Source organism: Micromesistius poutassou (genome assembly GCF_964030765.1).
Source record: "Micromesistius poutassou genome assembly, chromosome: 11".
NCBI classification, from domain to species: Eukaryota; Metazoa; Chordata; class Actinopteri; order Gadiformes; family Gadidae; genus Micromesistius; species Micromesistius poutassou.
In genome coordinates this window covers 12,932,770-13,076,948 of record NC_140281.1, presented here as the reverse complement: position 1 = coordinate 13,076,948, position 144,179 = coordinate 12,932,770, and the positions used below count along the sequence as shown (strand labels likewise).

The 144,179-nt window shown below is 44.2% G+C and overlaps 4 protein-coding genes, 2 long non-coding RNA genes and 2 pseudogenes across 11 annotated transcripts in view; 3 read left to right on the top strand and 5 right to left on the bottom strand.

The window, feature by feature from the left end:
* fbxo45 (F-box protein 45) overlaps nucleotides 1–1,640 on the top strand; it is a 2,614-nt gene extending 974 nt beyond the window's left edge. The window contains exons 2-3 of the mRNA XM_084474969.1: nucleotides 112–468; nucleotides 1,323–1,640. Of these exons, the coding sequence (XP_084331095.1) occupies nucleotides 112–468; nucleotides 1,323–1,508 (543 nt within the window). The 3' untranslated portion in view covers nucleotides 1,509–1,640. The remainder of the gene's footprint in view (nucleotides 1–111; nucleotides 469–1,322) is intronic.
* A 7,140-nt stretch (nucleotides 1,641–8,780) lies between these two features.
* LOC311355422 lies at nucleotides 8,781–9,590 on the bottom strand (annotated as a pseudogene). Its single transcript has 2 exons — nucleotides 9,476–9,590; nucleotides 8,781–9,368 (listed from the first exon to the last, which is right to left on the bottom strand). The product of its transcript is annotated as an uncharacterized misc_RNA (transcript).
* A 2,019-nt stretch (nucleotides 9,591–11,609) lies between these two features.
* Nucleotides 11,610–13,175, top strand: LOC311355346. The gene is made up of 3 exons (XR_014637421.1): nucleotides 11,610–11,721; nucleotides 12,654–12,800; nucleotides 12,917–13,175. It is a non-coding gene; the product is annotated as an uncharacterized lncRNA (long non-coding RNA).
* An 11,335-nt stretch (nucleotides 13,176–24,510) lies between these two features.
* LOC311355421 (uncharacterized protein) lies at nucleotides 24,511–27,380 on the top strand (the record flags this gene model as incomplete). The annotated part of the gene is made up of 3 exons (XM_084475189.1): nucleotides 24,511–24,548; nucleotides 26,222–26,595; nucleotides 26,705–27,380. The coding sequence occupies exon 3, from the start codon at nucleotides 26,940–26,942 to the stop codon at nucleotides 27,378–27,380; it is 441 nt and encodes a 146-aa protein (XP_084331315.1). The 5' UTR covers nucleotides 24,511–24,548; nucleotides 26,222–26,595; nucleotides 26,705–26,939.
* Nucleotides 27,381–31,551: 4,171 nt separating this feature from the next.
* Nucleotides 31,552–33,212, bottom strand: LOC311355372. Its single transcript, XR_014637428.1, has 3 exons — nucleotides 32,994–33,212; nucleotides 31,954–32,082; nucleotides 31,552–31,762 (listed from the first exon to the last, which is right to left on the bottom strand). It is a non-coding gene; the product is annotated as an uncharacterized lncRNA (long non-coding RNA).
* Nucleotides 33,213–56,275: 23,063 nt separating this feature from the next.
* On the bottom strand, nucleotides 56,276–77,936 carry gfod1 (glucose-fructose oxidoreductase domain containing 1). The gene is made up of 3 exons (XM_084475605.1): nucleotides 77,104–77,936; nucleotides 60,211–60,404; nucleotides 56,276–59,707 (listed from the first exon to the last, which is right to left on the bottom strand). Exons 1-3 carry the CDS (start codon nucleotides 77,363–77,365, stop codon nucleotides 58,952–58,954), a joined length of 1,212 nt encoding a protein of 403 aa, XP_084331731.1. The 5' UTR covers nucleotides 77,366–77,936; the 3' UTR covers nucleotides 56,276–58,951.
* A 1,755-nt stretch (nucleotides 77,937–79,691) lies between these two features.
* Nucleotides 79,692–129,635, bottom strand: slc12a7b (solute carrier family 12 member 7b). Of its 4 annotated transcripts, none has more exons than XM_084475444.1 (26): nucleotides 129,398–129,635; nucleotides 105,625–105,719; nucleotides 103,737–103,871; nucleotides 102,015–102,161; nucleotides 98,382–98,436; nucleotides 97,893–98,023; nucleotides 97,289–97,530; nucleotides 96,858–97,069; nucleotides 96,204–96,371; nucleotides 95,631–95,729; nucleotides 95,339–95,396; nucleotides 94,962–95,136; nucleotides 94,456–94,574; nucleotides 94,245–94,343; nucleotides 93,299–93,418; nucleotides 92,914–93,018; nucleotides 92,155–92,323; nucleotides 90,679–90,874; nucleotides 90,113–90,282; nucleotides 89,763–89,894; nucleotides 89,119–89,226; nucleotides 88,461–88,568; nucleotides 86,898–87,061; nucleotides 85,372–85,386; nucleotides 83,972–84,105; nucleotides 79,692–82,963 (listed from the first exon to the last, which is right to left on the bottom strand). In XM_084475444.1, the coding sequence occupies exons 1-26, from the start codon at nucleotides 129,579–129,581 to the stop codon at nucleotides 82,872–82,874; spliced, it is 3,432 nt and encodes a 1,143-aa protein (XP_084331570.1). In that variant the 5' UTR covers nucleotides 129,582–129,635; the 3' UTR covers nucleotides 79,692–82,871. The 4 variants fall into 4 exon arrangements, with proteins under 4 accessions (XP_084331570.1, XP_084331571.1, XP_084331572.1 ...); XM_084475445.1 differs by lacking the exon at nucleotides 129,398–129,635 and adding an exon at nucleotides 120,507–120,902; XM_084475446.1 differs by lacking the exon at nucleotides 88,461–88,568 and having other exon boundaries at nucleotides 129,398–129,633.
* Nucleotides 129,636–142,169: 12,534 nt separating this feature from the next.
* Nucleotides 142,170–143,134, bottom strand: LOC311355419 (annotated as a pseudogene). Its single transcript has 2 exons — nucleotides 142,525–143,134; nucleotides 142,170–142,174 (listed from the first exon to the last, which is right to left on the bottom strand). The product of its transcript is annotated as an uncharacterized misc_RNA (transcript).
* Between the last annotated feature and the right edge of the window lie 1,045 nt (nucleotides 143,135–144,179).

Here is a 144,179-nt window from a genome sequence, read left to right as displayed (position 1 = left end):
AATCGACTCCTGTTTCTTTTAGATACATCTTTCCAATGTAAACGTTTATCATAATGTGTTGCCACAAGTGCCATTCTCACACCATTGCTTTGTGTCTCTGGAAATGTCCAGCTCAAGTCCTACCAACATGCTCTTAGCACCCATGACTGCTCCCGCAACGTTTACGTCAAGAAGAATGGCTTCACCCTCCACCGCAACCCCATCGCCCAGAGCACCGACGGCGCCCGTGGCAAGATTGGCTTCTCCGAGGGGCGTCACGCCTGGGAGATTTGGTGGGAGGGGCCCCTGGGCACCGTGGCAGTGATTGGACTGGCCACAAAGCGGGCGAACATGCAATGCCAGGGCTACGTGGCTCTGCTGGGCAGTGACGACCAAAGCTGGGGCTGGAACCTCGTGGACAACAACCTGCTACACAACGGCCAAGTCAACGGCAACTTCCCTCAGTGCAACAATGCACCAAAGTACCAGGTAGCTATCTAGCTGCAGATCACGCCATCACACCTCAAACACAGTACTATTATACCAGTCTGGAACGCATGATACCGCCCAGTATAACCACTTTAGGACGTGGGGAGGGAGGATTCTAATGGAGTCCTCCTCAAGATTTACAATTTACAAAATATTACCAGCAATTTCAATAATTGTTTTGGAGAGGTTGTCTCTTGTACTGGTTTGAGGCTCTAAGGTGCCTCCTGTCTGTCTGTGAATAGCCTTCCTCTAAGGTGCCTCCATCTGTGTATAGCCTTCCTCTAAGGTGCCTCCTGTCTGTGTATAGCCTTCCTCTAAGGTGCCTCCATCTGTGTATAGCCTTCCTCTAAGGTGCCTCCTGTCTGTGTATAGCCTTCCTCTAAGGTGCCTCCTGTCTGTGTATAGCCAGCCTCTAAGGTGCCTCCTGTCTGTGTATCCACAAGTTTCCTGGGGTGGTTACTGGGGATATGTGGGCCACACTTACGGCCGCCCACACGCCTCAGCTGTGTTTTTAGCTGATCAGCTGGCAGGCTAATCACATCACTATATATAGTCGCTCTGTTGCTGAATGAAATTATGGCTTTAAAAAGCTTGGGAACAACTTGTGCCGTTCGAGGATGTACTTACAACCGGACAAAACTAAACTAACTGAACTAACTAAACAAATTGGTTGAAATCGGAATGAATGACAGACGGCGATTGTTTACATCGAACTCGTAGTAACCGATAGTGAAGCCCACAATTCGCATAAAGCATCACGGGGCGGTGGAAACTTGTGGATAGCCAGCCTCTAAGGTGCCTCCTATCGGTGTATAGCCAGCCTCTAAGGTTCCTCCTGTCTTGTGTGCCAACAGATCGGCGAGAGGATACGGGTGATCCTGGACATGGATGACAAGACGCTAGCCTTCGAAAGGGGCTTTGAGTTCCTGGGCGTGGCGTTCCGCGGACTGCCCAAAGCCTGCCTGTTCCCTGCTGTGTCTGCCGTGTACGGCAACACAGAGGTCACCATGGTGTACCTGGGCAAGCCCCTGGACGGCTAGGGGCCATCTGTGTCGCCAAACTCGTTGGGTGGTATTCGGGGATGGACCTTTCCTGGGACCTTGTTTTTAGTTTTGTGTGTGACCTCGGGCCAGCGTACTCAGAGCTGCACCTCACAGAAGTGGGTCAGTCTGGGCTGAAGGGGGACGTGGAGCAGGCTGGGGGAGACGGGGGGGGGGGGGGGGGGGGGGGCTTCTTTGTGGTTCCGTTATATCTATTCCAGACTCGGTGGGATCCGGGGGAGTGGTCGTGTCATATAAGGTATGTCCGTTGGTCATGTGATGCTGGACTCTTTCCGTTTGGTGGATAAGGGAAAATACTCACGCTTACATGAATTTAGGTTTTTAGGCTCACCACGCCTGACCTTTTACTTGAGCATTTTATGTCTCTTAAGCAGGGCCAAAGCAATCATGAACTGTGGCCAATACTTTTATCCCATATGTGTCATTTAAAAAGGCTAGCCAATGTATTAGTGAGTGTAAGCCAGTTATCAGGGTTAACGCAGACCTCCATGGACTGGATCATTGTGCTTGACCATGCCGAACCCAGTGTGAGCTGATGTTCTCATATATATTTACATCTATCTAGATAAAGATAGATGTGTAGATATATATCTATGTACAGATAAATATAGATTTATCTAGAGATATCTATATCTCTCTATATCTATATATCTCCATATCTCCAAATGCAGAGTTTGTACAGGCAAACATCAGAGGAAGTTTTATGAAAGCATGCATTCATTTCTGCCTTGTTTGCAGCAACTCCCTTGTAAAAACATCCACAGCACTTGAGCAGAAATGGAACCAAGAAGCCTAACCATGTAATGTTACTGTATATCACTTTTTTTATTGTACTGTTGTCATATTAAGCATTATTTATTTCTTATTTTATCCATGGTACTCTTGATGGGGTCATGTGACCTGAAAGTAAAAGTCTATTTGTTGCCAATCCCAATTGTCAGAATAAAGATAGCGTAATGCCTGTGCGTTTGACCATGTTTGAACCTGGACAGGCGTACATACTGCTCTTTTGGCTGTTAACATGCATCAAATCATAAAAGTGGATTTTTCGTATCTGGGGCCGTATTCACAAAGAATCTTAGGGCTAAAAGTAGGTCATAAGTGGCGAATTTAGGAGTAACTCCTAAAAATAATGGGCGTGTCAGTCTTAAATTTAGGACTCCTAACTTTTTTCACTAAGAGCAATTCACAAAGTATTTTAGGCCTAAAAGTAGCACCAAGTCTAGGAGAGCTTAAAAGTCCTCGAGAGGACTCCTAACTCAGTAAGACCTATTCACAAAGAATCGGAAAATGGCTGTGAGACGAAATGTTTTGGAGACAATGGAAGACTGAATTGATAAGGCGATATAGGCAAAATCGTGATGGTATCAAACTTGTTGTGGAATTAGTGAATAACACTCCGATATTTAGCAACAGGGAAAATGCAACTTTGCAATGACGACGATTTAGGAATATCGCAACCATCAGTGATGGTTAAAACACACGGGGGCAATGTTACAAATACCTTTAATCATCCTTAATTATTTAATATATAAATATAAATGAATCACTTAACCCATCATTATTTGTCTCATGTATTAATAGTAATACAACACTTTAATCATCATTATTTATTTCAAATAAAAATAAATGGTTTGAAGTAAAAATAATAGGCCTATAACTACTTACTTACTTACTTACTTATGATTACTATATAATCATTTATTGTAAGATAATTTATTGTATTGAGTTTATAATCTGCTCATTAAGGTCGGGAGTCGGACCAGTTGGGCTTTCGCTTGCGTTTCACGTTGTCTTCTCCTTCATTCATCATGATAGGAGGACTTGAACGGTGGTATGGGCTGATATTTAAAGTGTTTAGTGACGTAGCCACGGGTGTGCATGGGTGTGCCTGGGACACCCAAGCGTGGTCCTGGCACACCTAAATATTTTCAGAATTAATTCATTACAACGATTTCTTTCGATTTAAAGCAAAATGTGACAGAGAGCGCGGTGAGCGGTGCGCGGTGCGCGTTGCATTAGGACTGCGTAGTGACCGGTCTAGGTCCACGCATTCGCTACCACAGAAGCGGGGCTGTGAAGGAAACCCCCTATTGGATTTTGCGATTATATCCATACATTTCATTCCCCCATGTACAGCGTGGAGTGATTTAGTTCTAATAGCGTTCCGGTAAATCACTGAACTTGAGGCCACCCAAACTCTCACAGGCGCACCTTAATTACAATCTCTGGCTACGCCCAAACTTTAACTGCTGGAAATATGCTCATTGGATAATAGTTTGCAGGGTGCTTTTAATTACTTCCTTGATATAATGCAATTTACGTATTTTTATTGTTTGCTTTGGCTCTCTTTTTAACGTGCATACAACGTCATTATCGTGGTCTGCACAAACTTGTCATCGTGCGTGTATTCTGCTAACTGCACTGTCCATAACTGTTTGATAGGACTTCATTTGTAGCCTAGGCTATTTCCTTATTTTTCGTTGATTTAGTGGGCTCGTTTGTGGGAAGTTGCGAATGAGTTTCACGGAGACCGCCGGTGTCGTGCCAGAAGTTGATTTTTGCCAGAAACTGATTTCCGGTCCGCGGGAGCGCGCACGGTCTGTTAAAGTTGTGTTTCTGCCTCAAAATGGCTTGATATCACTCAGCAAAGTAATACTGACAAGATTTGATGTCAACCAGTGCTTGAATAATGTGTAAAGGGCCATTACAATGTAAAAATCAGCGGACCGGAAATCAGTTTCTGGCAAAAATCAACTTCTGGCACGACACCGGCACTCAACAGCCAACTTTTAAGAAAAAACTCCTACGTAAAATGTTTTAGCGCGAGTTAGGAGCACTCCTAGCGGTAAGATAAAAAGCTTTGTGAATACGGCCCCTGGACAATATCACAATTTCCACCATGAATAAGTGTTGGTAGACTTTAACATGTTTATCATTAATGACCGGTTACAGTCTAAATGTATCCCGTATTGGTTCATGTGATTGGTCAGACCAGGGCAATGGGCATCTTTGGTCCGATTGAGTCGGAGAGACACCAGAACACTGTCATGCACACGTTATATATAATTAAAGGTCCCATGACATGCCACCATGTGTGGTGTGATTGGCCGTTACAAGCCGTTTTGGAAATCTTCCCCTTATGACATAACAGGTGGGTGTGTCCACCTAGATGTGTGCTGGATAGATCAGTCTACGAGCCTACCCAGTGAAACGTTGCTCATCTATCTGTCACATCTAGGTGGACACGCCCACCTGTGATGTCATAAGGGACAGATTTCCAAAACAGCTTGTAACGGCTAATCACATCACACCTGGTGGCATGTCATGGAATCTTTAATAATTTTCATATTTACTTTGACTATTGTCTGTGTATAAAATAACTAAAGTGGGGGAAACTCAACCCCATGGGGAACAAATAAAATGGCAGGGACACTATGCAAGTCGAGATTTGGTCGTGTTATGGGATAGGCCTACGTCATTCTGAAACAACCAGAGACCAGTCACTCATCCAGTCTGATATTTTCACTCGACCTTTGGCTATTCAACTCGATGTCAAAATAATAAAAAAAAACTTTGAACTTTTGGGACTAGGTCACCCATAGGAAAGGTCCATTTAAAACACCTGCACAGTCAACACTTTTGGCATATTTTCTTATTTGGAGACTTTAAAAACTCATAGCTCATCGTGTCAGCCGAGGAGGGGCTACACAGGGGCTACACTTTGACTTGTTGCCTACAGTTGAATAAATGTACTGCAATCCACCATCCCCAAATACAACTTCTTTGTCATAGTATTGCACACAATACGAAGAGCCGTCCTCCGTCCAGACACAGCGGGGCAGAATCCAGACGCCCCGCTAGGGGGCGCTGCCGGGGTCTGCAGGCCGTCCAGGTCTAAATCATCTACACATACAAACGGTAGGCCTACACTACGTTTTGTTTTTTCCATTGAGCTTATAGGCTCAAATTAAACATTTAGAAAAATGCCTATATATGATTCAGGGTTTTTAAAGTAGGGGAATCATTACCTAATCTATACGCACTAGTGTGGGAAATACCCTTCAATATTCGGGGGGGTCCCCATCTACCGATTGTTGCGCAATATCAATCTAAATTTTTCTCATGCAGTAGGCCTATAGCATACTTAGCAGACGTCAAGGTGCAAAGTCAAAAGCCGTTTCTCAATACCAAGTACGCGGACTACGTACTCGCGGACTTGGAAGTACGTACTTGGCAAGTCCGGACTTTCAAGTACAGACTTCCGAAAACGTGAGTACGCACCTGCAATTGGAACAGCAGCGGACTCGATGATGCATCCTGGGATATTTAACGGTCCCAAGTCCACACAAGTCACCTCCGATGCATCCTCGGTAGAACCAACTGGGTAGAACGGCCAACTGGGTAGAACTGGGTAGAACGGCCTCATCGAGAACGCATCGAGAGCATTTCCGGGTTTTACGACAGTACTCGCGTACTTGGAATTGGAACAGTGCTTGGGCTACCACTGATGACGTTTACCGAGAACGCAAGTACACGAGCACACACGAGAACGCAAATTGAGAAACGGCTAAAGTACTTTGTGGGCGGTTCTATGGCACTGTTGCTATTATGACGGCGAGATAAATGAGCTTTGCGCCCGGCGCAAATCTAAAATGGGTTGGGCTGAAACCCGTAGGTGTGTTTTGGGCGTAACATGCAATAAACCAATGAGAGTGGCATCTCCCATCCCCTTTAAGAGCCAGCGCATTTTGACTTGAGTTGATTTTTGAAACCCCATCAAAATGCATGGGTTTACATTTCGTTCCGTGTAGCACGAAACAAGTCAAGAGAATCGTGCTCTGGGACACGATTCAATAGATAACGTCCGCGCGCATGAGCACGAAATTGCGTGATACCGGGTTGGTCAGCGACCACATTACATTACATTACAGTGTGTGTGTGTGTGTGTGTGTGTGTGTGTGTGTGTGTGTGTGTGTGTGTGTGTGTGTGTGTGTGTGTGTGTGCGCAAAGCGCGTAGGGCATCCACTGGGCTGGGGGGGACAAAGGACGGAGCTGACAGCTGGTGGGGAATATCACACATCAGAGATGGATGTTCGCCTGCAGGGCTTGGCTCTCTGGTTGGCAGCCATGCTGTCAGGGCCTGTGTGTCAACTGTTACTACGTCAACTGTCAACTGTTACTACGTCGACACGCATAGTCCACTGTTCGATGACGAACATGCTCGTCTTTTATCATTCTGTCATTTAGCAAACGAGATGTTACTCAAAGTCGCTCGAGTTAGTATTGGATGTGTCATTAAGGCAGGGTTGCCTTAATGGGACTTTGGCTGGAGAGAGAATCTTCAAAATGTCAGCGGGCGTGCGAAGAGCGCGTGCGGCGAACATTTTTGATAACCATAACCCAAATTTAGTTTACTTAGTAGGCCTATCAACAAATTGAAGGAAGGCTTATATAAAAGCCATTGGCTGTTGTTGACGTAGGACATTCAAAATGTGTTTAGATATGTTTTAATCATGCATTTAATCATGCATTGACATGGGAACACAGCTGTATACTGATACCTGCTTTATTTAGCCTAATGACTGATATTGAAAAGTAACAACATGGAATTAATGTTAAATCAGAATTAAAATAACATGTCCTTATTAACATATTTGAAACTGTAACATAGCCTATGGATTATCTAGCCTATAGAAGCCTACTTGTTCTTTCCGTGCTTAGCTCGAAAGGCACTTGTAATATAAATAAAATATAGGCTAAGTAACACCAAACTAACAATTTGAAATCCAACAAGGTCCACACAGAGAGGCAGAGAGACAGAAGACATGAAAGGAGGGAGAAGAGAGACTGGAAGAGTTTTTGAAAAGGATCATGTGTAGGTGTACACCTAGAGTGTGCATATATTTCTTGATATGTAGCCCCTACAATAACCTTTCCCTCAAAATAGCCTCACCCAATCGCACCCATGAACTTCGCCATAGGCTCGGCCAATCGGTACTCGCATGCAGGTGCACTGGCGAATGAGAGGAGAGAGCGGGACTTGAGAGAGCGGGACTTGAGAGAGCGGGACTTGAGAGAGTTGGTGAGGAAGAACGAAGAAGATGGCGGCGGTCGGCGAGGTCCCATGCTGACGGAGATTTCGGTATGATAGATCAGTTGAATAACAGTTTAGCTCTTAGTTATTGCGTGTGCGACATGTTTTAATCTGAGCTACGGAACAGTTATGGCTGGAGTGGCGTGTGGAGGAGCGGAAGACTCCACGCCATCAGCGCTGAAGATTCATCCGGGGTCGTATTATTAACAAGGGGGAGAGCCGGGTCGATTGAAACACTTTTCAGTTAAACGTCTTTTTCAAAGATGACGTTACGTATACAAATCATTTCATCATGTGATCAACAACTCACATGTGTATTATCTTAGTTACAAGTGTAATTTAATATATATGTTGGACGATCACGCTGTTTTTTAACTTTGAACCTAAGTTGACATTTGTTTCAAACGCCCCACATAGTAGGCACGTTTGAAACACATATGCAGGACGAATGAAACAGCATATTTTAAACAGAAACTATTGAGCTTACTCTTGTTTTTGTGCAACATACCGGACAGCATACTAGTGTACTCGTCATTGCTAAAATTTCACATCATTTCTCATAATATAAATAGGTAAAAAAAAAAAATTTGTCCTGTGCATAATTGTCAAGATGCACATTTAGATTAAAACTCACCTTTCTTCTTTTATACCAGTTGGACAATTACATTTTCATTTAATTTACTTATTTCACTGTCCAGTCATGTTTAGGGATACACAGTTGAACATCCTGTTATTTAATTTAAACAAAAACCACCAGGTCAACCGGAAAACACGACACCTGACCTTTATCCAAGCGCACCTTGGGAGGTTTCTTTCTTTTCGTCGCGCTCAGCAAGGTGCATCCAGAGTTTTGTCGATTTTATCTGCTAAATATTGTGTAATAGTCTGCACATTTGCATGTACATTACATTGAAATCATATATTAAGTAGAACTTTGATTAAGATTGTGCTCTAGCTGATGGATGGTAATGGCTGGAGAAAAGGATAAATTGGCAAGCTATAGGCCTAAGTCTTGACCAAGAGCAAGGGTGTAGAAGGCTAGCCTACAGCTTATACCCAGCAGTTTTTAAGTGCATGTCCACTAAATTAAATTATAATTGTCATAATCATTTAATGTAGCCATTGTTACTTTGGATGCTTTACAATGATGGACGTTAGTTAATCAGTCTATAATATTCAGTGAAATGTGCATTTACAGTAGGCCTATTTCCACTGCAAACAAGTGAAGACACATGGACAGTATAGTAGCCTAGGCTAAATTATTATTTTTATTTCTATTCTTTGTCACACAGGTGACACAAGTAGTGCGTAGCCCCTTCAGTGCAAGCCTCATGCGACCACTTATAACAAAAGACGCACTGGACCCACTCTTCCCCAGGCATCGAGGCGCTGAACAGCTCGCAGCACACGAGGCAGCCGACGTCCTCGTTGGACAGATCAGTTAGAGGAGTAGGCAATAGTGGCGAACTCTACTGCATCCGGAACAGCACAGAGCAGGCCTAAGGGTGACTGCATCAGCAGGCCAGGTGATGGTGGCAGAGGCAATAGCAGGAGGAGCAGCTGAGGGGGCACCAGGGGCAACTCCAGCAAGAGGGGCGGCAGCAGGAGCAGGCGAGAACAGCCTCTTCTTGGGAGCCCGAGAGGAGGGACGCTGCTTTGCTGGTCGTCGCTGCTTGCCGGTTTCCTGCTTTTCCGCCTCTAAAGCAGCCCTCACCGGGCTGTCAGTTAGGATAGCAGTTGTCCTGAAAACATTAAATTTGACATTTTAATGTTAATTGAATGACTTGAATGTGGTAGGTCTACATGACTGTAGACAAAGGAAGGCAAGACAAGATATGAGATGTTAGACTAACTCCACTTGCCTCTCTTTGTCATTCTTCTAGGCCCAGCCCAGCCTTAGGGTAAGGCCGGACGATCTCTGGGCTGGCACCTGGACAGTGGTGACCCCTGTCAATCACATACATTTTTGACTTTTAATTGAACTTTTTCCATGAAATATTGTTGTCTTTAAATGTAAATAGTTGTGTGAGCTTAGTTAGTTAGTTAGTTATATATCTAGTTATGTGTATATAGTTTTCATATTTATAGTTGTGTGAGCATAGTTTTAGTTTTATATATCTAGTTATGTGTATATAGTTCATATTTATATAGTTGTGTGAGTTTAGTTTTATATATCTAGTTATGTGTATATAGTTTTCGAACACTGTCGAACACCCTATTGTGCGGGATGTAGCCCGGGGGCCTAGCCGCTTCTTTGCCCTCCGCTTGAGGAAGCGTGACAGGGTGACATGATTGACATTGTTAGCCAATGCTGCCTGCCTCTGACAACTGACTGCAGGCCCTGGCATACACTGCTGCAGGAACCAGCCCACGGGAGGTGGTTCTTTTTCTGACTGGGCATTCTCTTATGGTGATAATCTGTTGATGCATGTGATAAACACGTTTGTTCATTAAACATATATGTTACTAATTCAAAGCAGTTATTCATTGCAAAACATTAATTCATTTGGTGATTTAAACAGGTATTGATCACGCAATGTGCGCGCATTTACGCATGGTGACATGCGGGACGTTTGAAACAAGTGTTTCAATCGTCCCGACAGCGACTACTGACACTTAAACCTTTTTTGACTCTAAACTTCAAAACTCTGACATTGCACACTTTAGGACATGTTTAAGTACTAATTCACCTGTTGTATAGTCATATTATTATGGCATGAAACAAAACACACAACTGTTTATTACAAAAAAAATACCGGACGAAAGATTTTACTTACCGCGCTCAAAAACAGGTTCGCGGGATAAAAATCGAACGGAATGACATCATTACGTGAGATTTCCCGGGGTTGGTCAGTCTTGCGTGCTGAACGTAGTGACGAAATTTCACGTGTCAGACGTGCGTGGTTTTCGAGAAAATCGCTGTGTTTCATTCGTCCCGTGTTTCAATCGACCCGGCTCTCCCCTATAGTTCGTGTAGTGCGAGGCGACCGTCCTCGCTAGGTAGTGCAAAGTGTTGACTATTCAGTTATATTACTAGCCCGTCGCCAACGTTGGAAGCTTGTCACGCCAAAGAACTAAGAGCCAGTCAGCTCACTGCTACAGACCGGGACGTGTCTGTGGCTCCTGCTCTCTCCCTCTCCCGCCATTGATGCACGGTGCGGTGGGTGAGTAAATAGGCTACCCTGCTGCCACACATGGCTATCATTCTCAACGGACAGCAACGCACTCGTGATGTCTAATTGGTGAACGGTCGGCACACACGTAACGTGGACAATCCGAACCAAAAGGAACATTGAACCGAGAGTGGACATATTGTTATTGAGTGTTATTATGTGTATGGTGCAAAACCGTTTCTGAAGTTACAATTGACATACTTGTTACTGTTGTGTAATAGTGATAGTGTTGTTAAAGAGCAACTTGCAGGTTTAATTTATATTCTACTCAATGCATGATATTGTCTGAAAAGGTCTTCTAAAAACGTAAACGTAGAAATTACTACGTTACACAAAACGTAAAATATATAATTTGATGAAAATGCGCCAATTTTTAAGCTATCGTTGAACCCCCTAGCAACAAGTCCTATGACGTAGGCAGAGGCACTCCCCTTCGCGCGCCACTCTCTCACTGTGGGTTTCGACGTAGTACGAGAGCGGTAGCAAGAGACAGATTGCGTTTGCGATTGAGTTTAGTCATGGTGAATTATTGTGTTTGTGCAGGATGCACGAATTCCTGCCTGACAGAACATCGTGTCCATCATTTTCCGTCAAGGAAAAGCAAGGCTTTTCGTTTGTGGGTGCGTTTTGTGGAGGTGAAGAGAGCAGACTTCACGGCGGCGTCTGTCACCGTACACTCGGTGATTTGTAGCGCTCATTTCACTCCGGAGAGCTATCGACAAGGAGGTTTGTTGGGAGTCTCAGATGGGATTTCGGAGTAAGGATCATGTGAGGCTGATCGCTGATTGCTGTTCACTTGATGGTTTCAAGTTCAAAGCCAAAGGATCCACTTGAAACTGGCGCGGGCGGGACTGGAGGACCAAGTGCTACCACTGCTGGTGCTAGCAGAAATGCTTTGCACCGAAAGCTGTCTCTTAGCCGAGTAAGTCTTACTTTTACCTCTTTTAACTGCTGTTTTGGTGATTTCCTAATGTGTTAGTGTATTAATGGCGGAATAGAGAAGTGATTTGAGCATTGGGCAATCCTCCAGCTAGTTAGCAACATAGGCCCACAACACATTTGGCTATTGCATTAGCAAACATTTTGTAGCTGATGACGTGTGTTCCGATATCCATACTTCCATAGTACACTATCCGCACTCACTAAGTGTGCTGATTTTCAGATGTCCATGTCTTCCAAAACCGAATACTCCATGGTGCACTACCCAGAAATTCCCGCAAAAAACATCCCGCTGTGAACGGTGAACTCTTTACGTGTAGTAGCTATAAAAGCTACAAAATAACTAAATTAATGCAGGCTATGTGGAAAATGCTCGTTGAGTCCACACTTCGCGGTTTGACCGTTTTGAGTACACCATCCCGGTCCTTTCAGTACACTTCTATTCGCCCCGATCTGAATTGGAACGCCCTACCTACTCAAACTAAGCATAGTGAGTGCGGATAGTATGGATATTGGAACGCGGCACATAGTGACATGGTTAGCATAGTTCTAGCCCAACACTCCCGTTTCCCCATTCGGTTTTGTATCCTGTGTTACTCTCAAGTGATTTCACAATTTATTTATTGATAAATTCTCTGAAATCCCATATGTTTGCCCCTCAAGTTGACAGACAATGTTGCTTAGGGTTAATGGATGAATCTGGCTACATCTAATGCAGTAACATAGTAGCACACACCTCATTGAAAAATGTCCAAATTGTTCATTAGAATTACATCACATGGAGGATCGCCTCATGAAACGTGATTAAAGTAACCTTAACCTCTTGCTGGAATGTACTGTATTGCCAGCGTCAGACCACTTTTCTTTTTGTTTTAGTTGTGGTGCCTAATACTGAAGTGTACCTTTTTCCTATAGACTTCTCTTAGCAGTCCTCCATTTCAATGAGAATGGAGACAGATGTATCCCGGACAAACAGTGGTGAGGCACGCTACGCAGTCCGTTATCCCAGGTTTCGCAAGGGTGGCTGGGTTGTCCGACCCATAAAAGAGAAACCATCATATGGTGAGAACTTCATTCAGTTTCTAAAGATATTTTTTTAAGTCTAGTCAAATTTTACCTGACTGGATGAATTAACTATTCCGTTAAATGTGATCTCAATATTTCTTTCCCTCATCTAGAATATGCATCGGCCCTGATGGTCTCACTAAGAGAGGCATACATGAGGTCACCACAGTCCCTCCAAGAAGACAGCAACATCCTGTCCTCAGCTGCACCTGCCCCCCTATCCACACACCACAAGATCGCCAAGGATGAGGCAGTCGGCCACTATCTTCAACGTCATTCACGTTTCAAACAATAAATACATTGTTTACACCAAGGCATTTAGTGTGTTCATTTTGTTAAAGATGTATGTTTATTTATTGATCATCCCCCATATGCCGGCCATTTGAGACCTCTGTATGTTCCCCCTTCTTCTGGAAACTGTCTCCTGATTGCAGCCACAATACAAGCGGTTATCACCTTCCTGATCTCCCTGCCCAGAAACCCATGTGCCCATCGGACCACCTGTCTAGGCTGTATATCGGAATTGCCTAGAATGAGGGGATAAAAGTATTTGATGTAACAGTTTCCATTCTATTCAATAATTAAGTGTATGTGTACATTTAATTAAATATCCACTTAACTGTGAGCATCAAATGCTAATCTTTTGACAATTTGTTAATTGTGTAGAGAACTGACAAGTATTGGTGTAAGGTGGATAATAATAAGGTAGTATAATTGTATTGTAAATTAGTCTTGTGTAAACATACTCTGCTCTGCTGGCGTGGATAGCGCCATGCTCCTGCCTGAAGTTGAGGTATGCAACCTGCAGCGAAAATGGGTTGAGGCAGCAAGCATCAAACCCGGGATGGAGCGTCAGGCAAGTAATGTCCGTGGCTGGGACTAAATCCTGCACTAGGGCTCAGTAAGCATCCACCTTCGACAACACATGCTGTCCACTGCCAATGCCATAGCCTCACAATGTCCACAAAGGCACCTAGCCAATAAAACACTAATCAGCCGTTTGGAGAAACCCTTCTTTCTAATTTGGCCCCCTCTCCTTCCTTCTAGCAGGCAAAATTGTATACTGGATTTTCAGACAGTGAGATATGATTGTTAGACTGTTATTGTAACTTTGGTATTGACATTATCTATGCATGTAGTCAATATAGCTAGCAGCTAGTGCTAACCAGCTTGAGCTTCCTTGTCTGCGTTAAAATCTCAGGTTGTACGTAAAGACAAAACGTTGCTGGCTTAAATTAAGACAATCTTCATGGATGTTTAATCAAGAACAAGGTCGTAAGTATGTTTGTTAAAGCAGATTTATTGCATAACACCAATGTATGCTCGTTGGCGTGCGTTTCTTCCTCAACATCCATGTTAACCGCGCTTGGACTTGACTGGACTCCCTCGCGCTACGTCATTTCCGGTCGGCGGTTTCATAGAGACGGAAGTTATTTTCATAATAATATCACAATTTTAGCTCAAAATATCGTTTTAGAATGGTTAAAAAATTATTCAGTCCTGCACATCTAGTTGTGTTATCCTTAATATACACTATTCTATGTAATGGTGTTTAACCTGCATGTTGCTCTTTAAGCCAAACCGTGAAAGTGTTATTGAGCCACTCTGGTGAAGTGGATGTTGATGTAAGGTTTTGAACATTATATGGTGGTTACAGGTTGATAGGGAAGCTATTCCTCTATGCTTTACATTTGATATATATATGTTTATTTCTATTTTTCATTTACTTTTCTATTTTACTTAGCATAAGAAAACGAGTATAATAAATAACCACTCATTTTTCAACTTTTACACTTTTGCTTTTATTGTGGAGTTTTTCTTCTCTGAAGTAGGGGCGTCTCACCCTCTGTCCTTAAAGTGTAGTAGTTAGGGGGAATACAGGGTAAGTCACACACACAGCTACTTACTGGTATTCTATTCTTTAGGTCTTCACTGTGACAGGTCTAAATTCTGAAGCCTAAGCTATTGTACTTCAACTGAGCAGGCAGAGTAGACACGAGACTAATAGGCCTGGGGGTTAGGGACCTAGATCCTCTGATTTCCAGCCATTCAGGGAAGAGTGATTTACCCCTACTAAGCGGACGTAGGTTCCGTCCACTACACATGCCATTTAAGAGAAGTTCTCTGAAAAGCTCTTTGAGGTATCTTTTTGCCATCTTTCTCTCTTGTTCAAATGTTTGGAATCACATAAAAATGTTCTTGTTCATTTTGATGCCCTGGCTGTAATTTTAGGTTAAGTATTGAGTAAGTAAATGAAACCAAATAGCAGAGTATCCACATTAATTGCCTTAAAAAATAACAGTAATAAAAGAAACGTAACGTTGTTATTTTAAAATGACAGCACTAGTTTGAGGCATTTATTTGCGCTCTCAGACCTTAACCTTTCTGTCGTGTTCGGGTCAAATCTGACCGATTTCCTACTTTCATCAATCATACATATTGTGTTTTACATTTTATTGTCTCAAGGCCTTATGATATCCTCCACACTAGGCATTTGAACATATACAATTGCTGATCACCACTTTCATTGAATTTTGAGTGGTTTTGAGTGTTTTTTGTAACACCTGTGGTCCACCATCACCACCGCACGCACACACAGTTTCTGTGTCTATTCTTTGTATATTCACTGCAGTTATTCATGTAAACGATGACTCTGAGACATTGTTTACAGCTTAAAGGGGAGTTAAATAAAATTTGGTGATGATCAATTTTTTTGTGTGTGTTAATGTAAGAGCAATTACAACAGGCCGGTCAAATTTGACCAGGAGCACCAAAATAAGGGCGGAGAAATGAACACGACACAAAGGTTAACCAATACTTTATTTTCTTCTTCCCAAACGCACGTCTTTCACTCAAAATAAACATTTTGAGTAAAAAATAAGCAACTAAAAGACGCAAGGGAGCAAAAGTCTACTCTAAAGTCACAAATGTGTAACAGTAAATTTGAAGTCGGAAATATTTATTTTGCATGTGTACACTAAAACAGTAAATTTGAAGTCGGAAATCTTTTTTCTACCATTGTAAACACAAAATAGGGGCTACGAGTTCACAAGTCCTTTGTTACAGGTGCACAAATCCTATCCTGTGCATCACAACTTCAAAGAGTCACACACTTTTGCTACAATCATTGCAGCGCAGTTGGTGCAAAACACATTCACACACCTGTGTTTCATAATCTGAGAATGTGCACATTTGTGCATTCGTAAACCGTTCCTCACAAATAAAATGATATAGATCGCTATGTTCATTTTAATTAGCTCATTTGCACTCCCTGCACCCCCTGCCGGCAACTTTCATTGGTTTATGCTGCAATTTTGTCCCGCCCACGGACGCTCTGCGTCATACGGATACGAATCACTTTTGCTACACATGTACCACCTAGACGTGTTGCAACAGTACCCGCAGGAAAAACAACAGCTGAGACTCGTAGCAGCAGATTCAAGCAGTTGTATCGATGGACTTGTGCTCGCTCATTAAAATGCTCAATGAACGTAGTGATCTATATCATTTTATTTGTGAGGAAATATTTCACAGATGTGCAACTTCTGATGCATAAGTTCAAATTTGGGTTTACGAATGCACAAATGTTGTGCACGTTCTCAGATTATGAAACACGGGTGTGCAAATGTGTTTTGCACCAACTGCGCTGCAATGATTGTAGCAAAAGTGTCAAGTGCATGACTCTTTGAAGTTGTGATGCACAGGATAGGATTTGTGCACCTGTAACAAAGGACTTGTGAACTCATAGCCCCTATTTTGTGTTTACAATGGTAGAAAAAAGATTTACGACTTCAAATTTACTGTTACACATTTGTGACTTTAGTGTACACATGCAACATAAATATTTACGACTTCAACTTTACTGTTACACATTTGTGACTTTAGTGTACACATGCTCAAGACTTTTGCTACAATAATACCTTCATAGTACTGGCGGCCGGTGAGTTACATGGGAGTCAATGGGCGAGAGGAGGAAAGTCCTCCTCCGAGTGGGTGGGACCATAGATTTATAGAACATATATTATGTTCTATATATCTATGGTCCCACCCACTATATATATGGGTGGGACTAGCTAAGGGATCGAATCGAGCCAACTACGCGGTGGTTGGTTCATACGCACTGCGCTATGAACCAATAAGCAGGAGCCCTGGCTAGGCTCAGTGTTGCCAGATTGGTCAGATTTACAGGTCTACTTTTAACCACGTTAGATTGGAAAAATAATCATTGGGCGGAAAATGTGCCCAATCTGGCAACGCTGTCTCGGTTACGAGATCAAACCCGCACTGCAATGCAGCTCAGTCTAAGAGACACAAAGCAAGTGAAATCATCTGAACGATAGCGAGATTATCACCATTTGCAAATAAAGTGCAAAATGGAAACGATGGAATGTTGTATTAATGTCATAACCCGGCTCCTAGGCTATGACAAATACAGCACTGGACACGATAATATGGCAAAAAATGAGTGAATTTATTATATTAACTTAAATAACTGAGGCTAAAAGTACCAAGCGCCTGCACCAGGTGCTCCCAATCTGTACTCTGTTGATGGTATGTTCAAGGACACATAGGAAAAACAATAATTGGTTAATCACATCCAAACATCAACACTAGACAGGGGACCGTCACATTAAACAAATCATTCCGTTCATTGAGTTACAGTGGTAAGTTAGCGACCAAAGAAAAAGGTAGACCAATTCCCAAAATCAAGATCACCAAAAGTAATGGCAGAGTCAATGTTGTGAGTGCTACATGGCTCACTGGTAGCATTACTAACAATCAACTGTATTGCTGGCCCTGTTTGCTCATGAATAATGTCAAATCTCCAATGTGGACTGTTCAGGGGCAGGAGAGGTTAACAAATTTGGCCATTATTTTGATTGAAAAGAAAATGCTGAAATCACTAAACAAAAGATCCAGTTTGGTATGACCAGGTCACTGATATCTTCGCAACACAAACCTCAAGGAGGATTGACTTGATATACAAATTAAGTCCCTCAACCATGACCAACATCCACATTTACCTCAAACAATGTTAGGCTTACAGCCCATGTAAATAGTTGTTAAATAATGTTATTGTTGTTCTTTTACTAGTTTGTTACTCTGACCGTTTTGTTTGATATTGTAGAAAGTAGGGCTGAACGATTTTGGAAAATAACCTAATTGCGATTTTTTTTCCCCCCTCAATATTGCGATTGCGATTTAATATGCGATTATTTTTTCAAGGTCCTCATATCATGTATTTTTCAACTATTTTTCTATCTGTTTCATAATAAACAATATCAGATTTATTTTCGAACTCCTTCTCCCTCATCCTGGTGCTGAATGTGTTAAATGCATCGGCATTTTTATGTGTGTTTGCCAGCATACGTTCTATGTGGGCGTCTGCCCAAATATCCAATAGACATTCCGTCTCTTCTTTGCTCGCGATCCAAACCCCGTTAACAATCGCGCCCGCAACAGCGCTCGTCCGCGAACCAACCCCCACGTCAACAATAGCGCTCGTCCGCGATCCCCCCCCCCCCCAACAATTCGGCACCTGCCCCTCAAAACTCCTGTGCACGTCCCTGGCTGTTACCGCTAATCAAACAATAATTCCCATAATGCGCGCGGCTGAGCGGGTGCCTGTTACGTCCAAAGAGGCGTATGCTTTTTAGAACTGGATCGGACCGTGGTGCGTTCGCTTTCACATCTCAAGCGAACCGAGACCACCTCTTTAGCGAGGTCTCGGCCGGCTGATTTGGTGCGCTGAGGTGGGTTTTTTTCAAGCCGACGAGGCTGTGATCGAAATGCGGGACAGTTGCGCAGCATCGTCTTTTTTATAGCCAAAATAATTCCACACAACTGATGTGCCGCCCCTCTTTGGTACCAAACTTTCAGCTGTGCGCTCTTCTGACGAGCCTGAGGCCATTGTGCAGCAGGTTAAAGCGCAGCGTCTCTCCCTGCCTGCACTGCTTTGCTCCGCTCGGCTCACTCGCAAGTCACGTGACCAATCAAATCGCAGCCTTTGCGGTTAGAAAATCTCGTTTTGTCATATCGTGATATTATCGCAAATGCAATTAATCGTTCAGCCCTAGTAGAAAGGATGTTCGTGCAACAATTGTAACTGAAAATAAACATTTGATGAACCAAATTACAACCAATAGCTTCAGTCATTGAGGGCAGATTTTTTTTATTTAGTTTTACAAATCAAGAGTAGGCCTGATTTGACTAATTGGCTTTGCATCCTTTCCTTCTGCCCTTGTAGTCCAAGACATGCTGCCCACCAGCTTTCAAATTACAATGCTGCCACTAGTGGCTTTGTATCAATTTTATTCACATAATTATCCCTCCCTGCTATTTTGTAGTTTACCAAAACACCCTGAAACAATTTGAGTCACACATTCTTATGCCACCATATGCCACAAACAGTGCAAGCAGGCCAATGGCAACCAAGCGCACAGTCCTTCCTTCCTCACTTAAAAAACCACCAGCCGCCACTGGTATGAACTACATCCAGAACCAGAATTTGTCAACATCCAAAATATGTTTTGAGTGACATGAATGAAAATCCTACAGGTGCTGCAATGAGAGTAACATATTCTGTACTCTTCTTCTGAAATGTTCCTGCAGGTTACAAGCAGAATCCGTTTGTGGTACGGCCCAGTTACCATAACTGGGCACCATGGATTGGTCCCCACACAAGAGGCTCCAGTGTGGTGTCAAACACAGAACACTGCAAAATCCACACACCAAGGAACCCAGTTGAAGAATCCAACCTCTTAATTACAGAGGACCGGCTCACTGACGAGATTCGGAAACTGAAGGTATTTGCACACTGTGGAGTATTTGTATGGTTTTTCTCATTGTTAAATCTATCAGGGCTGTAATATTTGCTATTTAACATCATAGGTGGAAGCTGTGCGAAGTCTCTGCAAGGGGTGTGGCATAGACTCCAAGGGCTCCAGGATGGACCTTATTATGAGGCTCCTCAAAGAAATGCAGAACCGGTCAGCATATGACAAAGTGTTTGCAAAGGTCTGGGGGGCTTCTGGTGAGTTGATTTATATTCAGAAGTGTTTGCATCAGTAATAACTTTCAGACTTCACTACATTTCACTGTAATGGTTACTCATAGCGGGTATGATAACTTTCTTTTACCAGGTGGATGTGCTGTGGTCACATGCCCTTGTGCTGTTGTTTATGGAGTTAAATTTAACCTAAGGGCTGAGAGCCCAAGAGATTGTGCTGATCTGCTGCTATCAATGAAGCATTTCCCCAATGTGACCTTGTATGATTTTGCAAGGGGACTGGCAACACATACTGTACATACAAACATAAGAGAGCCATAGTCCTCGCCCTTAAGCCCTCATGAGGGGAGACTGCTGGATCCTACTGATGACAACATCAGATTGGCCTCTGCAAAGAAAGTGAAAGTCAGCTTGCCTTGGCTAACTACAAAGAAGCCAGTACCTAATGAAAATGGCCACCCTATTACAGGGTCATCAGAGCATTATGCTCTTTATGACCGCTTTCATGAGGAACACCAAAGACCCAAAGGATGTTCTGCGCAAGGTAGAGCTTGTGCCTGAGTTACGTGGCTGGGCCAATAGCCAGTGTGCCGAGCAGCTCTTCAGTGGATTGAGGAAGAACAACCACTTCTTAGACATGATGAGTCTATCGTCCCATATTTTTTTAATGAAGACCATTTTGCACCACTACAACAACGGATGCAATGCCAAAACAAAAGAGAACATGAAGAAAACATTGGGGAGTGCACTGCAAATCCAGTTGAACTCCAGTGGGCAGACGGTTTTAGGTATGTACGTGCACAGTATAGTTGTGACATTCAGATTTCAAACTGGTATTGTCTTGTAAAGCCATCTCCTGCAATAAAAAGGCTTTATTAATCCAATGTGTGGAAATTCCTAGCATTAATTGTTTGTTTTGGTTAACACGTACTGTTTAGAATGTCAAATGTCATAATCTTAATTGTTTCCTTTGCCTGCTGACAGCATCAGCAGCCACTGCTGCATCTTGCACAGCTGCCCAGTCTGTAAACACTGCAGCAGCCTCTGTTGTGACACAATCCGTGGCACCCCCTGCGAACCAGGCCACTGCCATCATCCCACCACCGACCACCGGTACGAACCAGGCCGCTGCCATCATCCCACCACCGACCACCGGTACGAACCAGGCCGCTGCCATCATCCCACCACCGACCCCTGCTGTCAACGTAGCCCCTACAATTAACGTAGAAGCTTCTGGCATGAGTGCAACAATAGCAGTGGAAGCTCCAGCTACAACCACAACAGGTATTCCAGAGATCATCACAGTACAAAAATGTAGCACCTAATACTACACTATCTAATGCACTAAAATATAATGTTGTACAACTTGTAACATTATTTACTAAGTCAGTTGCTGGAAAGACATGCTATGGTACAAATTCCACACATTGCTTATTATGCTCCTGTCATTTCTGAAATTGGGCTTCTCTGACCATATTGCAGGAGGTTTTGAGGTTTGCAATCAACACTGTTGTGGAATGAAGCAAAGAAGGGAAGTAACGGAGCATGAGATGGACGAAGGACAATTGACATGGGTAAATGTATTTTTTAATTTTTTTGTTAGTTTTTAGTTCTAATAGGCCTAATATGGCCCACATTAAACAAAGTGAAGTATTTTCTTCATATAATTGAATTCTAAAGAGGTTTTCTATTGTCGTTTGTTTTTTGCTGTCAAGTATGATATACTGTAGTAGTAAGTACTTAACTGACTGACTGTCATTTTAAAGCTTGATGATGTGTTGGATGACACAAAATCACCAGACGAGGCGATTTGTAAAGTGGGCACCACAGTTTTAAAAAGGCTGGACTTCCTGTCCCTGGGATTGGACAGAGAAGTGGAGGCAACAGTAAGTACACTTTTAATCACCCAAATATTTGAAAATTGTTTAGTAAAATGTCTTTGCAATCCATAAAACATTCTGTTGTTTTATTACAGATCGTCAACTGTTGTTTATCACTGGTCATCAAGATTGCCAGGCAAAAGGTGTGTATGGATATTTTTTGTATCATTTCAAGGTACAACTTTCTATCATTGATAGTGCTTATTTATTTTATGTAAACCCAAATAATTTAAACTGGTGTTCTGTGATTTACAGGGAAAGGATGTTCATGCTGTGGATGTTATCCCCACTTGGAGACCTCTCAATGTCGACCCGTTTCTCTTGCTGCCAGTAAGTTCTATGCATGTGTTGTGTATGGCTTAAGTTTGTTAACCCTGTACATAGCGACAGTATCTCGTACTATGGTTGCGTATCTAAAAATATCTTCACATTGAAACTACAAGCTCTTATTGTTGTCATTCGAATGATGCAGGTAGATGCAGCATCTAGAGACTGCATCCTTTTTCCTGTATGGAAACCAGGACACTGAATACTAGGTGTTTAACAGGCAAGTTTAACAGGCATCATGTCAGAGTTTTTTATAAGAATGTCACCATTTTATTATTTGGTCACATGACAGACTTTTCAAATATTGTATATCTACTTTTAGTTTTTAAATTCCAGCCACACATTGTCATGAGAAGTGTAATCTATGTCATGTAAAATAATCTGCTTTGTCACATATGTTCACTTAAAAGTTATGAAAAAGCCATTACAGTGAAGCTGTAATGTACATTTGCAGTAGTACAATGCAGATTCAACCTTTACTTGAAAATTGTATATTTTACAGGTCCTGAAGCCTAAATTTAAGAGGATACATCTTGATTGCTCCAAGCTTAGTTGCTATGGAGACTGGCATTATTTATCCATGTTCATGTTTCAGTCTAATATTGAGGAACCGTTCATTGTTCCCGTAAATTAATATTCGGTTCGCTTTTGTGTTTTGCATGGTGTTATATTGTTATTATTCATATTGTTATGTTTAGGAACCGTTCAATGTTCCTAGTAGAGTTAAGAATGTTGGCAACCGTTCAATGTTGGTTCTGCTGTGTTCAAAAAAGCCTTCTGGTGATGTGTTCATTACATTTGTGGTGATCAAGGTAGCACAATCTGGAGTCATACTATGCACACCTGCTCCACTGTTGCTTAAACCAATAATGGAAGCCAATTAATTAAGCAAGCTTAAATGGCTTAAAATGTTGACCACAAATGTCACGTCACATCAAAATCATGTGAGGTCTTTAATAGTGTATTTCACCATGCTATCCTTTTGTCTTTTATAGCACCATTGCAGCAAAGATAGTGCCAGGATCCTGGGCATTTGTTTCAAACAAGGTGATGGAAATTTTAGATTTATATATGCCTTGTGAAATGTGCTATGCATTGGAATAATACTAAGAAATGTAATTGTATTAAATATATTTAAATATAATTGAGTTGTCAATAACTTCTGGCTTTTTTATCAGAATATTCCTGAACAGCGCGGACTGTGGCGTGTTCATGCTAATGGTAAGTGATGGGATTGTGCACCTCGGCATCAAACATAATAACATAAGCAGGTGCCAAGAGAAAAGGATCATTGACATGGTTTATATGTACAGTAACAACTGTGTATCAACTGTTCTCATCCTCATCCTCATCGTCGTCCGCTTATCCGGGGTCGGGTCGCGGGGGCAGCAGCTCAAGCAGGGGGCCCCAGACTTCCCTTTCCCGGGCCACATTGACCAGCTCTGACGGGGGGATCCCGAGGCGTTCCCAGGCCAGTGTTGAGATATAATCTCTCCACCTAGTCCTGGGTCTTCCCCGGGGTCTCCTCCCCACTGGTCGTGCCTGGAACACCTCCCAAGGGAGGCGTCCAGTGGGCATCCTTACCAGATGCCCGAACCACCTCAACTGACTCCAACTATCAACTGTTCTATCATATGAAAAGAATGTTAACCGTTTATAATATGGATTACAGTACGCACTGTACATGGCACTGGACTGGACCTTCGACTTCACTCAGGTCAGCAATTTAAATCTGAAATTGTTAATGTACAGATTTTAGGATTGAAACTACAATGACATCTTTCTTCATCTACTAGCATGATATGCCACATATAAGGAGATGGTGGTGCCAGCTTCTGTTAGACAACATTGAACACCAAAGGTATGAACAACTTCTTACTTGATAACTACGATGTGTTTCTGTGGGGGGGGGGGGGCGCTTAAAGGAACAGGAAAGGTACTGTAGTTTGTATTAGTCCCCAGATTTTGTCAACAATAATAACACTTTGTTTTCCTGTACCAAATGGACTCTTAAACCGAAATATGAACCAAACCATGTGTACCGTCAAACCCCCCTACATGAAAAGCATCTTGCTAATGTCACCCCTTTGACATTTCTACGTAGAAAGAGAAGACGGCTAGAGCCCATGACACATGGAAGAGAGCAGGAGCAGGAGTTGGCAACATGTATTGAGCAGGTCTTTTATTTATTAATAATTTATTTTAGATTTTGTTTGTTTGCATGTGTTTCTTTTTTGGGGGAATATAATATTTATTGAATACATTCAGTGCTCATGCTTTCAGTATTTCTATTAATGCTGTTTGGCTTAATACTAACTGGAGATGATGTATTCAATAGAAGAATCTTATTTGTTTCAGTTGCCATCTTGCCTGTTGGAGATCATCTTTGCTGAGGTCGTTCTTCATGATGGAGACAGAGCTCTAATGACACTGTCCCTGGTGCCTTCCTGCTTCAGAGAAGTGGTGGAGAGGGAATACTTCAAGAGAAAAGTGCATTTTCTGTGGCTTGACAGTAAGATTACAAAAACGGTCATAGCTATACTGGTTGCATACTGCATGTTTTCCATGTTAAATCAATTTGAGAAATCATCTTATTCTCAAAATTGTTGTAACAACAGGTGTTGCAACAGGTGTTGCAAACTGGACCATGTTCTCGGCACAATACAGGGCAGACTTTTACAAAATGTACACTCTGGATATGTGTGGAGAGTGCAGGGTGACTTTCAAAAACTGCATATCAGGTATGAAAATTATGCATGGAAATGTAATGAGTACTTCTTTCAGTTATTGCTACCTAAAGATGGCAGTAAAAACTTTTGTAGAAGTTGTTGCAAAGACTGTAGTGTGTTGACCAAGTACTTGAAGACAAATTTATTCCTATTCCATGGGCATCCTTAAGGCAGTAATGATGGTCTCATGCAGTAGTAAAAGAATAATAAATATGGATATAAATAATTTAATAACTAATAATTGTAGCCGTTTAAAACTGACACAAGTAAACATTGCAATTACAAGTAATAAAACCCAAGAGACACAAAAATAGAACCTTACAATGGGTATCTCTATGGGTAGAATACTGACCAGAGGACTTCTAGACACCAAGGGTTTCTTCAATGTGATAATCCATAGAAAATAAAGGGGGGCCCTCTAACAAGGACTGTTTTTATTTAGCGACAGGCTACAAGAAAGGGGAAAAGAGGGGGGCTGCGGGGCATCTACTCCGAGAACTCGCACGCTGGCTTCTGCTCTCACACAATAAATGGGCCATGGGTTGGTGGGTGAACATTCATTTATTTTTATTTATGATTTTATTTGGTTGAAAAGTTTCCAGGATGCTGTGAATGTTGGTCGAAATAGGATCTACAGAGGGGCAACTCCAAAATATATATGAAAATGTCATGCAGGGTCGATTGCAGGGTCATGTCAAAATAAAATTATATCGCCGGGGGGGGGGGTTATGCATAAAGTGATCAGAGGTCCAAATCCCTCCGGGATAAATAACCAACAGTCCCTAAGTTACGTAAGTTGCAATTTACAACAGTTTACAGTTACTTGTGGAGACCACGAGTGGTTTTACCACAAGTCCATTGGGTTGAATTTGTTATTACCCAGTGTGCTTTGTGGAATGGTCTCAATGTTTTGTTTTATTTCATGTGAATAGCCTAGGCCTAGTTTACTAGTAGGCCTTTTTTTCAGAAAGCAGATGTTCGTCACACGATGTCATTGATGTGAAATATTAATGGAGGCTATCGGGTGACAGCGGCAGAGGGCTAACCTGCTGTGGGACTCCCAGCGTCCTGCTCTTAAAGGTGACATATTATACCACCAGGTGGGAGTGGGATTAGCCCTTAAGAGCCGTTTTTTTAAAATCACAAGTGGGTGTGTGCACCTAGATGTACGATGGTAGACTGATCTATCCAGCGCACATCTAGGTGGACACGCCCACTTGTTCAAACTGCTTGCAACGGCTAATCGCATTCACACCTAGTGGTATAACATGTCACTTTTAAACACGCTGACGCTGGAGGGGTGTTCTGACAGGCAGTGTGGTGTCGTTCTGATAGGCTTTCCTTTTTTTTTGTTGTGATTATTCATGTGCGTCTTCTCTCTCCCCTGCACTCTGTCTCTCTCCCCTGCTCTCTGTCTCTCTCCCCTGCTCTCTGTCTCTCTCCCCTGCTCTCTGTCTCTCTCCCCTGGACCAGGGCAGGACGCCCGCCTACTACTACAACTGCTCCAGAAAGGGCCACTTTGGCCACGTGAGTCGCCGCTTCAGTTTGCACCGCAGCATCCTCTCCTCTTGTCCCTCCCTCTATCTCTTTACCCTGCTCTCCCTTTCTTCATTTTCTCCAAAGCAAATAATGAATCAAATTTATGATCTAAAGATGAATATTATCAAAAAATATAGCGAGCGTGTGCCCTTTTTGCAAGATCAGTATTAGGTGTTTGTGTGTGTCTCAGGCATGTACACAGCGTCGGATGTGTAATGGGACCTACCCCAGCATGCCCTTCATCAATCACTATGACACTCCCGTCAACTTCAACCAGAGGGAGCACAGGGTGAAGTGGAAGGTCAAAGGTAAGCTCTGTCTCTCTCTTCTCCTCTGACACACAGCACCCTGACCCCACTAGTTTCAGAATGCCACTGAATAACGTTGTGATTTTATTTACTATTCCCCCCCGTCCAGAACTTGAGGAAGCCGGCCTGCTCGGCACCACACCCAAACCCCCCCACCGCCCCGGGACCACCGAAGAAGGGGCAGAGGACCAGCCACTACCACGACTACAAGAAGAAGAACCACCACCGGCAGCAGGAGAACGCCAACACCCGTCCCTCCTCCGCCAGGGTCCCCACGCCCGGCTCCAGCTCCACCCCCACCCACACCCACGCCCCGCTGGCCGGCCGTCGTCTTCAAGACCAAGATGTCCGCCAAGCTGAAGCCGACGCCCGTCAGCGGCGCCGCCAACCAGTGGAAGCCCAAGCGTGACGTCCCCGCCACCAAGGCTCTGCCCTCCTCCTCCTCCACCACCACCGCCGGCGCCGCCACACCACAGAAACGCACGTTCTATGAGGAGGAGTGCTTCCGGGGCGGGGAAGAGAAGGCGGCGAAGAAGAGCAGGAACAAGAAGAACCCCAACCGGCTGAACTGGGGAGCGGCGGCGACGGAGCCGCGCACGTCGCCCTTCAAGCGCGAGTCCTACACCCCGCAGCAGCTGTACGGCGGCCGTGGGGCGGGGAAGGAGAAGGGGAAGAGGGCCGGCGGGAGGAAGAAGAGGTCATCTAAAGGCGGCGGCACAGACATGTACCCCGCAGACGAAAACCTCTTTACCGTCAAACAGAGGAAAGGGAAACGCAAGCAGTAGAGCGACACGGTTACCGCTACAGAGCTAAGCTGTTGGTCTTGTCAGCCTGAATTCTGTTGGTTTATATGAACACACACAACACAACACACAACTGGTTGAAACACTGCAGTAGCAGAAACCTCAAAGATGAATGGAAGGCAGGTTCAGAATAAATGTGGAGATGTTTCTTCATGGTCTTCTAAGTGGGTTGGTTTATTTACTTCCATGATGTTAAGTCAAGTGTAAAGTCAAGGCGAGTTAACCAAAATTGATATTGATAAGTGGCTGTCAAAGGAACCAATTGTTAATGTTTTACCTTATGAGTCTGCTCAACCTCTGTTCAAATAAAAGTTTTTGGCTTGTAAATCTGTCAAGCCTATAGACTTTGGTCTCTCATTTACTTTCATGCTGTGCGTTTGCAAGTTCCAACTTGGAGATTGAATATAGTATAGGAGACTACCATTGTGCCTCTGATATAAGCTGGTAGTTTTCAGTGCTTTACAGTCTGCTTATTCTTGTAATAGGCCTATAAAACAGTCTACTGCAACACCTTGTGGTTATATTCTGCTAATCAAGTTCTTGAATGGAGGACCAAGCAGAGGAATCATTCACGTTGGAAGTAATCTCTTCAACTCACTAAACTAAACTGTGCCTACTATAACTATAGCTTGTATAGTCTTATATCTTTCCTGAAGTGAGTTTAGAGGCTGTCATAATGTTGACCATAACTGTAAATGCACACCAGTCAACCACCAGCAAGTCCCAGAGACAAGAGTTGGGTCAGATATGGGAAAGGTATATTAATTGTTACTTACATTTGACATGCCTTATGTTCTGTGTTTTTCAACGAATGTTTACTTTGCTAAGCAACGTGGAACCAGTCAGCTTCAGATATGATCCATCTTGTGGAATCTGCGCAGTCAGAAGAGCTTTGGGCCCGGTTTCCTGATAACGTCCAGTCTTAACACGCTACAAAGACTCCTACGTTTAGACGTATCATTTGTTTACCTACATAGGCATGGTTCCCGAATGGTCTCCTACGACCAGGGCCCCGTTTCCCGATAACGATGGATCCACGCTCGTACGATCCATCGTACGATGGATCTCACGCAGCATCGTTAATTTTAGGGGAGCGTTTCCCGAAACTCATCTTAACATGAACGCGCGTGCTCTGCTCTTACGACGTCGTAGGATTGTAGCTGTCTACTGACACGGTGCTGAAATGGGCTCCGTAGGAGGGGGAGACGCAGGAATGTTGTTGGATTAAACTATATTTTGTGGCAGCAAAAAAATATCTCCCCATCAAGGCCAACAGCAGAGAAGCCTACGAAAAGAATAGACTAAGATGAATGCTACAAATATTAAAACACAATTTATAAGGTCTAGGCCGACATATGCTATATCAGTCCTAATCCCGAACGCACCGTGCGTACATTGTTTCACGGCATTTTCTCCCCTGAAATAATTCCATATTAAAAAAATAAAAAATATCATGTGTCTGTGTGACAACTAGGCCTATAGCATTTATTTAAATGTGCTGATTTCTGAAACATGCTTTGCGCCGCAAAGAGGGCAGACTTTCTCTGATTCCTGCATTCCGTTTCATTCATTGTCATTCATTCAGTGATTGACGCGCCGCGCACTCTCTAGAAACTTTGGAGTCAACATTAAAAATGCAACGTTCCATTCATTCATTATCATTCAAACGCAGAGGCATTGACATGGCTATTGCTGTTGCTGGTCTAGATCGATTCCTGCCCATATTGTTGGGCAGGGGGTATGATGGTGCGGGCAATGTAAGCGGGAATGGCACGCATCGCAGCACAGTTTCCCGCAGCAGTCTACGTACAGAAAACCACGCTCTCAACTTGGCGATTGTGCACTCCACTAAGGTCAGGGAGTTCGTAACTGTCTAGACACGGTCCAATAAATAGTGAACTTCATCACAGCCTCACCGACGCGCCTACAGTGCTCTATGTCAAACAATCGCAACAAAAAAACGCCTGCAGAAATTATCCGACACCCGCTGGTTTCAGCATGATTCATATACAGTCTTCTGTCATTGATCAATATGAGGACATTTTAACCACGATGGTTGAATTAAAATCAGAGGGAGACAGCAAAATCCGTGTATCATTCGTTCATTCGTTTTTCAAAATAAAACCAAAAATAAGAAAACGAAAAAACAATTCCTTTTCTCAGTATTCGTTTCCTAAACTAAAATGAAAAAACGGATAACGACTCGTTTTTTTCAGTTTTCGATTTTATGCTCAAATGAATAATGGAAAAAACGGATAACGAGCGTTTCCCGTTTCATGTTGCAAGCATTTGGTACCTACACCAGAAATTACCGTCACCCGGAAGTGGCCTGGAGCAAAGCTAACGTTAGCAGAGCCAGTCAATTCTCTGACGTTACCAGAAGATAATTGGAAAAGCGTGGAAAATGGACATTTATGTCCTCTTCAAGGCCGACAAGAGGGTCACGTTGAGGCCTGACGACATGACCACGGAGAAGATAAGTGTCATTTTCCAGGTATGTTTTTTTATTTTTTATTTATTTATCTAACGTTCGTTTAAAACAACACTCGTGGTGGTAACGTTAGCTAGCGCACTCAGCCAAAACAGAAACGATTGCTGGATTTTTATTCAAACTGCACGTTGGTAACTGTTTCAGGTTCCACCATGACTTTATTTTCCACACTGACTGCTCGAACATAACCAGCAACAACAAGTTTCCCGGGGCAAACTTCATACTACTGTACATCCATGCATACGTCTTATCCGGGAGTGTACAACAAACACCCTTCAAAATAAAAGTCACAGTCACTCATAACAACACGAAGAGTGAAGTCGCGTTCTTTCACATTGCTTATATTATATTATAGGCTATATATTAATAAAGTTACTGCTCACTGCTTGAGATCCAGTAGCATAACTTAGACTTCAAAAATGGTAGTAATAACGTTAATTATCTGATGGTTATAGTTTATGTAATCCATCTCAGTACAAAATTTTATAAATAACATAAAAAAAATTCCCCCACTTTACTGTTCTGATTGGGACTAATGTTATATGTTGATTTTCCAATCATTATTTAATTCCAAAGATTTTTATTTTATTTTTCAGAGATTATTTAGGCATTATCAAGCATGATGAATAACCTCTTAAAAACCCATCTGAAAATGTAAAGTAGGAAGGCATTTATGATTTTGATGATGTAATCCTCTCCTCTCCTCCTCTCTTCTCCTCTCTTCTCATCTCCTCTCCTCTCCTCTCCTCTCCTCCTCTCCTCCTCTCTTCTCCTCTCCTCCTCTCTTCTCCTCTCAGCTCATTTTGAACTGTCAATTGTCTGTTGCACTTTGTAGTTTGGCCTTGGTGTCTCTCACTCTCTCTGTGTTTCCACAGATCCACCGGAGCTCCATCTCTGCAACCCCCCCCCCCTTTTCCCCGGCTGTTAAACTGGCCTGTTCCTATGAACCAGTCTGCCATCCAGTCCTCCCATTAAGCTGGTCTGCTCTCCCTGCCTCCCTTGCCTACCAGAAGCTTCCTCCTTCAGCTGTCGTTAACATTTCCATGTTTCTCACATTCTCTGTTGTAAACTGTTTTCTTGTCTGTAACAACATCTATGTCCCGTCTGTCCGTCCTGGGTGAGGGATCCCTCCTCTGTTGCTCACCCTGAGGTTTCTCCTGGTTTTCCCTGTTAAAAGGGTTTCTATGGAGTTTTTCCTCAGTCAATGTGAGGGTCTAAGGGCAGAGGATGTTGTTATGATGCCATGTGAAGCCCTTGCTTTTAAATCTGTACTGTACCTGCCCAGGGACTGCAGATGTAAAGGAGCGAAATAGCTAATCATAGCTAAATCTGGCATAAATCATTTTCTCTCATTTGAGATTTATGTATTTGTGCATGGCCCCCCTTTCATAAATAAATAAATACAATTTTAATTATTATCTTTATATGTAATCAGTAGGACAAAATTTACCCTTGAAGAAGTTGTCTGCATGTAAGGAAGCCTACTGATGTTATGTCTGTGTTGAGACAGCTTCTCTTGCATGTACAGGGTCAAATAAAACTCCCTGCCATGATCGACTCTGATTTGGTCCCACATTCCATTGTTGGCAACTGCTTTCCTGTAATAGAGAATTGTGCAAATGATATGGATACATGAATGTGGATATGATAAATTCAGATTTTTAACCTTGACTACTTGCCTGTAAACTTCCTCATAAATAACAAGATTGTTCTTCACTGGCATTGTGGATTCAGCAACAATTTTGCTGCTGAAACCATCAATAGCCAAGACATGTGTCACTCCAAACATTCCCAGCTTCTCATTCTGATCAAGGTGGAGTTTGTGGCCCATGTATTCCGCATGGTAAGGAACTGGATTTAGATTACGCGCTCCCTAAAACAATTACAATGCAATCCATGAAAAGTGCATTAACATTAAATCTGCTAAAATATTCTAATTATTCACAAACCTAATACATGCATGTACTGATAATATACTGTAAGTCTAAATTAAACTTTTCATGAGGTCACTAATTTCAAAAATCATCTTTTTGCTCACAAATACAATTAATGTAGGTGACTCACCTGGCGGCGCAGCTCATTATATGGCTGGTGAACCTCTCTGAGAATCCTTCCCACTCGTGCTTCACCTGCTTTAACTCCCACAGATGACAGGTATCCTGTCATGAACTTTCGTCCATAAGTTGGACCTGTCTGTCAAGACAAAAAAGGGTTAAATTAAATAATTTGCGTAGCCTTGTAACTAAGACTTAATACTAATTTAAGGTTTACATTAAAAGTCAACAAGTCGACAAAAACTGTCGTGACTTTTGTGAAACTTGACATAGGTATAGCCTAACTACCTTTTACAAATTACACACATGACAAGGTCAAATATATTCACAGGAATTAGGCACAGTGTGTTTAATAGGGTGACCATGTTTTTATTTCAAAAAGAGGGCACTCATCCTCGCCTGGAAATACAAAGGCCCAGTGTGTAGTAATCAATAGGCTACATTTCGTAGCACTTTTGTCCCAATTAGAACAGTAAGTGGGGGATTTTTTTTTCTGTTATTAATTTATAAAACTAAACTTTGCACCAAGATGGATTCAACATCATTTTTAAAGTGTAAAGTGTCTTTGAGCATTTGTAAAAGCGCTTATAAATAAAATGTATTATATTATTAGTTATTATTTATCATTCACCACCGAATTGCGTTACTCAACAGCTTCTTCAAAACATGCTGATAGAGGAATGCATACATTTGGTTGTGCGTAATTACGCAGCAGAGCGCAGACAGGGACTACATAACTTGATTGTCGGAAAGGCACGAATGTTTAAAAAAGGAAGAAAAAATACCGTCATTCTGATCATAGGAGGCAACAATTGTCGGAATGATCAGACGTTTGACAGCAAATTAGGCTAAGTGTTGCCATTTAGACAATTAGAGGCTGTCGGACTGGTGGGATGTCAATGGCAGTGGCCACCCAATGTGCTTTTGAACCTACTGTCTAACAGTAGCCTATAGGCGATCACGATCAAAACACCATTTCCAAAAATATAATTAATGTGAAAAGCGTATAGTTTTAGTTTGTACGCTACGTGTTAAAATGCGAGCACTTACCTTATCTATTGATGACAGGACAGCAGTTTCCAGTTCTGCGTCTGACACGTCTTTTACGCCTGAGTTGGTGTTGAGCACAGAATCTTCTCACCGACATTTCCGAGCACCTCTGAACACCGAACTGCTGCAGCGTGGTAGAAATCTCGGCATGCGTTTTACCATCCTCAAAAAGCTGTCCAATTATATCTGCATGATCCTCAAGTCCTGCCATTATTTTTGTTTTGCGCGCCCTCGCAGTACAGACAGAGACAGAGACGGTCACTTCCGCTTCGCTTCCGGCTCATTGAACTTGTTTCAGATCAAAATGGGATAAAACATGAAACGGGAAACGCTCGTTATCCGTTTTTTCCATTATTCATTTGAGCATAAAATCGAAAACTGAAAAAAACGAGTCGTTATCCGTTTTTTCATTTTAGTTTAGGAAACGAATACTGAGAAAAGGAATTGTTTTTTCGTTTTCTTATTTTTGGTTTTATTTTGAAAAAACGAATGAACGAATGATACACGGATTCAGCAAGTGCCGCTCGCAAGCGACCTCCCACACAAGCAACGGAATCATTTGATTTTATTATATGCCTTGTGATAGGGTGCCTTGTGACGTGGCGTTTCATCGGTACATTTATTTTTGGAATTTTAAATTGCTGCAATAAATTATATTTGTGTTGACTTCTAACATGTCTCTGTCTTTGCTGTTTAAATCTAACAGTAGTCTACGAGTAATATATATGCGGGAACCACTGTTTTTGGGCTATTGCGAAATAGCGCCAGCTGGATAATCAGTGGTATTGGATGACGTGTTTTAATAAAACACATCCAATACACGGAATGTCCAGCTGGTGACTCCACTGAGGCTATAGTAACGATGCATCCTAGTGCTTAACGAGTACCCCTGTAGGCGTCGTTAGCTACGAGGGTTTTAACGACGTCGTTACGTAACGATGCTTTCGGGAAACGGTCCGAAAATTCTGCGATGATCGTACGACGGTGTTAACGACGTCGTTAGGCTAACGATGCTTTCCGGAAACGGGGCCCAGTTCAGTAATGCATTACATTACTGGCGTGAGATTCTGTAGAATCTTGTAATGCATACCTTATAGCAGGGTCCGCGGGTGTAAATGTTGACTGTGGGGGGGGGGCGATCGTGATTGTTGACGGGGGACGGACGGACCGACGATCGGGATTGAGGGGGGGGGGGGGGGGGGGGACGCGTGTTTTTTGTTTTTCTGGCCGTGAGAAATTGGATGTGTGGCGTGTGTAAGCAGGCAAAAACGTGTGTCACACGGTGAAATCGTGCAAGTTGGCAGCTCTGAAATGTATAAATCGAATTAGGTGGGAGCCAGAGGGAACCAAGCTCCCAAAAAGGCAACAAAGTCAAAAAACTGGGGGTCTCTCATATATCTGAAGGTGTCTGCCATATTTGGCATTGTAATTTCATCTTAAACAACGCTCATTATCCATCCCCGTGCGGTCTTACCTATTATTAAATAATAAAAAAATAATAATTATAAAAAATATATAAATATATATAAAAACAGATAAAAAAAATATATTAAAAAAATTATGAAAAAAAAATTATATAAAAAAAATTGTATAAAAAAAATTATAAAAAAAAAATTTATGAAAAAAAAATTATATTTAAAAAAAGTGTATAAAAAAAATAATATTAAAAAAATAATATTAAAAAAAAATAATAAAAAAAATAATAATAATAATAAAAATATTGGACCTGCGCACAAATGTTTTTGTGTCCAAAAAGTCCAAAAAAAAGATGCGCGCATCTTATTTTGGACCTGCGCGCGCATGTCCAAAAAAAGATGCGCGTGCGCATGTCCAAAAAAAAGATGTGCGCGCAGATCAAAAAAAAAAACATTTGTGCGCAGGTCCAATTTTTTTATTATTATTATTTTTTTAATTTATATATATATTTTTTATTTTTTTTAATATATATATTTTTTTATAATTTTTTTTTTTTGTCCAGTTTTTTTATTATTATTATTTTTTAAATTTATATATATATTTTTCATTTTTTTTAATATATATATTTTTTTATAATTTTTTTTTTTTATAATATTTTTTATATAATTTTTTTTTAAATATTTTTTTTTTATATAATTTTTTTTCATAATTTTTTTTAACTCTTCTAAATTAAGGAAATGATACAGGGAAACGAATAAATCATTACAAGCGATCGAAATACTTTTTTCAACGACCGCCTCTTTCCCTTGACATTTAGTTTTCACCTGACAAATGCGACCGATGTAATTAAGGCAACCCGGTCTCACAGGAATCCGTGAAATGAGTCATGTTTGTATATAATTGTGATATTATAGTACCTGTGGTCAGGGATGCAAACAGACCTATGGTCAAAAAAGAGAGAGATTTTCGAAGCCCGCGCCCCCGCAGCAAATATCAAATAATGACATTTCCACCAACCTCTGCCATCCCCGGCCCACCCTATACACAGACAAAGTGCAAACTGAAATTCTTAAAATGAAAATCCACAAAACGTTAATTTTGTTTAACTAGTCTTCAACACACACACACACACACACACACACACACACTCACCTCTCCATTGGCAATCCGATTGCACATTGGAATCGGGAGTAGGCTACTACACTTTCCCTGATCTTTTCGGCTGCTGAGGCCTGATTCTGGCTGGTAGCTGGTAAAGGATTGTCCTTACAGAGGAGCTGGGCCACACTTTGGGTAGATACGATGGAGGCCACTCTCTGTGTGTGTATTGTGCTCTGGCAGTGTTCCAACAGGGCATGCAGCCCTCTGGAACCATAATTTATCTCTTTAACGCAGAGAGTGCATTTAGCACATCCCTTTTTTTCAATTTTTTTAAAAAAAGTCTGATAATTTGAAATTGCGTTGACTGCCTTGACCTCAATTGCAGTTTCAACTTTTAGCCAAGGCCACTTCCAACTGGTTTTACATCCTTTATCCACTTGTTGCACAGTAAGTGCCGCACTCTAATCAAATTCTCTCATTCTGCAAATGAAGAGTTGAATATTTTAGCCATACTGTAGCATAACGCGACCAGACTGAAACCGGGACGTCTGATCACCCTAGACTTTCTGTATCATAACGGAGAGCAAAGTAGTTCACTCAGCCCCCTTTCCTCAATATGCCCTGCGCCACCTTCAGCAATCTATTTGACTCAATTAAAATGTATTAAATTATTTTAGTATCCTTAAAAAGCAGTGCCGCCTGTTGATAAAATAAGCCCACTCCAGTGTTTCCCACACATAGGCCAATATTGAACAACGAGCGCCACAAATGGATTCCGCTTTTCTTATTTATTTTTACTTGAACGCGATTTTTCAATTTAACTCCGCCAGCCCGTAATCGCGCCCCCGTAATGCTGCCAGTCCGACGTGTTCCCATTCCGACAGTCCTGTGCGCGTATGCAAATTAGCCATGTGCGCCAAACAGAAGAAGGGCCCTATCTTGCGCCCGGCGACTTTCTACACCGACGCATGTGTCATTGCTAGTTTGCACCCGGCGCAAAGCTGATTATCCCCCGCAGCAACCAGGCACCACTACACTTGCATGTTAAATATTATGATGTCAAAGATTATTCATACGTGTGAAACTGCATAGAAATAGCGTGTGGATTGTGGAAACATTTTTTTCCCTGCATGAATGAACATGAATTAAGTATAGTAGGCTATGCCATCCGTTAAAATAATAATAATAACAATAATATATTCGAGCAAAGTATATTCCAGGCTTCCAAAACAAAATCTAGTTTTAGGGTAAATGATTGGGTAAGTTATTTGGGAAAGAACAGCTGATACAGCGGTAAGTTGTACTTTTAAATCAATGCATCTGCAAACACCGTACAGCAAACACATATGTTCTTGACCCAGACATCGTGTACAAGCCCATTACTTTTAGGATTGATGAGTATTTGATCGTGGGAAAAAACATAGTTTTACCGCGAGTGAGTATTTAATAGAATGAATGAATGCGGGTGATGCTTGGTGCGCGTGCTAAACACACGCAAATTAAACACGTAAGTGTATGAGAAGTGTCATATGAGGTGGTATTCAGGGGACTGTTTTGTGTATACGCGCAGCCGCGCAGTGATCCAAGTTCATGTACTGATAACGGCAGCGAAAGGAGTTCCGGTAGTTGTAAGTTACTGCTGATGTGTGACACGCACGGAGAAATAAAGAGCGTAAACCTGAAGCAACATTGCCCGTTGTTTTATGAGAGATAACTTACACATGGTGTCAGAAGTAAAGCGACTCGGACGTGGATCATGGCGAAGTTTAGTCCTCCCGAGAAACTGGACTTTACTCGACCGGAGCAGTGGCCGGAGTGGCGGCAGCGGTTTCAAAGGTACCGTATGGCTACGAAACTAAACCTGGAAGACGGGGACGTGCAGGTTAGCACGCTGCTCTATGCGCTCGGCAAGGAGGCCGAGCAGGTGTTCAACACTTTCGTGTTGGCGGAGGATGAAGATGCTGACGAATATGAGACTGTGTTGGAAAAGTTAAACACCTACTTCATTCCAAAAGTGAACGTTATCCACGAGAGGGCTCGTTTTTATCTCAGAGCGCAGAAGCACGGTGAATCGGCGGAGGAATATATCCGTACCCTCTACGAGCTGGCTGAGACCTGCCAGTTCGGTCCGGCGAAAATAGAGAACATTCGGGATAGACTGGTCATCGGGATTGTGGACAAGGAGTTGTCCAGATGAGCTACACACAGACAACGGACGACAGTTTTCTAGTAAGGAGTTTCAAAGCTTTTCTGTTGCCTATGATTTTAAACACATCACCTCCAGCCCTTACTACCCCCAGTCCAACGGTGAGGCTGAGAGGGCAGTTCCTGGGTATGGTTGAGAGGGCAGTTCCTGGGTATGGTTCATTATTTGGGTAGATACTTGCCCAACCTGTCAGATATAATAAAACCCCTCAACGACCTGCTGAAAACTGACGCGGCATGGACCTGGGACGCAGTTGTCCAGATGAGCTACACACAGACAACGGACGACAGTTTTCTAGTAAGGAGTTTCAAAGCTTTTCTGTTGCCTATGATTTTAAACACATCACCTCCAGCCCTTACTACCCCCAGTCCAACGGTGAGGCTGAGAGGGCAGTTCCTGGGTATGGTTGAGAGGGCAGTTCCTGGGTATGGTTCATTATTTGGGTAGATACTTGCCCAACCTGTCAGATATAATAAAACCCCTCAACGACCTGCTGAAAACTGACGCGGCATGGACCTGGGACGCAGCACAAATCAACGCTTTCAATAAGGTGAAACAACTCATCTCCACAGCACCCACACTTGCATTCTATGATGTAAACAAACCCACAACAGTGAGCGCAGATGCAAGTAGCTTCGGGCTGGGTGCCGTGCTGCTACAGCGCCATGTCGAGGGACTGAAACCAGTAGCTTTTTGCTCCAGAACATTGACCGATGCGGAACGGCTCTACGCGCAGATAGAGAAAGAGTGTTTGGCAGTCGTTTGGGCCTGTGAAAGATTCTCCACCTACCTGTACGGATTAGACAGCTTCACAGTGCACACCGACCACAAACCACTAGCTCCACTGATCAACAACAAAGACCTCGACATGGTTCCCCTGAGGTGCCAACGCCTGCTTATGCGTCTGATGAGATACAACCCCACTGCAGAGTACATGCCAGGGAAAACACTGACAGTAGCTGACACACTGTCCAGACAGCCACTATCTGTAATACAGAGTGAAATATCAGAACTAACCAGTGATGTTTCAGTGTTCGAAGATGCAGCTCACGCAGCATGGCCAGTGTCGCCCTCCAAGCTGGAGCGGATCAAGCGAGAGACTAGCACTGACCATGACCTGCAGGTGGTGAGTAAACTGGTGACACATGGGTGGCCAAAGCATGTGGGCAGCGTCCCAGTACAGGCCAGAGCATACCACCAATGGGGTAACAGCCTGTCAACCTCAAAGGGACTTCTGTTGTATGGAGATCGAATTGTTGTCCCACACAGTATGAGAGGTGACATACTCCACCGTTTGCATGATGGGCACCAGGGCATCACTAAGTGTCGCGAGAGGGCGCGAATGAGTGTGTGGTGGCCAGGACTAGAGAAGGAGATCCAAGAACTGGTGACAAGTGCCCTGAATGCATGCAAATCAGACCAACACAGAGGAAGGAGCCTCTGATGACAACACTGCTACCTCAAAGGCCATGGCAGAAGGTCGGCGCCGACATCTGCGAGTATAAAAAAAGAAACTACCTGATTGTCATTGACTATTTTTCTCGCTATTTGGAAATAGCGCACTTACCCGACATGACCAGTGGGACCACCTGTGCGCGTCTGAATAACATCTTCGCCAGGTGGGGGTGTCCAGATGAGCTACACACAGACAACGGACGACAGTTTTCTAGTAAGGAGTTTCAAAGCTTTTCTGTTGCCTATGATTTTAAACACATCACCTCCAGCCCTTACTACCCCCAGTCCAACGGTGAGGCTGAGAGGGCAGTTCAGACGGCGAAGAAGATTCTTCGACAGGCCGACCCGTTCCTGGCTCTTATGAGCTACAGAGCCACACCGCTACAAGCCACGGGTGCCAGCCCTGCACAGCTCATGTTGGGCCGCCAGATTAAGACAACTGTGCCCACAGTTGACAAAGTCCTCGCCCCAAAATGGCCTGACTTCACAAAGGTGCGTAAAGCTGACGCCAAGGCGAAGGAGAACTACAGACGCACTTACAACAGGCGCCACGGTGTCAAAGCACTCCCACCTCTCAGAAAAGGGGAGTAGTGGTGAAGCTCGATGGAGAGTCAAAATGGGAGACAGCAGGTACAGTCCAACAACCACACACAACACCAAGGTCCTACCTGATCCAGACGGACCGTGGAACACTGCGGAGGAACAGGCGCCACCTGCGCCCAACCTTCCTTCCTGTTCAACAGCCAGACGAGACAGAGAGCAAGCAGGCGAGTGAACAACCATCATCACCCCTGTGCTCACATCCAGATTCACCTGTCAGAGAGACTGTTCCAGCGGAGCCTGGGGGACAGGATCAGGCTCAGGTGACTTCCAGTGGAAGAGTCATCCGTCCACCTGACAGATTTAAAGACTTTGTACTTAACCCATAGCTAGCTAACAATGGAGCAGAATAATCTCCGGCAGCTATGGAGGTGAATGGGCAGTCTACCCCATAACCTCAGGGAAATAATAGAGAAAGAATAAAAGAAGAGACTGAATGCAGATGTGCACTGTTAGTGTTACTCTTCCTGTTGTGTTACAGCACTTTCTTGTCCTGTTTATAAATGGCTGGCAAGTAAAACATGTTATTAAGTTACAGAGTGTTCCACTAACATACACTGTAGATTAATCATACTTAAGTTAATTGCTATTCTCTCTTATCATTACCTGCCTCGTTTGTACAATTCTTAGGAAAAGAGACACTGCAGTTTTTCTTAGTTATTGTTTGCATACATTAATGTCTATGACTCAAAAGAGGGGAGATGTCATATGAGGTTAGCCTGGTCGCGCCCACACTAGTGACGTCACGCCTCGCAAAAGCGCTGCTGACTTCTAGTCTGGCCAACCGTGCTATTAACTCGATTTCTGTCTCCCGAATTTTCGGGAACTCCACCCTCTTTTTCGAGAGCCAATCAACGTCGAGCCTCTCCAACGGCTCTGGGTAGAGGCGTGTTCAAGTAAGTGACGCTGTAGAGCAGCGACCGGAACCTCATTGTAAACAGCAGCATGGAGCAGCGGACAGCGTTCAACACAGCAGTCGATGCTGTGTTGAAAGATTTCAACCGGACATTTGTATTGAAAACCGAGCAGAGAGCAGCCCTGGAGGCATTTATAGAAAAGAAAAAGGAAAGAGCGGTGTGATTGGTTTAAGCTTCGACACCGCCTATTCTGGCTTCGACCAATAGCAGACTGAGGCATTTGAGGGGGGCGGGTAAACCAGGTTTGAAGGATGCGCTTTGAGAAATGGATTCTCTTAACGTCTTGGCCAGACCCAATGCTGAGTATCAACATTGGAAAGTCGTGCCAACCAGGCTAATATGAGGTGGTATTCAGGGGACTGTTTTGTGTATACGCGCAGCCGCGCAGTGATCCAAGTTCATGTACTGATAACGGCAGCGAAAGGAGTTCCGGTAGTTGTAAGTTACTGCTGATGTGTGACACGCACGGAGAAATAAAGAGCGTAAACCTGAAGCAACATTGCCCGTTGTTTTATGAGAGATAACTTACACAAGAAGGAAATCGAGTCAGTCGACCTGCGATAAGCAGCTGATTCTGAACGGACTCTTCTCTCTTCGAGATGGACGTGTTCTAACGCATTTTTAATCAATGAAATGTTAACACAACAGTATATATCTGACCATTTAATTTTCGAAATTTTAGGTGAAGCCGAGCTTCCCTTGCAGTAGAGAAGTCGCCACTACGAAAGAATGCAATGTATCCAACTAGCGGGATCTAAACAAACTAAGCTCCAGCGAATTACTACAATGCAGAAGTAGTGGAGAAGGGCGAAACACAGCAACTCTAGCCTACTCTCAACCAAAATAAAAATAATCGCCGCCCGGTGCAGCAGTGTGAACTGCCCCGTTTTTAGAAAGTCTCAGCCCGTCTCGTCGCAAGGAGTCGCAAGCAGTTGCGTCGCGAAATCTTTGGTCTGAACTGAGCTTTAGCATTATAAGCAGTGGCGGTTTTAGGCACGGGCGAAAAACGAGACACACGAGAAAAAAAATGATCCGCATTTTCTATTATCGATAATACCCCCCCCCGTGATTGGTAGATCATCTACCAAATAAGTAAATGCATAGATACAGTCTATGAGAAAACAGTAAATCAGAACGCTGCGCACGCGAAGCCAGTTGTTTCGGCAGGGCGCGCGCACCAGTATCTCGCGCTGCAAGGATTTTCACATAGTTTGGCGCCGCGTCTGAGGGTCTGATTATAATTTCATCAACAGTAATTCTGTATTGTATCTACCGTTGATGCAATACAAAATTACTGTTGATGAAATTATAATCAGACCCTCAGACCCTCCCAGACCCCCCCCCCCCCCCCCCCCAAAAAAAACAAAAAACTCATCGGATCTACACGATTCACACAAGTCACCCAAACAGCCGTGAAAAAAGCGGCAGCCGCCGAAAAGCGCGCTGTTTGCATCCCTGTGTGGTGTAACTTTGGTGATTTGGATACACTGACCCCAAACACACTCATGTGTCTTGGGGTGATTGGGTGATTGGCAGGCGAGCCTATAAAAGGCCGCTGCGCCCTGTGACGCATCACGTACAAGGAACACGGATGAAGGGCTAGACCCGAAACGTTTCCCCTTGTTTTTGTGTCCTGTAATTGTTGTTTCGGCTTCTAAAATACTTTTGGAACTTCTCAGCCCTAGTGTGCGATCTCCCCATTCTTCACTTGATAAACACTTCAAACATTAGTTTGCCAGCTGCTGGTCAGAGATGACTGGGCATCAAAATAATTAACATGAAAAAATTCAGTGTTAAATTTCACATGACATATCATTCACAGCTGCTAGTCAGTGATCAAAGTGAATTTCAAATTCAACAATATGGCCAAATATTCAGGTATAACTTGAAAAAACATTCTGCAGTTACACTTATGCTAGAACAATCATCCCTGCTCAGATGCATGTAAAATACAATATAAGACAATAAAATGTGTGATAAACACTTAAAACATTAGTTTACCAGCTGCTGGTCAGAGATGACTATGGGCATCAAGAGAATTAACATGAAAAAGTTCAGTGTTAAATTTCACATGACATGTCATTCACAGCTGCTAGTCAGTGATCAAAGTGTGAATTTCAAATTCAACAATATGGCCAAATATTCAGGGATAACTTGAAAAACATAGCAATAACTACATAACTTACAAATGGGTGTAACACACATTTTACAAACTTTTGAGTTATTAAACAGCAATTAGTCTGAGAACACAACACAAAACAATTATGTGAACTTGTCAAATTTCACAGCTGCTAATCAGAGCTGACTCCAAGAGGGAAAACCTGTTTCTTTATTTCACTTTTCTTTTTGCAACGTTTAGACAAGACAAAGCTTTTTCTTTAGAGATCACACACAGTTAGAGCATTTTGGGCCATTATCCAGGAACACGTGTTTCAAAGGTGTACTTAAGGTCCTCCGGATAGGAAATATTGAGTGCATAAAGGAGGCCGAGAAGGTAGGCCATGGGAGTATCCGGAAGGTCCTTTACTACTATGGATTCCTCTAAGATGAGTGCGATGTTTTGGATCTTGGGGGATGAGGCTTCAGCCACACAGGACATACAGAATTCCCACAGTGACTCCCTTGGCAGCCACGTCATCTGGATCAGTTTCCTGTTTGAGGACATTAAGAAATATGATTTTCAATTCAAACTCACATCACATACTACGTCTTGTAGGGAGCCAGGCATCTCAAATTGGATTGTCATATCCAATATGAAGTTGTCTGTCATTTTAGCTTTGTTGTTGAAGGACCATTCCAGTGTATACTGATCCATATCCCCGTCATTCAAGCCTATCTGGTGCTGTCCATGGGAAAAATTAGAAAATTTGTAAAGCTGACTTAATGTGGTATTCAATAACACACAAGTTTAAGCAAGCACTCCGATTGGTCAATTCCCATTCTAGAGTGTGTTTAAATGCCTGGTGAAAGAACGGACAAAAATAATGTGCCTAATTACAGAAAGTATCGCTACGCTAACTAGCCGAAACTACTTTCATGAGCCTAGTTTCCATAACAACGTTCAACTGTTACATTGTTTCACTTACGCAGTAGGAACGAGGCGCTTTTACTATAGGAACTATTTTCTGATGGAGATGAACTCGAAGCTTGAATTTGAGGGCAAATTAACCCACAATATGAAAACATTTTACAATATTGTTGATAATGAAGATGGTTTGTGTTATTGATTTGCAATCTTACACTCAATGGTGTTCTTGAATGTCATTATTGGTACTTGAAGCACAGGACTTCGGAACTCGGCGCAAGCACCTCGTTCCTACGGCTGTGCTTTGTGTACCAATGACAATCAAGAACGCCATCTTGTGTAAGATTGCTTAAAAGAACCGATCACAGGTGGCCAGAGTAGGAAATGTGACATCCACTATCCCTCAGCACAAGTGCTTCCCAGGGCCAGAGCCGTATATAGAGAGAGTTCCGCCAACTCTGTTTAGAACGTTCAGGACAATTCTGTCATGGATTGGTTCAAAGGTAGTCACGTGTTTTGTGTACGCCATCTTACAGACCAAACATTAATCAATCGTCATTACCATGCTATCAAGGCAAGTGCGACAACTTACAAGAGAGGAATATATATCTGTAATATCATTACTTTTCGAAAGAAAATGTCGTGTTGTGTAGCCTATGGTTGCTCTCTAAGGCCCGGACGTGGTAAACGTCTGCATCATTTCCCTCAGGACCCTACTAGGAGGAAATTGTGGGAGCAGAGGGTCAGAAGGATGAACTGGAAGCCGAATAATTTTTCCTTGTTGTGTGAGGTAAGAACATTTCTATCATGGACTTTGTAAAGAAAACACATTTGGAAAATATTATTGTACCCCATCAATTCATGGCATGCTTCGAAAAAAGTACTAACCAAAGTGAATTTGATTTGAACTTAGCCTAGTAGTGTTAAGCTACACGATGCTCGCTAGCTCTTTGCGCCTTTTTTATGCTAATGCTAGCACTGAACTCCGGGACAAACAACCTGCATCTGCCGTCTGTATTTTTCCACCAGGCTCTTTTATGCATAAGTATGCATAAGTGGTTAGATGCCATTCTGTGAAAATCTATGCAATTTTTAGAATAATGACAACTATTAATACTACATCATTGCAAGGCTAGCCTACTTGATGTGCTATCTTTCTGCACTGCCGCATTTTACCCTGCATTCTTTCAAAACACCGGCTATATGGATATGTTGGATATATTGCAAACAAATGCCCTTTTGCAGCATTGCTTGGTCAGCTATTTCTCGAGTTACAGATAATACATGGTCAGTTCATGTTTGCTGGAGAGATTTATGTTACTCTTGTCTAGAGTCTAGTGCAAACAGCATGGTGCCAAAGCACTTATGTAATCCATGCAATAACTATGCATTGGTTAGATGCCATTCTGTGAAAATCCATTACCATCATTTACTTTCTCTTTGAAATTGCATTAAAATGTCTGACTCAGTTTGTAGGACCACTTCGATGAGACACAGTTAGAGTCACAGAGCTGATGGTGTTAGGAAGCTCAAGCCAAATTCCATCCCAACACTGTTCGTCTTCACCCCACCGACACCGCCCAGCAGACCCACCAAACGAAAGCAATGCAAACATTCAGAATGTATTCAGAATGTATTATACACTATATAGTGTAAGAAGTAAAGATATTAAAGATTGTCTAATACAAAATGTATACTTTTACCGTAATATTTGAGATGTTTTAATGGCTCTTCCCTGATTTCACTGTTGATATTTTAATATGAATATTGAATATGAATTTTCCTGTTGGAGGATCTTCCTGAGAGTCTGTTGTTTAAATGTTGTACAAATTATTGCATACTGCTAGGATTTGAATGCAAACATTCAGAATGTATTATAAGTTATAGTCTAAGAAGTAACCAAAGTTATTTTTATATTGCTAACGTCTGATTCATTTTTTATGAAAGAGAAAACTCTTTAATTGATAAACAAAATCATACGTGTATGGTCTTTTTTCCCTTGGGCATTAGTCATCAGTCAGACTTAACAATAGACACAGTCTGATCATGACACCTAAGTAGGCTACGAGAAGGGTTAATTTGATGTTTAGGGGAAATATTTATAGTTTAGATTAAAATAAATAACCAAGAAGTTGTAATTTTTAGCCAATGTCTCAATAAGTAATCGTAGGCTACACGGCGACGGCTATCGGAGAAGGTAAGGTGAACGCGGCTGCACTGATAGGCGATCAGGGCTCCAGAGTGCGACCTATTAGGTCGCATATGCAACCTAATTTCTTAAGGTGTGAGTTAAAATTTAATGAGGTCGCTCCGGTGCTACTTGCAGGAGGACGAGCAGATATGAAGCGGTCGATAGATTATTTTAAGAAGAAAAATGTCTCGGAGGAGGAAACAAATGAGGCTGTTGTTGGTGCTGGAGAAGGGTTAGCAGAGGAAGCAAAAAGAATCTCAGATTCTTATTCTGAAGAGGACAGTGACAGGTTGGCGAAAGAGGCGGGGGGCAGTGGGGAGAATTTTTTTTTTTTATTGTTTTCAACAAAAATGGCTGGCGCAGTTCCCGTGGTTGCGTTATGAGGGACAAACCATGGTGTGTGTACTGCAGGACATGTGCAGGCAAAACACATTTTGTAAATCGGTCTACACAATTCAAAATTCTGTCATTAAAATTACACAATGAAAGCCAAAAGCACAAGACAGCACAAAATGATGAAGAATAACGGACTGAACGTCAACCCCACATATTCCAACGACACTGCGTGTGCACAATTTGTGGGAGTTATAGCAGCTGTCTGCTATATACACACACACACACACACACATATATACTCAAGGGAAAGACCGCTGACAAAGTCGCATCCGCCCCCTACCTCTCGTTCATGCTTGACGGTTCCACTGACAAATCCACCAAAGAGTGCGAGATTATATATGCCCGTATCGTTGAAGATGGAAAACCAATATTCTTATTGGCCATATTGTGGTTGAACATGCACATGCAAAAGGTAAGGAGTGTGTCTCATATAGCCAAATGATAATAACTATATGGAAAAATGCTCTATAGGTTAATTATAATTTCCGTTAGAATTAAATTATTTAATGCCATCATGCCCAGGTATCTTATAAAAACACACAGAATTGTGTGTGTGTGTGTGTGTGTGTGTGTGTGTGTGTGTGTGTGTGTGTGTGTGTGTGTGTGTGTGTGTGTGTGTGTGTGTGTGTGTGTGTGTGTGTGTGTGTGTGTGTCACGCCGGCAGGCTGCACGCTGGTATGATGCACGAACAAACAAACAAATTCTAACATCTACACCCGTCGTAACTGCCGTCGAAAACACAGAAAGAGCCAATCGTGTTGATAACAGCAATATTCACAATGTGCTTGGTCTCAGCCTTGAAATCAGCGACCAAAACTGCGCTAAAAAGCGGTAAGATCTATAACCTCGGATGGCAGATCCATGACCCGACAGCTGATTGTCCTGAAAATAACCATCGGAATGCATGGACAAACTTTGCACAATACAATCGTCCACTCTCTGATCAGGACTGGATGTACTTTCAAGCACAGGAGAGAGAATTTAGAAAAACCCTGGACGTTAAATTAATCAATGACAAACAAAACATACGATTCACTGGAAGTAATGCGCGCCACTGGATTAAACTCATTACCATCCTAAGCGGAGTATACTACAGGAATGGAGCATATACAGCAACCCACAGAGATGGAAAGCCGCTTGGAGTACCCTTGTTAAAGTACACCGCAAGAATCCTACGGAAATTTCCCCTCTGCAGGGCACTATCACCGACACCTGACCCAGAGACGCTCACCGAATGGATAGACCAACAGCTGCGCTTCGTACGAGGAACCATCCAGCCTGCGCTCAGCAGAGCGACAATGCCCAGCAGTGCGAGAGAGCCCAGGGCGGTGAGCGAAAACAAACTCTTATCTCTGGGAACACCGTAGAAACAAAGCAATAGACATCATCCTAAATCATAGCACCTATCCAGAGCCCCCTCCTACAATAACTGATGTAGACAAAGTCTATGAATACTACACGGCGAAATGCCAGTTAGGGGAATCGCACCAGCAGACAAGCAGCCCCCCATGGTGCGGAACCCTCGACCTGGAAAACCCGAACAGTCTCCCTATAACATCTGACTTCACCACAGAGGAGGTTGCCAAGGTCCTCAGCAGCCTTCCAAACAACAAGGCATGTGGTGCAGACGGCGTGAATTATGAAGTACTTAAAGCAACAAAACAGTTTTCATTAATGGCCCTTACGCAAATTTTTAATGTCTGCTTAGTCAATCGTAAAGTTCCCGACTCTTGGAAAGGAGCAATCATCTATAGGATTCCTAAGAAGAATAACATCCCAGAGGATCCATCCACCTGGAGGGATATATCACTTCTCCCCACCATATACAAGATATTCATGAAGTGCATTTTGAACCGTATTTTACCCTGGCTTGTGGATTCCGGGACACTGTCACTTAACCAAAAAGCATACATAGAGAGGCAAGGAATGAATGAGCACGTATTCTGTCTGAAAACTGCCATTGATGACTTTAAACATGAGTCTTGCCGCTTTTACGCAGTGTTTCTTGACTTTCGTGACGCTTTTGGTTCTCTGCCCCACTGCGTAATGTTGCATTCCCTAGAGGAAATACACCTGCTGGAACAATACATTCAGCTAGTTAAGGATGTGTATGAAAATTATTTTCTACAAGTGATATGCGGACACCAGTTAACAAAACCCGTCAAGTTTGAGGTTGGGATTAAAACGGGATGCCCCTGGAGCGCTGTGAATTTCATAGTGGCTCTAAACCAATGGCTGAAATGGCTATGCCTCCTCGCCCCGCCCGGTACTACATCCCAAACCCTGTCCAGACCTTTGCCGATGACGTCCTCCTCGTATCAAGAGAAGAGAACGTAATTACCAACATGCTGTCAAACACCAATCGCTTCCTGCAATGGTCTGGGCTTGAGGTTAAGAACAGCAAATGTGCAGTGTTCTACGAACGGCGCAGCGGAGGCAACAGGCGGTATAGGGCCAAATACGACCACCCTCCATCATTCACAATAGCTGGCAGTGATATTCGAGTGTTTGAAAGACACGAAGCATATAGCTACCTTGGACACAAGTTTAATGTGGCGGGCGAATGGCAGGAACAGGTGACAGATATGTGATGAGTATTCTGCCAGATTGGACCTGATAGACCAATGCCCCTTGCCGACCTGTATGAAACTTCAGGCAGTTCGGGACATAGCCCTCTCCAAAATTCAACATCTGTTTGCCAACGTTCACATCGCCAAGAAAAATTTGAAAGAAATTAACAATAAGACTTTCTTTGTATTTTTTCGTCTTCGAAAAAAGGATCGCTGAAACGCTTCGATTTGGCTTCCGGCCCCATATGACGTCATATGGGGCCATGTTACCTCCCCTTTCTCTGCTTGGCCCGCCCAGAGAATTTGGCCCGCCAATGAGACAATGAGCTAGGACCGTGCGAGCGCCACATGTGTGTGTGTGAATACACACTGTAACGCAAGTGTTATTTGTTATTTGGATAACCGTTCCGCTGTTGGTGTAAAGGCCCATTCACACCCTACGGTAAATACGGATACGGACGCTTTTGTCTGGTCCCGGAGGTCGTCCATCAGTGGGTCCGTCGCCTCTGAGCTTACGAATCCGGAGTGCTCCGGACAAACCGGAGCACTACCACCGGAGATCGAGGCGGCAGTAGAGGCAGAAGTCCCAACCACGAGAGTAGTAGGCCTATAATAACTCATATGTATATATATATTTTGTATTTAACGTTTTATACTTATACTATATACTTGACCTTATAATTTTATTGTTCACCTGCTTTGGCAATGCAAATGTATATTTTTTATGCCAATAAAACTTAATTTAATTGAATTTAAATTTTGAGCAGAGAATCTGCAGGTTGGTGAGTGGTGCCACATGCCACCTCCACGTACACTTTGTGCCGGATGACACAGAGCATAATCATCTCCTCTACAGATACCATGTTTGCGATTGTCGATGCCGGTCATTTTATACACGACAGTCACTGCCCTCTTGTTGTTTTGCCTAACATCCATAACACTGAAACCGGACGGAGGTATGAAGGGTAGTCCCGGAGACAACGTTTAGTACGGACGGACAAATTTCGTCCGGATCCGGAGGTATGAGGCGGCCTTCATGGCGCATAACATGCAACACAATAACGCAAGCTTGCATAAAGCTCCCATTTGGTGAAAAGACTAGACTGCGTCGGGTTGGTTGAGAAGGAATTGGGAACCGCGACATGGAGGAAAAAAGGATAGTTTCCTAGGATTGTTCGTCGGAGCCCCGCTGTAGCGGGCAGTGGGGCTGGGTGGGCAGCCCCGGGGTTGGCCAGCGTTCAGCAGGTAGCCCCGGGGGTGGCCAGCGGGCAGCGGGGCTCCGACGGACCACTGCCGTGGCAGCAGGGCTGGGCGGGCAGCCCCGGGGGCGGCCAGCGTTCCGCGGGGCTCCGACGGACAATCCTGGGCAACAATCCTTTTCTCCTCCATGTCGCGGTTCCCAATTCCTTCTCAACCAACCCGACGCAGACAACCCCGGGCAACAATCACGGGCAACAATCCCCTTCTCCTCCATTTCATTTCTCCGTTGAGTCTGTAGCCTACTTAATATTGACGTGGAAGTGGAAGAACCAGAGGCGTCTGAGAACCCGTCGCAGTCGTTTGAGATTCATAATATCATACAGAGGCGCAAACAGCTTTTGACCATGATAATATATATTATATAGATATCTAAATATAATATGATATTATTTAGATATAGAGCTCCAGGACTCCCGCCGGAGCACCCGGAGTGTTCAGTGTTCCACTGTAAACACTAGCGCATGGTACCGTGGCTGCAAGCTGCTCAGGGCCACACTCCCACCCTCCACCTTGACCCGTCTCTAAAAACGGCACGTTTGTGGAGAGCTCATTGTGGGACTGGCTCGTAGTGGCTGTAATTGTAGTCTTCAAGTACTGTATTAGGGGCCCACTAACACCTTTATTAAAGCATCCATAAAATAGCATGCCATGGGACCATTAAACAAATAACATTTCCTAGCATTCAGCTAATATCTCCTCATGATCCAATAGCTATGCGACCCCTGAGGGTGTTGTAAAAAAACTCTGGTCTTCTCAGCAGCACGTAGGCTGATAACTATGAAAACTATGTAACCTACACTACCGTAATTTCCCGCATATAGGCCGCATCGTGGACAAACCGCAAGCCTTTAATTTATGTATTAAAAAAACAATTGTGTGCATGAGAACGGTGAGAGCACATCAAACGCGCGTAGCAGCTAGGACCCGTCTTTCTTTACTGTCTCCGAGTGTGTGTCGCTGTTAAACACCTGACAATGAGCTAGTTTACCATGATAAGACCGCCATATGAATCTGGAAAAAATGAATAAAGACAGGATTTGGTCTCCTATATTTCCTATGCAGGATAACTCATGTGTGTTTCCATTGAAAACAAGAACATTCAAAGTGATCCTAAACTTTAAACCTACTCTACGTTCTGTTGGGCAAAAGCATCAACCAAGAAATTTAAACAAATAATACAAACTGAACTTCCACCATCATGCATAGCGCACATCTAAACAGATAAAAGAGCAGAGAGGAGCCAGCTCAATAAAAGCATCTTCCCTCATGGTATAATCTATCTATCTATAATCTATGGTATAATTCACCCCTGTGAGATGCGTGCCAGCTCACCAGCATAACCTGCAATGTCCACAAAACCAAGGAAATGGTGGAATATATCACCCTTGTAGTTATGTGGCCCAGAACATTTGACTCGGACTGTAAGAAAAATAATAGCTTGTAGCCTGTAGAGGCCTAGACCTAATCACTAGTATCAAAAGAATGACCTGACAGGTGGTGAGTGATATGGCTGTGATCTAGCCCCCTAGTTCTAGCCAAAGCAGGTAGCCTCGGTCTAACATCTGCCGACAACAACCTGTATATCAAAGCAGCATCTTCCTCATGGTATAATCTGAAACCCCTGTCAAATGTGCTAGAGGGACTCACTTCACAACCAATAAGCTTTTATATAAGACAGGCAATTAACTTCCCTTCCCTCTCTCAAGCAGTCCGAGGGCGAAACAGAAATAAACGTTCAGATTTTCTACTTGTGTAGTATTTTCAATTACAGTATCTTCATTTTACAATTGTATCTCTATGCTTGTAAAATTTATATTAATGACCATTAATACTTACAAGACACTGCTTGAAAAGTAGATTAGGATCTTCACGTAGGAACACAGGAAGTCCTTTCATGGCTGCTTCCTTGCCGTCTCTGACGATGTTGGTGGTCTCAAAGAAAAAGAAAAAACAAAGATAGCTCTAATAATATCAAGACTAATTGTAATTCAACAGATTGAATTTCATCTGGGCAAAAGTATTGTTTGGTACTGTACTGTGCACACACCTCATCATCAAGCTTGCTCAGTATCTCCTTCAGGTCCTTGCCAAACTCTGTTTTTCGGGCGCGGTACAAACTCAGCAGTAGGGGCGCATATTTTTCTACAGCAGCTCTGAATGTTCAGAGTAGATCTTTGTTTGTAATACAGAAAAACTCCTCACAAATCTGTAAAATGCAGGAAAAAAACAAATATGTACAGAGGAATAGTAAGTAAATTGGGAGAATTTGTAACCTGTCAAAAATTGTCTATAGCCATTATCATTTTTAAAAGCATTTACAGCCTCTCCAGGTTGTAGTGGGTGCCTGCTTGCGTGAATGAACGTGCGTTCGTGCGTGTGTGTCGTCGCTTATTCGCTTCAAATACTTTCTTTTCAAAACTTGGGAATTAATACGGCGCGGTAAATAAAGTATTTAAAGCGAATAAGGGACGCTGTTTTTGTTGTTTATTTGGTTTTGAACGAATAGTTTTGGACGCATGCATCGGCTTTGAGTTTGTTACTTTGAAAACACACACACACACACACACACACACACACACACACACACACACACACACACACACACACACACACACACACACACACACACACACACACACACACACACACACACACGACTTGATTCGGAGGACTCACCTGCCTCAGCCATTTTTCATATCAAAGCAGTGAAGGCGGGGGGAGGGGGAAGAAAGAGGATAGCAGATTAACCAGCAGGGCGCGCACAGCGCACAGACTTGTGCGGAGGTGAACTTACAGTGAGCCGTTTGACGGGAAAGCAAAAATAAATAGGCGGTCGACTGATCGCGGCACTAGTCTCAATGTGCTACGACCTAAACTCCAAGGACAGAGCTGGTGGTCTGATCACGTGCTAAGTGCATGATGCCTGTAGTGCTAAGGCGAACTCACCGACGAGAAACGGTGTCAATTTCCAATGGATAGTGTAGCCCAGGGGTCCAAACTTTTCATCGAACCGCAGGCCTTGACTAGGCTAGTCTACATAAAAAAGACGTGTGCAAATAGCCTAGCTAAACACCGAATTGTGTTCTCATTAAACAACTTGCGATACGAGAGTCCTGGTTGCACAACGATAATAACAAATTAAGTGAACAAATGAATGATATAGTTGGTTGCATGGTTGAAACTTTTGAACAACTCTTTAGGCTATTTGTTTATTTATTTCGTTTAGCTCTCCTTAAATTAAATTCACGCTTCAAAACGCACGACTTTTACTTCTACGGCGAGCTTTACTTCTATGGCGAGCTGTCTCTTTTTCCGGCTCTCGACTTCCTTGTTCAAATATCATTGTACAACTTGGATAATGGAACACGGCGCGCTGAATTGCATTGCACGTCTCGGACAATGAAATTAGGCAATACCCCCTAAACTGGCCTGTTTCATTATACAACGTGAACAACTGTAAATGAATTATACTTCGTACACGGACCCATATCACACGCGGGTAGTTGGAAATATCGCTGGCATCCCTACGACAGCATAATTAGCCAGTTAGCTCCTACTTAAGTAGGCTACCTTTCATTCAAATTCGGATCTTATTACACTCATTAGCATATTTGCCGATCCGCGAACAGCGGAACCCATAGTAAACATTCATACACCATGGAAAATATATATATATGTCATGAAAACAATGAGACAACCGCTACAACAAAACATATATGGTGTAGGACTCATAAATCCAACTTACCCCTTTCCAAACTTCCAAAGAGAGGAAGTCTGGGCGTGTGCGACCCCAATTAGCGCCCCATCGGAACCAACAATAAATAACGAGTGGAACTAAATAAATAATGTACTATGTTACAGGTCAAAATTTGGGGAGGTTCACTATAAACCAACATTTGTTTTATTATACTGTTACACAGGCGCAAGTGTAGTGGTGCCTGGTTGCTTCGGGGGAAAATCAGCTTTGCGCCGGGTGCAAACTAGCAACGACATGCGTCGGTGTAGAAAGTCAATTGCACCGGGCGCAAGATAGGGCCCTTCTTCTGTTTGGCGCACATGGCTAATTTGCATACGTGCACAGGACTGGCTGGCTCCGCTTGGCAAAAAATAGCACATATTTGTGAATAAATGTTTAAAATTCTGAATACTGGACAAGGTGAGCTTAAACACATTTAAATGACCATTCGGGGGGGCAGCCCCCCGGACGCTTGTATCTTGGTTTTGTCTAGGCTCCATGTGGAGCCTGTATCTTGGAGGCTCTTGGTTTTTTTTTTAGGCCCCTTCTGGAGCCTGTATCTTGGAGGCTCTGGGTTTTGTAGGCTCCTGATGGGGCCTAGAACGAGGGAGCTGCAGCTGCTGCTTAGGCATGGTGCTTGACCGTCTGTGGGTTTGCTTCTGGGGAATAGAGCCAGGCTTCTGTAACCAAGGGCTAGGCTGCTGGACAGCTGATCTGGGCTGGTCTGCATAGGACTGGTTTATCGGGATTCGAACAATACCTTGTAGATATCCAAGCTCCCCAGCAGACCCATTGCTGTAAGCTGTTCGGTAGCACATCGATTTATGCTTTTTTTTTAACCACCATAGTGAAAGATTAAACTCACTCAACTCATTTACTTGGCATCCCCCAACAAAAAGACGCAATTGCAGTAGTACCCTAGAAGATAAATATCAAGCTGTTTTAACATGTCCACCATGCTACCGATGTAGATGTTTGTAGCACTATTTTTGGTTTTCATTTTCACCCATTGGCAATTTAAAGAGAGCTAATCAAGTCTGCCGGCAGATGAAATAGCGTCAGACAAACCCTGCGACATTGTGTGAGCTCCTGGGATAGTTTAACTTTAGTTGATTATTCACTCATCTAAACTGTCCATTGCAACCTTGTGGTGAGCAATGGAAGTACTGATGTTCCATCCAATGAGTTGATATAATATAAGTGAAAGCTGGAGTTTACCTTATGTATTCTCCAATGTGTGTCCCAGCACAAAAATTGCTGGTACAAAAGTCTCAGATCACAAACTCTTTCAATTTGGGTACAAACACAGTTTGCCGTATTTAATCCATTTACATTCTATCATGATATTTTGCATGTAATCTAGTGTGTATTTGTTCTTCGGCTGTGTGCCAGCTGAGAAGAGCAGCTCCATGCTGGGCCAGAGCATGCAGCTCCACCGTTCCAGATGGATGGAACCAGGGATTGTAAGTAGGCCGGTTTTTCGGCTGCAGGCTTGTAGGCTACAGGTAAACAAAACCTCCCACACAATATTTAAGAAATCTTTTACTAAGCTTCAAAGTTCTAATTCGATGACGATGAAACACATACAGGCCTACAGATAGCATGTAAACGATATTTTGCTTAATGGATAAGACACGCTGTTTCTAGAATCGCCAGCAGAGGGCAGCGTAATTCTTATTCATATTACATTTTTACATTTGCACATGACTTGCCCGTGTATTAGAGTCTAGACAGTATAATGTAAACAAAAATATAGAAAGAGAGAGAGAGAGAGAGAGAGCGAGAGAGAGATACAAGGAAATACTGTATTAATAAAAAGAATGATCCAGAATTCATAAAAATGTCCTGCTCTCAACACCTGCTATATCTGTTTGGCGAGAAGCCCAGATGGGTAGCACTGGCTGTTAGATTAATGCTATTGATACCAGAGTCTAAAACCATGTCGAAACAGAAAATAAGGGCCTCTGATTTCTAGGTCCTTCAGTCAAGCTTATATCCCAGCATGCATCTCTCTCATCTCATATATCTGTTGTTCCTGGGGAATAACAAGACATTGGATCTTATGGTTTCACATCCAATAGGTTGCTGCAGTCATGTATTGAAATACTATGGAGTGGGATATTTGGACCTTATTATGCCTTCATATGATATGCAAAATGTAATAACAAACAACACAGGCCTATGGGTCATGACCGCCTACTATTGGCTTCGACTCATGGGACAAAGGCCAAAGTCAACGTGGAACATTGATAAGCCCCTTGTAAAATTGATATGGGAAAAATGTTTATCAGCAGCCGTAGAGCTTCCCACTGTATTGTATAAAGAAAACACTGGGTAGCAGAAGTTATTTTCAGTGTTTTTATAATAAGCGTTACAAGGTTAAAGTACCCTTTTTAAGACAGTTGCAATTGGTATGGCCTTGTGTCAAATCAGCACCTCCATCCAGGATTTGATGGAAGACAGTTTCAAACCCACGTCTTGTAAAGCTAATTGGGCAAATGTCCCAAAGTAGTGACGGGATCAGCCGTGTTATATGACCTTGTTACATGTTATATTGTTATAAGTCTTTTTACATTTTTATCAAACAATATTGAACACAGGATATTTAAGATTACAATTACGTTATATGGTTATGAGTTACATGATCCAACAATAAACACTGTGTAAAAAAACTGTTGATGTGTGTGTGTGTGTGTGTGTGCTTGTGTTAGTGTGTTAATTCACACATTTGTGTGCACCCAAAAGGTTTTTGTAAATAAAGGGGAAACAGACTGTGTTCCAGCATTTCATGTATTGAAAACAATAGAGCTGTATGCAACAAATCATTAAAAATAAATAAATATGTGAACAGTGTATTGTTCATAACACCTTTTCTTGAATGTTTTTGCAAATAAAATACTTACAGCACTTGCTTTATTTGCCTACAACAAATGCATGTCATAATATGCTCACAATATGTACAATAATCAGTAGTCTTAATGCTATAAGATAGTACTTCAGCACAATTCAAGAGTTGTATATCTCACAGGAAAACAACATTTTACCCTGACCAAAAAAATTATAAATAAGAGATTTACATTTTTAAAAAATCAATCTTTTGGCTTTTCAGTGTGCTAGTCTTCCTTTGCCATCGGTGTGATGATGTCAAAATGAATCTCAATTGTTTTTGCATATTTTTTGGGAAAACCTATGATTAAAATGAATTGGCTTGGTGAGGGCCTCTTTGTGAATACTAATGTGCGACCAATATAAGCATTTTAAGCTATTCATTATATGTACTTTAGTTTGTTGTCCCTTTCATTAGACTTCCAGACTTTAAGCACGGCAGTTGAAATGACTTGGCAGAGACTGCCATTACATTGTTTTGGTTAACAAACAGCATTTATTTTAATAGGAATGAGGGGCAGAGTGTGTTTATGGAAATGCTCCATTATCTTTGAAGATTAAGCAGATGATGATAGCATTTATTAACCATGAGGCCGTCCACGGTTTAAACATTACTTCACAGCAAAGTCGGAATGCATATAGGCTAATTAGTTAGCATATTAGTTCTCAAATTATGAGAAGGGAAAGGATACATTTCCTTAATGCGGATCGAATGCTATTATGAACAAACTAGGTGGGAGCCCTCAGGTATTATATTGCATACTATCGCCTGCATCAGAGGGGGCTAAAGTTCCCTCTGAAAGCCAAAGTATTGATTTTTTTTCCTTCTCTCTTTCTATGGGTTCACAGATACAGGAGCAACAACAAAGCTGACAGAAAACAAAGACCGAAGCAATCAGGCATTTGACTCCTTTGCACATTCACATTTTGTTAAACTTGCATCTCGTCCGGCGTACAGCGTTATTATTATCACCGATATAAAGCGGCACAGTTATGTTGAAGACCTCCAGCTCCTTCTGGGCTGGTCCTCAGCTAGACCCACAGTGTAAGGTGTTGTCATACAGTCTCAGTCAGGGGGAACCCGCCGGGAGCGGCTTGTTACGTCACTAGTCACTTCCGTAGTCACTTATTTATTTAAATTAGCATGGGTTCAGCCATGGTCAAAGCAGAAGCAGTAGTACTAGTAGTACTAGTAGTAGTAGTAGTAGTAGTAGTAGTAGTAGTAATAGTAATAGTAATAGTTGCAGTAGCAGTAGTAGTAGTAGTAGTAGTAGAAGTAGTAGAAGTAGTAGTAGTAATAGTTGTAGCAGTAGCAGTAGTACTAGTACTAGTACTAGTACTAGTACTAGTACTACTAGTAGTAGTCTCTTTTGAAAATGAGGGTGGACCCTCCACGTTCCACATGACCTCATGATAAGGATGATAGGAAGATCACAGCCAGGTCCCGGTGAAGCCATCTCCGGGATAGTCCTCCTCGGGGGTCCACTCCTCTGCGGACGTTGCACTTTGCAATTGTGAAACGTGCGAAGGCTCATGCATACCGATTTATGCAGCAGCAATTGGAATAGGTCATTTACACAAGTCTAATTTTGAAAAAGAGCATTTGCCTTTTGTGTTACGAATGTTAAGGGTGATGAAGGTTAGAGTGGATGATCCCACGTGACACAGCCTTCTTGGACAGGTCGCTTTGAATTGGCTGTGTTTGTGAAACCGTTTGCGCGCAGCATGGTAAACTATTTGCCACAATATGCGTAAACCGGTCACAGGAAGGAAACCCAACTCCTATCCTGCTTGTAGGCAACAACTAGTCCCCTCTCAGAGAAAGAGATGTTCATAGTTTCATAAATAAAAGGTTTGACCTATTACATTATTGCCATTCCTCTACGCACAAACCACCGTGATGGTTGTGTCGGCCCTCTGGGCAGGGCTGAGTGTTTTATCCCGTGGGCTCCTGATTTATCGGCTCTGTAACAGATATGATGCCGATTTGGAGCCGAGAACAAATGTCAGAACGGATTCCAAAAGGATTGGAACTGGTTCGTAGTCGTACCATGTCAGTGCTGTTCAGAACTTGATCCACCGCGACCTCCGACCCAGGTCCAAGGTGTTAGTGCAAAGAGTGGGCGGCCATCTTGGCGAGATCAGCGTCACTAGGGGATGGACGGCGCAGGACGGGGAGGGGGGGGGGGGGGGCGTAGCCTAACAGTAGAGGGACATCCGACTCCGCCGCATGGCCTCGCTGATCAGGTAGGCGGGACTGATGTCCGGCTCCTCCTTCATGACCGCAATGTTCTGCCACTCCCCGCACGCGTTGGACTTCTTGATGGTGTCCACCACACACAGGGCGTACAGGCAGTCCTCGAAGGTGGCCGCCATGGTCAGCGGCCGGCCATCCCAGGTGCGCCGGTCGTCCTGGTCCTGGAAGGCCTGTCTCACCGCCTGGATCATGCGGATGGTGCCGGTGAGGAAGGGCGCGGGGATGTCGCTGAAGGCCTTCTCGGGCAGCGAGGCCTTCTCCAGGGGTGTGGTGTCCTTCAGCAGCAGCTCGGGACCCCCTCCCCCGCCGCCGCCCCCGCCGCCCCCCTCGTCGCTGTTCTTCTGACCGTACAGGTCTGTGCCGCTGACCGTGAGCCGGCCCACCGTGCCCACCACCACCACCTCCTGGCGGAACTCGCCGGGCACGTTGAAGTTGAGCGTGACGGTGCAGCAGGCGCCGCCCTCCAGCGCCATCTGGAAGGTGCAGAAGTCGTCGCTGGTGATCTGCCGGATGCCCCGGATGTGCTCCGTCTGCGTGACGAAGGTCTTCAGGAAGCCGTGGACGCGGGCGGCGCGCCGGCCCGTCAGGAAGCTGAGTAGGTCGATGATGTAGCTGCCCACCGAGTGCAGGCCGCCGCCGCCCATCAGGTCGTCGCAGCTCCAGTTGTACTTCTTGCCCAGCAGGCTGCCGCTGTGCACCTGGGGGGAGCAGAGGGGCAGGGGAGCAGGGGAGTAGGGGGAGTAGGGGGGCAGGGGAGTAGGGGGGCAGGGGGAGTAGGAGAGCAGGGGAGTAGGGGCAGTAGGGGAGCAGGGGGGCAGGGAGGCAGGGGAGCAGGGGGAGTAGGAGAGTAGGGGGGCAGGGGAGAGGGGAGAGGGGAGTCAGCACTCTGGATTGTACCGCGTCAGTCTAGCAACACTTTGGTAGGAACCGTTCCATTCCAGTGTTTCACTCACAGTCCTTTTATTTAAGGCTTACTAAATAAAATATAAATAAAATTTAAAAAAATACTACTAATAATAATAAAATGAATACAATTTATAAAATGTATAAAAGTTATACAATTTATCAATTTAAAAAATGTATAAAATTAATAAAGGCTAAATGAAATGCGGATAACAGATGAGGGGGCGACAACACGGGATAATCCCTTCAACCATCAGATATAAACACACATAACCCTGTATCCCCGGTCCGGTCGTACCTGGGCCTCGCAGACCAGCAGCTCCCCGATGTAGCCCTCCTCCACCAGCTCCTTCATCCTCACAAAGGCGGGCAGGAAGCGCAGCACATTTCCCATGATGCTCAGCAGCTTGGGGTAGTACTGGGCCGCCGACATCATCCGGAAGGCGTCCAGGGGAGTGGCGGTGCGGTCGCAGATGACATTTTTACCGATGCCTGGAAACAGATGAAATATAACAATGAGTCATCATCCATCGTATGGGTCGCCCATTGTGCTTGTTCGGTGTCTGCCAAATATCATGCTGCAATGTTACCATCGTAGACAGACGTACAGGGGATGGATTGAACCTAAAGCAACTGCCCACATTGCACACTCCGGGGGAGACACAGGTGCCATTAAGTACGCATAAACAACAATTCCATCCAATGAGTAAAGGGTTAAGAGCCTCCCTGACTAACAACTCATTCCTGAGCCCTCTATCTATTTCTTGTAGAGGAAATGAATGCAATATATGTTGCTGATCCCACATCCTCCCTACTACTACTACTAATAATACAAGATAAATGATTCAACCCAACATAGATGGTTGGTAAAGACAGACAGACCGACAATGGCTTACATACATAAAGACAGACGGACAGACAGTGGTTGATGTTGCTTTGAAACCTAAAGCAGCTGCCCACATTGCACACTCATTGCAAACACATAGGTGCCATTAACTACACATAAAGTACAAATTCCAATCAAAAGGTCTAGTAAGACATTTGGAATTCACAAACATTTTCGATTCAACTGACAGTAAAGTGGGGAAAACACTGCAACAACTGGTCCCAACTTTCAATGAGAGGGGTATTTTGTGAGTTTTACAGGGAGGAGGGGGGGGGGGGGAATCCCATGCTAATCTACCCTTTAGTGGCAAGCGCTTTGGCCTGGCTGGCCAAGGAAAGTAATCCCCCCTGACCCACTTCTACAGAGGAGTGTCACCGCTACAGATACTCCCTTCTATCTCACACACACACACACACACACACACACACACACACACACACACACACACACACACACTCACAAACACACCTCTGGCTATGCGCTAGCAAAATGGTCTTGACAGATTTCACAACTTGCCATGCGTACTGATTCCAGTGGCTTAATAACCCAGCTAGGTTCTGCCATTGGTAATGGGTCACATATTAAATACATAACGTACTACCGTAGATAGTATTCAAATGCCAAAAGAAAATCCCTTTATTGTTTTTCAGTGTTTTGTCATTAATGAGTCAATACAAGTGGGAAAACAGACATTTAACCAGAAAGCTTTATAGCAACTTGTTTGTTTGAATGTTTTGACCTGACATTTCAACATGCACTGTCTGGGGGTTGGCCACATAAGACAGGGAGGCCTACTGTATAGTCATCAAAGCTACCCAACCTCAGTTTACCCGTCAGAGCAAAACAGAATACACTACAAACGCATGCATGTATCTTTTTATATTGCCATTGATGTCATTGCTAGTTTGAAATCCCAGAACCTCCCAGTGTTGCAGTGCCCTTGAGCAGGACACTAACTTCTTGGGATAAGCTAGTCAAGCCTTTGTTCAGTGTGCCGGTACAGCTAGTGAGCTACATTAGATTAGACGATTAGACGTTGACTAATCTAACAATAATTTTTTTGATAATTAATTAATGATTTAATTAGTGAGTAAGCCTATACAATGTCATAAATAATAGCAAATGCCTTAGTGCTAAGTGATTTTCTTCTTTTTATTTATCTGACAAGCAGCCAAGATAAACTTACTAAAGTATTCATTTTATAATGACTCATGAACCATATATTTCAATTTGTGAAGCCTTAAGCAGCAAACATTAGATATTCATACTTGATAAATGACCTAAACTATTCATCGATTTGACTAACCCATGGATGTATCAATGACTACAAATCAAGCACGAACCGCTGGAGCCCCCCTAGAGGTGAAACTGAAAATTGCAATTGCAAAAAAATACACAGATCAAGCGTGATTGTAATAGGCAATGTGCACTTTGATTGGTCTGCTATCATTACCCATAGCATGAACATTAACAGCGTTGGATCACCACTGGACGTAGCTCTAAGCTAAGAAGACGTGCAGGTAGCTGGCTACAGTAATCGTGCAATGGCTACGACCAGTGTGAAACATGACGGGCCCCGCGGCAGTCCGTAATGGAGCAGAAAAAGAGCTCAGAACCTCAGTCCCAACACATTAATAATGCAGAGAACTGTAACCGAGCATCTTCAGAAAACCTCAACCGAATCCAACACAGAGAGAGAGAGAGAGAGAGAGAGGGGAAGAGAGAGAGAGAGAGAGAGAGAGAGAGAGAGAGAGAGAGAGAGAGCGCACTGTATAATCAGAGAGTCTTACTGCTGACTAATTTGTCCTTATTTTGAGGGAGAGAGAATTTGTTTAATTTCAATATCTATTCATTTTTGTTAGTGTTCAAAAAATGTATTACATTTCGGCAACAATGCCTGTACCAATCATGCCAATAAAGCATGTGTTCATTTGAGTGAAGGACATCTACATCTGTGGTGAAGGATGCTTTAACTGAGCAGGTGGTACCTAACTACATCTACCTAACCTAATGTCAAGTCCACAATAATGAGGAAAGTGTGTTTGGGTGCATCAAGAAGATCAGCTGGGCTCCTGTCTTTCTACTGTTTTCTTGATGTTTCGAGCAGTCAAAAGGTTGGCAGAACAGAACCACTATGGAGACCCACGGCTGTGTACCAACCTGATGATGATGGCGGTTTATCTCTCTACTGGCTTTTCCAGCCATTATACAGTCATTCCGAATTCACCCTTGAGTTCATGATATTATGGTGGATTCAAAATGTGAAAATTATGGGAGTGGGGAGAAGAAAGGGAATGAGCACGATCAAGCGCAGGGAGCGTGCCACTTTCATGCTCTCTGCCTCCCGGTTGTCTCTCTCCCTCTTAAACCACTGCTCCTCCGGGCTCGCTGCCGCATTCATCTGCAGGAAGCTGCTGAATGACTTCATTCAGATCCAAACTGCACCACATGCAGAGGGCACTGACTCCACAGCACCGAGATAAGACAGGTAGGGAGACCCTTACCGTGTGTGTGTGTGTGCGTGGTTGCGTGCGTGTGTGCATGTGTGTGTGCATGCGTGCATGTATGTGTGTGTGTGTGTGTCTAACGTTGATAATCTGAGGTAAATCGGATCTTCAATGTGCCTTTAGGCCTCCCGGTTGTATTTCACACTGTCAATTTCTGTTTTGATTTACCCAAGCTGTACAGTACATCCCTTTGTTGAACTTAAATAAATTGACTTCTGGTCTCTCTCTCCCATTGTCTTTATCATTCTGTCTCTCTCTCTCTCTCTCTCTCTCTCTCTCTCACACACACACACACACACACACACACAGAAAACGTGCACACGGAAAACGTTAACACAGTAAGTGTGGTGGCAAGGAAGGGAAGGAAGGGTGAGGAAGTCGCTTGAAGGTGAAGCCGAGGCTTTGTTTGTGATGGGAAGCGCTACGGTAACTAGCATGCTAATGACACATTGTTTATTGTACTTGGCCTCGGCACAACGCTGCACCCACAGGAACCAGAAGGAAGCAGTCTGGCCAGCACACAACACACATCAACCCGTATTATGGGGCTGGCGTGGAAGGAGAATCAAATCCCGAGCTGAATCCCAGAGTGGGGGAGGGTGTAGTTGAACATAAAGCAGTGCAGAGCTGACCCTGTGGGGCCAGAGTTCCCCTCGGTCCCAGCCCCATGGCAACAGCTGGACCAAGGAACTGTGGTGATAGGGAAGGGGGGGTGGGGGTCGGGGGGGAGGATTGCAGATTAACGTCCTCCTCACCGCACCGGGCACACACACATGAACAGACACACACACGCACTCACACGCGCACGCACACGTGCACGCGTTCACGCACGCATGAACGCATGAGCATTACCATGTGACAGAAAAAGAGGCACAGGGAAAACTAGATTTGGGGGGCTCCTGGCGATAGCCATCTCGGCGACGGGATGGTTGCACGAGGTTGAGGTTGTGACGCAAAGGTCAAGTAGAGAAGATAGAACCTTCACTGACAATCTGAAGATACAGCACGTGGTGTTGTATACTACTGTGTGTACAGAGAAAAATGATATATAGGCCTGATACAACTTGTATGCACGCCTTTTGTGTGTATATACACACAATATGTACACAATATATGTGCAGTGTCAGTTCACTTTTGGGTCTAGAGAGCGAGAGCGAGAGAGAGCATCTGAAGCAACAGGCTCAACAGTCCAGCTGATTATCTCAAATTCAATTTAGCGTGAATCAATTACAGTGAGAATAAGGAGAGGGCAAGGGAGACAGGGAGGAAAAGAGAGTGAGAGCTAATGGGAGAGATGAGAGAGAGATAGAAACAGAGTCCTCCTGCTGACTTAAATTAGCATCTAAATGGAGCATGTTGGTAGCACTGATGAATGGCTCTCAGGACAGCTTGATGTTCTCTTTTTGTCAGCGGTACAAAAGCCATAGTGACCTGTTGGGCCTACGACCTTATACGGGCAGTAAGTGGCTGCCCAGGATGGGTCAGGACCATGCTCGCTTAGCGATGCTGCTGCTTAGCAACCAGGTAGTGGGATTCAGACCTGGACGGACGCTAACAACCCTAACCAAGAAAGAGAAAAAAAGAAAAAAGCCTAGAGGGAAATCCTTATTGAAAGCTGAATGTGCACTTGAACATAGACCCATCATTTTTTTTTATTTCAATTTCTGGAGTGGCTGGGGTCCATTCTTTTCAAAGAGCGAGTTTGAGCATACTTGAATGATTTTAATGATGTGTTTGTCATTCAAGAGTCAGTCAGCTCCCAACCCTTCTGCTAATGCCTCTGGAGTGACCACAGTTTAGTGTTACTAATGTGTTATCGCGCTGCCATTAGCCCCTGGACCAGACCTGCTGCCCGGCCAGCAGCGGGGCGGACTGCATATGCAATGAGAAATAAACATGCACTCAGCGTTGCTTAGTATGGTTGTAGTCAAATCTAGCCCACTTAGAGTTGGCTCAATATCACATCAAAATACAACCTGACTATAACATACATGCCATGTACAGTAGTACAGTAGGCGGTATCTGGCCCTCACTAAATAATCAAATTAGCATTCAGAGAGTACAAAGACCAATCAATGGTACCTGCTGCTCCGCCTATCCATGTAACCCAGCAATCCTCAGTGCTCCAATTACTGCTGAGCTAATTTACACACACACACACACACACACACACACACACACACACTAACTTTTCCTCTCCTTGCGGTTATGTGAAGCCATCTCCTAAGCTAGTGGCCAGATAGGACACTACCTTTGCTACAGGAATTTCATTCAGATAATACAATGCAAGTTTGAATACGAGAAGTTGTATTACTATGAGCTTTGTTGTATAACTACAAGGGATGAGACATTGTAATACTAGCACAGGAAGTGGAACCTGACCAAATACTGACAGTTTGAGGGCAACCTTCCTTCCTTGGAACTGATAATGGAGATGCATTACCATAAACCAGTGTGGTGTGACACCTCTAGTAAATCCCATTTACAGAATGGACACAAAGGACTTCTTGAACAGGGCTCTGCTGGCTGTTAACGTAACTCATTTGACTCTGTGTAGCTTAGGTCAAAGCTCAATGAAACCTTCCTGAGTCATCCAACTATTCGATTAGCACAGAAGCGCACTGCGTGAGTAGCGTAGCCATGCTAGCCAACTCATCTTTCTTTCCTCGTTCACTTGTGTGAAACAAACACAAAGTCCCCCAAATGACACCCGACATGATCTAATCTCAACTCAGATGGGAACTGTGTGAAGTGGAGTCAAGCATTTGTTGAGGGGATGGCCTTTGAGGGAGGGACTCGGAGAGCTTTCAGAGTATTCTCACAGTATTTGCCGGGGCTATAAAGGGCATCTTTCAAGAGAGAGGAGAGAATGCAGGAGGGGACAGGAGGGCCCTTTGATGAATACTAATGTCTGTGTGGGCTACCGGTGTATAGACTAGTGACTGACCTACTTCCTCCTGAGACAAACACACACACATACACAGCCAACACACATGTTGGGAATGTATGGCTGTGACCGAAATGTACATACCCCAAAAACACACACCTTTATGCTTCTTGCTGGCATGCACCAGCCAAGTGTATGCTCTGTAGAAAGCACACACTGGATTCTCACTTTACTCATAGGTGGTGAAGGAGAGGAGGTGGCACAAGTATAAATATCTTTATTTCATCAAGTGTAACATAACCGTTTTCGTTTATCTGTGTGGTTTTGAAGTCCAATATTTGCATGAGGCCATTTTGATAAGGAGTGTGTCTTGTGTTATAACACTTTGACACAGTGCTATTGTTTATCATGTGAGAGAGTTCACACTGCAAGCCAGAAACGCTGTAAGCCCTCAGCATAACTCTGTAGTAGCATAGTGCAGTCCTGTTTAAAGCGGCTTTTAGCAAACCATTGTTACTGCGACGATGACAGCATTTGTACAAACCGACGTTTCCAACTGGATAAAAGGCTCCCGGTGGTTATGAATTATGAAGTCTTAGAGGCCTACGAGGAACTCACCTCTGTCATTGCATGAGGAGTGGAGGGGGAAACACAAACAAAACAAAACAGGGATGCTTGTGGGAGGAGGACCTGTTGCCATGGAGATGATGATGCATCCCCCCCCTTCACACATGTAAGAGAAAGAGAGAGCGGGAGAGAGAGAGAGTGTCTTACTGCTGACTAATTTGTCCTCATTTTGAGGGAGAGGTGGATCTAGGGTCTAACTCTAAGCCACATAGTACCACTGGGATTTGCTAAGTGGCTTCTTCAGCTAACTAGCTAATTCGCATTGGGGTATCTATTGCTCTGGGGGCAATGGGGTTTCTATTGCTTATGGCGCTTCCCATCGGCTGTAATAATCACTGGAGGTAACGGCAGACAACAAAAAGCTAAAACCAAAACATTGACCTCAAAGAATGTCTCCTCACACCACATGGGTCACAAACATTGGACTCACCTCAACACTGAGATCTTCCAACAACATGCATTCTCTGCTGACGTTTGGGCTTTCTAGCAGTAATTAGCTACCGACTGTGTGTTGTACTGGCACCCGGTAGATGTGGGGTTAGCCAGGGGTAAGCAATTAGTGAGCTCCACTTGTTACTGCACATATGGACAACAAAGACAATATTGGTGCAATATACTAGATAATGAAATCATTTTCTTATTAATGTTGTGTGAATGCTATGAGTTTCCCAGCCTTTTCGTATTTCTTCTTCTGCTTTACCAGATCGATGCACAGATAGCTGTGTGTGTGTATGTGTGTGTGTGTGATTGTGTGTGTGTGCGTGTGGGTGTGTGTGTGTTTACTACGTGTACATATTCATAGCACACACGGCTGCAGGCAGACGAGTTGTCAACTCGTGATCAGTTCATAGTGCCATAGTGTCTAGTCCTAAAATATCAACAGTAAGACTGTAAATAGGGCAGTGGAAATGGGTTTATAGGACTTCTAATGACCAAACTGACCTAATAAAACAGCGGTTGAAATAACTGGTGACAGCCATGCTCATGTTTATGTTTATCGCCTCTGCGATGACAAACCAAGGTTGTTAAAATACTATTTCCATGGAGCAGTAGCTGGCATAGTCAGGCATCAATGGGCTGGCTGGCCCTTCCCCAGGACTTTGCGATAAGGATTTATCGACAGAGTTGTCCCCTTTCTGTGTGACGTCCTGTGTGACTGTGTGAGTTAGCTGTGCAAATAAACCATCGTCTGTACATTATGCAAACCGACCTCAGTATGAGCTGCAGGCTCGTATCAAAGGTCTCTGTTCTTTAATCAGCCTTTATTCAGATAGTCAGGATGGAAAGCTGTATCTCATCAACCTTCTTATATTTGGCATCGTGGCCACTAGAAGCTCTAACATTTCTATTGCCTCATTTACAATCGTACTAATAATATGTAAGGACAAAGTGATAAGTGATTAGTGATTAAGGACCCTGACCAAAGCAACAGGACATGTTTATCTTATCTCATATAATAAATGATTACTGCAAAAAAAATATTATTGCAATAAGCCAATATCTTTATTGACATTACAATACTGTCAAGACAATGTACTGTAGTGTTGAATTATTACCACGCAGTACTTATTTCTAGTGCATTTACTTTTTATTTGCTTCATATTGTTTCTATTGTATTCAGTCAAATGTTGTCTTTAACAACAGCGGCACCTTCTGCCTTTCACCAAACACAGCGCTGGTTTCATCAGCGTAAGCCACAATTCATTCTTCCCCACGCGTCAGTGTTTTCACTGAGAGACATACAGTCACCTCCTCTCCCTGTACACAACTGAACACGGGGAGAGCACGAACAGCGCCTGACTCCTTGGAGGCTCATGCTGCCGTTGACCTATCTGCTTGTGCCAGCTGGTCACCTGACCGGCCAGCTGCTGGTGTGATGACTGCATTTAATGAGTGACCACGGCTGCATCTGCGCCTGGCTAGCATCCCGAATGTAATTCCCCCTGGTGTTGATCTCAGCCCTGACGGCTAGCTGAGTGCGTAGCTGGGTTTGGCTGACTGAATTGCTGCAACATATTTGTTAAATATTCACTTGGAGTCTACTCCAAGACCTGCTTCATGAACACAGTCTCTGCTGGGGTAGGGCAATATATTGAAAGGGGAAAATCTGTCTATTTAATAATAAAGTTTGATCTTCATTTAACATGAAGACATACACACACACACACACACACACACACACGATACACTACAATGGTGAGTAACACAGACAGACCACACACACCCAGCAGCAGGAGATATGACACCGCTTCTGTATCTCATACCTCATACAGTAGCTACAGTCAGCAAGCCAAACTGATTTCAAACGCTACAGTTTCTGACGGTGATATATATCCTCACGCTGGAGGTGACAGTGACGCAGTGTCTTTGATGTTTGTTCACTAAATCTCCCCCATCAGCTAGAATCAAATCATCTCATAGGCCCTTGTTAAGTCATTACTGGCAATTTAGCATCAAAACAGTGAAGGCTAATCCTAGTGTATCAAAAATGAACCTTCTTCTCACAGCCAAGTGTGTATGGTAATAGTGTGGGTCCTATCTGCCCGCTGATCGATGCAGCAGCAGCCTCCGCACACAGCTGTGCTCGCATCCCCTCCATCCGCTCAGCCACCCATCCTCTCTTTGTGTCAACTCCCAGAGGGCTCATTACAGCCTGTGTGTGGCTCCACAACACTGGCACACGCAGATAGGGAGAGAGAGACTAAGGCAGAGACAGAGAGAGAGAGAGCGAGAGCGAGAGAGACATCTGGGCTGGTTTATTATGGACACACAGTGGCACTTAAATACAGGGCAGAGGACAAAGGAAGATCAAGCAGGGTGGGATCGAGTTTATGGGAGCCAACATGTAGCCGTATTCAGCGGGGAGATCTGTAACTGGAGTAGATACAGTATGGACGGACATCCTTTCAGGTGTTAGAAACACGAAATCAAACCAAACAAATGACAATGTACGATACGCTTCATTGTTGACGTTGACATTGCTGCCAGAACACAACACCTTTTGAAAATAGAGTTATAACCCTGTGTTCACAATAGTAGACTTTGTTTTGTGGACTTGCCTGAAGTACCCCAGACCCCAACAGACGTCACAGAAAGAAAACTGTCTATTTCTGTGTTTGCGTTTAGAGTGGATGTATAATGGGCATATCCATGCTGCAAATGTGTGTCCAAGTTTTTTCTAGGCTAATGCCTAAATCACCCATACCTTGAGGCCTATATCACATTAACAGACATCCCATCTTTCCCGGGAGATCTGTGAGTCTCTCTCAAGTGTTTTAGGGCAACCGCTTTGTCTGCTTCTATGTTAATCTAGGAGATGACCTCCCGAACACCTCCCTGACATCAGTGAGTGACGTCCCTGAAACTAGTTTCTCTAGGCTGGCTGTGTATTAGGATCTGAAGAGGAAGTCAACAGATAAGCAAAGAAACGTAGCTTAAATTAAAATATTTTTCCTCTTGGCACACTGGCATCAACAGCACAATGGTGGTTTAATGTCAAAGATATTTCCCACACCGCATCTCAAGTTCAACAATACAAAGCAGTCCTGCCTTCCAGAGTAGCAGAGCGGGGGTTGTGGAAGGAAATGGCCACTTTTCAGAGCTTTGTGGAGGTAGACTCAATGAAACTCCTCGCTTCTCCATTCATTCAACACACAAAGACAATTTCATAGGACCTCTTGCTCTGGTTCTCCCCAACACAAACACCCCTTCACCAACACACAGTCATGCTAGCTGTTATTAGCATGTCAATGGACGTGAACGTAACCGTTAACTCACCGTGGGAAACTTGAAGTAAAAAACACACAAGGACGTTGAGAAAAGGGAAAACCGGTGAGTGTGAACGGCTGCCCTCAGAGTTGGCAGAGCTGGCTCTCAGAGTACTGCAGGGGTTGTTTGGCTGGCTGTTTGGATGCTATACAGTGGCTGCACATCCACTAACCTGACAACTGATTGCTACTACTGATAAATAGATGGAGGGAAGATAGACAGAGAAGTACAGATACCCCTGAGAATATTTGAGCCATTTCTAATCTGCTTAAAGTTGTGAATGAACGTTTGGTTGGTGTGGCGCATGTCACTGCAAGTAAAGGAAACAAAACACGCATCTAATCTTAATAATTTAAAAAAGACACCTCTTACCTGTGTCTGTTTTAAATCATTTATTAATCACATCATTAATTCTGCGTGTTGGTTCCTGTGTAAAAAAGGAAGGTGTTGCCGTGAGTCCACATCAGTCTGTCTTCAGGTGCATGCAAGCACACAGATACAGTCCCTCAAACCTATACACAAACACACACTCAGACCACTGATCTCAGACTTTCTCCTCCAAAGCACACCACCTCTAGGCAGCAACATGCAGCTGACCCTTGGGCTCTTGTGACGTGATCTCCAAGCCCTCCAGTCGCCTCCAGCCCCCCTTGTCATCACAACTGCTCACAGACTGAACCTCACCAGGTGAAAGGTTGCATTGTCTGCACACTGGGAGCCCAGTGGGATCTGGGGACTCAAAAAGGTCTATACGCCTAGTGTATACGCCTGTCACATATCGGATCATAACAGATTGTTTTTAACTTTCATTCATTTATTTATCTTAGTATATTTAACATTTTGTTAGAGCTAGCTATAGTGGTATAGTGGTAAAAAAATAATAAAAGGAAGGGAATATTCTGATAACACGTTATACTTCAGAGATGTGAAACCCTGAGTGACGAAGTGAGATCAGGATCTGTATAACATCCTCACATGTGAGCGTCATCTACGTATCCCAGGTTGCATTGCTTTCACGGGAATAGCTCAGAACACAACAATGATGACTTATTATAGGTAAAGGTTCATTCTTTACCTATTCATTACTCTTATGTAACACTTATTTATTATTATTAACACATACATTAATATGCCATGCTCTCATTTCATGTGTGCGGCTTTGACACAAAACCCCAACCCTGGACATTACATGGTATGAAAAAACAATATAATGCAACATGAATGAGTTAAAGGAGAACTCCGGCGATTTTTAACCCCACTATTGTTTTCCTGAGGGTCACCCCATGTTGAGGGAAGCTAAAAACCGACAAAAATTAATTTGACCAAGCTAGAGATCTGCACTGGCTGACGGCGCTATGGAATAGCTATAACGCTATGCTATGGGGGAAAGCGTTATCCACTTTTGGGGCTTCTAAACACATTCAGAAAACCATTCCAAGACCTATGTAACACGAGTTGGTTCCTTACGAGACACCACCGTGTTCGTTTAACTCAAATAGTGTGGCGAAACAGTACAAACTTTGTGTTTTGCATGGAGTCAGTCACCCGTTGAAATATCCAGAAAGCCCTTACTAGCCGATAGCAGAACAGACGTGCTCCCAGCCACTAGCCACATAAACGAAAGCTCTTTCCTTGTTGTTTTGATTTTTTACAAAAAGAAATGATCGAGCAGTGCAGTCGTCATGTCCATAATATCTCCACATCAACAGTAAAAGCTAATCTTGCCTATTCCTGTGGTGTGTCTGACGTTGTCGCGAGATTTGAATCCAGGACAGTGAAAGAGCTTGGACCGTCGCGAGATTGGGTCACTTTGGGTACAGTTGGAGTCGAAGAACAGTAACTGAAGATGGAGAGTAGGTCTTGAATTAGATGGTAGTGCATACATGTTTGAGCCAGAATACACAGACAAAGAATTACAAGACATGGAGAGGAGACAGAGAGGAGCAATTAGAAGAAGCAAATCCAATGGCACACACTTGTAGTAGAGAGACTTGGTGGTCAAATAACTGTGCAGTTTTTTATTTGATTTGTTGTAGTTGTCCTCTTTGTCAAAATGATCGCTGCAAACATGGTAATCTTTCTCACGCAGGACATGTAACGGAGTTTGCGCATCAAGGTGACGTGCAAAAAATGTATCCAAATCCTTGTATGGTAGCTGGTGAAAGCTCAACCCCTTGTATTTTCTCATTCGGTTTGCACAATTGGGAAATGCTCAAAAACAAACCATTTTCCCAGTGACATATATGAATCCTTCCTCTTTCAAAACTCTTCCTCGATCTCACTGTGATGATGAGAGACTGCCAGTCGCCTGCAGACACTCCTCTGTCACTACCAGAGCAACTGTACTGTGACTGTGCGAGATTTGTTTTCACTGTAGCAGGTTAGCTGTCACATAGGCTAGTCAGGCAATCATACTATGTTGTTACATAGTTATAAATATGGATATGACAGCTTCATGGAAATATTATGGACACGACGACTGCACTGCTCGATCGTTTGTTTGTTTTTTAAATCAAAACAACAAGGAAAGGGTTTTCGTTTCTGTGGCTAGTGACTGGCAGCGCGTCCGTTCTGCTATCGGCTAGTAAGGGCTTTCTGGATATTTCAGCAGGTGAGTGACTCCATGCAAAACACAAAGTTTATACTGTTTCGCCACACTATTTGAGTTAAACAAGCACGGTGGTGTCTCGTAAGGAACCAACTCGTGTTACATAGGTCTTGGAATGGTTTTCTGAATGTGTTTAGAAGCCCCAAAAGCGGACAACGCTTGCCCCCATAGCTTAGTGTTATAGCTATTCTGTTGTGCCGGCAGCCAGTGCAGATCTCTGGCTTGGTCAAATCAATTTTCGTCTGGTTTTTGGCTTCCCTCAACATGGGGTGACCCTCAGGAAAACAATAATGGGGTTAAAAATCGCCAGAGTTCTCCTTTAAGAGGGCTGACTCTGTGTGAGTGAGTGAAGGAGAGATAGAGCAAGAGAAAGAAAGAAAAAGGAAGAGAGAGAGACATACAGATCGACAGAAGCAGCTAGAAACAGACAGAGAGAGACAGACAAAGAGAGAGAGAGACAAAGACAGAGACAGAGAGACAGAGAGAGACAGAGAGAGGCCTCCTGACACTGGAGACGGTAGTTCTCACACCGCAGTTTCCAAGAGAAAAAAAGTGGCCATGTCTTCTGACATCATACGCTTCTGGAATTCCATTCCAGCATCGGGAACAAGAGGGTGGGGGGGGGGGGGCTATTGTCTGCTGTGGCTGAGCGAGATGGACTGGTTTGGTAGCTGTGTTCTCTCTGCAGGAGGCACCCGCTTACTCCAGTTAAACCTGTATGACGTCTGGGTGCGTGACGTAGTCTCTCCCTCTCCTGCCAAGCTGGTTGAAGACATGGCCATGTGACCTTACTTAACAAGTACCCCACCCCCCCTACCTCCTATTATGAGCACATGGTTTTGCTCACCACAATCACCTTATTGGAGTTATTGACCAGCAGGTTAGCCCTGCAGTATTGACCTTGCTCGGTCAGTTTGCGATTAACTTGACAAAGTCTGTAAACCACCACCAGCATATTGAGACCATAGAGGACATAGCTGGGCTAAACAACCTAATACAAGCTTAGTTGTAGAACTTGCTTCCCTGCTAAGTCCACATTCCTCTGGTGAGCGAGGGTGATATCAACGTGCCCCATGAGGTAAACAAAGAGTGTGCGATATCTTTACCTCGCATGCCCTAGTGAAGAGGAAGTAGGTTTTGCCAGTGGTCTCCAGTCACACCATCCTCTCATGCCACCATGGAGACAGAGCCACAGTACCAGTTAAGGTATGCAATCCCTGCCCTGAACCATGGGGTGTATTTATCTAACCTGGGCCAATCAGGGTCATGAGGTAAGCGAATGGGAATGTTTTCTCTATGACTAGGCTATAAACGTTCAAAGGGCTGGTGTATCACAACGTCACCTCGCTGTGACTGCAGACATTTTTGGAGCACAGCATTTGGAGCATGGTTATTATCTTGGTAGTAAGATTTCTTTGGTCCTTGATTAGTAGTAATTATTTGTGTTATGATTTGTGATTCTGAGAAATTGTTTTGTTTGAAACTGCCACGATGTTTCTCCGGCCAGAAGGGCCAAAACCAAAAGCAATGGCAGTGGCTTATAGCAAAACCAATGCAACCACGCCTAATGTCCCCTGCGGTTTGACATAACCTTCTCCTGATATTTGCCACCTGCACCAGTCACAAGTCATTAGCCAGACTCTCAATCCCTCAAAGATTCACTGCCACAATGTCAGTTTGATTCAATTAGATGGCTCCCCTCCTCCACAGAAAATTAACTGAAAAACGAATTGCCCTCAGGGAAGCGAGAGACTCTGGGTGGGAAGTACCATTTTAAACAATGAGGCGCTCAGGAAACCAGGCCAAGAGGAAAGGCAGAAAGAATGGCCAACTTGAGGAGCTGAAGCAGCACACAGGTTAGCAGGAGACGCCAATCGCACTTCCCGCTTTCTGCCCCTGGTGCTGTGGCCTAAGGCCCCTGGTGCTGTGGCCTAAGGCCCCTGGTGCTGCAGTCCTTGACCCTGGTGTTGACGTCCAAAACCCCTGGGGATGACGTCCAAAGCCCCTGGTTCTGCGTCCCAAAGCCCCTGGTGCTGACGTCCAAAACCAAACACCCATGCAGCATTTGCAGCGAGTGGTGGTCCTGTCTGTCTCCATTGGTAAAACATGCCATCAACACTGCCAGGGTTACAGGTTTGATTCCCCATGCTAAGAAATGCAATGCATGCGCTCACTGTGAGCGATATTGTAAAAGACTTTGGGTGAAAGCATCCACCAAACCAAAGTCGTCATGTCTGCAACTCACAAGGCCAGACTGAATAGATTTCGGGTTATTTCTCATTTCTACAGCGACTTCTTCACCTGAGAAAGAAGTAGCTCAATATTCAGAGAGTTGCTTGCATAGGGCAAACACCTTGCTCTCCTTATGTGTACATGTTTGTGTGCCTGCTGTCCACACATCTACAAATGTACTCTGATTACTGTCGTATACACAGGGCAAAAACAAACACTTGCAGCCATGGCTTAAGGGCCAGTGTGGCAGTTACATAATAGCGTTGACACTCCAGTGTTTACCAAAGCCAACGTGCCCATGGGCTAACCCCGTCTCATGCTGTGGAGCGGACCTGGAAATGGAAGATACGTCTTTCCTCATTTCATTAGTGACAATCAAGACCATGTCAACATATCACTTCTATGCATCTGCTCCAGCCGCTGTCATTCACATCAGATGAGGTTGATATTATGTGACCACATAAACAAGGATACCTAGTAGATATAAACGGCATGACAGCACAAAGAGATTATGTTAAAAAGAGTGTCTACAGTAATGTTGATACTGGTGGTCTTCAAGGGTTCAAGGGACAGTTGGGTTGGACCAGGTTGGTTGTAGACAAGGGTTTATTTAAATGTAAAAACACACTTTTTCTTGTTTTACATTCCGTCCAAATTAGGCTAGGGTTTATGCCCACCCTAAAAAAGGTCTCCATTTCCAGAGATTAAAAAGAGATTAAAGAGGCTTGATAAAAATATATAATGTTGACGTTGTTGATGATGACACAACAATGATGGTGTTTTATTTTTAAATCATGTCACAAGGCCCTGTGTGCTGCACGTACATGCCTAAACATAGGCTATGTTTAGAAGGGTCTAGATACCAGCTGCATTAGAAATACAACAAAGTCTACTTAAACAGCATGCTGTCATCAACAAACAGTCTGTCTTCTTGGCTGCCACATAGTGCTCCTCCTCTGCAGTCCAGTCAGGGCACGTTATGTGGATCTCAAATCGTCCTTGTATCACCATTAGTGGCCAGTGGCTTTATCAGTACATATGCCTCACATTTCATTTGGTAGCCTACGTCTTCCAAGACTCAAAATCCACAAATGAATAGTGTCTTACAACTGTGACAGTCAGCCCATCTCAATAACACTCACTCCAGCTGCTTCTCACTTTCTTCTTCTCTCTGTCGTCCCCCACGCACACACACAAAGCTAATGATATGTGACCTTTCCACACCCATTCTCCCTCCTAACAGAAATGACTAAGAGTCTAAGACAAAAGGAACTATCATTGTTGGGTTGTATGAGGTACATTATTTGAACACAGTAGTATGCTAGTAATAATCTATGATGTATATCAATGCTTGACTATATCGGTCTCTCTTACAGAATTATTAAACAGTTCCCAATAGGGCTCCCTAAAATAGATAATTTACTCCAGATAGTAGGGTCTATATTTTGTTAGGCTACATATCTGCAAGTCCGCAACAATAGGAACTTGACAGTATGCAATAGGAATTGAACGAACACACACAAACACACACACGCGCGCGCATCTGTCCAATGCAACATGCATTTACCTGCTTCAATGTTTGAGCCAACATCCTAGTAAAAGTTTTCCGGATGATTATCATCCTGGCAGCTGTAGCTCAAACAACGGTTGCACCATCGCGACGGTAGAAGACTCACCTAGCGTTTTGACAGCGATCTGCCGCGTCAATGGCGGAGGGAGATTGATGCATACTAAATCCACATCCTGATGCAGCAGCACATCATCGATTCGGTTCGTGTAGAAAGGAACGTTCATTTCCTTGGCCAGCTCCTCCGCCTCCTCCTGAGTGCGGCCCCATAGCGCCTTGACGGCGAAGCCCTCGTTCTTCAGCAGGGGGATGATCACCCTCGCGGTCAGACTGGTGCCGAACACGCCGACTCCGGGAAGCATGTTGGGCATTTACGGATGTTCTTGTACCTGGTCACGGATCACGGCGAAGCCCGTCCTGCTCCGTGAAACCACACAGGGGGGAACCGTCGAGACCGGAAAGGGACGGCGGCGGGACAGTCAGGTTGGCCATCCACCTGCGCTCATTCACCCACTGTGGTGCCTTCTGCCCTCGGCTCGGCTCGGTCATGTAGCAGCCCTGCTGTCCGCACACAACCTGCTATTCTTCCCGGTGGGAAAATAACCCGGACAAAATATGGCAAAGAGAAAAAGACAACCAATATTGGTCTTTACGTAGAAATAAAGAAGCTGAAACGCACCCTTCCCCTTCTGAAATCATCCGCGTCTGGCAGTGACCCGATCACACTTAGTCATTGCGCTACATGAAGGGCATTTCTTCACCGAGGCTGTTTCTTTGCTACGCCCACTTTAAGAAATAAGCAGACAGTCATTCAAATAAATAGCATAGGCGTTTCTTTTAGATGACGAGGCGCACATTCCGGAGGATTGGCGAAGGAGCGTCGCCGCTGCATGCGCCAGTATTGGTGTTGCAACCACCGTGTTCTGCAGCGGAGACGTCAGCCCGCTCTGCACCCCACGCACTCTGCGAAATTGACCTGCCCCACTCGGCGTCTGATTGGCTCAGCCCGATGTGTGTGGTTAGGGTTTTGGCACCTCCACTACTAGGTTAGGTTAAGGCAACACAACTACCTTTTTAGGTTAAGGCAGCACAATTACACAAGGTAACACAACGATTCACTCCCGTATTAACCCTTTGGCCACTGGGAGGTGGTGGCAGTAGCCTACATGAAGGCCTACAGCCAATGACTGTAGACGTCAAGTTGCTATTCTTTTTTTTTAAACATGAGTAGGCCTATAAATGTACGGATCTGTGAAATGTTTCGCTATAGCCCTATCTATGCATCGGAATGATAATCACACCAAGGCATTCATCAGTCAGAGGAATTAAACTTGGTGTTTTTTGTTAATGTGGACTTTGAATACTTTAACTCACAGGCTCAATAGGCTTATTCTCCTTTAAAAATAAACAGGCCTATATATCCTCGGGTCTCGTCCTGCTTAGATCATTTACGTTTTTAATTTTTAGTGTGCAATTGTTGTTTGTCTCTCCAGTAAAACAGGTCTTAATGTTTGAGCCATCATTGAGCAAACAACTGTGAGAAGCAGTAGACCTGCTATCCTACCAAGCAGGAAACCTAGAGGTCAGGGGTCAACCAAAGTAAAGTCTGTCTTTTTTAAACGTAACATACATTGACGTTGCTGTTCCAAAGAAAATATGAATAGAAGAGTTGTGCAATCACAAGTAAGGTCGTGCAATATAATGCACAATATGTGTGATTCATGGTATATAGGTCATACATCAATAGGTTGCAAAATATTGCTGTGCAGGTCACATAAAGCATTGTAACATATGTAAAGACTTTGGTTTACTGTCAGAAGTGGAACTGCAATACTGTCCTACCCATAAGGTATTGAATGAAATAGGCTTCTGTTATACTTATATAAACTAGTGGTCCGTTGGTTGAATAGTCTTTGTTTACCTCGTGTGCACCAGAAAAAGTAGGATGCAGTCATTTCATTCTAGTTCCTGTAGAAACCATTTGGATATGGCTGCATATTATATTACATATCTTATATTACACTTTTATTTATTAATACACCCCCCCAATAATAAAGTAAGCAAGTAAACCACGGATAATGTACCAGCAGCAGTCTGTCCTGGAATGTAATCTCTCTGTAATGGTCACGCTCCAATTATGAGATACTCATGGAGACTTGTTGAGTTGTTTGTATCTGCCACGGTCCATGTGACCCGTAAGCCTACTGCGTCTCGGCATTGCATGGGCAGCTGTCGGATGGTCGAGTTAGAAAGATTCCATACTCCTAACCATGACTCACGCGTCCCGTTATTCTAATCACGACGCCTATAAAACACAAATGGCTCCCCCTAGTGGTCAAATAGAAGTGGCGGCAGGCCTGGTTCATGGTTCAATTGTGAGATTGGACGGTTTATCAGCCCCTCCAGAATTCCGTTGTTAAAAGCTTATAATATACTGTTCTAATGCCAAAATTGTACGGCTATGACGAATTACCAAAATGTCACCAACAAAATTGTCATGCATTAAAAACATTAAAAAATGTACAGAAATAGAGGCATTATAATATGTATATATGTAGGTGACATTATAATTTACTTTAAAGATGGAAGAAATGTTGTGAACATCTGTCTGCCAAACAGTCTCAACAATATTGACATATTTGTAGTATTTACCAACTAGGTTGATTACCTGATGAAACACATTTGGCCAGCTTGGTTGGACATTTGGTTATTTTAATGGTAAATGAGATGAGGAGACAAAACATGGGATTATTATTCAGCACTTTAATTACTCCAAGAGGCACAAATAAAATGTAAAGGACTATCGTTTTCCTAATGTTCGTCCACAAGTGACCTATTGTGTTCTCTGTGCCCCGTCTAACACACACACACACACACACACACACACACACACACACACACACACACACACACACACACACACACACACACACACACACACACACACACACACACACACACACACACACACACACACACACACACTTCAGTGAGAGGTTGTTAGGTATAGACTCCCATAAAGCATCTGTAAATAATGCATGATATAAATGTTTTAAATGTGTTGGACTGAGCCTTATGACAGCTTGAGGTAGATTATACTCCTGCCACGTCACACAGCCCAGCCGGGGAGCCACACCTGATGGATCTGATCCTGTTCTGAGACACAAGTCGTGTTGTTGACTGAGGATGCATTAATCGCCGGAGCCATTTCAGTAACCAAAAAAAATTTGTATTTACTACAAAAGAAAAACACATTTATTAATTTATCTTAACAGTTTGCAACAGTTCAAATCTTCAATTCCTTAAAACTATGCACCATTTATTATTTTATCACACAGACTCCAAGATTTCATCTTTGGCGGCTAAAATACAAAACAAGAACAGACAAAAGAAGAGCGAGAAGGTTTCATGGATAGAGACACGGCGGGGAAACCACGACGGGTAGCGGGCCCCGGGGCCCCTCACACAGAGCCCGCCTCAGGCCCGGGTAATTTCATGTGTTCCTGGAGGTAATTAACCCCCCCACACGCACAAACATACACCACAACATCAAGAACGACGACACACGCAAACACCGACTACAGCTGCCCCGCCCCCAACCCCCCCATTACCCAATCCAGTCCTCTCCTTGACAACGCTCTTTTGTGATTGGACACTGCTAAACGTAACAGATAATTGAAATGTAACAATGTGAGCCATAAACAGAGCGACTAGGTGCTGACCACATGGCCACACACCACAAAAAGACAATGATGCAGTCAAAACAAAAACAATGGCTGTCTTTCTAAATTAGCTGAGAACAGAGGTGCGCAAGACTATGTTCTGTTCTGTCGAATACTGCACAGCTAGGGGGAGAAACTGTGGCGATATAGACGTTCTAGCAAGAGGGTGTACATTCATCTCATCACTAGTGTGGGCATCTAAAACCTTTAAAATGGAATGGATGGTCAAATTCACTGCAGCATATTTGTTCAAGAATTTAACAAGAATGAACATTTTCTGAAATTAAAATTTCTAATATTTGTATTCCGATTAATACAAATTTGGCAGGGCAAAGTAAAATGCATCGAGACACAATTGTCATGTATTGCTAACTATACTAGTTAGTTTAAGACTACTAGTTTTCCTCTTTGTGGTGAGAGGAAACACTGAACTGTATTAACTATACTTCCACAGTTTTCCTTTTTGGCACATTTTTTCCCACTACACATGTTTCATAAGCACCGCTCTTTGTGTGTGCGCGTTTGTCTGAATGAATGGACCTCATTTGCTCTAGACGACACCCAACTTTTAGTCAATATGTAACCAAGCAAAGCTCCTCAAGCGATGGTCCTCCAACAGCAGGAAGATCAGAGGGGAAACCAAAGTGGGATGAGGCCGGCGTTACTTATTCAAATTTCCAACCCATCCCTAGTGGTTGAACAACGCATGTTTAACCTCACATTCCCTTCATCAGAGGCAAGACACCACAAACGATGTTGATGTGTTCCTTTTGGTGCACCACCTTGCACTCCAGATTCCAGCCACTGATCCCCCGAGCTGTTTAACAGCTCATTGGTTAGCATGGTAACAATAAAAAAGAAAAAAAAGAAAGAAAACTGATGTATTCATATACTGCTCAAACAACTTCATATAAATTCCTAACTGGCTACTCGATAATCCATAAATATAAGGTGGCGTTGTATAAGACGCAGTACAGCTCCTCTAGGGTTTTTTCTCTCTGGACTATGGCTATGTTTCCACCCCCATGAGGCGGTAGTGCTGTTGGATGTCTGGCCAACAGCTGTGGTCACCGTGCCAACGGACAGGGCCGACTGCTAGTGACCCCACGGGATCTGAGGGCTAACCATGACACACTCTTGCTATGTTCCTGGGGGCGTGATTGCATGTTCGACATCGCCTTTCCAGTCAATCCCCACCACTGCTCAGCCTACAAGCCAGCCCCACAGTGCAACAAGGAAAGAAGACACACAAACACACATGCACACACACGCACACAGACACACGCACGCACACAACACTCGAAAACAAAAGCATGCAGCCTCCACTCAACGGCGTATCCTAAAGTCAAGTCGACAGCGATAAGAGAGGACTTCTGAAGCGGTTAACATGTGACAGAGTGGCTGAAGACACAGCCGGATGTACACTCACACAGGCCAGGGATGGGCAGCAGGGGAAACCCATACAGCCACCCCAACTACAACTACTACTAACAACTGTGCAACTGCGTATGAATACACCCAAGCATTCCGCAAGGCGCATCGACACACGTTGACCAGGTCGCCCTTCTAGTTTCCCTGCACTGACTCCCTTTCACGGTGTGGTAAGCCTGTGAAAGGGTGGGAAACACATTTTCATCCACTGGAATATTTTCAGTCTAGGACCTACCACTTGATACCTGTCATTTGTACATGCATGTGTTTGCTGTGCATAGAATTTGCTCAGGTCCAATGTGCATCTTCACCGCCTCCAATGACAATCAATATCTATCCAACAGCCTACGGTGACAACAGAGCTCACAACATCAACACAAAGGAGGGGAAACAAGAAAATATAACATGTAAAAATGTTCAACGTTAAATGAAATGTGTATATAAAGTGTCTCTATGCTCTTTCCTTCCAGTCAGCTGGGCTATGGGTGCCCGGTGGGGACAAACAGCGCCTTCGCTCTCCTGCTCGGCCCAACTGGGAGTTGTTGGTCACACCTGTCCAATCACAGGTGCCCTCACAACAAAGCCCACCCCGATTCAAGAAACCAAACGAGGCTCCTCCCCTGAACAAGAGAACCAAACGATAAGTGGCGGTTTCGCAGTGTCCCGTGGCGGAGGCCAGTCTGTGGGTGGGGGGGTAGGGGGCGGGGGCCAGTTCTGGTTTTCTTTAAGAGTAGATGGTGATGACCTCGCGGCCGCCTCCGCGCACCAGCATCACGCGGTTCAGGCCCTCCAGCAGGACCTCCAGGAACTCCATGTCTGGGGGCCGAGGAGTCAAGGGCCTCCACTCAGCACTGGGGACCGCAGCCATGAGAACATCAACCCCCCCCGTCCCACATCCTGTCCCTGCTACTTGGACCTTCTGTACCAAGTCTGCCTATTCTTTATGTGCGTTATTGCAAACCGTAGTAGGTCTTAGTACTAGTGATGGGTCGTTTGCGAACGAATCAGTTCGAATGAACGACTCTTTAACAAGAACGAACCAACCTGATTTCTCGTTTCAGTTCTCTCTCGTTCGTATCATTCGTTCTCCGAGACTCGACTCCCAGACCCACCCACTAGTCGCTGACGCTGACGTTCACTGACTGTTATGTGGTGAAGACTCGAGGACTGAGACGTCACGAGAGCAAGCCTGATTCCGAACATGAAGCGCTCCTCAGCTGAAAGGAACTTAGATAATGTTGTGTTGATTGTATTCCGTGATTCGGAATGCATTGCGAACCATGCATTCCATGATTCACCTAACTTAACCTTAATGGAAACGCGACTGAACAAACGAACAAACGATTCTGAACGATTCTTCTTGGCGAGCTGACCGACGCGAACTGAATCAAGCAAACAAATCATGAAATCCACCACTACTTGTGGTAGTCACCGTGAAGGTGACCTTGTGCACCTGCTGCATGAAGTCAGAAGCTCACAGAGTGCGGCTTTTGAGGCATATTTTAGCACGACCTCCCAGAAAAATATATAATAATATTATTTTCAACGATGCATTCGATCAATTTGGGATGGGAAAATCTACTTTTTTGGGGCCTGACATGGCATCCTTTGGCCCCTTTTTGGCCATGTGCCATTGGCCTTACAAATATACACATTCTGTAAAATGGATCTACTACATACGTTTAACGTTTAAGAGTGCGGTCATGAGTCCAACCCCCTCATCCACACAGAAACCTGCCGTCAAATGACGACCCCCCCCCCCCACCCCCGATCCTACAGCAGCCCGGTACGGAGGGCTTATCCTCAGCCTTGGCAGAAGGATACAGTTCTCGTCTCCGCCTCGGTTGCGGGGCGGTCCGGGCATGTTGAGCAGCACCAGGTGGGCCCCCTGGGACTTGTTGACCACCACCTCGTTCAGCTTGACTGCCGTGTGCATCCGCCGCACGTTGGACTGGTTCCTGTTGGGACACGTCCCACAGTGAGGAGGAAGGCCTGCACTCACCAAGACATCATTATGGACCTGACCTCAACTCTACTCACTAGAACATCATTATGGACCTGACCTCAACTCTACTCACTAGAACATCATTATGGACCTGACCTCAACTCTACTCACTAGAACATCATTATGGACCTGACCTCAACTCTACTCACTAGAACATCATTATGGACCTGACCTCAACTCTACTCACTAGAACATCATTATGGACCTGACCTCAACTCTACTCACTAGAACATGATTATGGACCTTACCCCAACTCTGAATAAAGTGAGAGGTAATGACGGCAACTGGTGTCAAACAAACGTTTGTTGTTCTCCTGTGTTAGGGGTTAGGGGATTGACTGACAACAATAACATCTAAACACTTCACAAACTTTTATTTGTTATCGAACAAAATATATATATTTTAATAACTTACCTGAGCCGTATTATACAATTAAAATATGGTTTTGTAAGGTTACATAACAAACAAAAGGTATGTAGTACTAAACTGAGAATCCTACGGTGAAATAAGCAATCATGTGTTGTGTCGTTTGCAGAAAATGACGCTGAAGGAATCATTGCAGATGCGTGAACTGAAGCATGAGGCGGGGCTGATGGGAATAAAGTACTTTGTACTGCAAACACACAACCACCACACCCATGAGCGCCCAACAGATGACCACCATTTTGAGAAAAGAGTCGCCAGCTGGTCACTAAGCTTGTTTACTTTTTTCATTTCCAGGGCTCTCATGACTCAACGCATCATGTGGTGAATGCAGGGTTTGTACACCAGCCAACGGTTTTCTCAGAATGCGGTCTCTCTATCGTCACCCTCAGGCGGGTGAAGCCCAAACATGTCACGTGACATGTCACATGTGACCTCACAGCCAGGAGGACGGCTGACTGGACATGAGAGAAACTTAACTTCTGCTTTCCACCCAAATGAGTGAATCCCATACCCATACTGTTAACGTTAATACATGTTAAAGCTTTGTTCGGTGGGTGCGGTGTTGCCCATAGCATTACCAGCGGAAAGCACAAATTGAGTCTTAGACATCACATGATTTCACGTGACCTTGCAAATTTAATTGCAAAGGCCAGGAGGGGGCAGTTGGGTGGGTGGGGCATGAAGCAAAAAGCGCATGCAAAGGCAAGCATGTGCATGCAGCAGCACGGCTCCGGTCACACTGACATGGGGAACAACACACACGGGGCCTAGGGCAAAGAGAAATGTGACTTACAGATTCTCCCACTCTCTAGAAGGAGGAGAAACCAGGACAGAACAAACAAGAGACAGCAACTTAGACACTGGTGAGAAACACTCACCAAAGCTCCTTGTCTTTTTCTTTCTTTCCATCTCTTACACACAGACAGACACAAACAGATACACGCACCCACAAAACATCTTGTCCACCTAAAGGTGACCCATCAGACCCCATTCCAATAGTACTAATATTAGTACTAAAAGTACGTTCCAATAAATGTATTACTTGCTATAGAGCAATGATTTGGTTAGCACTACCCAACATGTAGTATTTGATGCAGGATTATATGTAAATATAAACATTAAATATAGAATGCATATGAAAAAATAGTAAATAGGTGTGATATGATATTTTGGGAAACAAAACGAATATAGGATGTATTGCACACACACACACACACACACACACACACACACACACACACACACACACACACACACACACACACACACACACACACACACACACACACACACACACACACACACACACACACACACACACACACACCAAAACATTGCAGCCTGTAACACACCATGCAGTTATTTGACATTGTCAGGCACTAGTGTGCACTCTGCCACTGCTTCCAACTCTACGGCTGCTAAGCTAACACATGCTGCACCTCCTGGGGGGGTGGGGTGGGGGGGGGACTGGCACCAGTGAACTGACAGCAGTTCAATAGCCCTGTCCGGTACGGTTCATGTAAACACAACAGACAGTTTTTCCTTCACAGGACAGGACAGTTCTAGCGGAAAAAGGACCACGTTTATCTCTCCCTACCCCCTCCCGCTGATGCACATGCATTTAAGAAAAAAGTGGTGAGTGGAGTCTTTTAAACCAAGACATCTACGTATACATGAGGTTCTATGTATACATGAGGGTCTGCTAGAGACCAGTGGTGGTTCTACGTATACATGAGGTTCTATGTATACATGAGGGTCCGCATTAGAGACCAGTGGTGGTTCTACGTATACATGAGGGTCTGCTAGAGACCAGTGGTGGTTCTACGTATACATGAGGTCTGCATTAGAGACCAGTGGTGGTTCTACAGATACATGAGGGTCTGCTAGAGACCAGTGGTGGTTCTACGTATACATGAGGGTCTGCTAGAGACCAGTGGGGGTTCTACAGATACATGAGGGTCCGCATTAGAGACCAGTGGTGGTTCTACAGATACATGAGGGTCCGCATTAGAGACCAGTGGCGGTTCTACAGATACATGAGGGTCTGCATTAGTGGACCGTGGTGGGTTCTACAGATACATGAGGGTCTGCATTAGTGGACCGTGGTGGGTTCTACAGATACATGAGGGTCTGCATTAGTGGACCGTGGTGGGTTCTACAGATACATGAGGGTCTGCATTAGTGGACCGTGGTGGGTTCTACAGATACATGAGGGTCTGCATTAGTGGACCGTGGTGGGTTCTACAGATACATGAGGGTCTGCATTAGTGGACCGTGGTGGGTTCTACAGATACATGAGGGTCTGGGTCAGAGACTCACGGCTTCATGTTGAACAGGTCCCGGACGGCCACGTTGGCGTTGGCCTCGCGGCCCCGGTTGCGCTCGGTGAAGAGCTTCTCCTTGGTCCAGGTCATGTGCACCCCCGCTGCCGCGTCGCTGAGGGCGGCGTGAGACGCCGTGTTCCTGTCGTGGATCAGCTGGGCCTGAGGGCAAGAGACACACAGAGAGATAGTGGGACAAGAGAGAGAGAGAGATAGTGGGACAAGAGAGAGAGATAGTGCGACAAGAGAGAGAGAGATAGTGGGACAAGAGAGAGAGAGAGATAGTGGGACAAGAGAGAGAGATAGTGCGACAAGAGAGAGAGAGAGATAGTGGGACAAGAGAGAGAGAGAGAAAGCGAGCGAGCAAGAGAGAGAGAGCGAGAGCGAGAGAGAGAGAATGGATATGAGGTGATGAACAGGTAGAAATGATGGAGGGACCATGGATGTCAATTTAAAGGAGAGAGAGGGAGACAGAGATAAAAAGAGAGACAGAGAGAGAGAGAGACAGAGACAGACAGCGAGAGAGAGAGCGAGAGACAGAGAGAGACAAATGCATTTGGTGATGGTTCAGGAAGAGAACTGAACAGTGGGAGTTGTGTGGATGAAAAGCAAAGACAACACATTGGTGACATTCAAGGACAAAACAGACTACTACTAGACACCGGGTTACATGGAAAAAGGTGCAGGAACTGTGCTCGCACAATGCAACAGGTGGGACAACGTATAAACGGATAACGGATATACAGACCAGTACAAACCGGGGTGCAACAGAGTGGTGGGCTGGGGTGGCGGCGCTAAATAGGGCTTGCAGAAAATAAATAAAAGGGAGGCGTGCGGTGTAACTGTGGCGTGAGGGGGTTAGAGAGAGGTGGTGAAGGGTGGGGTGGTGGAGGTGGGGGTCGAGGTGGTGGTGGTGGTGGTGGGTCACTACGAGATGACGGGCTACCATTCACAAAGCAGATCTCAGCACATACCATCCAGTGAGAAGTGCTCCCGCTGTGCAGCAGTTTGGAGCGGTTTTGGACCAGTCTCTCCAATCAGCTGCTGTATTGACCCGGCTCAGAGAGAGCTCATAACGAGGGCAGTCCCTGACTTTGCACAGAAGTAGAAGTTGAAACATCTGACGCCGGGGGGCGGCTGGATTAGGTCCATGCACACCTCTCGTCTCAGAGTGTACGTGTCGAGTATAAACCAGCGCCATCGCTGGAAAATTGTTTTCATTTCATCAATGGGCTCATATGTTCTCCCAGGGCCTGAGCTGAATCTTTAATCCAGAGGCACTTCCCTTTAAAGATTCTCTTTTATGCATGCACTAGGCAAGTCGGACTGGACATGTGAACCATGCGGCCGGCCATTTGAGGAGCGTTGTATGCATCATCGTAGGCATCCTTGTTTTTGCGTTGACCGATGAATGGATGATGGATACAACTCAAATGGGTCAGACCGATGGGGGCGGGTGGGTGGGTGGGTGGGTGGGTCAACGTGTCAGCATAGATACCACTTTGTGAAGGCATGCCCGTGTTTCTAACAGCAAGACGGTGTTGCTGGTCGACCCGGCTACCTCGTCTTCCTCCACCTGGGGGGGGGTCTGCTGGGTGGGGCTCTGAGCCGGCGGGCTCTGGTTCTTCCGCCGGATGGAGCTACGAGACCCGTCAGTGATACTCTGAATCTGAACACAGGTGGGGGGGGGAGGCGGTTGTCATGGGTGACGGGAGCGGTCGGGCCCCCGGGAAGCCACTGCACGCATGGGGAACGTGTTGTGTCTCGGGGCATCGAACCGACGGAACTAGTTCTATCAGATGTCCAGTGCTTGTTTCGCTTAGCTTGCCATGCACACATGTCAACCACACATGTCACACACATATTAATGTCACACAGTCACACACACACACTTGAGGTCCCCTTAAAAAAGAAAAAAAAAGAAAAAAGAGTGTTCTTCTCAACGATAGAACACCTGTAATGAAACAGCGTCATGATATGAAAAGGAGACATAGCAAGGCCTCCATGTCGAGGATCATCTATACAAGCTATTTCTTTTAATTAGTATCTTTTGTCCACATGCCCTTAAATGAAAGAAATCCTCAGAGCAAATACATTTCACTGCTGGCATACGGCTGTAACTGTCATCCTTATGGCAGCTCTGCATGATTGTCAGCACTGGCGGAGGCTGGTCCTCCAGCGTGTAAAAGCCTGGGGGGCCTCGGTGTGGTTCTCTTTACCTCTCTCTCCCTCTCATTCCGGGACAGCTGCATCTGCTTCAGCATCTGGGACCTCTGCTCCATGACCAGGGTCTTCTCGTAGGTGAAGGCCGAGATGTCGCTATCGTGCTGCGGGACGACAAGAGAAACCCCCAGTGAGACGGAGCCACGCACCCCTTTCGCCTCGGCCGCAGTCTGATGGTGTGAACGCTGCGTTTTGGGAGATGCTTATGGACCGCAACACGCCAATGCAATGCCAAACTAGTGGAATGCTGATTGATTTGACAACATGCATTTAAGAGCCACTCTAAAATGTTCTCAAAATTGAGATTCTTCACAGCAAAGAACACACACACTTATTCAATTGTAATGGTCTGTCTTTAAAATGTGTTTGCATATATGTTCAATCCAAAGCATCATTCTTAGCATGGGTGGCAATGAGGATTTTACAATCCTACATTGAATCCACTAGTTTTGCACAAGAGCATTGTATACAAAACTTGACAAAACAGTGCGAGATGCTTTGTCAGCATTTCAGTACTTCACAGCCGCGATTACTGCTTCCCACAAAGCTGAAAATACACATTGCAGAGCGTGGTCCCTTTTGGAGCAGGGTTCCCAGAGTGGGTTCTCGGTCAGGGCTCAAAATGGAGCAGGCCACTCACCATCTCCACCACCTCCACCTCGGCGTCCAGCCGCAGGTGGTACAGGAACATCTGCAGGTCCTTCTTCATCTGGATGGAGTTGTCGTCCATCTGGGCCACGGTGAAGATGCGCATCTTGCACTTCCTCCACACCTGAGCAGAGAGATGGATGGCGGGACGGAGGAGGAATGCCGTTTAATCAGGTTGATGGAGGAGGAGGAGGATGGGGTAGATGGGGTTGTCCATTGTAGAGGGAGGCAAACAAACAAAACACTTAACTCAACGGTACTTAATTGATGTATAACCCTTCAAATAGCCATTCAGCCTAAAGGGCTTCACATTGCCACACCAAGTCCCGGTTGAGCCCTGACCTTGTGCTGACGCAGCAGGAAGGGCAGCAGCATGAGCATGCCTCCGTCATGCACCACCCACCACACGTCGATGGTGCCCTCGCCCAGGCGCTCCTGGTTACCGGGGAAGCTGTCCACGTTCTTGGCCACCAGCAGCGCGTGGTGCGTCGCCGTGGTCTCCCTCACCGTCTCTGGGGGCCGGAGGGAGAGAGGGAGGGCGGGAGAGGCACAGGAGGGAGACACGGAGAGACACAGGGGGGAGAGCCGGAGACCGAGAGACAAAGGATGACGACACTAGAATGGTCTTATTACGCTCATTGTGTGTGTGTTTGTCTGTTGCTCTGTCTGTCTGTCTGTCTGTGTGTGGCGTTAATCAGCCTCATAGGGAAATGGTTTAAAATAAGTTTTAGTCAAGCGAACCAAGGAGTCCTGAAAATTTGACTGACATTTGACTGTGACGGCAAACACGACCTACTCATGTCAGCATTTGCGTTGCTCTCCTGCATCACCTTGCCCTGCTGACTCTGGTTCATTCCCTAATCTCTCTGGACCTCCCTCCCGCTCGGTGGTACGGATCCAGCCCTCACCTATGAAGTTCTTCCAGGAGGCGGGGTCGTTGGACTGCTTCCAGGTGCCGGGCCAGGCCATCAGCACCGTGTTGTGCTTCATGCCCCCCAGGCCGGCCGACTGGATGAGGTGGGAGAAGCCGTCCCTCAGGTTGGACGACACCACCACATGGCAGAAGCCCTTGGTGCGCTCCGCCGCCATGGAGGACTTGATGTTCTGGAGGACGCAGGGAGGGAGGAGACAGGAGGAGGAGCAGGGAAGGGAGGATGTCAGGCAGGACGGGAAGAAATAGGAAAGGGAAAAGACATGGAGCAACGGATCAGACTGGTTGAAAACCATGACCTCCTACCTGATGACTCTGAAGATCTACTCTAATTCTTATGGCTTTAGTGAAATCTGGTTGGTTGAGTTTACTATAAACCTCAAACACCAGCTCTTCTCCGTTTCCTCATAGTGCTTTAAATTCATGCTAGGTCACATCCTGCCTGCATATTAAATCAACTTATTTATTCATCATAACGAGCCGTTATGATGAATAATATAACTTGGTTGCTTTAATTCTAGACTTAACACCTACTTCTAACACCTACTTTTAGCTTGGTGTGGTTAAATCTCCTGCACTCTAACTAGTCCCCGGTGACCGCTTCCTGTCCCCAGGGGTTACTCCGGTTCACACACGGCTTCTGCTGCTCAGCCTGTTACTATGACGATGCTACTACTGCTCTACGGCTGGCCCTGCCATGAAAGGGCTGCTTTGGTTCCTGTTTCTTAGGGAACAGGAACCACCTCTAGCTCATCGTACACTACCTGCCTCTACTGGCATACCACCACCTGTCCCTGCATCAGGGATACCTTTTCTGAACCATTTCATTCACCGTTATGTCGGCCAGTGATCCGTGGATGCAGGGATTCCTCTTTTGTGTCCCTTGTGAAGGTTTATCCTGTTACCACTGGGTAGACTTACAGAGATGTGTTGGCCCTCAACCTTGCCTGAATATAGGCCTGTAAAATCGTGAGTGTATAATAACAGGCCGTATAAATAATCATGACGTTACACGCCTATGAATTCTTAAACGCGTCAATGTTTGGACCGGTTAATAATGGGACTAGACCAACACTCCTGTATTTGGGTCATCTAATCCTGAAGTTAATCTTGCGTTGATAATTGCTGAGGACAGGAGAAGCAATCTGCTGAATGAAATTGCTTTTCTAGTGCAAGCCAGGCCAAATATAGTCAGGTGTCAAATCACCTATGAAGTGTGCTGCTCAGTGTGGCCAGCATGTGGCAGCATTGGTCTGGTCAGGTGAATTTGGACTGTAGGTGACCTCATTCTTCTGAATCAACTCAATTTTCACTGCATCAAGCCTGGCTCTGTGTGTGTGTGTGTGTGTGTGTGTGTGTGTGTGTGTGTGTGTGTGTGTGTGTGTGTGTGTGTGTGTGTGTGTGTGTGTGTGTGTGTGTGTGTGTGTGTGTGTGTGTGTGTGTGTGTGTCTACCTGCTCAGCCGTCTTGGCCTCAGAGTCCTTGGTCAGATAGGTGCCCTCCAGCACGTTGCCCACGATGGTGAGCCCTTTCCCGGCCTTCAGCTGGGTGGTGAGGGACAGCAGGCGTGGGTGCTTCACCGCCAGGTCCGTGTCCACATTGAGCAGCACCAGCATCTGGGGCCTGGGCAGCGGGAGCAGGGAGGTGCGGGGCGGGGGTTCAACAACAGCCTTCTTATCACGATCAAAAATAATATCTCGTCTTTCCTCAACAGTCTCCACATTGCCACGTCATTGAATCCCACCATGATCACAGGTAAGCCCTCAACGAGCTGTTGTTTGTCCGAATCCGCACGCAACGCAACAGTGTGACAAAACGCTAATCGATGAATGCGCAACTGTCGCAACAAGGTGTCATTACATCAGATGTACACTAGAGGGTGATTTATCAACTAGCGAGCACAACATCTGTGGAGGAAAGAGCTCAAAAAAAGTTATGTTCCAGACAGTGACTGGTGAACACACCTATGTTTTGTATTCTATTGGAGTGTCTCATACTTTAACAATTACACAATTTCAATGTTTACACAGCTCAGCTTGGTTAGCTGCAGCCGGCCGCTGAGTGGTTGTGAACCACGCCCATCTGGGCAGTTCACCAATCAGTGATGCGCCACATCTGGGTGGACGGTGGAACCTTTTGAGCGATGGGTACGCAACACGGCTCTGCCACCGCGGCATGTACAGGCCTTCACACACACATTCATGTAAACACACCTCCAGTTCTTGGTGTGCGGGGGCGCCTCCTCCAGGCGAATGAGAGCGTAGCGGGCGGCGTTCAGGGAGAGGCCACGGATCCCATCGCCCCACTCCTTCTCCGCCCTGGAGAGAGGAGCAGAGTACAGATCAGTACCGACCAATCTCAAACAATTCTAATAATAATAAAATATACAATAAACATGATAATAAAATAAAAATAGATATAATGTATAAATGAATACATCAATAAATAAAAAATAAAAAAATGGTGTGGAAAATAATGGCTACGTTGTTGGGACAACTTTGCAGGGAGGCAACTGACACACTTCTTCTTTTACACTGATCACTATGACCAACAGTTAGTTCCAGTGTCTCGGAGTGTGGTGTGGAGCAGCGCTCTCACCCGCGGTACTCGATGTACTTGTAGATGAGGCCGGCGATCACCATGGCCACGATGGCGTAGTACCAGGACGAGATGAACATGAGGGAGAGACACAGGCTCATCCCCAGGAACGACAGCGCCCTGCCAGGGGAGACAGTGGGGGAGTGTACTGCATCGGTTAGGCAAACACAGCGATAAACAAACACAACGGTAGGCTTTAGTAATGCACCATGCAAATTGGTTCACGTGCCACGTGTGCCATACTTGCCACATTTTTTGTGTGTGTGCACAGCTGTGTGGGCCTGTGTGGGTCTTTAAGAGGTGACAGACTCCACACACAAACAGGTACACTAAGTGATCACAGGCCCGTACAGACACCGAATCCTGTTAGTTTGGATCCAGCATGACTGGGCACTGCTCCCAAAATGACTCTCGCAGCAGGCCGGGCCAAAGTTCTGGCTGTGAGATAACTGATGCACTAACTAGGTCTGAGCTGGGGTGGCTGATGCCAAGCTCACACTACAGGACGTTTGACCCGATTCTGACGTCAAAGAGACAGGACACATTCTCCAGTCCCTGTATAATCTGTGAAATATCTGAAGAGAAATCCTGGTTCAATTGGGTCGAATGGTCCTCTTATGTGGTCAAAAATGTGATTATTATGGACCTCGTCAGGGTATCTGCAGTGACGCATCACTCTACTGGAATGTCCCCAATGTCGATTGCACAGTAAACCCAGTGCCGCTGTGTTTATACTTGAGGTAGGGAGCGGCATTATTTCAGCTCTATGTTGTCCACTTTTAGTTTATTTTTGAGTTTATGAATAGCCTACGCCATGTTCAATCCAAAGCCATGATTTAAGTGTGTTGGTTCAACAAGGCTTAAACTGCAAACATTTATCCGTGACTCTGATTGACCCCAGAATCCCTCCCTCCCCCTTCCCCCTCCTTGGCACCGGTGAACCCACCAGTGGTAGTACTTGAAGCGTGGCCTCCAGTTGGGCGTCCTGAGCAGCGTCTGAACGGCACAGGCCAGGTTGACAAAGAGGTAGCACATCAGGAAGAACCTGGGGGGAGGAGCAAGCGCTGGAGACTCAACAGAAACAACACCATGGAGAACATCAAAGTGGCAATGCCGTCGAGTGTGTGTGTATTATTGAGTGAGTGAGTTCAACTGACATGGAAAGGATGGGGGCTACGGCGTCCAGGGAGGCGATGAGGATGCCGATCTCACAGATCCCACCGGTCAGCAGCAGAGCCCAGGTGGGCTCACCGTTAGCCTTCCCATGGCCAAACACCTGCAACAAACACACACAGGCATTTTTTCAACATATTCATGGACACACATGGCGGCAGTAGCTCAGGGAGATAGAGCGGGTTGACTTGCAACCGGAAGGTCGCTGGTTCGATCCCCAGCTCCGAAGTGTCCCTGAGCAAGGCACCTCACCCTAACTGCTCTTGACGATCTGGCTGTTGCCATGCATGGTTGACACCGCTGTCAGTGTGTGCATGTGTGTATGAACAAGTGAGTGTTGAGTGGTTTTGAGTGTGAGTGTAAAGCGCTTTGAGTGGCCACTGGTTAGAAATTGGTTGCCCATTTACCATTTACATACAACTTCACAATTCATTAAGGTAACTTGGCTGCAGAATGTGTGTGTTGGTAGGGGGGGGGGGGGGTGACTGACCGCCAGGAAAGGGACGATGCCATCTCGTGCGATGGCCTGCAGTAGCCGTGGAGCCCCAGTCAAGCTCTGAAGCCCCGCCCCACAGCAGGAGAAGAACGAGCCAATCACAATCACCCACGGTGACGGCCAGGACAGCGTGCCAATCACAAGGTTCCGTTTCACAGAGTCGCCAAACCTGCAGAGTGGTTGCGAACGGAGACGTTTCATATCAAACAGAGGCCGTCTGAAAGATTTCAAAAAATCATAAACTAAACAGTCCACGCTAAACAAGAAAAAATAGTTTGCTACAGATTAACACTCATTGGAGGAGCAGACAATGTGAGCGGTGTACAACGTACACGTTAAAATCTTGTATGGTATTTGTCCCTCATACTTACTTGTCTCTGAGCAACACGCTCTCAATGCAGGCACCAAACAGCACCACAGAGGTCAAGTCTGGAGCACACCGTTAAGGAGAGAACCTACAATCTTCTATAGAGGACAATTAAATTATGCTGAATATGATACATGTTACTCTTATAGAGGTCAAAGGTCACACATCAGATTTCTTTGACTCACACTCTCGTTGCAAAATTTGCCTAAATAGAGTTAAATAATAATAAACAAGGAAATATGTGTTGCCTTTGTAACTCTTTGATAGAAACATCATGGCAACGGATGAGAGGATACAAATGAATGTAGTGGTTGCTATGGCCAGGATGGTCCCGATAGGGATGGACTTCTGGGCATCCCGCAGGTCTCCCGATCGGTTGGAGCCGGCCATGATACCTGGAGACAAGTCCGACAACATTTAGAACATTTCTGTTCTTTCAGGCCTCGTTGAACCAGCTCAAGCACATTTGACTGTCTACATGTATGTAAAGCCCCTTTTTGTGAGATTTGAATTAGCTAGCTAAGTGACTTTTCCCTATGGTGTGGGGCGGTGCCACCCAATAACACAGTAGATCTGTTTGTGCACTGGTAATCAAGTTCAGCATGAAGCAGCTTTTGAGAAGGAAAAAGGAGGACACGCTTTACAATATTGGTACATTAATAAATCATAAATGAACATTAGTTTATGCAGTCATACAAATGAACGACATTCTATACATTATCCTGCTTATTACACGGCTACTTGCCAAAACGAAAAAATTACTTCATGCGGTGTGTTTTATACAATTTATTTGTTACGTTAACTCATGGTTGGTCAACGTACCTTTATTGTGAAGTGTTGTGTAGTGTGTGTAAAGCCAAGAATCGTACCAGTGACGGAGGGGAAGTAGATGCCCACCAGCAGCGTGAAGAAAGAGGCGATGTCGTTGGCCACGTAGGGCATGTAGGCGTCCCGGGAGGTGTCCGCCGCCAGCACCGCCGGCTGCCCCTGCTTCTCCACCAGCATGCCCAGCGGCCCGTAGTCCGACCACATGTTGTCTGGGAGGGAAAGGGCCGTTAGAAGACCCCCGCATGTTGGAAGTCACGTACCGCCTCGCAGGAGGCCCTGCATTGTCTGACACTGTGGCGGAGCACAATGGATTGCGTAATGTGTTCAGGGCAGACAGACTGGGGGTTTAAGTAAGAGTTGTAGTGTGCTTGAAAACATCCTGTCTTAAGTGGCTGGTATTTTTATTGACCGATGCAGGTCACCATTGTAGTGCAGGTCAGTGTGCATTTGGACGGTCAAAAGCCACTCATCACTTTTTTGACTTAACAAGTGGAAATTTGCAATACATGTTTTTACTGGGAAATAGAGTATGATGCAAAATGATGCAATGCAGTGCAATATCCTGCACAGCTATTCCAAGACCCTGCAGTGTATTTGTCATCTCGCCCTACATGGCCCTGTACAACATTCAATGCTGCAACCCAATGAATTTAAAGGTGATGGTGGTGGGTGGAGGGCGGGCACAGTGTTCTGACCTGAGATGACCCCGCTTGTGAGCCCGGGGATGCCCTGGACCATCGTGACGTTGTTGAGGGTGAAGTATTCGTCGCAGGTAGCGTTGAGCAGCCGCCCTTCGCAGAAGAGCCCCCACAGCTCCGTGCCAATTGTCTGGTTGTCCACCTCCTCCGTCTTCAGACACTTGTCAAAGTTCTGGTTCTGGAGTGTCCGGTTTCCCAGCAGACACACACTAAGCCACGGGGGAGAGACACATCAATGTCAAACTCTGGTCCACGTTCTTATTTCTATAAGTCTTTGCCCCATTGTGAATTGCTAGCAAACTCTAGGCTCACAGGGAACTCTGAAACACTTTGGAGCGAGGAAAGCCCTCAATAACTGACTCGCTGCATGTAGCAATGCAACATTATAGTGTATGGGAAAACCGTGTCACGTTACAGAGAGGACTCACGGGAAGTCTGGAGGATCGAAGGCGGTCTTGATGACCCCGGCATAAATGGCCAGGATGGAGAGGATGACGCAGGCCAGGAAGACCAGCGCCAGCTTGTTCACATACTTGACCCCCACAAACACCACCAGGGACATGAGCGCCAGGCAGCAGGTGCCGTACACGCGCATGTTGTTCAGAAGGGCGGCCGGCTCGTCCTCCTTCTTCTCCGCCACAAAGATGGCCGCCTTCGGCACGATATAGGTCTGACCAAACGCAAGCACAGGGAGAAGGCTTTAGGGTGTGTCTGACACAAGCACAGGGAGAAGGCTTTAGGGTGTGTCTGACACAAGCACAGGGAGAAGGCTTTAGGGTGTGCCTGACGCAAGCACAGGGTGAAGGCTTTAGGGTGTGTCTGACACAAGCACAGGGAGAAGGCTTTAGGGTGTGCCTGACGCAAGCACAGGGTGAAGGCTTTAGTTTGACCCAAGCACAGGGAGAAGGCTTTAGGGTAAAATCCATGGTTCGCAGATGTGATGTGGTCTGTATTCTGTTGAATTTTCAAATAATAATACATATTAAAGGAAATCGATGGAAATGAATGCACAAATCATGACAGCATACTCACCAATAGGATCTCTATCGTGCCCAGAATGTACATGGAGCCAGCAAAGGTGGTGCCCAGATAGAAGCAGAGGCCCACCGCCCCACCAAACTCGGGCCCCAGAGATCTTGATATCATGTAGTAGGAACCTCCAGCTGAAAGGAGGGGTGGAGACAATACACAATTGATTCGTTTTTAATCTTATTTTACTAATTTCACCCCATAGTTATCCCGTCATTATTCTTTATGACACAACCAATGAGTACAGACAAGTAAAAAGTAAAAACTTAACCAGAAACTGTCAATGTCGTCAATGTTAATGTTAACAATGTTAACAATTATGTTCCAATACCTTCAGTCAACTAATTTAACAAGCTGAAGTCTCAATTTTGGATCTAGATCAATGAGGTATTAGGAAGGAACATATGTGCAGACTTGCATGAGTACGCTTCAGAAAAACATTGACTTATTCTGTATGTTGTTCCTCTGTTACACTGAATAAAGTCTGCTTACCTGGCACAACACCGTTGGTCGCGATTGCACTCATAGAGATGGCGGTCAGCATTGTCTGTGGACAACACCAAGAGATTCATTATACTATATTTTACATCTTGGTCCGTCACATACAAACACCTCATGTGATATCCTTCACTTAAAATAGTTTTTAATTGAAACACACACAAATCTTAATGTTGCCAGGTTGGGCTAATTCTATACATCTATGTTTTTTCTTGTTCAGTCCTATTGTGGGGCCGAAACAAAGGGTTTAGTGCGGTCATAAGCCGTGTCACTGGGCGAAATCCGGCCCCATGCCTGTGAAATGACCTCCTTCGCTGCTAAGGCTGTAAGTCTTTGGAGATTGGTAATAGATAGCGACTTTTCTCCGAAATCTTCAGCAGAAAGCCTTATCGTCTATAGCCCGCCTCTTACTTAACATTACTTCCGGATCAGAAGGCTGAAACCAGATGGAAACAAAATAATTATTGTAAAAAAATAATATTTTTACTACGTAATAACAGCAGCCAAGTAAAATGAAGCCATTTTATTTTTTTCGGCCAACAGCCGATTAAACAAGTCCAATGAATGATCGTTGCTGAACCATCTCCTTAGCCTTACCAAACCACCCTGATTGCGCAAGTTCAGATATCGTTCAACAGTCTGTCCTAACTTCTGTTAAAACAAAGAAATTGACAGACTTATCAGCGCCAGGGATGATTTTCAGAGAGAAACCAAAAGGTGAACTTGGGAGATCAGGATGGTCTCAGGAGGCTGTGATTTCTTGGTTTAAAATGGGCCGTAGCAGGAAAGGCTGGACTAAAGCCAATTAAGGCAATGTGTTCCTAGCTTCATAGCGTTGAGGGTCTAAGCTGCTGTGTCTTACTCAAGCCAGTGAGAGTGCACGGAAAAGTACAGGGGCGTGCGGCTCATCTCATCAGCTGCAACGTCTAAGGAGCATTCTCTCGGTCTGCCCTTAGTTTTACAAGTCATATCTTGAGAATTATTCACACCAGCAGAGGGAATGTTTAAAAGACAGCTCCATGTGTTCTACCAAGTTATTCCAGGAATGCATTTGCCAATAATTTGGAGATAAAATTCTTCAACAATAAAGATTTTTTTTTTCAGTTTTTCTTCCGTCTTAGAACACTTCTGTGACTACATGGGAAAACAGAACTGCACTACATACTGCACTGCTGCGTACAAGTTCAACGACGCATTTTAAATCCACGGATGCCTTCTTCCAAAATGTCAAGCTTGTTTGCTTTGCCAATAACACAAGTTAGGGTAACACTTGAACGTGAGAACTTCTTTATTATGAGAAGCGCACAAACACCAACATGATGTTTGATATCCGTCTATGAATCACGCTCCCTTCCCCGTACTGTCCTCCTCATATCCGCCAACAACTTTCACTTAACCAGCAACATGGCAACAGCCCATTTAAGCTCTGCATCAAAATAAACCCCGGTGATCAGAAACACATTATCCAAAGAGTCCCAGTGACTCAGACATTCCAGCAGAATAACAATGCCCCCCCCCCCACATGATAGCAAGGCTATGGCAACACCCTGGGAGGATGTGGAAGAACAGGGAGAAGCAGAAAGAGCAGGAGAATGTTGCGCTCACACACCCGTTGGGATGGGGGGCCGCGGTGGTCTCATGAGAACCTAAAACAGTCTATTTGTTTGACTGTGTCATGGCAACAGGACTTCAGTGTGCAGGGGCGTTAGTTGTAAGTAATTGGTGGTAGCCTGCAAAGCACTGTAAACAGTCAACAGTAGAGTGGACAAACACAGACGTGCAAACGGAAACATGAGATCCGACTGAAATATAAAAACTTAAAGATCCCATGGCATGCTACTTTATTGATGCTTTACTACGAGCCAGTCCCACAATGAGCTTTCCACAAACGTGCTGTTTTTTAGAGGCGGGTCAAGGTGGCGGGTGGGGGTGTGGCCCTGAGCAGCTTGCGGCCATGGTACCATGCGCTAGTGTTTACAGTGAAACACTGAACACTCCGGGTGCTCCGGCGGGAGTCCTGGAGCTCAATATCTAAATTATATCATATTATATATAGATATCTATATTATATTATATATATTATCACGGCCAAAAGCTGTGTGCGCCTCCGGATGATATTATGAATCTCAAATAACTGTGTCGGGTTCTCCGACGTCTCTGGTACAGACTGAACCGCGAAATGGAGGAGAAAGGGATTGTTGCCCGCAATTGTCTCCCGCCGGAGCCCTGCTGCCCGCCGCCAAGGCACCACTGCCGCGGGGCGGTGGGCAGGTGGGCAATCCCTTTCTCCTCCATGTCACAGTTCCCAATTCCTACTCAATCATGGCCGAGATAACCCCCACTACGGGTCTCATTGTGGAGACGTCAGAGAACCCAACGCAGTCTAGTCTTTTCACCAAAAGGGAGCTTTACGCAAGCTTGTGTTATTGTGTACAGTGTACAATAACACTTGCATGACAGTGTGTGTATTCACACACACAAATGTGGCGCTTGCACGGTCGTAGCTCATTGTCGGGCCAAATTCTCTGGGCGGGCCAAGCAGAAAAAGGGGAGGTAACCTGGCCCCTTATGACGACATATGGGGCCAAATTCCAAATCGGCGCATTTGAGCTTTCATTTTTTCAAAGGCGGAGCAGTATACCTAGTGCTCGTTTTACACCTAACGCCATTTCTAGCCACTGGGGGACCATAGGCAGGAACTCATATTAATGTTAGAAAACCACATGAAGTGAAATTGTCATGCCATGGGACCTTTAATATAAAATAAAAAATAAATCAGGAAATGAGTTATTAAACATTTCATGGAAATTTCTCACTTGGTCCAACTTTTGTTCTTCCCACAACAAACGATGGACTGCGTTAACTATACACAGGTATTCTAGACACATTGTGTACCACTGAAGAAAAGCAGTGGAACACTAGAATTTAATGTGACTACATTTACCATACGTTTACATTTACATTTAAAGCATTCCCCAATATCTTGTTGTTTGGCTGCTGAGGGAATTAACAACTAGTTCCTTTCATTAAGTGAGAGAGGGTTCAGGGCGGGGTTGGCTTTTGAATTTCCCTGAATAAGCTTAAGCATGCCATTGTCTGCAGTGCCGTGCGTGTGTCTGACACCATGCACTGGGAGAGGGATTAGGAATGAAGATGTCAGGTAGCATTTGGCACGGCGAGCTGTATGAGCAGCAGAAAGCCTTTGAGGCTAAATATAGCCGGTAGGGATCAGCAGCCATGACAGCCATCCCCCCCCCCCCAACATGGTTGTTGTTCAACACACACTTCACAGCCAAATGCTCGGCCCCCTCCTGACCACACCCTCACACACGCCCAACGAGAAAACCTGGTGTGTCTTGTGTGTAACCTCAGCAGCGTCTGATTGCAATGTAATTGTTTAAAAGTCAAGGCTTTCAGGTGGCTGGCAGGTGATTTTTGATTATTCAGTCAAAAAAATGACACACCACTACACAATATGTCAATGTTGACCGTCAGGTAAACAAAGTATCCAAGTATCAGGTATATAGGTATTTATCCAACCGGCCACAACCGCGGTTCGATGAAACAAGAAAAAACATCCCGGTCAGGGACTGATGGTGGATCACGGGGGGGTTGGCCCGTACTTACACAGGAGCAGCACATCACCACGATGGCCAGAGACTCCACGATCCCTGCGGTGCCCACGATCCAGGTGAGACGCAGGAAGAGGATGACCCCGAGGATGTTCTGGAGGCAGGGCAGGTACACGCCCATGAACGTCCCCATCTGAGGGCTCTGCGGGAGGGGGAGAAGAGGGGAGCAGGGGACGCAGGGAGTGGGAGGAGGAAGGAAGGAAGGAAGGAAGGAAGGGATGAAGCATGAAGGGGGGTTATGGGTAATTTGTTGAGATGCAAGGGAATAAAGTGAAATGAGATGCCAGTGGAACAAGGGACAGAGAGAAGGAAAGGAAGGGGGAGGGGCATGATCATCAGAAGCAGAAGAACACAATGGGTCAGTGTTTTTACATTACAGTGGAAGTTTACTCAAATTCCAAAGAAGCGCTATTTGTGCAAAGCTGTGCTCGTATAATGGACGCCTTATCCGGTTGTTCCACTTCCCGGAGGTAATAAACAAGGTGTATCAAGAAGTGGGGATCAGCAGCAGGTCAGGGACAAGCATCTCATCTCAAAAACTAAACAACAGCCATCCTGCATCACCAACACACTAGCTACAAAATTAAGTCTGTTGGACTTTCCTCTGATTAACTCTTGTTCCATCTCTGATGGCAAGGCACCAAAGATTCGTCCAACTAGTTGATATATTAAAAGTAAGTCCAAGAACAACAAAACAACAAAAGATATTATTTGCCATTTAAATGTTTTGCCAGCAAGACCCTGCAAATCATTCTACAATCCTGCAGAACATGCAAATCCTGGCCAATACCAATGCAGATATGTTCCAATGATGAAACTGTGATTGCTGTAACAGCGAATGGACGTTCAAGACCCAAAAGAAGAGAGTTGTACACCATTAATGCCAAGGTTGCTTTTTGGTCATCTAGCATATTAAAACACACAGAGCCACTGCCACTGGTCCAGGAACAGTGCTGGTCATGTCATGGTGTCAGCTCCATTATCTTAAAGAGCAAGTGAAACCACTGTTTCACCTGGAATTCAAACACTTTGAGAATCAAAAAAAAAAAAAGTGTTTTGGGATGGGAGTTCTAGGAAGTAGGGGGCATGTGGTCGTCACGGTTACGACCCTTGGGGTTTGGGTACAACTACTTTAAGTGGAAGTCTGATCTACCCTCAAAGGGAGGTGCCCATATTCTCATTTATCACTTCAAGAACAGGCAGTTCGAGACTGCAGTTTAGGGTTTTATCAACAAGAGAGTTGGAACAGCATCCCTGCATTTGTTTATTTTCTGTTGTTTCCCTTGTTTCCTGCAATGGGAAACTACACATTGTTTCACATTTAGTGACATGAATCAAAGCTGAACATAACTTGAAACAGTACTGTAATATTTAAAAAAAGTTTAGAGCTGTGTGCTTTTCTATTGTGTATCATGAGGAGAAGGCTTTCTGGTCTCATGCTGCAAGAACCCAGTTGGCCACCAGGCCTGGTGAAAACCTTGAGACCGTTCCTGGGGGCTTGTTCCCAGGCTGGCTGTGTTCACAGGCTAACGCGTCCCAAAGTAGCAACCTATAGTAGCTTTATATTTTCTTTACTGGCCAAGAAATGTACCTCATTGGTGAAAACAAAAGTAACAACTGTTTAAGGCAATACCAATAATCAAATAAAATATACTTCCGTATACTTGGAAGAATAAATATACTTCAGAGAGTGGCAGAATAAGATATATGAATGTACCTTGATGGCTTTCTTTTTGGGCCCAGCCTCCTCTTCGTCAGCCTCCTCGTGCTCCTGCGCCCCCTGGGTGAGGTTGGTGTAGTTGGCCAGCTTGTTGAGGAGGGAGGACACCATGGGGTTGCTGTCCATCTCCTCCTGCAGCACCACAACACAAACACCGATCACATATAAATGGTAAATGGACTGCATTTATATTGCACTTTAACCCAAAGAGCTTTACAATATTGCCTGACATTCACCCGTTCATGCACACATTCACACACCGACGGCGGAGTCAACCATGCAAGGCGACATCCAGCTCGTCAAGGAGCAGTTAGTTTTAGGTGCCTTGCTCAGGGATGCCTCGACACTCAGCTAGCAACCTTGCGGTTACCAGCCAACCTGCTCTACCTCCTGAGCTACTGCCGCCATATCACGTGGATGGGCGTCCGATGGTTTATACAGCTAACCCTGGTCGAATCCTGCCGTGCTGAGCCTGCTTGGCTACACTGGCCTCAGACAGCATTCAGACCCCTTCGACCTTTCGCACAACCCACACTTCATTGTGTTGTAGATTCAATAACGATTTACAGTGAGTAGATCGATGGGTAAAAAGGTCAATTTATACTATTTTACGTTCAATGTGCGACACAGAAAAGTGTGCAGAAAGTCAAAAAATACTTTCAATCAATGACCTTGAGCCCCTTCATTCATTCATGTTGCTCAGGGACATTTGCAGAAGCAAATTTAAAAAAAAAAAGTACACTATTCAAATGCTGAAATTGCCATTCCATAAGGGAATCTTTTTAATGAATGAATAATTGATTATAAATGTTTTGGCTAAAGCTGGCAAATCGATTCAAAGTATTCAATCAGTATTGTAGTGTATATACACACACAACTATTTCGTTTTTCCAACCAATGGAAACAACAACAACAAAGACATTGTCTTGTGCAGAATACGCAAGGCTCATATGAAATACCACTCCACAACGAGTAACCTGAGGCACACGTGCAAGCGTTACACCCTGACGGGCGAGCTGAGCGGACAGTCAGAGGTGCCGCGGCCAAAGCAGGCACGAAGGACCTCTCTGGCCTCCTGCGTCATCGCGAGGGATTACCACAACCCGGCAAACGGCGATTACAGATACATTGACCGGTTTTATCTGCCAAGATATGTGGCCGATTAACATCTCCCACGGGTCCGGATTGGAAGATTTAATCAGCGAGCTCGAGCCGAAGTTCACGCCCTGAGCCTCCCCGACCATCAGGCTGCAAAACTCTGCGACTCCTTTAAAGACCGCACTAGCCATGGGATGGGGACTGAAAGACTTGAAATGACCAAAGCTCAGAGATGCCACACTGCAGAGAACGTCGCCACGTGCATCAGCAGCGTTCACGGCAGTACGAGTCAGTCGTGAGTTGTGGCTCGTTTACATCCAGTTTAAAGGACCGGTGAGGGTACATTCATGTAAGTCAAGTTTGATTCAAAGTTTTGTTTGATTTTTGTCGCAGTGCAGGGCACTAGATAACAAATGTTTGTTTATGAAAACACAACAGGAAACAAATCAATCCAAGTGAAGGTTGAGCTGTGCCTTAACTTCCATATTTACTTAGCTTGAAAGCCATCACTTGTTGGTATCCCAAATGTTTATTGGCAACGTCATGTTACGATGACATGTTAAAAAACAGTAGTGTTGTTTGAGGGTTTAGAACTCTAGTGGACTAAACAAACCTAACCACTATAATCTACCAACAGCATGGTGGCATAGTTATAAGTTATAAATTAGTACTACGTTTGCGGATTACAAATTTGATTAAATACAATAGTAAAAGCACACAAGTTGAAAGGGGAGCACAGAGGAACTAGTGCGGTCCTCATGTGGATGCCTGGACACCACAACGTTACCTCAAAGAGGGCCATGTTCTTGCCGTCATAGCTGATGGCCTTATCGTTGTCCGTGTTGTTGATGAAAGGACTGCTTTCCTTTCGTTGGCCATCTCCTGTGGAAATAGAGCAACAAAGAACTTCATGAGTAGATGTAATTTCTCAGAATATGGAAGGCGCTGACCCTGAACCCAGAATACCAGGAATTAATAATTCATCATGTGTATCGATTCAATTACGTTTTTTTCTTTCACCAAATCGAAACCTTTCTTTTGGTTTCTGCATCCCTCAGATACGTGATCAACAGCGTCGCTTTCTACAGGTCTGCAACATTAAGCAGAGATACTTTATTAGTTTAACCCAAGAACACCATAGCTATGGCCAAAGCTAGAAACGACTCAGCCAAGGCTACTGCTATGTATTGAGTGCTGGGGCTCCTCTTGGTTCTCCACTACCACTCTAGCGGGGGGAACTCTTTCAGGAATGCAAGATATCCCATTGATGTCATTCATAACTTGCATCGCCATCTCGGGCCCTCCGAGAGCTGGCGGCCTACAGGGAGAACAATTTGGAGCCCAGCTGTAAACCGCGGTTCTGGCCTTGGCATTCAACGTGGCCCTGGGTTAAACAAACGTTTTGGCTGAGCGCACCACGCAGAATGTGGCAACCGAGCTAGCACACGTGGCTCTGGCAGGTCGAGTGCACACACACACACTTCCTACTGCACTCCCTGCGATGTGCGTAGCTGTGCTGTGAATGGACTGCACTGTGTAGTTTAAAAAGAGAATTGACTGATCATAATATATAAGATACAATTATTGAAGCACTTTTTTTTGACATAATCACCAAATCATTATTTGGAGAAAGTCCAACTATCTTTGCTTTTAATCAAAAAGCAAAAAATAAAAAGCAGGAAGTTGAGAGAAACGCCTCAGGTTGTTTACATACGTTTATGCTTCCTGCTTTGCATTTTTGAGTATAAACACATTATACGTCACGATCACATTGATTCAGGAACTCTGAGGGCTCAGAAATCCTTTACCCTGTCCAAGATGACCATCGGGTAACCTCTTAGTTGAGCATGCACCAACAGGAGGGAAACTACACACACACACACACACACACACACACACACACACACACACACACACACACACACACACACACACACACACACACACACACACACACACACACACACACACACACACACACACACACACACACACCTAGTCGAAAAGGAGTGACTACGCAAACAAGAATCCAAAAAAAACATACCTGTATAAATTCAACCCATACTATTAATAGCCCAATGCAGAAGCTAGAGAAGAGATCCTAATAATCATCTTAACAACAACAATAAACTGTAGCTGCGTAGGCAGGAGTACAAGCAACCTAGCGAGGCTCGGGGGGCCAGACGCCAGCGACCCACAGCCGGCCTCGGCTGTGGGTCCTTCTCCTGGCCCAGATGCTGGCGTACCTCAGTGAGAGCCATGGCGTGGACCGGGGCCGGCAGGGAGGGATTTCATGGGTAAGTTTCACTGCCTGATCCAGATGCAGAGTAGAGAGTAAGAGGCTTTCGGCAGGGCTAAACCCTCCAGTAATCACAGGCAAAGTCAATATGTCCTTGTGCGCCTTGTGCCGTTTAAATCACTTCAGGAATGGATGATTTTATAGGCGTCAGGATTTGGTGGGTGTGTAGTACGCTTGTTTAAGTGATAAGAGGGGATAACATGGCCAGAGTGTGATAGCGGCCTAGTAATGCTATATAAGTGTTAAGAGTCCCTCTTTCGCTCGCGCTTCCTCTCTTGAGCCAGGAATGATGTTGGTACAACGCCACGGATAATCATTGTCTCCAGCGATGCTGGATCAATCTAAACATGGTCAAATCCTGTTTGAGGGCTAGCCACTGGCTAAATCTGGCTCTCCGGTTCCTAATTCTGTCATGCTGCATTTGACTGTTTATCTGGAGCCTGGCCTGTGCGGCTGAGCAATGACAAATGACGATGCAGAATTGTCTAAATATATTAATGGTGTGCTTGTTAGGGCTGTGAATGGTCAATACTATACAGTCATTCTTACCGAGCGATAAATCATATATTTTAATTGGAAGGCAGCTTCATGATGTCATGAGTTCTACAGGACACAAAAGTTTAATCAATGTAATAGCTTTTTCTTCCCACAAATGGGTTGCTGATTTTATTATGAATAGAAGCTTAGTGCGGATTGACTAAAGAATATTAAACAAAGATAAGCCCTTAAATTATCCTAATACAAATCTGAAATCTTACTAAAAACGATGTGAGAATTCCTTACATACATTGAATTAATTACTCTACAACATCCTAATGAACAATTACTACAGTCATTGTGACAATGACAACTAGGCATTAGTGTGTGTGTGTGTGTACACAAGAGTCTTGCTCCATAACCGAACACATTACATACATAGAGTACCATGCTGGGAATCAAATATTACTTAAAATACTATTACATGGGACATGTTTCCTGGTTCCATGATTTCCAACACACACACACACACACACACACACACACACACACACACACACACACACACACACACACACACACACACACACACACACACACACACACACACACACACACACACACACACACACGTCTCGACATGTTCCACATTAAATTAAGACACTTCATATTATCATCTGTTTGACCAGATCTCTTGTTGGGACTGGCAGACGTGACAAGAAGTAACGGCCGCATAACCAAAGTAGAAACACGTACAGACCCACTAACAAACAACCACCCACCCCATCTGCTTTGGAGGACCCAGAAGACCATAAAACCACTGGCTCCATCCAGCAGTGATCTGTACAACACCCAGCCCAGGGCCAGGCAGCATGTTCCACATGAGAGGCTGGTACTAAAGTGACCCTGGGGGGGGGCGGTACAGTGAGTTGCAGCTCTTCTGTTGATGCTGAGTACTCGATGAATAAACCTACCAGGTACTCAGAATGAGTGCTATAAAAGTGTCTGGCCCTGACAGCATTCAGTGTTACAATGTAAACCACAATGTTGCCTTGTTTAGGTCATTAGGCAGTAGTGGTCATCAAGACACCATAAAACTAAAATGGACCTTTACCCTTTCCAGACACATTTAACCTTGTCAACAAAGCACTCCAAACATTTTTGCAGACCGATGACATAACTATACACAGAGACAGAGACAGAGTGAGAGAGTGTGTGAGTGTGAGTGTGAGTGTGTTTCGTGCAGCTGGGGGATCAGATTCTCCTCCCTTGAGGTAGGGCACATCCGATGACCCCTGAAAGTGACATTGCTGGAGTACATACACACAAGGTAAAGGTGTAAACCTCTACACTGACACACGAGTGCTTTCCCTGCATCATCACCCACCTACCCAGGAAGCACAGAGGGTAAAACCCTTTTTAATGAATTGAAACGTTTTACTTAAAAAAAAAAAAACAGACATGGTATGGTATGTGTTTGATCTTTACTCTCCTTACTTTCTTCTCAGTTTTTATTTTTTTACCTTACTCGCCACCACTTCAGCAATTTAAATCATTATAGATCCTCATTCAGACAGAGATACATACAGACACAGACAGACACCTATAGATTCCTATATCAAATGACTTTTAGGATTTTTTTTTAAAGAATTTACAGTAATTGTGCAGTCATGGCTCAAAATGAACATAAATCTTACATTAACTCTATACGTGATCAATGCTAAGAAGTTAGGGAGGAAGAATCTACAAAATTAGTCAAATAAAAAGTGATGACACACACACACACACACACACACACACACACACACACACACACACACACACACACACACACACACACACACACACACACACACACACACACACACACACACACACACACACACACACACACACAGATGTCAGGCAGGCCTAACGCCGAGCGATGAGCAAATGAGGCGTGGGTAACGTGTTGAGAGCAAGGGAGGCGGGCAGGGCGTGGGAGGAGGGGGAGGGCATCTGGCTCCCAGCCTCCTCACCCACCGACTCCCCCCTGCACAGGGGCTACAGTGTGGGGGGGTGTACACAGTAATGCTTCACCTCATTAACAGCAGCCTTGTTTTGGTTCTTCTCAACAAATGACTGCCATTACTGAGAGCTGACAGGAGTTCACTGGTCCCCATCCACAGGCACTCTTATGCAAAAAAAAAACCTAGTTCTGTGTGTCATTTAACACGTGTGTGTGTGTGTGTGTGTGTGTGTGTGTGTGTGTGTGTGTGTGTGTGTGTGTGTGTGTGTGTGTGTGTGTGTGTGTGTGTGTGTGTGTGTGTGTGTGTGTGACCCTGCGCCTCTGTGGTAATAAATGGCCATGCGTCCTATTTATAAAGTACAAAGCTCTGGGCCGTGACATCACGGCTAAGCTGACTTAAACGCCCACGCTCCGTCCTACCAGAGAGGATGTGCTTGCCGACGTCAGGCAAAAGTCAGACCCAGCAATCCTATGCATTTTCCCTCCAGTGTCCTCTGCACTTAGTAATGTAAACAACACTAATAGGACAATAACAACATGCACAAAAGCCTTTAAGAGAAATACTAAAAAAAGACATAGAATACGACAGAGGGAAGTGTTCTGCAAGTGCAGCATGGCAGAAGGAGCAGAGTTCAGGAGCGCCATACCTTTCCAGCATAGTATACATGCCTTACAGGCCACTCATAATTTTGCTTAAGCATAAGTACATTTTTTTCACTCACATAACAGCCAAAACCCACAGTCCCTGGTAAATGCACAGTAAATAGGCACAGTCGATTTGTCTCGTCTTTGGAAGAGCGTGCGGAGGCATACGCCATGAGCTTTAATCCCGGTGAGCCGTACCGCGGGTCAACATAAAACACCACAACAGTACAGAACATTACAGTAAAAACTAAACAGGGAAAAGGGAGGGCCTGGAACCGCAGTAACTTTAGAATACACTTCAATGCGGACCGTTATATTTAGCGAGTGAGGAGTATTTGGCTAAAAGTAAACTTACCCCTCAGTCGAGAGCTCTCACCCTGCTCCATGCTGCGGAGCGGGGTGAGGGGGGGCGTAGCGGAGAGCAGTAGCTTGGGGGTGGCAAGGGGGGGGGGGGGGGGTCCCAGTAGTAGTTCCCAACGAGCCCAGGTAGCCCAGCGTGGAATGGGTGGGCTGAATGAGTGAGAGGGCAGAGGTACGTCTAGCTAGGTGCGGAGAGCAGGGACACAGCGAGGGATCTGGGTGGATGTGATGGATCAGCTACAGCCCTGCTGGCTTACGCGTGAGTGTGTGTGTGTGTGTGCGTGCGTGCATGTGTGCGACAGTGGCCAGTGAGGGACAGTGCCATCAGCCACGCATCACATCTTCACACACCCCTCCCTTCTCAGCTTTTGATCCCTGATGAACACGGTGTGAACACACACACACACACACACACACACACACACACACACACACACACACACACACACACACACACACACACACACACACACACACACACACACACACACACACACACACACACACACACACACACAAAAGGGGAGGAGTAAAGAATGAGGGAAGCAGAGAGCTAACCAAAGGGCAGTTGTAGACAGAGAGCGAGGGAGAGAGAGAGATAAATGGGATGCACAGCCAACTGGACTGCATGAGAGGGATCAAAAAGTTGGAAAAACGAAAGGAGATTATACTAGAATATTTTTTGTTATCCAATTGACAATCTTGTCAAGGAGGGAGCTCTGCTCTGCACGCAGACAGGGGATGAATTAGTTCCTTCCCATTAGGTCCGTTAGGTTGGCAAGCAATCAACAATAATGTATGATGTTCAGGGGACCCCGCGATACGCTGCCGCATGACTGAGTGGTCCAGCCAGCCGTCCCCGTGGTGACAGCACCCCACTCCGTGTCTCCGTGCAGGGAAATGAAAGAGAGGCCAAAGCTGGACGGCAGGTCCTTATAAGAACCGCACAGATCAGTGACACCAAAGTGGTGATATTTCTGCCCAAAGTCAAGCAGTCTATTATCAGAGGCCAGGATAAAAGTATTCTGTGGTCTCAAGGCTGGGCGAGGGCTAAATATCCCGCATAGGCAGACTTGGGACAGAAATACAGTGACACCTCGACTATAGCCTCTACTTCCAAGCCGAAAGCCCGTTGCCCTAGCCTTTGGCCCTGCTTGCCGTGCTCTTAATAAACCGACTTCCAGCTTCCAGTGACCCGCCTCAATGGCGGCTGCCTATTATAATCTAGCGGGCCGAGAGCTTGGGAAGTGGGCGGTAATCAGGTAAGCAGATAAGGCTAATCCAGACCTTTTTATAAAGCAGGGGAGCAGCATCTCTGCAGCGCCACTCAGCCGCAGTGGAGCGGCCCTCTCAACACACCGGACCCAGCCAGGTCGAAGGAGCCCCACCGGGCTTCAGAATAAAGCGACACAAGTTCCACTTGACGGGGGCCAGAGTGGTTCTAAACCATTTGAATTGTATAAACGTCTCTGTACTATACAAAGAGTAGAAAAACATCAGATGAAGAAAAACACAAGCTTAGTTGAGAATACGGGAAACGATAAAGAGCCGTAGCGTGGACCGAATGAATCTTGCTGAGCGGTGCATGCAGAGTGCAGACGCCGGCCTAGTATGAACCACGGGCCAACAGGGTCATGCTAACGTGGCAGATGTGTCAAAGCGGTCTTAAAGAGGGGGGGGGGGGGGGGGGAGGGGGGTATCACATCACTCAGTATGAAGGATTTAGTGATTATCAAGCTTCACTTGGTTTGATGTCAGATGGCTGCTGCTGGAGTCGCGCCGCTGTGTGTGCTGGCTGTACTTAGCGCTGCTCTAAGCTCTAAGCCCCTCAGGTATACATCACTACCTGTTACGTAACCCAGCGCCCAGACTGAGTGGTGGTAGGCGGGGGCGGGGGGGGGAGGTTAGCTTAATGCAAATGAGTGTTGTGTGTTTTTCATGGTGATCGGCCATTTTTGTTTGTTGATGAAAAACAACCACTTACAACCAACTACTTATGTTTAATTAGATTTCCTCTTTCCTGCCATGCCACAACTTGAAGCAGCTTCAGCTCTTTTGTGTTCCTTATTTGGCATTTAATTGCCATCTGAATGTGAGACAGAAAAGGTTGATATATATAAACAAAAGGACAATCACAGTCATCTTACAGAACAAGATAAACAAAAGGTCTAACACACACACACACACACACACACACACACACACACACACACACACACACACACACACACACACACACACACACACACACACACACACACACACACACACACACACACACACACACACACCACTTTCTTGGTTCAGTTACTAATACGTACTTACAGTTAAGTCAGCACAGCTGTTTACAAACAGACCCAGCGCCACTCCCTGGCGATGGAACCGAGGGGGGGGCTCTGGCCTTGAAGTCTTGTTTCGTCCATGTGATTATCTAGCACCCATCATTTCAACAAATATTGTCATTTTCCATTGAAATTCATTCTGTCAAGTCTGTTTGAGCTATGAATTTGGAACGGTCAATAGAAAAATGACCCAACAGCTTAAACTGTTGATTGCCTTCCACACAGATCAGTCTCAACAATGTACTCTTCCTCCACAGCCAAACATAACGACATGGACGCTTTAGCAAGGCGCAATACAACCCTTCACCAGGTAGTGTCACCGTTTCTGCATGTTCAAACACAATATTCACAGTGAGGCACACATAGAACCACTACCGGTACAGGTTGGTAGGAGAAAGTGTCTTGCTCAAAAGATCATTGTGGGCATGGAGTTTAATCTGGACTATCTGGAATTAGTGGAACCAGGGCCATGTGTAGACATGACATATGCATTTACCTGCTATTGTTATATTCTTGCTAAGATATTTAAAATAGATTTTCATATTTTGAGTGCAATGAGCTAAGAGCACTTTAATACCCAAATTAAACAGCTGTATGATAGTCCACAGAGTGCTGTGTGTGTGAAGATATTTTGGAACACAGATATGGGTCGATCTCTCATCATTAGCCTGGAGGGGAACACGCAGTAATGGAGAACAGCGGTCACTGCCTACTTAAGCTAACTAAAAAGCTATAAAAGCTTTGTTTTAGTGCTGCATTAGCCATTACTGGTGATCACAGTTCCATCATCATCAGTCGGAAAACAGAGCGAAAGTTGCATTTCTATTGGTCACATTTAAAATCATGTAAACCACAATGTCTCAGTTCATACCAGGAGAAAGGAGTCAGAGGGGGTTTGGTGTGGAAAGAGTGTGGCAACAGCCTTATCAGGAGCCCCATATTGACATAGGGCAAATAGGGACGTGAGGGGCACATAACAGGAAACAGGAACTCCTCTCAAAAGAGGAGGCCACTACTCAAAGAGATTGGCTCCTCGACTCTATCAACCTGTTCAGCCTCGTCAGAATAATTAATGCAAGGTCACATGAAGAGGAATAGACGCTTATGCCCTGTGGGTACAGATCTGGTTTTGTTGTACAAATGGAGAATGAGGATAGAAGGTTCTGTGTGCAATGTAGAAGTATGACATTTACGTACTTTCCGTCACATCATTACTCTGCATATTATTGTACTTGTGATGGAAAAATCTACATGTTGTTTGTTTTTATAACTTAGGCATTGTTCTTTCCTTTCGTGTATTGTCATGCCATCCTGCCTTTCCCCAGAGTCGACTATTCATTGACCTTCGTGCTTGATTCAGCCACCTCACAAGTGAGCGATGTCGTCAAAATGTTATCCCAGGTGCTCTGGTCAGCTGTCCCACCTTCCTCCTTAGAATCAATGCCCTTGTGCTGTGGTCAGTGGTCCCACCTTCCCTTCTCTATGGGTATGGGTCGCCGCCGGCCTACCTTCCTTAGAGTCAACCAATAGTGTTAACCTTCGTACTTGGGTAAACCGGTCACCAAGGAGAAGACATCCTCTTAGGCACTCTTCTGCTTGATAAGAACACAGGCAACTCTGTGTTTTGGGCAAACATTACTTGATTTGATTATTGACATCTGCAATATGGGGAGGATCTGAAACAGTATAAATAAATAACTCTGTCAAACTGTATTCTGGACTCACTCTGCTAGAGAGGAGTCTAATGTATGCATGCATTAAACCTAGGATAGTTGCTTTCCAATGTATTGTGTGCTTTTTTGCAGTGGGAATCACATCTGGCCTAGACGCAATCTCTGTTGGGATGGAATTGCCACGACATACTTCATTTCAGAGGCAAACATAAATACTAGAGTTGCAGAACTCCATCATCTATTGCATCACCATGATGGGCCTCTTTCATGGATTCAAGGAAATAGTTGCACAAGTCACCCCTGTCACATTCGTTGTTCAAATCCATAATCAATGTCACTATCAGCATGTTGTTGATCATGATGGCCTTCCCTTGTGACTTCTACGGGAGACTGCAGTCAGCAGACGTCTGTTTTCGGGGGATGCCCTAGGAGCTACTGCTGCTTAAGACTACACACATTTCGTAAACCAAACATCCACAGCCGGGCCTCCCGACCACCACCGGGAGAGAGCCCCATGCACCTCACCCTGTGCAAACCTAACCCCCCACTTCCTGTGTGCACTTCAGAGAGACACGGCGGCGCCAACTACATGCACACGCTCTCCTCATTAAACCCATCTAGGAGAATTCACATTGTAGTACATGATCCGGCATCGCAATTTGACAGAATGGCATCTTAAACAGTACATTTACCTCTTGTGAATATTAAAAGAATTATATTAAAAAAAAAAAAAAAATGAGATGGCCTACTTTCAATTACCACAAAGCTGTGATGAAATTGTAACGGCGGGATTAGCGCTATTCATCCAAAGAGAAATCACACAGGCATTAGTGTGGGAGGCACAGCTCTACCTGGTCTATTCATGTTTATCAAATAACCAACCCGTCATTATGAGTAGGTGGGGCTATTTGGTATAATTTGGCATAATTTGAAGACTGAAATAGCTGCTAAATACATCAATAATTATAACCCTTCTAAAAACGAACCCATTAACATTAACCCCTCCCCCCTGTTTAACGTCTTATTTCTATGGCCGCAGTTGACTAGTGGGGGGGCAATAATGAACCCTACAACATATACATGATGATACATTTTATTACTACAACTAGTTAATTGGCAAGACCGGCAGTTGGTCTTGCAAATTAACTGGTTGTAGTAATAAAATGTATCATCATGAGTGTGAGAGAGTGAGTTTGCTACCGAAGTATATGAATAATATTCTAATATCCGAAAACAAAACTAACAAATCTTCTTGGCCCATTTGATGATGGCTACAGTAACCTTCACTGAAGCGTTGACTTGAAGCGTTCTCGGACTGAGGGGTTAATGGTCTGGTCCACATGCATCGGACACCAGCCTTCCGAGTTGCAAGTGGGGAAATCTCCCAGCTTTCTTGCAGCATTTCTCGGAGGCACGCCCCCATTTGGTCGGGCCCCTTCCGAATTCTGAGAGGAACGCTTTAAATGCTACGAGACAGGAAATTACGTTACAAGTGCAACTCGGAAGGCTGGTGTCCGAGGGAGTAACCAGAACAGATACTTTCAGGGTACTGCATCTGGGATCCACTACAATACAGGGTGTGTGTGGTCTCTGTACGTCTTAGACAACACTGTACTGCAAATTGACTAGTGGCTCCTTGTGACAGACGAAAATAGGACTGAAGGAGGAAATGTAGAGGGGAAGGAGCTTTGGTGTAACCAGAATCAGACACACGAGGTAGAACACAGGAAACACAAGGCACACGCAGAGACAAGATGGACCCACATGAAGAGAAGTCCACCAGGTTTCAGAGCGTTCAATGCAGCCTTGATAGTTATTAATAACGGCCTTATCCTTTAACCGCAAGAAAATAAGTAAGCGCTGCAAATTCAGGAACCGAGGCTAGTAATTTAGAAACTACCTCAGTCGAGGGTATGCTCAGAGAGAGGGGCCTAAGCAGGGGGGGAACACAGTGGGTTAGAGCGAGGTGCAATGCCATGGTGCTCCAGGCCTCCTCTGGGGAGAACTACTGACCAAACCGGCTGCGCTATAATAGTCTCCAGAGAATAGCCATGAACGGGGTTAGTTCTCCCGTATGAAAGTAGGTCTCTGTGGTTTACATTGCCATCTGGATAAGAATGAGCTATATTCATAATAAAACACAATGTGGAACAGCCTTCAGATTGGATCTTGGTTCCGGCATGTTTCCAAATGTAAACATGGTGGGACAAAGAAAAGACAAAGCAGCTATTGGTTGGACTGTTGTATTGATGATGCAATCACAGAAGTCTGTTCTGGAAGAAGTTTGTGGTTAGATATAGATGCAGTGGAAGTAAAAAAAAAAGAAAGGGTGGCAAATTGAAAATCGGATCCCATACAGAGCTTCGTTTTGCATTGCTTTTGGTGTCCTACCAATAACTGTAGCGTGGGAGTATGCGGTGTTGAGAAGGTGGGGAGTGGTTGTACGTTTACTTTGGATTGACACCAAAAGGGAAACAAAAAAAAGCACTAACCTGGAACTTCCTTCCTGCATGTACAACAGCACAGTGAAAGTGTGTATGGCTATTGGAGCAAGAGAGGGCTTTGGGAGGACAAAAATTCTGAGGAGAATTGAACAAAGGACCACATCTCATGAGAGCGTATTGTATAATCTCAACATGTTCTGATCCCGTTCTCATGGAGCAATACATAGACAGAGTGGTGTCTGGATCACATATCTTTTAAAGTTCTCCCTCCCAGTGTGCGCATGGGGGATAGTGATATCATGATCTGTGGGTCAATCAGCGGGATAGTCAGTACTGTCACCCAAGTTTATCTTATTTTTTGAGGACTAGAATTTTTTCATTTTCAATTTGAACTGACCACTGTTCCCCATCTGATAATAAACCAGCTTGGTTTGATTTAGGCTAAATGCAATAATTCATTCTTTGTTTATTAAGTTTTGGGGGAAGATTCACAGGCAAGATACACCATGTGTAAAAACAATGAAAATAAAAAACACAAAAGCACAGTTCCTTATTAAACAAGAAAACTGGACGTCATGTTGTTGCCAACTACAATGGGTTGAGAAAGCTCAACGACAGCTCTCTCCAATTCTCTCCCCTTCTGTTTTATCACCAAACCTGCAAGATTGCACATTTCCAAGTTGTGCAGAGGGTAGAGAAAAACTATACACATGAACCAATATATCTATGACAGGCAATTGTCTTCCTTTTCGTCTTTAAAGAAGATTGAAAGAAAGGAAATTGATCCTGCAGAAGCCAGAGACAGGCCCTGCAGAGTGCTGTATAATGCTGCCTGCTGAGGCCCTCAGCTTCAGTATTGCCTTTGTGGCATTCCTAGGGCCCCACTGGTGAGAGAGAGCGACCCGCCAGAGAGAGACAGAGCATCAATAGAGGGGGTGGGGTCTCACTCCCCCCACCACACAGCCAACGGGAAACGAGCCAGCCCGGGAAGATCAATAACACATTGACCGATTGCACGAATAAACAATGCAGTTCCACACGGGAGCCCTTTTGGTCTCTACGGTGCTGTAGGAAGTGGGCCCATGTGTACGCATGCACAATGACATAACAAGCGCTGTGATAACAAAAACCTATCGCCATTGGACATGTGAAATAAAAAATTACACATAAAATTACACATTACACATAAATCTGTGGTACAGTTGTGTTCAGCTTTTTTTTGGCATATGTAGATTGTACTGCATTTATGCAGCATTTAGAAATGCATGGCTACAGTTAAACCCATACCAAAATAATTTTGTTTACTTAGCCCTTAATCCCTGTTCCAGCCACAAAAGGGGAACGTCTACAGCAGATTGCATGACAACAGCCCCTTGCCCCGAGCCACCAGGCGAGGACAAGCCAGTGGTTTATAACATCAGTTGGCCTTTAATTTCAAGTCAGAAGGGTACCCCAGGTTCTGCAACCACCCTGTAGGCCTCCTGGAACATACCGCTCCCAGAATTCACTGTAAGCCACTTTGGACCGAACCTTTCTCAAATAACAGAATAGCAAGTGGTTTGATTTAGTTCAAAAAGACGGACGCATGAAAACTGAAAATATGCATCTTGGAGGGGATCGCCAAGAGGTCAGCGGTATCTCTGTGCTTATTTCCGTCCTTTCCGTGGCATGCGTAAAAAGAGGGCTGTGTACGGTTTGACTGTGTATGGAAAAGCTGCTCAGTTGCCCCAGCAGTCTGTAAAACCCAGCATGCGGCCGTAATTGCAGCTTTCCAGAAGAAATTAAATTCTGGGATCCGATTCACTCGCGGCCTTTTGAAGAAACAGACTGCTCCAGTGGAGGCTCACAAAAAAAACGAGGATGCAGTGCTGCTCGCTACCCAGGAGTTGGGAGTTAGTAAAGACTGTAGAGTGTTGAAGTTTAATGAGAACGGTGTATAACGATGAGTCGTTGTACACCTCGTAACTTGTTATGGGAAAAAAAGACTCCCTACTGACGATGAACACAGAGATTGTCCGTTGTACAACTTTGTGATCATCATTAGTATACTGCAAAAGTAGTAAATAGAAATACTGATAAATATATAATGTCTAAATATAATATAATTTAGACAGGGCTAGGGTAAGTTAGTAGTTAGGCTAACCAAATCTCAGATCAAGCTGTCCTATTCTGCTCTGCTAAAAGTTACGCCTCATTTCCTGTTTCGCTACTAAGATGTCCTAACAACGATGGTGTCTTGAAAGGATGTTTAAGCTTGTCAACTTTTCAGTACCTGATGTGCCCACCATTCAATAGTATAACAGTGGAGTGGTCCCTTGTTAGTATAACAAAAGAGTTAAAACACATTACATAATTCCTTTTCATTTGACTTTTCACTGTTTCTTTTTTGGATTCCAATGGAACCAAGTGGTAACAGCATAAACTGTCAACAGCAGCTCAAAGCCGGTTGCCCCATTCGAAGTGGAAGTGGAAAGTGTTTCAGTCAAGCCCTGTTGAATCATACACATGACACTATGGCCAATTAATACTTACAGGATGCCCCCACACCCTTGCATTTTCACTACCACAAAAGGCCGTTCCTTCACACAAAGGCTTGACTTTGCCATTGGCTGTGGCTCAGGAAGAGTTGATTAGCGTTGTGTCATCTGGGTTATCTTAAAGTAGAGCTGCCAAGGACTTCCTGAAAGGGATCCCTGAAGTGGAGGGAGGAGGTGGCATTCTGCTGGGAATCTGACCACTCCTTTGCTAATGGGTAGGAAACAAAGATGCTCTTCTACGCTGGAAGCTACATGATGGGCTGGTGATGTTGCTGTATGTTGTGGGACCTTGGACACTATAGGAAGGCTGTCATAGAGTGGTGATCATAGTTGGGAAACACCAGGGAAATAGCATATTGAAAATGGGTATGTGTGCGTGATTGTGAGTGAGTGAGTGTGTGTTCAAAGCCATTCTTCAAAAAACATGTTAAATACTTTTAAACCTACTTATCTTCTACTTTCTATTTTTATTTTAGAAGGATGAAAATAAGAACAGAAGAAAATAAACAAAATATCGAAACGCCACAGCTGCACATTCACGATACAAACAGTGCCCTGGCTATCATCTACGAATAAAGATAGCAGTGAATTACGGCCATAAAGTCACAGGCTCACAACAAATTCAGGCTGGACATCTGGAACTTTCTACACCTACTTCCCCATCGCCTCTCTGAGCAGGAAAGTAGTGGGAGGGTTCCAAAAGTTTGACCATTTGACGACGAGCAATGGAAAAGCATGAAATTGTCCAGTGCAATTACCCAGCTCGGAACAACAAGCTCTTCTATGAAAAACACAGCTCCCCACAGAGGCAGCCCAGTCCACAGTCTCAACGCCAACACCAGATGACTGCAGAGGGAGCGGGTCAAATTCAACAGCTAGCCTACCTGGGGCGTACTCATCAGCCTCCCTCAGTACGTTGTTGTCGTCCACATCCTCCTCTTCCTCCTCCTCCTCCACGCTCCCCACCTTCCTCGTCTTCCTCCTGCCGTCCCGTACGGGCACCACCGTGAAGTTGGTGGGCATTTTGGGTCACACCATGTGCTCCGCTAGCTCAGCTTCTCTCTCCCTCTCCCTCTCTCCCCCTGATGGCCCCCGGGCCCTCTCTCTCTCTCTCTCCAGAATGTATCTTCAAGCGGAGCCCTGTGGACACGACCTCTCCTCCGCCGGTGCCTTCTCCTTCCTCTGCAGCCTGCGGGCGTGAGTTCTTTTGTTCTCTGACCTGCGGCTCGGCCTAAGCGGTGTCTGGCGTGCTGCTGCCCTGGCCGAGGTCTCAGCTTTCGCCCCGATCACCGGGATACCGCTGTACACAACATGTGACCCCCCCCCCCTCCCCTCTCCAAATAAGGAAGAGCCAGTCAGCCCCGCCCCAAAAGGGGAAGGAGAGAGAAACGGGTAGAGAAAAAACAACAACTAATGTGTGACTTTATGAGTTCCCCCTCTCTGCCTGAGGCCAGTTTGTCCGTCTAGGATCGGACTCGCACGCGCAAAGACACACAAGCACATTCCTCTGCGATGAGGCAATCGGGCAGCTGCTTCAAAGGAGCAGGAAAGGAAGAGGCGCACACACACACACACACACACACACACACACACACACACACACACACACACACACACACACACACACACACACACACACACACACACACACACACACACACACACACACACACACGTCATTTGACCCGACGAGCATGCTCGAGCAACAGTGGGCAGGGACACTTGAGGTACCCCCCCACCCCTCCCCACAACAACCTCCCGTCTAAATCAAAAACCAAAAAGGAGCACGGTGTCTGTAGCAGGTCTGTTGCGCAACCCTGAGAGAGTGGCGGCTCAGACCTGTGGTGGGGGTTCCTTATCTCGTCAAACCAAACAAGGGTTTTGAAAGAGAGACAAGCGACATGTGAGGCACTGGAGAACGGAACAGGCCTTCAGGCTACATACTGTGGGCCATTGTATGTCGCTTGGCCCTGCTGCCATGAGTTTGGCTCTAAATTTGTGCGTGTGTCCCAGCCTGAAAAGGCCCTGACCAGAGATACATTTGCATGTATGACTGTAGGCTAATCCTTTGGAGAGATGTTGCCTGCTGCGACATACACACGCCTTCTCTTATACGTTCAGAAAGAGGAGCAGCAGCCATCACGGTTCATGGTCAGTGAACCTCAGGGGACAGAGCGCTATGGGACACATTCACCATACAATCATATGCCACGTACAGTAAACATAGGCATGATAATGATAACCCCTGGGGCCTTGACAGTGTGAAAATACATCTGCGCTTGAGAGCTTTCATAATTAAACTGCTCTATAATTAAACTAGATGACACGCTTGAACTTGAATAAAGAGCCACATATCAAGAAGCCTTAGCCTATGAACAGCATATCACACACACACACACACACACACACACACACACACACACACACACACACACACACACACACACACACACACACACACACACACACACACACACACACACACACACACACACACACACACACACACGTCTGTCCAAATAAGGGCTCCAGGTTCCATAGCCTTGTCAAACTAGAAAACTTGGCACGTCGCCATTGTCACATCTATGGCTTTAAAGAAACGCCCTGCTTATTAGTTAACAAATAAGTGTTGAAAAGTGTCAAGATTTACTATTTCAAAGTTCCAAACCATCAAAAACAACAGCAATCCAATTCACTGAAGAGAAAGAAGGAGAGAAGGAAGAGAGTAAAGTAGGCAAAGATATTAAGAAATAAAAGAGTGAACAGCGAGCCCAGCCATAAAGATGAGGCCATAGCGGCATTGGAAGAAAATAAAAGTGCATTCCTTCTTTCCAAACAATATTCAACTGTGGGGGTCTGCGAGAGTTGATATCCAATCTGCTCCCACCATGAATTGGGGAGTTTCCCACCCTAGAGAGCTGATTGTTGGAGGCGATGTGTGTGAGTCCACTAGGTTACCCAAAGAGTCATACATAGCATACACATAGATGTTCTGCAAATACGAACACCAGACATGAAATTATACTACCCTGACATGGATGAAAAGTCAAACCACTTACAGTTGCAACTGGATCTCAGGTCTTTAGATTCGGAGGCTTGTGTTTTTCAATGAAAGCTATGAGATATTGATGATGCAATTGAATTTAGTGCATGCTAGAGCTCATAATAACTAATAAATGTTGTGCCATGTGCACTGTTCAGGAAGCACTGGCACGCAGCTAGGGTAAACTGATACTCATTCCCTCTTCAGGTCCGGAAATCACCAAGCAATTGGTAACGGCAAATGCATTAGCCAGGCAGTCAGACAGACAGTCCCAGACAGATAGGCAGGGAGGCCTACATGCTGCATCTTCGGTCTGACATAGCTGTATAGCTGATAACGACCTTGTATTGGTTAAGGATTTCACACTAGTCCTGCTGTCCAGGGTGATAAACAATCTCATGACACTGGCATGACCCCCTCCCCCAGATGGCAGCGCACAGTCGTACAATGCTTAGTTTTTTGAAAGAATCATTGTAATCCAATTATAGTATTTCTTTGAGCATTAAATCGATAAATCAATTCATTGATAAGTCATTGTGTAAGTGCTCTATGTTTGCGTGTGGACGAAGTGACCAGTGTGTAGCCCCCTTCAGACAGACACACACACATTTGTCTCGTACGGATATTGCCACAGAGCCTAGAAAAGATGCGCTTAATTGTGGAATGCTGTCCTATAGGGACCTAGCCAGGCCTCCTGAGAGAATATTAGAATGAGGATATGTTTTTTTGTGGGATTCATTTTTTAATTTACACAAAGACTATTTGGGGGGGAATTTGGTCTTAAAGAGCCAAAGCCTTTTTTTTGTGCATACCGGTAAACAAAATTAAGTCACGTGCACGGCTGCATTCAACAAAGCATAAATATAAAGTTCACAGGCACCAGAGTAAAGAATAGACGACCTACAGACAAGAAAACAAGCGAATTCCAGAAAAAACATAATGTGTAAAGGCCACTTCAAAACAATAAGATCACTCATCATCGCTTCCCAGAAAAACTGAAGGTTGCTTCTCTGGTGGCAGCACATTATTGATTGACCTGATATGTAACAAAACACCAGGAGCAGAGGCCTTGTTATATTAAGGTTGCACATGGATGCAAACAGGCTGTGGTGTTTTCTCATCTCACAAATCACATACCTTTTGTTTTGGTTGGCTTTTTTCACATGTAACTTGAAATTTCATTGAATACGGTCTTTCTAGATCTGCTGATTCAAAAGAGTACAGAGGTTTAAGATGTTTCTGTGCAACATGCACAATTTACCTACAGACCAGTGTTACGATATTTTCCAATAGTATACAATTACTTTTGGATTTTCCAAATAACTGATTGGCATTTGAATGTTGACAAAAAAGATAATACAGAAGAAAATAATGCAATACCGTGGTAAAGAAAAAACGAAGTAACTAATATACCATAATCAGATACTTGGAAATTCAGGAAATGTGTTTTTTTTAATTTTTATTGAAAATAAATTAATTTACAAAAACGTTGGCATAAAATGACAATTACACCTCTGTTTACAAACAAAGCACAAAGAATAAAATGATCACTTAAATTATATAAAATAATGGGACGGATTATAAAAATAGACAAAGAAATAATAAAATAAATAATGTAATAAATAAATGATAAACAAACTTTGCTAGGGGTTCTCAAATACATTTTTCTCATTGTAAGCTGCAAGAAGTGCTTTTGCATGTTTACTTTTCATTAGTTTTAAGGAACTTAAATGATTGGCAACCAGGTCACGCTTAAACACAGAAAAGTGTTTAAGCGTGTGTTTACAATCAAATCACTGCTTGTCCGTAATATTACACCCAAAAATAATGTTTTCTCTTGTGAGAGGAGCTAGTTGGATACTGGTTGAGAGCCAGTCCTGTAAATCTCCCCAAAAGGCCTCAGGATACACAGTTGAAAAACAGATGATCAGTAGTCTCAGTTTCAGACTCACAAAAATAAAAAGTTCACTGGATGGATAGATATTGCTCATAATTTTGAAATTGACTTCTTTGGTCTTGGGGCTTACAGGATATTTGATGTAGTTAATTGTAGTAATTTTTTAAATTTCAGATTCAAAGAAAAGCTGGATTATGGAGTTTCTGTTTGATCGTATTGGGAAGAGTAAATTATTAAGATGAGAACACACGTGTGCATACTATGTCATATTTTAAGCAGAAGTCATCATAAGAGAGCCAGCCAGGAAATGCATTTTGTCTGCGGAATATTAACAACAGCTCTATGCTGCCCCTTATTGGTCAGATGTGGGTAGACACCAGATATTCCATGGTTACAATAGCTTAGTGTTAATACAAAACACAGAATACTGACTTGCATGTGTGTATTTGCTTGAATATAATTTAACAGAGATTTTTACAAGGAAACAAAAACTAGGAAAATCAGCCATAAGTGGAGGGAGAGGGAGTCTTTTTTAATAGGCAAAAACTAAATAAATCTTTCCCACAACATTGAATCATAGTTCCCAGGCAGTTTTTCCCAGCATCCAATATAAACTGCCAAATTAACATTGGGTTCTCACATTCAAAGCATTTCCATGACTTAATTCCACGATTTGTTTATTAGGTCCATAAATGACACTTTTTAAAAGCAGGCAAATGTTACAAATGTATTCTGGGCTGTTCAATTACTGGGAAGTATTTTCCATTACGCTGCACTTAACAATCCTGCAATTCACACTCTTTGTCAGTTTGTTTAGGAAAACCTCCAACAACCAATAAACCATTAAAAAAGCTACAGAAAAATAACCCATCTATTACAAACACATACCCCAAAATGAAGGATCACCAAAATGGGTTTTGGCGTCTGGCCAAGTAGACTTACGGTATGAAGTCATTGCTCACAAGGACAGCCGCAAACTTATCTTCTCAAGTGACATGGAGACTGCACGCCGGAGATCCACTAAATGCTACAGCACACACATCCGGCTCAGATTCAATCTCTTTTGCTTTGATAATTCCAAAGAGGGAGATTTTGGCACTCGATAGACTGAGAGATCTCAACCTCAAAATGACAGGCGACAGAAGAACGATAAAAAACAAAAACAAAATACCTTATAAAAGTAAGTTGCAGTGTTTACTTTCCAACCATAAGGGCAACCCATTCTCTTAGATAGAGTTTTCCATATTTTAAACAACAATAAACAAATTATGATTTTCGTATGCGATATATTAAAGAGTTTTCTATATTTCCAATAACAACAAACAACTCATGATCAACGGTGAATTAAATACAAAGCTTTCCAGTTTTCCATTAACAACTCCCAAATTATCCAAAAGAAACAGTGTGGCTTGGTTGTGAAACCCTTCAGTGGCTGACCAGTAAGACACTGGGAGGAACATTTTCCACGGCCCCATGCTGGTTCCCCCGAAGAAATCTTTGTGGCCCAGATTAAAAAACAACAGTAGAGTCTTGAATTGCTTCAATCATTGTACTGGGCCTGGGTGTCGGGGTGCCTAACCCAATAATCAGTCTTGTTGGATGGACCAATGACCTGGGATGGACCCTCACTGGAGTTGTAAAATAAAACTAACAAGGTGAGACTTGCAGTATATGAAAAGGAGGTGTCTCTGATGACAAGGAGCCTGTGAGTCCAGCGCAAAGCTGGGGTCGTTCCAAAGGGCGAGGTGGGGTCCTCCTCTGGCTCTTCATTCATACCGACCAGCACAACATGATACTCACACGACACGACTCCATGCACATTTCTTGTAACCCAACACCCCAAGGACCAGCATGGAAACCATAGTGGCCATGGTGTCTCCTAGGATCCAGAATGGAAGGCTTATGCCACACAGCCAACCAAACAGGTGGAAGACTAGACTTCGTAAGAGGTGGTGAACCCAGGTACATGTTGATGAGCAAACGTTTGAATTTGCTCTGAGGACAGCACTGGGAAACAACAATGGAAATGTGGACAAATGAGTCACAGTAAGAAATCTACTTATATCTTTGGATGTGTTGAGACAGCAATGGAAAATCACCAATCTTCACACATTTATAGAACCTCTAGTGGGAAATAAAAAGCATATGACATTTGATAAACCTTTTTTTTCTTTATAGTCAAAGTCTAGGCTACGCCAAGCAGAAGCTGAACTGGTTAACAGGTTAGCCCTCCTTGGTGCATCTGGGATAAAGAGGGGAGGAGCCCGCCTCCAGGACAATGGTGGAAAGAATACCCCCCACACACACACCTAATCACCCAGTAAAATAACATTAATATTAAATGAAGACGCGTGATTGTATATCTAAAAAAAAAGTCCATGGAAATTTCCATGAGCTGCATCTGTGGAAGGCACTCCCATCTTGGGAAGCTGCCATCTGCAAGGTGCACTCAGAACCCAACCGCTAGAATGCCATGGTACTAACACAATTATCAAGTTATCATCACAGCAGCAAACAGCAAACACAGCCGTGGTGGTTGTGGAGGCCGGAAAACAAAGAACCCAGGAGAAGAGCAGAGAGATGGGTCCCAGCCCATCGGGTCATGCACGTTGACCTCGCAGGTCTAAAATAGAGTAGGGTGGACAGAAGGTGAAACCGAAGACGCAGGCCGTGCGGGAAAACTACGCATGTACACACAAACCCAGGAATACGTCTGAATCATCACACTGACCGGCAGCACAGACTGAGCGGCATGACTCAAGTTGTTATTTGGAGTTATTAAACCAAACTGACCCAGGTGGGTTTTTCCATGAGGAAACATCTGGGGTCCCATCATGGGTCACCACCACCATCAAGGCTTTCCACACTGTGCATCCAAGCATCAGACACAACCAGAAGCAGGACAAGCCGCTGCACTGCCAGATGGGTCAACGCCTATAGAGGCTGAAAGCAGACTTAGACTAAAGGATTTGGGTGTCAAAATACAATGGATTAAATTCTAGGGTCTGATGGCAGATGAGGTCAAATCTGGATGAACGGTGCATTTAACTTTGTTTCAACCAATCATGTTGCACGTTGCAGGATCACTACTGGAATCAACAAGACCAGCGGAACCACAACAAGCATGATAGGGATGAACATTAATCTCAGATACTGAAGAGGACTGATAAGCAAAGCGACAAGATAGTCTCCCATAGTTCACTCACACTTTCTTGTTTCCGACACAGGCGCTGTACAGTTTGCCCCCTGATGTTCAGCTATTGCATAGTTAATTGCATTAGAATATAATAGCCATAATCAGCACTCTATAGTCTAGCAATCACAGTTATGTACAATGTACTTCATGTATTGTTGCTGAGGCACACTAGTAACAAAAATATGACCCGGTTAAGCCACTAGCCAGGGTGAAAATTACATAATTTAGGCCTACTTAATGTACAATAGGAGTGCGTCACTGACAGACGGACAGGCAGACAGCATTGCCAGTGTGTTTCTTAATAAGCCATGACTCAGATGGAGGAAAACAGTTCTGAATTCGGTCTGTCTACACAGACAACAATCTGATCATATTGTGGTATATCAGTGATGTTCACATAGATGTGCAACTTAGTTGTGTCCAATAAAGTTAACTTCCCAAAATAGATAGGCACCATGTGATGTGTCGGCTTGTCCCTTGTCATAAGGATCTCCATAGCTATGAGGGGCTTGATTTGTGTGGTGTAGCACGTACATTGTTTAGTCTTGCCTGCGTCACACCAGACAACATACTGTACATCCAACATACAGAGGGGCATATCATTTTTCTTGGGGAAAAACTGTCAGTGCAGATTGATTTCCTGGCTTGGATTTCTCCCTGTACTCTATGAAAATAAATGACGCCTACATCGGAACGGAAATCCTCCTTTTCATCCATCAACTTAATTAGAATTAATGAAACTCATTGCCTGATAACATTAGCATATCCTCCTTCAGTTAGGGTTGGATTTATAGAATAATGCAATAAGACATTCTTAACAATGTTTTAGTCCATGACAACCTAATAAAGCAGCTATGACGTCAATGGCATCTCAGTATTATACTGTAAGTGAACATATTATGAAACTATAAATAAAGCGGAATCCAGGAACCAATGTTTATCAGCAAGTTGGGTTGCTGATAAATGCCTCACACAAATATATACCATCAACACAGATTAAAACTGATTAGGCAGACAAACAGACACACAAACACCTGTCTTAACTCCTACATCTCCTACATCAAAATCATTAATATAAATATTTTACCTTTTAAATTGTGTACATTTGCAAATGGACAATTGGATGTTGACCCTAATGGGCATGATGCAAGCTATAACAATACTGTACTGCCAGGCCATTGTTCCAGCACGTTTCACCTTGTCGACCTGTTGCTATGGTAGCCTGACACCTTGAATGGATATTGGTGAGAGGCTTCTCCGACAAGTCACATGGCCTCTTCTCAGACCGTTTACCGCCCGTTGCCCAGGGACAACGGGCGGTAAACAGCAATTTAAAAAAATAACATTTCAACTAAAGAAATTCAAAATCCAATTAGGACGGGAAAATCGGTATGGGAGAGCAGACGCTCGGATATTTGAAACGGAATCAAAGCCGACGTTTACTTGAAAAGTTCAAACACAACTTATCTCCACTAAGACCAAAAGCAAAAGATGCTTTCCAGGCCCCTACTCATGACATAACCGAGAGAACAACACTGCTATTGGCCAGCTGAAACGCTAATACATACATAATTATTCCGAAGAAGATCGTAACGCTCAGAGCAGTGGGCTAAGGTTTTGCAGTCGTTAACGGTCTTACCGTATTTGTTTGGTTCTCTGTTGTACTCCAGTATGGGCACCGCGGTGTTGGGGTCCCGCTGCCCGGCCACGCCACTGTCCGCTGCCCCTTCGTTCTCCGGTGCCGGGTCACTGAACACCGCGTCTGGGGGCTCCAGCTCCCCGTTGCATGGTCCAACCGGGACCACCACAAATCTTTCGCCCATGTCTTTACTTCGTCTGCCCAATTATTGTTGTATTGTGATTTTAAAAAAGAGTGTCTAACAGCGTTTTAGCCCCGCGGTTCCCATTCGGCAGGCTGGAAAGCGACAGGGCGGTGAGCACACATGACATTGTGTATTGAGCAAATACACTCACAAGCTGATTTGAGGATTGATTACAGTAACAAGCCCGCCCTTGGTCCACGCCTATTGGTTCATATGATCATAGAGCGGTGCCAATCAGTGCCAAAAACAAATCGGGTGAGGGAAAATACATACATGAAGTGGACATCGTACTCAAAGTGTACTCAAATGAGTGGACCGTTTTGTAAGTGATTGTATTACTTTTAAGAATTAAGTGTGTTTGGAATAAAATATACACATACACATGAGTCAAAAGTTTACTGTGCTCTGTTAAAAAAATAAACTGTACACAGGATATTAGATTTGTGTGTGTGTGTGTGTGTGTGTGTGTGTGTGTGTGTGTGTGTGTGTGTGTGTGTGTGTGTGTGTGTGTGTGTGTGTGTGTGTGTGTGTGTGTGTGAGATAGAGAAAAAGAGAAAGGATTGAAAATCCCAGTGTTTGATTGTAAGGCGAGGCAATTAACACCCACTTATGATATTGCGCGTTATGTGGCGCAATATCAACGCCCAAAAGAATAACTGGAATAGATCATTGTGACTAATAAACGATGTCTTGCTTAGTCATTTACCACAACGTCTAATAACTTTAGTGTGCTTCTGCTAAACCGACCTTCCTCATAGTCCAGTCATTTTATGAAAAAATGTCAAACAAATTGCAACAGAAGCAAACTCCAATAATTTTGTATCCTCCATATGTCCTGAATAGTGAAAAAAAGCCCATAGGGGACAGTTTAGAAAAATACCCAAATATAGACTATTCATACACATATTCATTCTTTTTCTCACGTTAATAGGGTAAAAAAAAATACCTTTAGATATCACCTTGAAAATAACTGAGTTGATTTCTTACATCAAGACAAACAATACATGTATTTCAGTTTTTTGGAAATTGTTTGTTAACATGGGCAAACGGTGCATAATATAATTATGTATGTGCTATATTGCATTTAGGCTACCCATGAGCATTAATACATAGAGGCAGGAAGAAGTACTTTAAACCAGCCTTTATTAATTATTATTGCAGAGATTTGTAGGTAGGACTATTTCTGGGGATGAGTCTGAGGGAAGAACAGGAGACAAGGGTAAGGAGAATGCAGAAGACAAAAAGTAGGTAAAATAAAAAGTGACTGGATCAAACAATCTTTCTTACTTGACAGCTTAGTGACAGTTGTTTGACAGTTGAGTGGACCTTGAATGAATGACTGAATCTCTCCCCCTTATGGTGACATTTGTTTGCCTCTATAGTCTTTTACTGTAAGATTTCAACAATACATTTTTACCTAGCTATACCACCTAAACTATGTTTTGATTGTGGTATTTATGCAAATTAGCACATACATACAGATTACATAGATTATGCAACGTTTGCCCATGTTTGTCTTGATGTAAGTAATCAACTCAGTAATTTTCATGGTGATATCTAAATGGTAACATTTTTATTCACGTGAGAAAAATAATGAATAGGCGTATGAATAGGCTATATTTGGGTATTTTTCTAAACTTTCCCCTAATGGGATTCTTCAGGGCTTTTTTTCCTTACTCAGGACATATTGAGGATACAAATTCAGTTGAGTTTGCTTCTGTTGAAATTTGTTCTAGGTTGACCCCCATTTTGCCGTAAAATGACTATCAGTAGCCCAGGACACGATGTGCTTCTGTTTTTACAAGCAGGGGTTAGCACATAGACAGGGCACTCTTCTGAGCCATGGTTATAGAATGGAAAACTGAAACAGCCTCTCGTGGTGAATTTGAAATTGGCTGATTCAATGTCACACACAATGCAGACAAGGATGTCAGACACTTCTGTGGTAATTGTTATGGTTATGATGGGTATTAGATTGAAAAGCAAATGTGGAAAGCATTTGAGTATGTTTACTCATCCGCTTGAGGAATACGTGAATCATTTTGTATTCCAAAGCAAATGTTACTTTTTACTTTAAGGTACTTTAAATAGGCCTACTGAGCATTATTTTGCTGAAAGAGGGAGGGAAGAGATTTTGTACTCTTCCTCGCTGAGGTTGGAAAATAAATATTACTGGTAGCAGGTGTGTATGTAGAAAGGCCCCCCCCCCCCCCCCCCCCCCCCCACACACACACACACACACACACAGACAAACCCCAACCTTAACCCCTTGACCTCTGTTTTTTTGCTCTTGGTTCTGTCCCTGCATAGCATGAAATTCTATAAAAATAAAACCATGGTTAAATAACCATAGACAAGGTAGTAAACTTTACATATAGCAGGCTTTCATACTCATCCAGGGTTTCACATTCCTTTTTGTTTTTGTATTTATATTCTTATCTTTTATCTCTTTCTCTTCCAATTTTGTGTATCATGTCCCTAAGATGCCTGCGTCCAAGGAAGAGGTCTGTTGTATATCATATGCATCCACATAGACTTTGGATGTTTATTTGTAAAGTATGTGGTGGATGCTGCACAGAACTCAATCTGATAAATAAACTGAGCCTGTTCATTTTCAAGTATCTCCTGGTGTGGTTCAAGAGGCCACTTAGATATGAATAGCCCAACAAGCTTCATTTTAATCGGTTCAGAATCCCCTGCCCTGCCAAGTTGTGTTTTGTATTCTTCAATATATATTCTATTATTCATTCATGATCTAACTTAAGTGCAGGGAACCATGCTACCAACACATTGGGTGGTAGCATTTGCCCTTTTCAAGGTGACGGTTAGGGCTTAATCATGTAGGCCTACACACCCATTGTTACTCTGAAGCTGCTTATAGAGGCTGTTAGTGGTAGCAAACTGCCTTCCCAGGATCATACTCCATTAAATCAAATGCTTCGTCGTCAAGTGTCTTAAAATTAATTATTTTCTTCAAGGATGTTCTTAACCTCATCCTTAGTTAAACACATCAGTTAAAGTGAAGTGAGAATAGATGTCAACAAATAAGTTGTGGTGAATAATGTTTGCGTCTGCCTTCCTGCACTGAGAGCACTGAGAATGTCGTTCTACAAGAGCTATATAGACAGTTTGGTGGTGTATGTATGTTTTTTCTGTCATGTGTGTCATGTCATCATTTGGATTCATCTGTAAATTAAGCTGAACTTATTGAAACAGGTTGGTTCTCCTGACTAGCATTGTTGAACAAGCCTTGATTCCTAATTATGTATGAGTATAGTCATTGGCAAGGCAATATTGATGTTTAAGAAAGGCATCTAATCTGAAGCAATATTTAATTGCCATTGCGTTTTCAATATTTGTTTTACTTATGAACTAATAATGAGACCATAGCACAATAATAAACAAGGCTACAAAGTCCTAACATAGAGAGCAGGAAATTGAAAATACCATTGTACTATTCTTTCTTTTGAAGGATAAGGGAAATAATATATAAGAATAATATCTAACTATGTATTAACTGCTTCATTCACTGTAGACAGTGGTGTTGAATGTATTCACTGCTGATACCTCTGCTCGTTGTGTTGTTGTCTTCCTGGAAGGACGTTTATAGCCATGGTTTCGCTGCCCAGCAGGCAATACCCAGCAGTTGTCAAGGTGCTTTTGTGTGATGCAGTCAACCCTGAAATCTGCAAACATTCTTTGTTTGTAGTATCGAGCAACCACAAGAACAAAACTTTCATTTGGTTGTCTTAACTCCACCTCATTCATAAATGTATGAGGAGCTAAGGTCAGCCACTCTGGAAACGAAAGGGTGCTTCATGTATGTAAGCATACGTGACTAAAACAAGTGAAGCGTGTGCACATCATAGATGTAGGTCAGGTGTCATTGTGTACAGAGGAAAAAAAAACGGACCCATTTTTTAAACAAAGCGTTCATTTGCTTTTGTTCTTAAAATAAAGCGGTAATTTTGAAGTGGGCTCTGCTGTGTCATATTTACAGCACCTGCTGTGAGGCCATTGTGATCTCAAGTCCCTGTGCGATTGATTAAGGAAAATGTAAATCCACAATCTCAACTGAAAAATGGATTTCAACAACTTCTGTATGTTGTTGTTTTTACTATATTATATTATATATATCAATAAGTACATGAATGATCATATGTGTAGTCATATATTTATTTCAGAAGAGATTAAAAACTGGCGTCCAGAGCCTGGGGATGGTAGGCGCCCATGGGGACTTGGGAGGGACATGTTTTCATGTACAGCTTGGCGCAGGGCTGCAGATGGGGAGTCTGATCGTAACAAGATCCCTGGAGCTTCCCTGTCTCCCAGGGACCGTCCACGGCTCAAATGTGCCCATGTTTTCCAGTGTGTGTTCAGGGTTAAGATACTTATGAGCGAGATTTTTTTTTTTTTGTTTGTTTTTATTTCTACTTTAATATAAACCTACTTTTTTAGAGTTAGTTTTCGATTCATTTCTATTTTATAAATAAATATAGTGCTAGTTTGTTTTAGTTTGTTTTAGGTTGTAGTTTTTGAGAATAGACCTATGTTTATTCACTAAAATATCAGTAATGATCAATAACGTATTGTTTATCTTGAGTAAGTCAGATTTTATGATTAATAGAAGCTATAGCCAGGGTCAGTACATTGAGACATTCTTGAGAGTTCTAGTTTTTATAAAATTTTCTGTATTTAGTTAACTACCATAATTAAACTAAAGTGGTGTCACCGTGTGTGTGTGTGTGTGTGTGTGTATGCTTGACCTTGACACAGGGTCAAATCATGGTTCATTCATTGTTCATAAGCTCATTCTGGCCATCTCACCAACAAACATTTACTTCAGACAGGTGCCACGGATTACCCTCTTCTTTAGCTTGTTGCGTCCCTAGAGTCAACTTCCGACATAATATCTTTCCATTGCAGCTCCCCATCTCCAAAGCTTTCTCTCAGCTGCTGCTGGGTGGGGTGTTGGGGTGAAAGGAGGTGTGGGGGGGGGGGGGGGCGTGGAGCTGCTGATGGAGGGGGTTATTTTGAGACGTGAACAAAGAGGGAGTGGATGGTTGGCATACCAGCAGAGGCATACATGCAAGTACACACACACACACACACACACACACACACACACACACACACACACACACACACACACACACACACACACATACATGCACTTTCACACACGCGCACACACACACACACACACACACATATAAGCACACACATACATATAAGCACGTACTGATTTATTTTTGTAAGCATGTTCCATCACACACAAATACACAAACTGCGTAGGCCAATGCTCCGACTTGATACATTCAGCCCAGCTCATTTGTTTATTTGGTTGATATGGATTTATTTTTTCTCTGAACTGAACCAGTGTTTTCAACTATATAAAAAACATCTATTTTGAATGTGTCTTCAGATAACACAATCCCATATATTTAAATGTATATTAGTTTGGTAGATGAATGCACTGTTAATTGCAGGAAAGAGAGACGATGAAGACTTGAATATACTCCACTACACAATTATGTCTCAACAAGGCGCCCCCGTCAACATTTACACCCGCGGACCCTGCTATAAGGTATGTATTACAAGATTCTACAGAATTTCACGCCGGCCAAAACCCAAAAGTTGGCAGCCCTGCGATACGATACCATACAACTTTATTAATCCCCGGTAGGAGAAATTAGTTTGTTGCAACAGCCCAGCAGCAGTGGAAAAACACAGGATAAAAATAAATAAAATACTATACAATAAGAATACAAAGTAGCCTACTAATGCAAAGAAAAATAGACGCTAAAGGTAAACGCTAAAAATAAGAAGAAGACAAGACGAACAGAACAAACAACAACAAATATGGCAAAACTAAATAGACAGTATAAACAATATAAATTTAAAATTCTAAAAGTGTAAAGTGTAAATTATAAAGTGGCTAAGTAAGTAAGTAAACAAGGAGAAAAAGTGGCCCAGTGATATTTCGCACACTGTATATATGTATATATACAGTATATATACATATATACAGTGTGCGAAATACGGGGGGGTCCAGCCCCCCCGATTAACCCATGAGACCCCCTGAAAGCCTCGGTGCAATTGACTTTCTACACCGACGCATGTGTCGTTGGTAGTTTGCACCCGACGCAAAGCTGATTTCCCCCCGCAGTGGGGCGTGTCGGCGAAAAGCAGGGGCGTGTTCCGGCGCAAATGATACTTGGTGCCAGTGTGCGAAATACGGGGGGGTCCGGGGGGGCTGCCCCCCCCCGATTAACCCATGAGACCCCCTGAAAGCCTGAAAAGCAAAATTTGAAGGGGGTCTCAAATTTCGTCCAAAAAAAAAAATATCTATATTTTATTGTCACTAATGGTAATTTAAATGTGTTTAAGCATGTCCAGTATTCAGAATTTTAAACATTTATTCACAAATATGTTCTATTTTTTGCCAAGAGGAACCAGCCAGTCCTGTGCGCGTTCCTGTGCACGTATGCAAATTAGTTGCGCCCGGTGCAATTGACTTTCTACACTGACGCATGTGTCGAAAAAAAAAAGAAATAATAATTATATATATATATATATTTATTTTTTTCAAATATATAAAAATCTTTTTTTTTTTTTTTTTTAATTTAAATTTAAAAAATATATAAATAAAAAAAATTATTAAAAAAAATGTTTTGGACCTGCAGCGCATGTTTTTTTTTTGACCTGCGCGCATGTCCAAAAAAAAAAACCTAGCCTTGATGCCTCCTTCCCAGCACACCCCAGCAAAGAACAGTGTGCTGACAACCACAGACTGATGGAACATCTTCAGTACCCTGCCGCGCACGTCAAATAACCTGAGCCTCCCGAGGAAGAAGAGTCTGCTCTGATTCTTCCTATAGAGGGCCTCTGTGTTGTCTGTCCAGTCCAGTTTATGCACACTCCAAGGAACTTCTGCGTCTACCATCTCTATTTCAACCCCCTGGATGGTAATGGAGGTTGGGAGTTTCCTGCTCCGTCGGAAGTCCACCACCAGCTCCTTGGTCTTGCCGATGTTTAGCTGGAGGTGGTTCTCCTTGGACCGTCTCTACGTCTGATTCATTATTACGTTGGTAATGGTTGGGTGTAAACATTCTCAAACAGGATATTGTCACTGATGTCGGATTACTCACAAACACATGCGATTCTTCCCCTACTTGAATCACATCCAGAGTCACCCAGAGGCCTGAATTAATTGGAGAATACAAAAAAATTGGGATGGCAAGAACAAAGTTAGTTAGTACACATCAATCTCAAGAAAAGGGTGCGTAGATGATGACGATATGTTAGACAGCATTGATTTCCGTTGGATCCTTTGACCCTTGACCACCCCAATGGTGTCAAGGTGAAAAGGCGTAATCAACAAATGGCAGTTAGATGTGAAAACAGAATGTGAAAATAGAATTTTCCCATTACAGGGCATCATGAGAAGACAGAAGGAATTAAACAGCTGGAAATAGTATTTAACAATATGCTAGTAGAATGAAACTCTTGAATTTGTGGATTTGCCGACAGCAGGCTCATCAGTGGAGGTGGGATCTATAATGACTAATGAATCAAGCTAGGTCATTTCTTGTTGATCACAAATGATCACATGTATGCATCAGATACTGTAGTATGTGTAAATCAGTAAAATCAGCTGTCTGACATAATGATCCTCTTTAAACTTCTGCACAAGTGCCATTGTAGGAGAAAGTCTGACACACAGTGTCCGGTATGTCCAGTGTCTACCTTTGAATAACCGGCCTTGGGTTTCTGGCCTTCAGTGCAGGAAGAAGCCCACTAAATTTCCATGTATGGCGTTGTTTGGAATTTCCTCTACATGAGGCACGTGCAGAAACCTACAGCTCCTGCACACAGCTTTCTTCAGTTACATTAAATGTGAACCTTTGCTCTAATGTTCCTCATTCCATTTTATTTCACATCATGTGATACAGAAAATCAATAGAAAAATATGGGCATAAGAATCTGAGATAAATCATTGACTTAATTTACACAGCACGGTTCACATTCTCTTGACTCTGCGGACAAATCTTGTGGCCGCCTTATCTTTGAGCCCATTGACATATTTCCTAAAGATCTTTGGAAATGTCAAATAGAACTGACTAAAAAATGAAATACCTTTTTCCTTGATAAATGCCTTTGACGTAACTAAGCGACTAACTACTACCCACCAGATATATTGAGGTCCACTTTGTAAAGGATCAGGTGTGTCAGGATGCCAAGTACGTGGTTATAAACCTTGGTTCCATAGTTTGTTGAGGTTAATGTTTGGCCTGGCCTGGTTCCCAAATTGGACCACGACACGTGCCTCTCTGGAAGCTTTTGCCTGCCCAGGGTCCAGGGCCCTCGGGGCGCCATGTTTCCTTGGTAGGTGGAGCTTAATCAGTAAGATGCTCTTCTTTTTCAGAGGCTTGCTGCAGGCATCAGTCAAGCCCAACTCCGGTAGTTTGTGAAGGTACGCAATGGACAGCCTTTAGTGTTATGATCGAATGAGAGGAACCCAAGCGTAGACAACGGATGTTGAATTAAATCAGGGGAACAACAGGAGATGGACAGGCAAGGATGGATTCCAGGCAGGTAGGCAGGCAGATGAGCACAGGCAGGTAGGCAGGCAGATGAGCACACGGGTGGATGGCAGGCAGGTACGGGGTTGGTGATCCTGGGGCAAGGAGAACACAGAGATTTAACATGGAAAAAACACAAAAGGTATTTTGTTATCCAAAAACATTCACTAGCGCCGAGACTGGTATCTACCACTGTAGTTGAAACAACGATCTGGTGATGAGTGGCTGAAGAACCGGGGTTTAAGTAGAGCAGGGATGAAATGACTGAAGATGGATGACACAGGTGTGCAAGTCCGGCAGGTGTAGAGCTGGGGAAAACGAGGGATCATCTTGCCCAAGAGGGGGAGACAGAGCTGAACATCTGCTGGTTACAGCCACGGCCGTAACATTTAGCTCACGGACAGAAGGGTCTGCAAACATTGAGGCTCAATGATGAGCCTCGTCCTTTTGTTGCTCCACAGCCCACCAGCATAAATAATTGAAGATAGAAACCCCTCATATCTGGAGTTGCTGAAACACAATCAGATACGCTAAAAAGTTACTTAAGTACGGTAACAAATTACTTGTACTTCGTTACTGCCCACCACTGCATTTTATAACATTCCCAAGAACACAGAAAGGAGACAGAAGTGGATAGCTGCAATTATAAGCGATCACTGGACGCCGACAGAAAACTCCAGGCTGTGCAATAAGCATTTTATCTCGGGTAAGTTGACTCTGAACTGTTAGTTAACCTAGCTAGCAGGGATGGAAATTAGCACCAGTAGTAGATTGATGGTGCTATCCATTTGTATGGTACGCCCACCATCCCAGTCAGATCTCCCAGCTTTCTTGCGGCATTGACACATTGCGGCATTGAGGCACTCCTCCTTTTCTTTAGGGATATCAAGCTCCCACTGGGGCTTCTGATGAGTACACAGAGTAGTGAAAGATTCCCGTGACACTCGACGAACGAAGATGGCTGTGCCCGTAGTTAACATTAGTTGAGATCTATTTTCTTTCCTTGTTCCACGTTGGTGTCTTTAATGTCAATGAATAATGCTCTTACACACTTAATTACATTGCTGCTTTAATCCAGTCACCAATATATGCATTCCACGGTCTTGCTGTGCATGCAATACAATGTAAAGTTTTGTTTTCAAGCTGGTTTGCTAATGTTGCTAACAACAATGACTAGCCTGCTACTACTGCTGCCACCTCCAGGCGTCCATTATTCTATAACTCGTCACACACAAAAGACTACTGGAACACTTTTAAGGTGGTAAGCGGCAGGAAGTTACGTCACGTTCTCCTTGAGCAGGTCGGCATACCAGCACAAAAGGCCAAATGGATAGCAGCATGACTTTACTTATTTCTGGTAGAGCTAATGTCCGTTCATTAATGTGTCATTATATCTCATTCTACCACTGTAGGTCAGAAGAGCGAGAATCCTTTAAACCCAGACTATAGGCCCATTTTCTTATCTTACAATTGAGCAACGGCAAAGAAAAATAAATAAACTTTTATAAAAATAAAAGTGAACAGCAGTCAGATTGATGACGATGGAGATATCTCGGCTCAGGAGGATAGAGATCAGACTGCTGATCACAGTTACTGTCAACAAGACACTGTGTATGCTGAGAGCAGTGTAGCGTGCTCTAATGAAGCCTGCCAAACAACAGTGAGAAGACTGACAGAAGACTGTAATGCACCGAGGTTAGATGTGTATCATCTCAGGGAAATGGTGAGCAAGCTATCCTTCAGTCAGGAAAGCTTCAAGGACAATGATGACATGGTGCAGGACTTAACTGACCTTCCATCTTATGCCAAATTGATGGTTGCCTTCGCTTTTGTGTCAGAATCCCTCAAGGAGCCGAATTTTTAACATTACATTAAATCAGAATCAGAATCTGCTTTATTGGCCAAGTATGCACACATACAATGAATTTGACTGGTAGGGTGGACACTCTCAGACAGTAGACAATAGACATACAAACAAACATACACATACATATGCGCACAATATAAAAATGTTCCACATAGGGAAGATATAGGCTGTGTGCCATGGGACACAGCACAAGTAGCAGGTAGGTATTAGGGATGTGAATAACTCAAATTTTTCATGGTCGAATAATCAGTGGGTGGTATGAACGAATAATGGATTATTCGATGTGTGCCGACATTCACAAAGGCAGCCATGGATCATCTGCAAGAAATCACTTAATATCTTAAACGCAAAAAAAAACAACTTTAACAGTGATCAGTGTTTGTGTTGTATGCATATATATTAATATTTATGCTTGTGTATTGTGTATATTGTTTTTTTGTACATGATTAATAATAATAAAAAAAACCTAATAGTGCTACAGAACCAACATTAGTTCCGTCTGTTAATTCTTGTTTATTTGAATGGGAAAAAATGTTAACGGTCCAAATGTAAAAAATTGATTTTGACCCTCAGGAAGAAGCTGTGTTTGTGTCTGGATGTATTGGCATACAGTGATCTGTAGCGTCTGCCAGAGGGGAGGAGTTCAAAGAGATGGTGCCTGGGGTGAGTGGGGTCACTGATAATATTCCCGGCCCGCTTTTTGGTTCTTGCAAGGTACAAGTCCTGAAGGGAGGGCAGGGGGATTCCAATGATCTTCTCAGCTGATCTGATGGTGCGCTGGAGTCTGTTCATGTCTTTCTTTGTGGCCGCACCGAACCAGACTGAGATGGAGGTGCAGAGGATGGATTCAATGACCGCTGTGTAGAAGATGGCCATAAGCTCCTGTGGTAGGCCATGTTTCTTCAGCTGCCTTAGAAAGTACATCCTCTGCTGGGCTTTTTTGAGTATGGCTCTGAAGTTGTGTTCCCACTTCAGATCCTGGGAAATGATGACTCCCAGGAACTTGAATGAGTCCACTCTGGACACCAGACTGTTTGCTATTGTGAGGGGGGGGCGGTGCTGGGGGGTGTTTCCTGAAGTCCACTATCATCTCCACAGTCTTTAGAGTGTTAAGCTCCAAGTTGTACTGGCTGCACCAGGATACCAGCCGCTCAACCTCCAGTCTGTAAGCAGACTCGTCACAGTCCTGGATAAGACCAATGACAGTGGTGTCGTCTGCGAACTTTAGGAGCTTGACACCCGGTCAAGAGGGGACAGGACACACCCTTGTGGAGCACCAGTGCTGACAGTCCTTGTATCCGATGTGATGGCTCCCAACCTCACATGTTGGCTCCTATCAGTCAGGAAGCTGGTGATCCACTGACAGATGGCAGGGGGAACAGAAAGGAGGGAGAGTTTGGCGGTGAGGATTCCAGGGATGATAGTGTTGAACGCAGAGCTGAAGTCCACAAACAGGATCCTTGCATAGGTCCTATTCTGATCCAGGTGTTGCAGAATGTAGTGCAGCCCCATGTTCACTGCATCATCCACTGACCTGTTTGCCCTGTAGGCAAATTGCAGTGGGTCCAGCAGGGGATCGGTGATGGATTTCAGATGGGCCAGCACCAGACGTTCAAAACACTTCATAGCCACTGAAGTCAGTGCCACGAGTCTGTAGTCGTTTAGTCCAGTGATGGTGGGTTTCTTGGGGACAGGGATGATGGTGGAGCTTTTGAAGCATTAGGGGACTTCACACAGCTCCAGGGATCTGTTAAATATCCGTGTGTATACTGGTGCTAACTGTGAAGCACAGGCCTTAAGGCAGGATGGTGAGACTGTCTGGGCCGGCAGCTTTGCGTGTGAAGAATCCCTCAAGGAGCCAAATTTTTAACAGTACATTAAATGACTTGCATGATAGATTGTCTATATTAATACGGTGGCCCAGTAAGGAAGAGAGTCTAATTAGTTTACCCATGTGTTTCAAAAATAGTAATTACAGAAATTGTACATCCATAATAGAATCCATAAAATTTAAAATTTTCATTGAGCGACCTAAAAACCAAGAGCCTGTGCACAAATATATTCCCAATATAAACATCACAATACTGCCAAGTTCTTGATATCAATAACTCCACAGGGAGTCATATAGTTTGTGTCTTATGCTTGGGGAGGACGAGGAAGTGACAGGTATATCACAGAGAACAGCAAATACCTGGAAAATCTATTACTTGGTGATTTGGCAGATCGAGGGTTCACAGTAGCAGATGCAGTGGGATTGTACAGTGCTCAACTCAAAATACCTGCTTTCACTAGAGGATAACAACAGCTGCATCCAAATGGACTTGAATATTCAAGGGGAAAACATCACAAAATGGAGAGATCAACCAATGAGTTTGGAAATAAAATCGTATACATTCAATTACATTACACTGTGATGTCTTTATTATACATTCTCATGGCAATTATACATTTGCTTAAAAAAATAGTACTAAACGTTTTCTGCTCTCCATACTTTTCCATGTCTTAGGTACCCTAGTCAGCTTAAGGCAGTTCTTGTGAAAGTGCTTTCACCTACAGTTTCCAGATGTGCAAATGATGTCATCTGTTGCTGCAGGTTGACCGCAGTAGCATTCCACTTCAGGTGGCTGATTTGTGACTGCAGTGTCTCTGGAAGTAAAGTGTGGTGTATACCAATTCCCCAGCAGCTCAGGTAGCACTCCAGTCTTGATGAAATTCTCAACTATGACGTAAGCATCATGGAAGAGGATGGGATCATATGGAATTTTCTGAGTGATCATTTCCTTTGGTGTCCAAACCATGAAGTAATAGTAACCCACCTCTGCAATGTCCATTTGGGCCTGCACTTGATACATATACTTGTGGTTTTGTCTCAGTGCCATTACCCCATCTTCTCCTAGGCCAAGACAAAACGAAGAATCCCTGCAGCTTTCCATGAGGGAGCAGTTCCTGGATTTGAAGGGGCATTTTATTTCTAAAACGCTGTCTCCATGGCAAGTGCAGGCAATCATACCATCAGGGGATGCCCCAATCCAACAGAGTTCTGGGTTGATGATGAACCCTGACGCACTCACCTGGAAGTCTTCGTGGTGGTCTTTCATCATAGCCTCATAGCATCATAACAAAGCTTCCCCGTGCTCTATCCTCATTCTCTTTACCCCATCTGACAAAGATTGGAAAGTAAAATGTGTATTAAAATAGAATGTGCTGCATTCTGACAATTACAATATATATATATGTATATATATATATATATTCTGGCATCTAAACAAAGGCTTCGCAAACTTTGAACTTGAACTATTCAATACAAGCTTAGGCGCAAGCCTTAGAACAAACTACACCAAATCGTCTTTATGTACGGTTGTATAGCTTGACATCCTCAAGATAAATATATATATATATAAATAAATACAGATAAATATATATGGCAGGTTGATTTAAAATGTAATAAACAAGCATTTTTTAAGGATATGGGTTCCTAAACTTTTTCATCCCATGATCCCAATATGGAAATTTCCTATTATCTTGGGAACCCATGATCAAGACATTTGTATATTATGTTGAGATGGGTGTTAAACAACATCAAATTAAAAGGGACTGCTGAGTGATGTGGCGTGTGTGTGGCTGATGGCTGGTATAAGCAGCCTCCCTTGGCCTGTGTCAGACTGATTGGACTCTGGGGCATGGTGGGGCTGCACACCTGTTGTACATTGAGCCATCCGTGTGCACAGGTTAAACCAGCCATCACCACACACACTCAGAGATCTGCGACATGGTAGCATGAAGCACCATTGACATGTACTAATAGATTTATATAGTGCTTTTCTTGGAATCAAATGTATCATTGTCTGCAAACCTGACAATAAACCGTTTTTAAAGATCACCAGTCTGCGTCTTCGGTCATCGACTGAGAGACACCTTGGACGCCACGGGTGGCATGTAGCATGCGTATTGCAACTGATTTAACACATTGAGCATTCCATCTTGATAATCGGGATATAACGTTTTTCTTCCATAGGCTCGCCGTCCCTCCACTGAGGAGAGAGAATCTCAACGAGGGTCCACCTCGATACAGTGAAGCTGCAGCAACACTGCAGCAACATATCAGAAAGACCCAGCCTGGCTCCACAAGAAGCCACACATATAATA

Coding starts and splice junctions, on each gene's coding strand:
- slc12a7b (XM_084475444.1), bottom strand. CDS start 129,581: ATGGGCGAAAGATTTGTGGTGGTCCCGGTTGGACCATGCAACGGGGAG. Junction 105,720..129,397: donor CAGAGAACCAAACAAATACG/GTAAGACCGTTA, acceptor CTATTTCCACAG/GAGATGGCCAACGAAAGGAA. Junction 89,227..89,762: donor AGGTGGAGGTGGTGGAGATG/GTGAGTGGCCTG, acceptor GTCGTCCCGCAG/CACGATAGCGACATCTCGGC.
- gfod1 (XM_084475605.1), bottom strand. CDS start 77,365: ATGCCCAACATGCTTCCCGGAGTCGGCGTGTTCGGCACCAGTCTGACC. Junction 60,405..77,103: donor GATCGCTGTCAAAACGCTAG/GTGAGTCTTCTA, acceptor ATCTGTTTCCAG/GCATCGGTAAAAATGTCATC. Junction 59,708..60,210: donor TGCTGGTCTGCGAGGCCCAG/GTACGACCGGAC, acceptor TGCTCCCCCCAG/GTGCACAGCGGCAGCCTGCT.